Below are 106,370 nucleotides of genomic sequence, written 5' to 3'. Positions count from 1 at the left end.
ATCTACCAAATGGAGAAGTGACTTTTGCCTACAATCATCTTTTTGAGCAAGGAATTTTCCTCCTTTGATTTACTGAGTTTTATTATAACCTAAGATTCGTTTGGTATCATTTTCAATTTTCCTTAATTTGAAAATATAAACAAATTAAAGGAATTGTTTGTTTTGATGTTTTTTTTTCTTTATTAAAAAGACTAAGAAAAAAATTCACCATTTGAAAAACACTTTATTTGGTTTTAAGATTTTTTGACAAACCATTATTGTTTTTTATGTGTTTTAAGATTACTTGTTTTTGTTTTCAATATTGGTTTTTTTTTTTTGAAAAAAATACCAAACAACCTATTAATTTCTGAATTATCAAATTTGTCATTAACTAGTAGATCATACCCTAAAAAGAAGAAAAAAAAAATAAGGAAAAATAAAATCATCAACAAATTATGAGAAAGAGGACTTTTTCATTGCTTACTTTGAGAAAAATACGAAACAACATATTAATTTCTGAATTATGGAATTTTTCATTAACTAGTAGATCATACCCCCAAAAAAGAAAGCAAAACAAGGAAAAACAAAAACAAAAATCATCTACAAATTTTGAGAAAAGGGACTTTTTCATTGCTTACTTTGATCAATTAAGATTATAATATTCATTTCATTTCTTGTAGTGAACAAACATGTGTGTTATAAGAAAAATATTATACTATAAACTAAAATATTTGAAAGATATTTTATTGGTCATATAAATAATGAATCATCTCATAATGTTTTTAGTTTTTTTCACTTTTTTTTGAAGCACCTCTAAAATTTGCGTATTTTTTTTTTATTTTGACCTCTAAAATTTGTGTAAGCAAGGAAATCCTTGATGCTTACTCTACCATGCAATAACAGCAAAGATAATACTTCAATATTTGGTTGTAATATACTTTTCCATAGAAGAGGAGAGAAAGAAGATACACATAGATAACGAATTCTATCCAAAAGATTGTTGCATGACTTTGACCGAGTAATTCCCACTTCTCTCAATATGCCAAACTCCTCTTGTCTTCATGTTAGTGATGTAATTCAACAATAATTCTTTGTTCACATCTACGCCAATTTTTACTAGCAACCTTCTAAGATTTCTATAGTCACTATATTAAAAATAATTAAAAATGCGCTCCATATACAATCATGCGCTACAATATAGTTTTTGCAGTATTGCATTATTTTCATCAATAAATATTGTAGTGAGACACAACACAATCAGAGGAGGGGAACATGCCATGTTCTGAAAAACCTATTGGAAATCCTATATCAAGGCCGGTGGATTCTTTGGCAGTTTAGACGTTTGGCAACTGCAAATAGACATTGCCCCCTTAGATCATAAAGCACCAATGCCTTTGAAATTTTCTAGTGTTGATTCTTGTACTCATCGTGAAAGTCATAGCTACAAGCCCTAGCTAATTGTATACCTTATAATTCTTGGGGTTAAATCATGATGACAGGAAAATGACAAGTCCTCCATTCATAAAGCTTATATGATAGGGCATCGCCATACTAGGTTTTGATGCACTGACAATTCTTTATCTATATTGATCATTAACAAATAAATTGAAGTTATCATGCACTGGCGGCGCCAAATTATAATACAAGCTATGAATTGCCTTTTATTTTTGTATAAACTTTACCCCCGCATGCATATTCAATAATCTGAAAGGCGTACGTGGCTTCATGTAAGGTAGTGTGACTCTACATGGATTTGCCCTAGCTAGTGAGGTTGATTTTGAAGGAAAAACATTACCTTTTTAATTAGTGATTTCTTGAAAACCAATTATCATATCCAGGACCACAAGAAAAAGAGGAGCACAATGTAGTGGATGGCTTAATTACATAAGTTGTGTTAACTTGTTGTCATATATGTACGAATGAGAACTTGTTAGAGAATAATATAAAACATATCCTGAGACCTCACCTAACAGCTTAAACTATGAGGTTGAATTAGTTCTTTGACATGATATCAGAACTTTAATGACAAAGCGGTCACGAGTTCGAATCTCACCATTCTCATTTGCAAGTTTCAAACCCAAAAAGCTTTCACTTAAGGGAATATGTTAAAAAATAATATAAATCATATTTTGGAACCTCATCTAAAAATTTAAGCTATTGAGTTGAGATAGTTTTTTAGCATAGTATCAGAGGCTTTCACTTGAGGGAATGTATTAGAGAATAATATAAATCATATCTTGGGACATCAACTAACAGTTTAAACTATTGGATTAAATTAGTTTTTTAACAAAATTTAATATCATTAAAATAGTAGATTTAGTTACGATTTTCAAATAAGTTAATATAAAAAAAAGTCGAATTAACTGTTTGTCATATATGCAATGTTATCGAGAAATTATATTCAGTGGGCAGAATTTATGGTTAAAAGTGAGGCTTCGACTTTCAATGATCGAAGCAAAGGTTTGATAAATTGAAAATGTTTTAGCCCAAGCGAGCCACTGTTATGCCTCATGCCTTGGGTGCGTGCTCTTCCGTCTCCTCAAAACCGGGTATCTTCTTGTGAAAGTAATTTTTGAGGGTTGACAAATACATGTATAAAATCAAAACATACTTTTTTTTTCAGGATAGAAATCTTTGAGATTTAAAGATAAACTCAGAAACCAATCACCTGGAAAAGCCAGCTATCCGTGTTGGAATACAACAGTATTTTAATTATCCGGCCTCTATCACCATTGAAGCATCAAGATTCTAAATACTGATCTCTCTGTCTTCCACTCATGCGCACACGAGCAGCACTGCAGACAAGGAAATCATCCCTTGATTTGAAGGGTCAGCACATACTTTTCCGACCACTATTGCCCAGGGGAAAAAGCTTTGACACCTAGTTTAGGCAGGCATTTAAACTTTCGGCGTGCATGAATGTCTAATTAGTGGATATATCCAAATGATATTTCTCTGGTCATAAATATCCAAACGATATGATTTAAAAGAAATAATAGAGTAACACAAGACTCTATTAAAGAAGGATCAACAAAATCCTCTTCAGATTATGTTTGTATGGAGATAACCATAAATAGCTATATTTACATTTGTATTTATTTAAATGTGTTTTGCTATATCTATAACTCTGCGACTCCAATATATAAGAGCACCACAACAAAAGTTACGATGGTGATTTCAAAATCTTTTCATGATACTCTTATTTATGGATTCACATCCTTTGATTTGATGGCCTCTAATATGGTTGTCAAACTCGCGAGTTGACAACACAGATATACCGTGTGAAATCCGGTAGAAAACTAGCAAACTCGATCAAACTTGGTCAAACTCGATTAAAATCAGTCAAAATCGGTGAACTCAGTAAACTCGGACCGAGTTTACCGAGTTTGACAAAATTAACAAAACCCATTAACTCACTCTTCTCAGTCCTCTCCTCTCCTCTTCATCATGTCTAACAAAAATTCCTCTTTCCCAAAATCTTACATTCTCTCAACCATAGCAGAAGCAGAGCAGGCTAACACCAGCAATGTCTCCACTCTCTTTCTTTCTCTTAAAAAAATCATCCCCTTAGCAATAGTTACTTATAGCAAGAGCATGACCCAACATCTTGCCTTTCTCCTACCATCTTAGCTCATAGGAATCCCAGTACATAAATTTGTGTTCGGCTACTAGAAAGAGTAAGTGTTGTTTTAATTTGTGATTTTTTTTTGTTGTTGTTGTTGTCCTTGATATTCTGGTTTGATTTCAATTCTCTTTGGTTCGGTTTAAGTTGGTTGCAGGTGAAAGAAAGAAAGGGTTTTTAGGTTTGCAAATTAAATCATGCCAGATCTGTTACTCTCTTCCTCTAGTAAACCTCATGATCATGGTCCATAGCCCACACACTATATTTGGTTTGATTTTCAGTCCAAAGTATGTATTTTTCTTCAATTTTGGTTTTCAATCCCGCTTTATTTTTGTTGTTAGATCATGTCTCCTATTCTTCACATGTTCTGTGCATCTGAATCAATCCAAACCACAACTGAAGAAATGCTGAGTTCATTCAATCAATCATAGATAATTATTTTTAATTGCTTGAGTTTGATTAGAATATTATTGTTGATTCTTGAATTGGGAATTGTATTTCGCAAATTAAAGGAAAAATTTCCACAAATTAGACATTACTTTTAATTGCTTGAGTTTGATCCTTTGTTGAGAATGACTAGTGAAATTTGTATTGATTTTTTTTCTTTTTCTGATTTAGAATAGCTTAAATGGTCGTTTTTGGTCTGGAAGAAAACTAAGAAGTGCTGCATTCATGCTGAATTTGTTTAACCTATAGAGGCTGTCATGGGTTCCAACGCCATTGGTCAGGAAAAGGTTTATGGAACAACCTTTTCTAGCATGCTTATCAATTATTTTGAGGTTTATATGGTCCTAATCACCACATTATATTTTTATTTGCAGGTTGAGTTATCCGTCATTGAGTTAGAATTACTTTGATTAGAACTTGCATATTTAGAAAAGAGGGAAGCTCAATTACTTATATAATTGGCAGTGACCAGCATAATAGAACCCAAACAAGTGATGAAGTCAGGTTTAGCTGTGATTAAAATTTAGTTTTTAAGCTTAAATATTGTCTGAGATATTGTCCTTAATCTTCCACTTTGTTTGAGAATTTCAGTTTTAAGATTTGACAATAAAAAGAACTTGGACGCATGCTCCTTTCATGATGGATTGCATATTTTACATATTTAATTGCTTCACTTTATTAAATATTGTCAAGTGTTGAACCATGTTTTATAATTCCACTCTTTATTATCTCAATGTAAAAAACTTTTCTTGTAATTTTATGATTTTATGATCCGTTTTTACGATATGAGTTTATATTGTATTTTCCGTGTTGTGTCAAAAATGTGTTTTTGACAACCTTGGCCTCTAGCACATTATTCTCCTCATTGTCCTTCAACATTATGATACACCTTCAAGCCATTAAATTATGTTTTTCTAACTATTTTCTGTGGCCTAGTCAAGTACTATAACTATAGATATTAGCGTAATAGGTCATATGACTCATGATGTCGCTCAATTGGATAAGGTTAATACGTATACCGGTAAGGATTATATTGTTGTTGATAATGGTGCCTCACTTTCAATTTCTTATGCTAGAGGCAAAAATCATTAGACTTATCTTGAGAGAATAAAATTATTAATTTAAAGTTCATATATACAACATTTTTCTCTCATTAAATTTTTTGTACTTGTTGAGTCATTTGTTGTTCTTATAGCTTACACCTGCATCATATTTCTATATGTAGAGATAAAAAGTTGGAAGATATATCATCAAAATCTAAAAAAGTGACATTAATTATATCCATGAGATGAAGTGAAAATATCAAAATCAAATTTAAAATTCTAATCAAGCTTTTAATTTTCTTCCTTTTTAAGGAATTAATCATGATCACAAAGCTTATTCATGAAATATAAAAGATATTAATTCTATCCATGAGATGGAGTGAAAATATCAAAATCAAATTAAAAATCTTAATCATGCTTTCAATTTTCTTCCTTTTAAAGGGATTAATCATTATCAAAAAGCTTATTTGTAAAATATTTGATATTTCATTTCGTTAATGTTGAAATTGTAATCATTTAAGAAACTAAAAAATTATTGACCAAAGGAAGATGAATATATCCTTAAACAATATGATTATATTCATCTAGGTAGTTGTTAAATATATATATTAAATTATTTATAGGGTTATATTAGTTAGAGATGAAGTGAAAATTCACCACATTTACTTACCATGAAGGCAATCATTGCGCGGAATGAGTAGTTAACTGTGAGAGCATAGTTTTGAAACCCGACTCAGTCTAATAATCAGGTCAAATGGGCTGACCCGGGTCAACCCTAAAAAAATCAAATAAAAAAATTGCTTTTAGACCCGTGTCAGCATTTAGTTGTTTCTTTGAAGAACTTTTTTTGAGCATACTGAATCAAACTGAAAGTTTGATACCAGTTGTTTAACTAGAATCCAACAAAAACAAGAGCACCAAGTATCAAACACCCAATTCAATTGCCAACAAAATGTACACTAATAATTCACTGATTACTTTTGTTTTAAAAGACCTACTGATATAAGTCAGCCAACTGGAGAATAGTAGAGGAACAAACAAATAACAGCTAAATACAATAGAACATCTAGCTTAAAATCAGTAAGCTGAATTCGCACATTTTCAGCCACAAAATACAACAAATAGTTCAAAATTAAGAATTTCAAGATTTTCAATTGAAACTCAGGAGCTTGTTTGATTTTTCATTGTTTACCACAAAAAAAGGTGTAAATTTATTTTTAAAAATGTTTAATTATTTTTTAAAAAATTTGTCAAATTAATCAAATTCGTTCTCAATAGCAAGAGAGATTAATTTTTCTGAGCTAAATTCATCATTTGCATGAAAATAAATTCGGTTTAGCTACGTTTCCAAGAAAGCAAACACAAACAAGTTGGGAATTTTTATTTTTATTTTAGGTTTTTTAGCATGAAAATCAAATAGAAAGTAGTAATTAAGAAAGAAATAAGAGAGTTAAAAGATATGAGAGAAGAACTGACCTCTAATCTATAGAAGGAGAATAGATTGGAGACAGACAGTTAGGGAGGCAAAGAGACAAGGACTAAAACTCTTTAGTTAACAAGGAGATTAAAGAATCAAACGAGATCAATAATGTCCTGCCATGTAAGGCTGCCAATAAAGGTAGAGCCCATTGACAGAGGGGACGTCGTGTTTGGGGTGGAGGCGTATTACGGGCACAGGAGCTATGCGATTGAAATTGTTTTTTCTTTAATTTTTCTCTTTGTCTGCAATTCTGCATCATTTATCTTCATCGTTTTGGCCTTTTAAAAGGTTAAAATGACGTCGTTTCATGACTATATATATATATAAAGAGGCCGGGTTTGCCTGGGTCGTCCGGGTTCCGGGTCGGCCGGGTTTCGCCGGACTAACTCCTCGACGGGTTTTTACTTAGACCCGGACTGGTCCCAGGCCCAGGTCCCGGGTTGACCCACCAGTCTAGTCCAAGTTTCAAAACTATAAGTGAGAGCATACAAATCTCATTATTAGGTGAATTATTTACTACATTGATTTAAAACACAAAGTCATTGATCTAACTTTATGTTGACTTCATTGTCATGAAACCTAGGTCAGTACCTATAAGATTTGCTAACCTGTCGACCCCATGTTTGGAGTGAGCCAAGTTTTTTTTTTTAAAATCTTTTATGTAGCTGACCTAGTTAAAATACAGATGATCTGACAAGTTAATTTATAACCAAGGTGAGACCTAACCAATTTTTTTTAAAAAATGTCATTTCAATTTTTTAAAAAATATTTATTTAAAATGAGGTCGTTTTAAATAAAAATAATAATTGATTTGAGTAAACCCACTAACTTGTTTAATCTATGATCTAGTAACTTGTTTAATCCATGATATAGCCTTCATCTAAGTTATGGATCAAATCTCAAAACCATAGTGGAATCTGATGTTCTCAAATTTTATATTCAAACCAATTGTTATAACATTTATTTCAAATTGGATCGTTTGTTTGTGGGTGTAAATTAATTATAATGTAATAAGAAATTCCAACTTGTCAATTTTATGATTGCGTGTTATAGGAAGATTAACAACAAACAACTTTCAAGGTCTTTCTCCTTAGTCTTTTGCATAAGAAAGAGTTTACATGTATGGTGTTTAGTGAATATAATTAAACCATGTCTAAATATCTTATTTAATATCTTAATCTATTTAAATTGAGTGATTGTTTAATACGCGCGCGTGCACATACTAAAACTTCATTTAACTATTATAAGATTTTTTTTACTCACAGAAGCACCTCAATGCACAAAATACATACAAACATATAGAAATATAATAAAAGACTTAAAGAACTTATGATTATCACAATTTTGATAGAAACACCAAAGCTTGACTGTCCCGAGAAGGCTTTGTATAAACTCAAGAGACATGTCAAGTAACTATATATGATCCTTAGTTTTTGAAGTCTCAATAGTTTAGATTTTGCAATTTAAATTCATGGATAAGCCTTTTACAATATTTAATAATTTGAGAACTGTTGATAATGAAAAGCTTATTTACTTTCCTTTCATGAATTCAGGTGAGACACTAATTTGTTAAAAGAAAGATAGATGTGGTATAAGATAAAAATAAACAATAATGTAAAGCAAAAAACTTAAGAACAAGAAGAAAATTGAGAGGAAAGTATATTTTTATTAAATGTTTCTATCTAAACTCTCCTAGTTGTTCTCTCATTTTGTACTGCTTTATAATGCTGAATTACAAACCATTTTATAGGCACAAAGTCCAAGACAATCAATAAATTAAACTAATACAAAGAAATTCTAATATGAACAGGAATTGTATTTTTCTGATTGAACTAGTCGACCGATTCAACTTAATCTAGTTGGTCAACTAGTTCTTAACCGGTATACTGGTTCGTCTAGTTTTCATAACCAAAATATGATTTCCATTCAACATCCCCCCTTAAACTTAATTTCTTCATAACTCTCAACACATCTTGAATCTTGATAAAAACATCATATTTGTGTGGCTTTGTGAAGATATCTGCAATTCGGTCTTGTGTTTTCACATACTTGATTTCAACTTTCTTGTTTGCAATGCAATCTTATGGGTAATGAAATCTTGTGTCAATATGCTTACTTCTATCATGAAATATTGGATTCTTTATTAATACAATGAATGATAAGTTGTCCACATAAATGGTAGCTAACTTCTCTTGTGGTATTAATAATTCTTTCAATAATCTCCTTAGCTATATGGAATGACAAACACATGTTGTAGTAGTTATATACTTAGCTTCACATGTTGATAAAGTGACTATAGATTGTTTTTTAAAACTTTATGTGAATGTTGTGTCTCCTATATAGAAAAAAAAACTCGTAGTGCTCTTTATATCATTCATATCTCCAGCCTAATCACTATTACTATAACCTACAAATTCAAAGCTATTAGAATAACCATAACACAAGCCAAAATCAACAGTGCCTTTGATATATCGAAGAATTCACTTCAATGCTTTGAAGTGTGTCATAGTTGGTGTCTCTATAAATCTACTCACAAGTCCTACTCTAAAAAAAATATCAGGACATATGCATATCAAATATCCCAAACTCTCGACTAAGCTCTTGAATGTTTTAGAGTTTATCTTTTCTCCTTTATCATTCTTCTTGATGACATCTTTACTCCACACTCAATCAAAGTATTTACTCTTTTACATCCTCTATCTTGAATTTTTTGAGAACCTTCCTTGTAAACTTCTATTGATTTATAAAATTTTTATCTTCTCCTTATTTGATCTCAATTCTTAAGTAATAGGACATGAGACCAATATCTGTCATCTCAAACTCCTTGATGATTGCTAGCTTGAAGTCTCTAAATATCATTGGATTATTTCCTATAAAGATCAAGTCATTTACATGCAAATATACAATAAGGGTATCACCACTCTTTTTGATCTTTATATAGATAGCATATTCATGTGGGCATTTAACAAATCCATTATTTAAGAAATAGTCATCAATGTGATTGTAACAAGCTTTTGGGGTTTACTTCAATCCATACAAGGCTTTGTTCAACTTCAATACCTTGTCTTCATGTCCTTTCACTTTATATCCCATAAGTTGCTCAATATAGATCTCCTTTTCAAGTAAACCATTAAGAAAGGCTGATTTGACATCTATTTGATAGATTCTTCATCTATATTGGACAACAGTGACAATGATTAATTGAATGGTCTTCAATCTAGAAACTAGAGCAAATACTTCATCATAGTCAATCCCTGCTTTTGACTATAATATTTTGTCACTAACCTTGCCTTGTATCTTTCTACCTCTTCTTTGGCATTCTTCTTTTCTTTGTAGATCCATTTAAAATCTATTGACTTATTTTTACTTAGTCTAATAGCCAATTTCTATGTGTCATTCTTTTCAATTGATGCAATCTCCTCATCCATAACAATTCTCCACTTTTCATTATTTATTGCTTCTTCAAACATTATAGGATCGCATGTAGCAAAGTGATAATATAGTGTTACATCATCATTAATAGGATTAGTTACCTTATATAAGTCATCAATGCTCTTCATCTATCTTGGTGGAGTGCCACTACTTGAGCTTCCACTAGAAGAAGAAGAATAAGAAGAAAAAAGAAGGAGAAGGAGAAGTTAAGCTCATTAGTGTTTGTAGAGGTGTAACTTTAGGTTCTTGATGATCTTCATATCTTTTCTCATTTTCTTCAAGAATCAATAAGAAATCATATTTCTTACTATTATTTACCTTTCAATTTCATGCTCCTTCTTCAATGAACTCAACATCTTTACTAATCACCATCTTTTCTTTATTAGGATTATAAAACTTGTATCATTTAGACTTTTGATTATAGCTTATAAAGATCATTTTTTTGCTCTTGACATCTAGTTTATTCTTTACTTGATCATCTACATGCACATAGTCAATGCTCCTAAGAACTTTCAAGTGAGAAATACTTAATTTTCTTCCACTTCATGCTTCTTGTAAAGTCATGCTATTCAAGCTTTTAGTAGGACACCTATTTGACAAGTAGATAGCACAATCTATAGCTTCAGCCCAAAACATTTTAGGCATCTTCTTGATTTTAAGCATGCTTTTTGCCATGTTGATGATGCTTCTGTTGTTTCTCTTCATCATGCCATTTTGTTATGGGGATCTAAGCACTATTATGAGTCTTTTTTTTATCATGATCTTCACAAAACTCATTAAAATCATTAGAACAAAATTCACTATCTTAGTCGTCCTATGTTATTTTATAGAATAACCATTTTTTTCAACTAATGCCTTAAACTTCTTAAAACAATTAAACACTTTAGACTTTTGTTTTAAGAAGTATAACCAAGTTTTTCTACTATAATCATCAATAAAAAATAGAAAATATAGATCTTTACTAAATGAACGTGGTTTGATAGGACCGCAAACATCGACATGTTTTTCTTATAGTGGTTGATGTGGTTTGTTTTTTCACATAAATGATTTAGATGTAAAATGGATGATAGACCCTTCAACATCTCTTTTTATGCCATCATCTTCAAGCTATCAAAGTTTACACACTTAAGTCTCATATGCCAAAGCCAAGTCTTATCCTTCATACATGCATTTAGGAACATCCATCTCTATGTTTAATAAGAACATTTTATTTTTTGTCATGGCTACTTTTGCAGTTATGGCTACCTTTAGTGTCAAGTAATGTCAAAGTATAATCTTTCATTTTAATCTCATATATATTTTCTAACAATTGTCCTAAGCTCAATATATTGCTTTTCACCATTGATATATAATAGACATCACCAATAAATTGATGACTTCTATATTTTAATTTAATCAAAATTGTACCTTTTTTCTTTGATGACACCTTGTAAATGATCTATAAAGGTGACATTACCTCTAATTGCTTCATTAAGCTCCATGAAATTGTCTTTGTCTCTACACATGTGATTGCTAGCTCCATTGTAAAGATACCACATGTTTTATTTGGTTTTTATTCATTCATCATGGACTAGTAATATGGTGGCTTCTTACTTCTCTTCTACTACTAGATTAACATTCTTTTCAACTCTCTTAGTTAGACTCTAGTAACACCTAGCATATTGACCTACTTTTTGACAATTATAGTATTTAACTTTTGATTTTTCAAACTTGGATTTTGGATTGCCATTGGCAGTGTAACTGGTTAATCGGTTTACTTCATGCGATCAACCGATTGACCTGTTGAGGCTGCAATGACCTGCTCTTTTAAATTTACCTCTTCCTCCTCTTTATTTTCTTTGTCCACATCTTGTACTCCATTGAGAATATCCATAACCATCTTGCTTTAAAAAAAGTATTTATGCACTCACGTCCTCTTGAATCTCATTGACTCTTTCCTCGTGGACTTGTAATTTTCCCATGAAACTTTATATTGAAAAAAATCCATATTTTAGGACTACTCTATTGTGACCATCATATAACAAAACTTCTTTTGCAGCAAGCATATGATCTTCTCTATCACACATGTCTTTTCCATCTTCTCTGCATATTTCTTCATTTGATTGTATATGGTTAATACTCTTGCAAATTATTTTGAAATATTCTCTAATTCAAGGATATTTAGCTTTTCAAAGTCACCACCACGTAGCTTTTATAGATGTACCTTTTTTACATTGTCAGCTTCTTAGTTTGATTCTTACAAAACTTCTCATGTTTTCCTGGTGATGGTTGCGTTGGCCACTGTCTCAAAAGTGGCATCATCCAAACATTGGTGGATGATTGTTAGTACTTGTTGATCCTTCATCCGTGCCTTTTGCACGGCCTCCCTTTGAGTTGAAGTTAACATTGATCAATTTATAGGCTCATCTTTCAACCATCTCCAATATATCTTGGGAACCTAACCCATCTTTTACTCAAATACACTAAGTTTCATAGTTGTCTTTTGTCAACCTAGGATATTGAAGTGAAAAGTTTGGATTGATCATGTTAATTAATCAAACATAAGCTCTGATATCACTTGTTGGAAGAAATATGGGTGTTGTATAAGATAAAAAATAGTAATGCAAAGTCAAAAATTCAAGAACAAGAAAAATATTGAGAGGAATGTATACTTTTATTAAGTTTTCTCTCTTAGCTATTCTTTCTCTTTTTGCACTGCTTTATAATGCTGAATTATAAGCTTTTTATAAGGTTCTAAACAATCAAGAAATTAAATTAATACAAGAAAATCCTAATCTAATCAGGAATTATATTTACTGACTGAATCGATTGACTGATTCAATTTATTCTAGTTGGTGACTAATTCTTAACTAATAGACTGGTTCCTTTATTTTTTAGAATTAAAATTTGGTTTACTTTCATCATAATTAACGTAGCTGTTCTTGAAGAAAATAAGATGAATTCCACCCAACTGAAGGATTAAAATTCGTGTTCTCTCATCATCTCTAGCTATTAGAAATTTGCGATGCTAAAGTAAGGATTAAAAAAAAAACCATGTATTCTTGGTGGGGGTGCCACTCCACAGGGTGCATGCAGCAGCCACAAACCACACAAGAGAATATATGAGCGTCGTGCTAGAGCAGAAATGACACTATTTCATTTATGTGAAAAAAGATATAAATCACAACATCATCACAGGCAAAGTACATATTAAAGGACGTAACTTTCAGCATTACATGTTTCTTTTCCTATCCTTTCGGGCCCCAATAGAAGCTTTCACAACTCGTGCAAGTTCTTGGTTGCTGGATCATACATAGCAGTCTAGAGGTGCAACTAGAAAGCACCACTTATTCTATTTCTTATTTTCAGTATATATATTCCTTGACACACACACACACACACACACATAGAGAGAGAGAGAGAGAGAGAGAGAGAACAGAAAACATATATCTACAACCAAAACGTGATAACTTCTGTAAATCGCTGTTTTGTTAAGGGTTTCCTGGGGGATGGGAGTGATGTTCATGATTTGGTCCTTCAGGTGACAATCTATCAGTAGCTGATTCCGAGATGGACATCCGTCGTCCATGAAACTCCATTCTAGATTTGGCATTTAGTACTTTACTTAAAAGAAGGCGTTTGTCGAGCTCCTTTAGTGTGTGGATTGGTGCCGCCTCAAACCTCATGAGCATCATGAACACAACCAATAATACAGCCAAAACTCTAGTTGCTGTTGGAATGTTAGCCATTTAATGTACTGGCAATTTAGAGAAAAAGGATATTGGATTCAAACCCTATCCTTTATCAGAAAAAAAGGAGAGATGAAAGGGGAAGCTAGCTAGGGCTTACAGAAGACAGGATGACTTGTAGCTCCAACCAAATGCTTCTATTTATAGGATTAAGGAAGGTAATGCGAATGCTAGTGGAGATTAAAAAAAAAAAGTCGCTATATTTTGTTTTGTTTTACTTTATTATTAATGTATCATGGGAAATCCTCGAAAAGACACATACCCTTTAGCAGAAGGCTCTCTCCACTTTAAATAAGAGGATTATGCAATTCTTGTCGGTATTCCATCACCTTAAACCACTAACAAAAAAAAAAATAAAGACTCCATTTTGCTTCCCTCTTCCATTGAAAACGGATAGACCAGAACCAGCCAATAGAAGCACTTCAAAGTTCAAACAGCTTAATGGACTTGGACGTGGTGGACCATAAGCACATGGGGAGTATTATCCACAATTTCATCTCTACACCGAGGAGTTTGACCTACACAAACGCCCTGAACACATTCATTCAGTCAAGTACAGTGATTTGATAATCAGGGGAGGAAAAAAAATGCTATTTTTTAATTAAATAGTTAGATTCTTTTCTTACCAGTTTCGAGTCTACTGTTTGACGCCAAGAAGACCCTAGCTCGAAGGGCCGTTCCCAGGCAGGAGGAAAAATATTCCTATTAAGCATATTTGTTTTTGTAGTTACTCTAGTTTCCTGTGTCGATCGATTCGCCACATATATTTTTCATGGTATTTATTCAAATGGTGAGGGGACAACGTTTCCATTATCCTAATTATCATTTCAATGATAATATTTTTTATGCCTGAATGTGGAGAATCTGGACAAAATCCATTCCAGGACAAAACTAGGCAGAGGGCAATCTTAAAATATATTTTTATATATTAAATCTTATCCACGTCAAATGATTAACCTTACGTGCCAAGTGCTCAAGTGAATAATTTAAATCTATCCTCTTTTTACGAGTATCTCTATAGGAACTCCCCGTCGGCCAACCCACATTCTCTTCCTTGTTTTTTCAATCTTATCCATTTAAGCAGGAAAATCTTTTTCTGTCTAAAGCATGTGAAATTTTTCTTTCGCTAGTTCATAGACGACTATCTTTCAAATGAGGCGATGTTTGTTGAAAGTAAATCAAATTTATTAAAAATTAGTTAAATCTGTGAGCCCGTTATAATAGAATTCCTAGTTAAATTAAATAAATTGATAGATTAGTTCAGTAAACACAGTCGATCAATTAAATTGGCATAATATATTTTATTTTCAGATTAAATTTTTTTTAAGTTGTTTAAATTTTTATTTATCTAGGACTTAAGGTTTATAAATAGACATGTAATTAAAAGTATAATTAATATAAGTGTAGAGATGAATACACAAGAGAAAAACACTTAATGAGATTATTTTTTTCTTATATTCTAGTTTTGCTTATTGTTGTTGATAAACTTTTACCATACTAATTTTCTTCCAACAATACTATTGTCTTCATGAAGAACATGTTTTTCTAGTTCATAAATGACTATCATTCAAAACAATAAAAATATAATTAAGACTTCAAATAACATGCTTGTTGAGACTACAAAAATTATTTATGAAACTTTTTTACCCCCCTCCAGCCTCTAAATCAGATAATGCATTGTATCTCTATTAAATCTTAATCTCATGTATTACAAAATATCACATACATAATTGTGTTTTACTAATAGTTTATAGAAACATTTTCATCATAAGGTAATTAAAAATCAACTGTTTGTTTGATTTCAAAACAATAAATATTTTTAGAAGTACTGTGATATTTCCACCAATGTCATCTCGATATACCAACAAATCAATCTACCAGATCAAGAACCAAACATGGACCACAACAAACCTAATCACCACCATACCCCACACCAAACTTGTAGAGTGTTAAAAAATTAAACACAACTATTTAAACTCTCTTGATTGATGCAACACTCATATATTCACACAAATTTTGAATATATTTGTTCTTGTAGAGAGAGAGATTATAAGCTCAAACTATCATATGCCAACAAAGATTCTAATGACAATTTTTTTTAATCAAAGATTTCTACTTAGACTATGATTTAAACTAATATCTCACCAATCTCTTTCTTAAACTGATATTTTTAAGTACTTAGTTTAGCAATGAGAGATTTTCTTTTAAACAATATCTTTTTGAGTTCAAACACCAAGTAATCTTTTAAGCTTCACAAATGATTTTAATTAGATGATCAATAGATCAATTTAGTAATCTACAAATTACTAGAACCAAATCTTCTAAAGTAAGTTTTACTATGTAGAGTATTTCTTGTTTTTACTAACAAGCAGCTAGAGTATTAACAAACACTTTTCTTTTGTGCATGAAATAAAGCTTATCAAGTATAATTTCTTCTTTTCTTTTTTTTTTCTCTTTTTTTCAATAAAAATACATATTTTTTTATTAGCTAAATCACTTGTAGTTTCCATTGCTTGTTGCATTGTATTTCACCAACTATGATTTCTTTAGACATATCAAAGTTTATTTTTGTATGCGGAAAAATAATGAACTAATTTTGGCATTTCTTTCACTTTATCAATTTTGAGTTGGCCAATATATATTTTCCTTTTAAACAACTCCCACAATACCTCATCTAAGATCTTTTATGTCCTTTTACTAATTAATGTTGATTCCGAGAGAAAAAGTTGTTTAAGTAGTATGTACAAAGAATAGATACATGGTAATTACAAAGTTCTTTTTCTTAACACCAGCCCTGAACCTATCATTTAATAACATACACAAATGATTGAAATTAATTTATTAATTTACTGCCTTGAAATAGTGTTGCAATTGCTGTCTTTGTCTTTTGCAATTATAAGTACCCTTTCCATAGAGGTTTTTTATGTATGGAAGTTTGTTACTATATAAAAAAATGGTCTGTTTTTGTTGTTGTTTGTATGTCTATTTGGTTCAAAAAAGTCTGGTGTTATGTTTATTTTGAGTTGTTGCGTGTATCTATAGTTAAGTCTGATGTTATGTCTATTTGGCTCAAAAAAATTTAATTTTGTTGTAAGTTCAATAGAGGAATCTAAGACTATTGATGAATTTTTCATTGATAAAAGTTCCTTACTAATTCATAAGAAAAAGTAGAATTGTCAAGACAAAGAGGAGTAAAGTTTACAATTGTCATCTATTGTTGAATATAATGATGTTGTTGGAATTTAGTTGTTGTACTTATTGCTGTCGTTCATGACTTGTTTTTTCTTTTCATGTTAAATTGTTGTCGTTGCATGTGCGTTACTTCTGCTGCGCAAAAACTTGTTGTTTGTGTTGAGGGCTGCTGTCATGGTGTTATTATTGTTGTTTCACGTTGTTGCTACCATGAAAAACTGGTGCTACTACATTGCTATTGATTTTTGTTGTGTTTTAATGATAGTTACTACTTAATTGTTGTTGTATATTGCAGCAAAAAATGTTGTTGCGTTTGCCACGGTCTAAAGGAGAAAGAATGTTGTGTTTTTTCTCTTTTTTCTTTCAAGCTCTTTTTCTTCTTTTGATCTAGAATATAGGCATATATAGGCAATGCATCTTGTAATATCAAGACTCTCTGAAATTAAAGAAATAAAAATTGAAAATTAGAAGTCATCACCTAATAATTTAATAAAATTAAAAATTATAAAATATACATTAGTTCTAGAGATTCATATAAAGAGTTAGTTATGCTTAAAGAAAAAACAACGTCAATCTTATTGTACTTTTTTTTATATAAAAAGTTACATTTGCAATGTATTTTTTAAAAATTTTAATTTTTTGATTGTCAATTAGTTTTAACATAATTATAATTTATATTTTAATTATTTGTAAAAAAATTGATGTCGATCTCTACATAAAAATAAAAGATTTATCGATTTGGTTATTGATTTTGATTTTTTAAAAATAAAATTTCTAATTTTAATTGTACATAAAAAAATCCAACATTGATACTTAAAAAAAAGAAAAAAAAAGGACTGTCTTTCGTCATTTGTTAAAGAAACTTTTATTAATTTGTCAAGACTCGAAAAGATCTAGATTTTTCTTGAAAAAAATAAACTCAAAAAGTCAACAAACCGTCATGAGTCAAGTTTTGACGTGGATATGATAGGGCACCCATACTAGGTTTTGATGCAGTACTGATAATTCTGTCTTTATTGATCATTAACAAATAAATTAAAGTTATCATGCACTGGCGGCGCCAAATTATAATACAAGCTATGAATTGCCTTTTATTTTTGTATAAATTTCACCAAGTTATCATGTATAAATTGCATGCATATTCATTAATAATCTGAAAGGCGCACGTAAGATAGTGTAACTTTACATTGATTTCCCCATGCGGCACCGAAGAACGAAAAACACCACAAGAAAACCAATTAATATAGCACCGCAAGAAAAAAAAACAAAGAGCACAATAAAAAAAAATTAATTCATATATATATATACATGAATTCGATAGACCTCTAGAGTGGATAATATATATTGGAAATCTTGATTCGAAACGTCAGCGCATACGTTAGGATTCTTGTGATTTTATATATCTAGTTTAGGCAGGCGCTCGCTCTAAGCCACGAACAAGCTTAATTTTTAAAAAATATAAAAAAATATTTATGTTATATTAGTATTTTAAAAAAATAAAAATAAAAATAAAATTTAAGTTATTGAAATAGACTTCCTAATACTAATATTTAATTAATTGATTTAATTTAATTCAAAAATAAAAAAATTTCTTAAAATCTAATTTAACAAAGACAACAAAAAAAATCAAGGTAACTCGTGTTTTGTTTTCAAAATGAATGGAAAATCCCATAAAAAGCGGAAGAAACAAAAGCAAGAAGATGTTTGGGGATGAAACAAAAAAATACCTCAAAAAAGAAAAAAATAATAAAACAAATTTAGGTGAACTTTCTAAACTCAGATTAATCTTTCAAACCCATATTCTATTAAATTCCAAACATAAGCTCAACGAAAAAGCTCAAAATCCAACCAATTTAATGTTAAAAGATAAAATTAATTAATTTAATTTAATTAAAAATTAACATCCCTTTTAAAAAAACAAGATCTAACAAGGATCGAAAAAAACTCGAGGCAATACTAGACCAATTTAATATTAAAGGATAAAATAAATAAATTTAATTTAATTTAAAAATAAAATTTCAAGAAATTAATTTTAAACAGAATTTAAAAACAAACAAATCTCTTAAAAAGACAAAACTATCCATCTAAGCAAGCCTTACCAGTTCTGTTCAAAAGGACAAAAATATCAAAATATTGTTTTAATCCACAATATTTTAAATTTTTATCTACAATAAATAGTTGATCCTTTTAAGATTTGTTAATTTTAAATTGTCAGCATGCATGAATTTATAATAAGTGGATACATCAAAATGATATGTAGTTAGAGATATTCAAAGGATTTGATTTAAAATAAAATATAACTTACAAATAAAATATAAAGCTCAAATCTCATTAATTCGTAGACAAATGGTTCTATAAAAAGAAAAAGGGCTCTTCTTATTAATCCTTTTTTTTTATTACAAGAGAAATGTTCAAAAACAAATTATAATGCTCGAGAAGAAATGAGAGGCATATTACTTGAAATCCCATCAATCCACAGGTTTGTTTGTGATGCACCAATCCACAATTATTTTTTATTGTATATTACCAATAACATAAGCTTAAGCTTTTAGGATATATTAGGATACAATCAAGGTGGTTCTAATTAGTCAGTTACATATTTACCATGACTGTACAAATAGCTTTCTAAGGATATTTATAAATTGATGGGATAAGACTAAGTCAAAAGGAAGGTTTGGGTTGTGTTGTATGATACTCCTATTAGAAAGGCTCATAATTTTTTTATTTAATTATTGGATCATATTTAAATTTTGTCAAAAAATTTATAGGCCCAGTTCTGTATATAAAGGTTCAACTGACTATAAATAAGTGTGGTTTGGAAGACCTCCAAATTAGGTCTAGAATGTGTTATTCGGGCTAGTTTTATTATTTTTCCTTTTTATTTCAGATTTTCTAGTTTGTTTAAGATTTTTATTGCCTTTTTCCTTTCTAATTAGGACTTTTAATTAATTTTCTATTTTTTTAGGTTAGTTCTTTTGGTTTATTTTGGGAGTTATAAATCTTTTAAAGAGACATATTACTTGAAAAAAAAATATTTAGTAATAAAATTTTAAATTAAAGTTTTTATGTGAAGACCCTTATCGGTATAATTTTGTTTTTCTTTGTGTTTACTGTCTTTCATGTGTTTTTCATACTCAATCCATTAAGTTATGTTGATTTAATGGCTATTTAGGATATGTTACATGATGGTATTAGAGTAACTCTTACTCTAATTTTATGTGGGATTAGAAGTGAATGTGACTCGGGTTGTTGTACATGACATCTCGATAAATTAAAGGGTAAAAATGGATAATGAGATGCCACCAAACTTTATAATAACTAGAATCCCTAGCTAGTCTTTAGAGTTCTAGATAAGGAGCTAATTATGTAATAAAAAATATAACTATCATCATATATATCCTATTTAAGATAAGCTACATTACGCTTGTGTTTTACTTACAATGGAAGGCAATAAAGTATACTAACACATGAAAATTTCCAAACAAACATTCTTGTATACTAGGGAAAAACATATTTACAAAAAAAAAACAAAAACCAAAACAACATCTACATAATATATGTAAAATAGTTTTTAAAACAAATATTGTCACCTCAAATGTGACTTCACCGGTAGGATAGCAATTTACAATGTGATTAAAAAAATGAATAAAAAAAAACTCTTCAACTCACAAATTAAATTCACATGTCAATAATATCACACACACATGGCTTTTAAAAACATATCATTTTTATAATTTTTAAATAATATGATTTTTTTAAGGATCATATTACCCCTAGGTTGAATAGAAATCATATAAAGTAAATAAAAAATATATTTTATAAAAAGATAAAAAAAAATATAAAGTTTCAACATCCAATTGACAAGACTCGTTTGAGAATCTACCAATGGATCAATCATATGATAAAAAAAAAACAAACAACTAAAAAATTGAATTTTGTTTTTTTATAAATATTTATACTATATTTTTTTAGAAAAATAATTAAAAGAATTTTGCAAACTTTTTTTTTAAAACAAATAATATCCACTTATAAACGCTTCCACACATAGATCAACAAACCAATCATAATCATGTTCATACATACAAAAAATACATGAAAAATCAATATATATCACCTAAGAGACATCAATTGCATCAACACATGTGCCTATAAAAAAACAAAAGTCCACACCATATCATCTAAAAAACCACACATCATTATTGTAATACAAATAATTTAAAATAAACTAGCATTGGGGTTTGAAATTGAACTCTAAAAGTAGCTAAATTGGACCTGAAAAATCCAAAAAAGACTGGTAATGACTTAGCGATGCGTGATCTTCATGCACTAGTTATGGAGATAAGCAAGACAAAGGTGGTGCATGGTCTTCGCGAAGTATGCCTTGCGATGAATATTTTGAGGTTTTGGTGATTGTCAGCGAGAGTTGAAAGGAGATCGAGTTTATGTGGTGGTCGGCTAGGAAATGGGCCGTCATTGGCAGCTCTCGGAGTTGCGAGGGAGAGCTAGGCTAGGAAGGCAAGTGGCTATGCAGGAACGAGGGGGAAGAAGATTGAAGAAAAAAATGAGGGCTATGATTTTTTAATCTTTTTTTCCTCTTTTTTTTTTTTTTTTTGTCAAACTCTCTCTTTTTCGCTTTGCATTTTTTTTCATTTGTTTCCATGTTTGTTTATCTCACATGAATTTTTTATGTCTCTCTAGTGTTTCTAGTGATTCTTTTGCTTCCTCTTTCTTAGTGTATTCTCTCCTCTTATTTTTTTCTATGTACCTGGTCTATATGTAGCTTATTCTTTTCTTATTCTTTTCCATCTTTTTTTATTTACTATCTCCTCATCTACTTATCTTTTAGTTGTTTTGGAAACGGACTTACACTCTTATATTTATTTTTATTCTTATTTATTTGCTTGTCTGTTGTTTTGCTCCCTCCCTCCCTCCCTATTTTTTTTTCTTAATTATTTTATCATCTTAAAAATATATTAGAAAATAGAGGGTAAAAAACTAATTACAACATGAGTTTTATGATAAACTTCAATGATATATTACCAATAACCTAAATCACTTAGTGGTGCACTACCCATAACATGGAGCTTATATATAATTTTAATTTATATGTCCACTAGATTATGTTGGATAAGTGGCGACTATATATGGGCATCATATTAATTATTGGTTTGAGAGTTTGTTTTGATTGTGTGGTTTAATAATCTCTTAACAAAAGAAGATGTAAGGTTAAAATAAGAACCCAACTTATCAATTAAAGGCAATTTAATTAAAAGCATACAAATACTGCAAATATATATGTTGAATGGCATAAGCTCGACAAGAATGGCTTGATGCACAACTAAATAATTTCTAAGTCTACAAGTGTAACATTGAATTGAACCTCTTATCTTTATTACCCAAAAGAAGTATTCATTATTACATATAATTCCATTAATCATTCATTTTATCTTATCCAATGTTCTCATAATCTTTAGATGTTGAACATGGGATATCATGTCTTTCTAGTTTAAGTGTGTGTTGTACCCATCACATCATAATTATAGTATAAGATATTGTTTCTCCAGAAGTAATTTATTTATTAAAAAAATATCATTTCAGTTTATTTGTTAAAAAAAACTGTCTAAAACAATATTGTTTGAATGAAAAAATAATTAACTCAAGTTAATCCGTAAATTACCCCCACCCAACATGTAACCCAACCTTGAGCTAGGTCATCCACAAGCCAGTTTCAGAACTATGGTTGAATCAAATGTTCCCAAGTTTTATATTCAAACCAATTGTTATAACATCCGTTTCAAATTGGATGTGTGCATGCACGCGTGGCAGTTAACTACAAAGTAATAGACATTCCAATTTCTCAAATTCTGTGACTGCTTGTTGAAGGGAGATTAACGAGAAACAATTTTCGAGGCCATCTCCTTAGTCTTTTGCAACTTGGAGAGTTTACACATTTAGTGAATATAATAAAATAGATCTTATTTAACAAATAAATTTTTTAAATTAAGTGTTTATTTAATATATATTTACTTACACTTCATTTAACCATTATGAGATTCTCTACTCACATATGCAACTCAATGCACAAAATAGATACAAAAATATTTAATGGAAGACTTGAAGAAGTAATGATGATCAAAATTTTGATGGAAAAACAAAGCTACTCTGCCCCCAGGAAGGGTTTGTATGCACTCCACACCACTGAAGGATGGGAATTCTTGTTCTTTCATCACCTCCAGCTATTAGAAATTTTAGATGCTAAAATGAGGATTAAAAAAAAAAAAAACTATGTAATCTTAGTGGAGGTGCCACTCCACCCACAAACCACACGAGAATATGAGCGTAGTGCTAGAGCAGATATGACACTAATTCAGTGTTGTTAAAAAAGATATGAATCACAACAAAGTACATACTAAAGGAAGTTACTTTCATCATTACATGCTTCTTTTCCTACCCTTTCGAGCCCCAAAAGAAGCTTTCAAAATGAAACAAGCATACTTTATTTCTTTCGCAACTCATCAGTGCAGTAATTTGGGGGATATGAAACTGGTTGAACCACTTAAGTTTGAGAAGCTTAGGCTTGAAGAACACCAAATTTCCTCTTACAAGAACTACAACTCCCTCTTCTTGGCAGTCCAATGTCAACCTTGAAACCTTTAGATATCAGTTTCACCGAAGCATTGACAAGTTCATAATGAGAGCCAGAGTTCTGGAGGTGTTGATGGGACTGAGCAGCCCCTAAGGCTTGGTGAAACACAGCAGTGGCCATTCTGAAGATACCCCAAGAAATGAAGCCCACAAATAATTATTCTAGATTGACAGAAATGAATTCCTTCAATATAATAAGAAACACCTACTTCAAAACATAGTGAGTTGAAAGATACATGATCAAAAGTAGTAAAATAGAAAAAAATGGGAGCGGCGCAGCTGACCCATGTATTAGAACAGAGGGGCAGAAGCGAAGAAGAAAACAAGGTAGGGGAGATTTTAGTTACTTGCGAGAGAAGGTAGGGGAGAGTTTAGTTACATACGAGAAAACGTTGACGGAGAAGATGAACGACAACTTTAGTACTAAAACAAATCATTCTTCCCTACAGCCGTAAAGCTTGAAAAATTAATCAAAATTCTAATAGATTAACAAAAACCCAATTGAGCAAATAATTGATCAGATCAAGTGACAAAATCAGTACAATAAAACCCTAATTGAGCAAACAATGAAGGGATTTTGAGGGTTAATAAAGGAAAGTAAATTAATCACCATTAGAGGGTATGAGAAAACGAGAGACGAACGACACTTTTGAAAACGATTTTGAGGGTTGTTTTGAGAGAATGAAAAGACAGAAAATAATCACAGTTAAATCCCAGACAACTTCTTCCTCTTTACCTTCTCCACCCCCATTTGGTGTAATAGGCACCACAATATACTTCCTTTGCCTTATTTTTCCCAAACAACATTGCCCAATTTTCTCTCTCGCGCCACCAATCATCAACTGAGGACCGCTACAGTACTCGCTATATGTCACGAGTACTGTTCATTTTGTTAGAATAGCTAGCCTAGTAGAGAGCAACAATGCTATGTTTTTTCTTCACTCCCCCAAGCTATTATAGCTAAGGATTTGGTTTGGCTAGGAAGGGTGCGGAATCTCGTACAGAAGACAGGTGGCTTGTAGCTCCACCCAAGAGCTGCTATTTATAGGATTAAGAAAGGAATGGTGAACGCTGGTGGAGATTAAAAAAAAAAATCACTATATTTTGTTTTGTTTTACTTTATGATTATCGTGGAAAATCCTTGGAAAAGAAACATACCCTTTAGCAAAATGCTCTCTCCTCTTTAAATAAGATAATCTTGCAATGCATGTGGTCTTCCATCACCTTAAACCACTATCAAAAGAGCGACTCCCCATTGCTTCCCTCTTCCACTAAAAACGGGTAGCATCAAAACTTGCCAATAGATGCACTTTTAAGTTTAAACAGCTTAATGGACAATTTTGAACGTGATGGACCACATCCACAATTTCATCTCTGCATTGAAGAGCTTGACCTACGACAACACTTGAACACATTCAGTCAGGTACAATAATTCGATATTCAGGGTAGGAGGAAAACAAATCCTATTAAACATATTTGTTTTTGTAGTCACTCTATTTTTCATTTATTTCAATTACTTAAGGAAAATTCCCATCTTCTTTTTTCTTGGAATGAGCCAATCCTCTGTTCTTGATTCATTATTGGGATTCCAAAATCAAAATATGGAAATTAATCACTGATCCAAGACCAGAATATTCAGAGAACTCTTCTGACCAAACAAGTAATTGTCAGTAAAGTTTTTTTTTTTTTTTTTCAAATTCAGAGACTTTATTTTATGCGTAGGTTATCAATTCAGCGTTAGATAGGAATAGAAATGGGTTAAATACCTATTGACACATGTATTTGACTCTGACATATTTTTCAGAGTATCTCTCCAAATGGTGAGGTGATAGCTTTTCCATTGTCCTAATTATCATTTCAATGATAATTATGCCCAAAGGTGTGGAATCTGGACAGAATCCATTTCAGGACACAACTAGGCAGAGGTGAATTTCAAAATAGAGTTCTATTACAATCATATCCACGTCAAATGATCAGCCTTAAGTGCTAAGTGCTCAAGTAAATAATTTAAAGGTTCTAACCTTTTTTCATGAGTATCTTTATAGGACCTCCCCGCCGGCCAACCCACATTCTCTTCCTGTTTTGTTAATATCAGCTACCATTAACCATCTAGGTGGTGGCCTAATGGTAAGAGCTTGGGACTAAGGGGTTTGCTCCCTCTTAGATCTCAGGTTCAAACCCTATGGCTGCTCATATGATGGCCACTGGAGGCTTACATGGTCGTTAACTTCAGGGCCCGTGGGATTAGTCGAGGTGCGCGCAAGCTGGCCCGGACACCCACGATAATCAAAAAAAAAATATATATATCAGCTACCATTTAAGCAGGAAAAACTTTTTCTGTCTAAACCATGTGAAATTTTTCTTTCAAATTTCTTCTTCTTCGTATTTTGTTCTTCTCTTCCTGCAGAACATTTTCTCCTAGTTATAAATGACTTAAAAAATAAATAATAAAATTAAGTCTTCAACAAGCCTGTTTAGAGTACAAAAATTCTTTATGGAACCTTTTATTCCCCCCTCCTGCCTTTAAGTCAGATCATGTACTGTATTTCAACTAAATCTTAATCTCAGATATCAAAAAATATCACATAAATACTCTTATTCCACTATTAGTTTAAAGAAACATTTTCATCATATGGTAATAAAAAATCAATATTTTGTTTGATTTCAAACCAACAAATGTTTTTTGGCAGTACCATGATATTACAACAGTCACACAACCAAATGTTTACATTATGTATACCCAAGCAATCTTATACGTATTATGCTATTTAGCTGTCCAATTGATATCACCTTCACTTTGTGAATGTGTGTATTTATAGATTAGAAGTTCTTAATCATTTTTTTTTATATATTGTTCAAGCAGCATATTATCCATCTTGATTCTTGACATGCATGTTATGTTCATATGGCCAGTCTTATAGATCTTCCTTTCAATTTTGTAGTTATCTTATAAGCTATGATGCAAATTACTTCAATAGCACTACATTTCAAAAGTCTTTCTCTAATGCTGTCTTAACATCTATCTTATATCTCTTTCCTAATCAGCAACTTAAAGATGTTTTTGATTTGTCCATAAGACCTCACTGTTGTAATCCTTTCCTCTACTTGTACTTTTGGCTAACTGTTCATGAACACATGCTCCATACCTCAACATATATAGCGACTGAAATAAAACTTCTATGTTTTCTTAAAGAAACAAAAGTAAAATACATACACAAAGAAAGATATACAGAAATCCTATCAGTTACTACACATTAGGGAGATTAATTCCTATAGCCTTAAATAATAATAGATACAGTCATCAAACTACAGCAATTACCCTACAAATATGTATAAACAACCTCATATACTATGCATGCATAAGCATTTGAAAGGAATAAGTCAGGTAAGATGTAAATGAATGACTGAAGGTTAGTGTGAAAAAATTAAATCAAGGACAACATGTTAACCTTTCTCACAATCATGTCCAACATATGAAGAGTTTAAATACACAAAATGTAACACTTTAGACAGCTTTACTGCCCCAAAAACTTGATAGTACCTTGAGAGTTCCAACTTAACATCATATGCATCATCTCGCACTGTTCCTTTTCAGTCCTGCATGACACAATAGGGACATCTGATCTGGGCAATTGAGGCTTTAATATTTTGGAGTCTGCCGTAGTTTCAGATCCCCCAGCTGATAAAAGATATTATGGATTTCATTCTGTTTTTCTTAATTGATCTTATGCTCATTGGATCAACATTGAAAATACTTGGTGCTTAAGGGCAGAAGTGACTGAGAGAGATGGTCATTACCCTAAGCCTTCAAGAGTAGATCGATGCATAAAGAACTTATGGACCAAACCGTTTGAATGAAATGCAAGTGAGTCACCAAAGATTGTGTGACACTATCATGAATTAGTCTAGTTGTTCCAAAACAAATATCACGAACTGCTTTAGAATTGCAGGAATCTTACAATATCCTAGTTTGACATGCAAGGGACAGACTTTACCATTGAACATAGGAAAGCCTTAGGGTGGACCATGCATGGCCACAAACTGAAGGAGGAGAAAGTGCTCAAACTGGCATCTCTGTTGGTTAAGGGCAATGTTTGGCTCTGGTAATGCAGGTTTAAAGGTAGAGTTTCATGGATGATGATGCACACTCCTGATAGGTTAATTTACAAAATTACATGACCAATATAGACCTATGCGACACTTGAGATAAGCAGAGAAGAGAGGGAAAAAAACTCATTTCAGTAATTCTCCAACTGTTAATTTGGCCTCCACACCGGGCACATTTAATCAGCATGACCAACAAATAATTAGCCTTGGAAATTCAGAGTGTCTGTACTCTCTTTCTTTATCTGGAAGCAAAGGCTACACAATGTCTCGAAAGGAACCTTTGAGAAAATAATTTCAAGTTTACATGTTGAAGGCTTAATCCTCTGTATGCATGCACTAATGTCAAGAACTGACTTTTACTTTATGCACACTGCATGATCCTCATTATTTCTACGTTTCTTGCAACCTTCAAGAAAGCTACGCCATATTTGGGCATCTGGTGGGAAAGGCATGCAGGAAATCACTTTCTCTGCTTCCTCAAGATGTCCATTCCTAGCCAATAAGTCCACTAAACAATGATAATGATCCATATCTGGTTCAATATGGTAATTATTCATTTTACCAAACAACTGCATCCCTTCTCTGACTAAAGCACCATGTCTGCATGCCGTAAGCACCGCAATAAAAGCAATCTTATCAGGTCTAGAACCTAGAAATTCCATATCATTAAACCTTTCTAATGCTTCCTGAGCACAGCCATTAATTCCAAGGGCTGAAATTAGAGCTGTCCATGTAATTAGGTTTCTCTCTGTCATACTGTCAAAAATCTTTACTGAACTTTCAAGGTTGCCACACTTTCCATACATGTCTATCAACACATTGCGGACAACAATATCAAAATAACTGAAATTAGTCTTTATGAGGAGACCATGAATAGAACTTCCCAGAGCAAGGTTACAGACCTTACTACACACACATAGAAGACTTGTATATGTGTAATTGTCTGGAAGCATTTGAGCAACACGCATGTGTTTAAAAAGTTCAAAAACCTCCTTGTAATTTCCATTGCGTGCACAAGCTGCAATAACAATGTTCCAAGACACAGTGTCTGGTTCTTCAAGCTGAGAAAGAAACTTTAATGTCTCAAAGTATTGGCCAGATCTGTTATAAATTCCAGCAATACTGTTAGCGGGAACAACAGCAAGCAGTGTTTCAGAAGCTTTAACAAAGATTAGAGCATCAGTTATGAGACCATTCCTGCCATAGGAGGTAATAAGGGAGGTCAATACATATTCATTATTCTCATAGCCCAATCTTATAGTCAGGCTATGAATCTGCTTTAGCTCTAAAACCAAGGATGATTTAAGAGCAGCAGAAAATGAAAATTCATTAGGTCGGAAGCCTAACTTAAGCATTTCTAGCAACAAAGAAACAGAAGCAAAAGAGCATTTATTTGCATAACCCAGGATCAAAGAATTCCAAGAGACCACATTCTTCTGATGTATCTCGCGAAAGCAATAATGGGCATTATCCAGTTTACCACATTTGGCATAATAATCAACCAAGGCACTACCCAAATAAACATCTGTTTCAAGAGCACTTTTCACTATTTTACCATGGACATATTCTCCACACATTGGGACCAGCAAACTGGTGCAAGAGTTAATGACACTTACAAATGTGGTCTGGTTAGGCATTATTCCATCCTCAGACATTTTCAGAAAGACTTCTAATGCTTTTCCAGGGTTCTTACTTTTTGAGATGGCACTAATTATTGTGTTCCACGTGACTACATCCCTACCATCTACTTCCTCAAACAGTTTCTCCACTTGGGAAATGCTTGAACATCTCGCATACATATTGATAAGAGAATTCGAAACTAAAACTTCGCAATCAAACCCGCTTTTAATGACCAAACCATGTATTTGTCCTCCGAATTCCAAATCTTCTTCACACACCAACCCCGATAAAACACCCTCAAAAGAACATTTAGACAAAGAACCCTCTTTCCTAACAAGCTTGCGAAACAAAACTACACAATCTTCCACAAAACCATGATGCCCCAACAATGATATCATCGAATTCCATGTCACCAAGCTTTTATTAGGCATATCTTCAAAAACATGGAATGCTTCATCTAACCACCCACATCTTCCAAATGAACCCAACAAAGCAGTGCCCACGAAAGCATCACTACAGAATAACCCGTTCTTTATTGCCAGTGCCTGCAACATAATCCCACGACCGACATCCATTGACGCACACGATAACAAACCAGACAAGGTAAAGTTATTCGGCCTGAACCCACAATCTATCATCTCACAAAACGTTCTCCAAGCTTCCTCTAAATAACCATATTTACTAAAACAGCTAATAATTGAATTGTAAGACACTTTGTTTCTTTGAGGCATATTGTCGAACACTTTGTGCGCCATTGGTACTTGGTTGAATGATGCATAGAAGGAAATAATATTGTTGTAAACAAAGGTGGATTGCTCTGGGTTTGGGCTGATAGTGATTGTGAGTGCATGGAGTGGTTTTGTTGTGTTAAGGGCACGAAGTTTTGAACAAGATTGGAGAAGTTGGAGGAGACGATATTGGTATTTGAGGAAATCTCCATGGAAGCTCATAAAGGAGGGAAAGATTTGGAAAGTGTACGTGGCTTTGGAGTTTTATGTGGTTTCGGTTTTAGCCCATGATTTTATTGGATTTCGTTTGGGCTTGAGATTTGGCAGGCTAAAGCTTTGTTAATATATATAATTTAAACCTTGTGTATTTTACAAATTTATTTATTAATCCTTTTGATTTTGAAAATTATAAATTAGTCTCAACTCGTTATTTTGTTTTTAAATGTTCAATATTGTTCTTTTTAAATGCCTTTTTTTTTCAGTAGAGAATCATTTTCAAAAACTAAAGGCGTGTTTGGTATCATATAACTAATTGTTTTTTAATAAATTAAAAAGAAGAGATTCCAATAATATCTAGAGAAAAAATTTTATTTATCTTTTATTGAAGTTAGTGATATATTATATAGAAAGGTAGTTTAATATTTTTTTTAATTTGAATTTTTTTTATTTAAAATACAAACTATAATTTTTCAAAACTCAATAATTAAATATATGTAATTTCAACTAAATTATAAGATGCAAGTATTTTTCACAATTAACTTTATGATTTATAAACTAAAAAAGTTCTTGTAAATCTTAATGATTAAACAAATATTATAATAAAAAGATTATTTCATAAAATTAAAAAAATAGCATCTCCTTGAACACATAAAGTCGAGTAAAAGAGGATAAATCAACTTAGAATTCCTCTCACGTACGGTACTTTTCCTACACAGAAATTTGGATTCTTGGGGCGTCATGATCCGAGGAATATCGACTGCCTTCTAAGGTCATTAAGCAATGCGACCCACTAATGATCAAACAAGGACCCAGAAAGAAGGCTGCTGATCTTGCACATTCGAATCTTGAGAACTATTTTATATTCATAGAGCGCAAATATTTTATTAATTCTTCTGTTGTACATCAAAGTTCATATTCTTATGGTTCTAAAAGCTCTAATGCATGCTAACCAAAGTGTCTTTGTCGTCGAATTTATATTATTTTTCAAGCTCCTTTTTCACCCATACAGCAACAAGTACTGATACAACATGCTAAATTGTTAGCTACATACCGGTAAATGGTTCAAAATGTGTTATCGTTGTTGTTCTCGAGTTTATTTAAAAGTGTGGTTGTTACTTTTAAAATATAAAAATAAATAAAACTTTCATAATAAAAGCATGAGATCTAAGTATAATATGAATGGTCTATCTTTTATCTAAACTCCATATACTAGTTTTGGTTGGCCAAAACTGCCCGGAGAACGCAAAATTTATTATAATCAAGGGGGAAAACAGAGAGAATTCATTACAAATTTATTGATCCCTGTCCATGATAATAATTCAATATTAAACCATTGGACAGGATGCCTATATATATAATTTTTTATTACATTCCATGCATTTGGCATTAACGTACATTAAGCAACAAACCAAACTCGCTTTAGTTCTGCATTTGGTCGTTTGCTCTGACGGAACATGGAAGAGCTTGCATGGCACTACGTAGAGATTTTAATGATGTTTGGGGTCTGGCCCTCCAGGACTGATTCGTTTCGATTCGTAAGGGCTTCCGGTCACATCTGAATCGTCTTCGAAGAGTTGTTTTGATTTCTCATTCAGTTCTCGCAGCATTCTTGCTAGGTTCTTCCTCCCGAGGTAAGGCTGATCAAGATGTCTAGTTTCTGATTTGGAAAACGCAAGAAACAGCAAAACAAGGCACACCCAGAGCTTCAAATTGGCCATAATATCAATAATCCTCCTCTTTGGCTCCCGAGACTAGTATAAATTCTAGCTAGTCGTTTGATTCGAACGAGCAGGAGAACTCCTTATATATACTGATCATAACCTTTATTCTCAATCCATATTTAAACAAAGTGGAACACTAAAGGATCAAACTGACTTTGTCTTGTTCTATGATGCCAGGAAATCTCATTCAAGCTTAAGCCAATGCTTGATGAGATATGAGCTTGTCCGATTAAGTACAAACGAGTATCTAATGTCCCGAGGAAAGAAATATTAATTTGATATTTGTATGAAATTAAAGGTTTCTCTCTATCAAAACTGACAAAACGCCTGCTGATATTAAGGTATTGAGAACCTTGATCATCATGAGTTGCTGTCTAGTCATGAATGCTTTTGGCCTTGCAATGGATATAGAATTTGGGAAAGGGCACGCATGTGTGTAAAATTTGTCTCTAGCTAGCACTTTCCAGTTTCCACCATGATCGATGTCAAAGCTTGTAATTTGTTCTATCTTTTATATATCACTATTAATTAGGTCCCACATATGGCATGTTCTTCTTTGAGGTTTTTCTTTTAGGTTTAAGAGGAGAACTTTGGTGATGAAGACAGCCACCTTGGTAAATTGAATGTTTTCGTAGTCACTTTGCGTGCGCATGCGCATAAAAACATGCATACACAAATTAAGATATATATATATATAGATTATTATAATAATAATATTTTAATTAAATTTTAGTCTTTTTTTATTTTTTGAATTTTTAACGGTTATTAATTATTCTACTATCAATGTATTTTTCACATAAAACTATATTTTAAAACCACATAAAAATCCATTTTCTTTTTTAATTTATTTATTTTTAATTAAACAGATGGATTTTGAGTTTCTCAAGTGAGAGATTTTGAATCAATTAATCATTCAATATTTGTAGAATCCACATTTGACCACTTATCATTTGATATTTGTATGAAATTTTAATATGATTTGTTAATCCATTAATTATTCATTTCATTAATGTTTGGAGAATATTCTAGTGAGGGTTTTAGATAATTTTTTTCCTAAAAAAACACCATTAAGGCAATATTTTGATGACATGTTTGATATTGGTTTTTAATCAAAATATTAAAAAAAATATATATTGTACTGTACATTTTATGTATTTTTATTTAATTACATTGAATATTATAAAATCATTAGAATATTGATGAATTCTCTTCTTTTTTCTTAGATTGATTCAATTAGATCGATATTGAATTATGTGATGCTGTTCAAAGAGATTTTTTTTATTAAATAATTAATATATTGAAATCAAACGGTTAGATAATATCTTTCACCATAATACAAGAGATTTACTGTAATTAAATGAGCTTCCCTAACAAAGCCTTTCCCTATCGTCATCTCTGTAAAAATCAAGATACAGGACAGGGCATTTTCTGATAACCAGCCTTGTGCCGTTGACTCTTGGATTATTAATTATGAGTATTAAACGCAAATCAACAAGCTGGCCGGTGACTAGTGAGAATTTGATTTGTGTGGTTATTTTTTAAAATATTTTTATTTTAAAATATATTAAAATGATATTTTTTTAAATTTTAAAAAATTTATTTTTGACAGTAATACATTAAAATGATCTGAAAATATTAAAAACATATTAATTTAAAATAAAATATTTTTAAATTTTTCCAAAAACGTTAGAGATATTAGAGATTTAATCTTCACCTTTTTTGGATTCTAAAACCCACTATTTCTATATCAAACTCTTAGTTATAGTGAGATTTTTGAGACCATTAGTTTCCTCATCTCATCAAATCAAAAAATTAATCTCGTCTTTTAACTTGTGTCTAGATTTTCTCCTTCAAATTGATTTTATCTCACCTGAAATACTTTATAAAAGTTGTAGTCCTAGATGTGTAAATGATTTTAGGCTTTTGAATCGTATAATTTTGATATCCAATGCTCAATATATACCTATTTGAATTTGTATTATGAAAATAGAGAATCCTACTGTAAGTAGAATTCAACATGATTTTATAGGTTTTGTTAAAGGTCAAAACAAACTTGAATTTTTTCCCATGATAGCTTTTTGAAAAACTTGATATATGTACTTTAGCTTTTATTCATCTCATGTTCACATTCTAAAATTATAACTTGGTAAAAAACCTATCACGATGAGTAAAGTTCGAAATATAAAATGCAAAAATTCTTATCTTAAAGCAATTAATTCACAAAGTTTCTTGGACATGCCAAACTCATAAAAATAACTTTTAATAAGCTCAAATAAGCTAAAAACACATCAAAAAGCATAATGTTAAATGAATAAAAATATATTTATATTTTGCACTTATTTACATTTATTATTAAATGTAAAATATCTCTTTTATATATATATACACGGAAATCAAAACCCATTCATCACATTTTTTTATATTAAGAATTAATGTATCCAAAGGGGAAATTAAAATTCTGATGGCAGACATTCCTACTCAGTTATGCTCTACTCTTAAAAATCCAAGCTTGGCAGACATGGTGTATTCTGTTCAATTCTGTATCTATTTTAAGCATTGACAAGGGTTACATGAATCTCTTGTCAAAATCCAAGTATGAAATGAAAAACTAGCTTTATTAATTCCAAATGGAGACCTCTATAACAATTTTAATAAATGATATTTAGAACACACAGAATTAATTAATCAAAAGACTTAGGAATACATAAAAAAGAGTACTTTAAAAATTAATTTTTATACTTTTTAATATAAATCACTCTTAGGTAATTAATTTTATTCAATTCATGATGATTTACTCTAATTAATTTATTTTTTAATTGTTAAAAGTTACTCAATTTTATAAAATGATTTATTATTTATTATGAAAATTTTATTTTTTTCATATTAATTTGAAGAAATTAAAAAACTAAAATTTTATAAAAAATAATTTATTTTTAATTTGAGATTTTTTTTAATATTAATTTGATGGAATAAAAAAATCCAAACTTTTCAAATAATTATACTCTTAAAAAATATTTTATAAAATTAAAGTATTTATACACTTATGTGATAAAACATATTTAAAAATGAGTAAATTAAAAACATAAAAACATGGGCTTGGAACCAAGCCCAGTCGACACCCAAGCTGGAAACAATGTGTTGATTATTTGAACAAATAATCATTTGTCGTCTTCACCTTCATTGACCTTTCCTCTACTGGTAGTTACCAGTCTATAACGAGACTCGATCGTTAAATTTCTCTCTTTCATTCTTTCCTCCGTCTCTACTTTCCGTTCTTCCAATCACTGTATCATGAAATTCCACTCGCAAATGAGATGTGAGCTTCTGGAATGGGATTTCCCTTCTAGATTCAAATTACGGCCTGTACTTAGTGGATCGCCGTGGGTTCATAGATAGAAATTTATAGAACCCTAAAAGGATCTAAGCTCCATTGAATCTTCTTGGGTTCATAGCTAATAAATCTATGGAAGCCTAAGAGGATCTAAGCTCCATTGAATCATCTTGGGTTCACAGCTAACAGATCCTGGAAACAAGAAAAACAGCCTCGTAGGAACCCAAGCAAATGCAAAATTTCAGCCCAACTACAACGGCCTTTTGGGACGATAGTTTTGTTTCCCTGCTGGGCTCTTGGATCCCATTGAAGATATGAATTTTTGGTGGGTAAGAATAAATGTGTTTTTATTTAAAAATATATTAAAGTAATATTTTTAATTTTTTAAAATTTATTTTTAACATTATCATATACTAAACGATTCAAAAACAGTAAAAAAAAAACAAAATAATTTTTTTTTTATATATAAAAGCAATCCAAAATTATGCACTCGAGTCAAGTATTCCATAGGCAGAGGCCTATAAATGGAACACATATATACTGGGAGAATGCTAAAGAACCCGACCAAAACCCACACAGTTGCCATTGTAAGTAATCATGGAACATTATCCAGTTAAAACATTCATCATTTTTAAGACAAACCAGCTAGGATTGAGGATTTTCATTAACTTGTTCTATGTGATTGACTCAGATTTTGATGTCTTGTGTGGAGGGAAATGTAAGAATCGATTCCAAAAAAAAAGGAAAACTGAAGTAGTAAAAGAGAGGGAGAAGCACAAGGTAAGGATATGGAGCAACTTGCGTGAACTAAAAGCTCCAGCCAGCATGCATTCTAGTTCATTTCATGTCTCATATATCCATTATTTGACACAATGACGGATACAGCTCAAGATAGAAAGAGACAGAAAGAGAATGGCATGCCATTGGCATTTAAAAAAGGGGATGACTTTCCCATGGGATTGCTTTCAGGATTCTCACACAACTTTCACTGTCGTGAAGGATCACGTAAATAAAAAAGATTAGGTGGATTGGCTAAGCAGTGACCTCATTTGTTTATGGACAAAAACCCGCTACTTCATGCAATTTTCCAGCTAGTAAAAGTACCCTCAGCTAGTTCTTTTTTACAGCTACGAAGGTCATTATTACTAATTAATGAACATATATAGTCTCATAATCATAATTTCTTATTTTTTTTTTAGTTTAACGTGGGTGTTCGAGTCCGTTTTCACGCACCTCGACTAATCTTCCGGGTCCTGAAATTAACGATCATGCAAGCCTCCAGTGGTCATCATATGAGCAACTACAGGGCTCGAATCTGAGACCACGGAAGAAGCAAGCCTTTTAGTTTCAAGCTTTTACCACTAGACCACCACCTAGATGGTTATCATAATTTCTTTTCTAATTGATTGAGAAAATGAGTTTAGTTTTAATACAGGTAATTAAGCCTGAAGATATCATTAACATTTTGTACGTATCAAACAGCAATGGAGCATCTAGAATTGGCTGAATATTTAGAACTTGAAGACGAGAGATGAGTTTGATGTATATAGATGTTTAAAACTGAACGGTTGGAAGTCTTTTGAGTTATCAACATGCCCACCTAACATTTTATCTAAAGTAATCTTATAAGCAAGTGAAGCAGATTCAATATTCTTTTAACAATTCATGGGTTTGCAAAGTGTAATGGTATAATCTTCTTTCCCATAAAGTTTGGTGAGCCCATGAACCATATGCATGTGCTGTATGACACCTCAAAAAATTATGTTATCTTGATTTATATGCTTGCTTTTAACAGAGATCTTTAGACATGCCTGGTTGCCTAGGCAGTCTGCACTTTTCCTCCTTGGATAGCTTATGTTGGGTGATTTTGAGAATTCCTAAACTTCTTACATGGGAAACTTGCTATAACTTTTTTGCTTTACCCACGAGAAGATTTGTGTAGAAAATAGACTTTAGTTATCTTTGAAAGGAACAAGAGAATGTTGGAAAGCTTTATCTCAAAAGAACACAACCAATTTCATGGTCGAGAGCATTGATGCAGACAACCCCTCTTCCTCCACTTGCTCAAGTCATAGTCACCAGTGTACAAAGTATTGGGCCTACCATTAGCATAATTGTGTGTGATCTCAGATCCCACAGCTTCAAAAATTCTTACAGAATTTTAGAGTTCGGGCCATTGTCCATCCAACCCGATTATTGTTAAGGACAGCATGAGTGCTCTAATACATGACATATACAGTGACCATTTGATCCTATTTTTTTGAGACTTTAGGTTGCAAACAAAAACTAAACTAAGAAGCTTAATCAACTCTCGTTCTGTAATCTAATTCTTAACAAAATTACCACATAAAAGGCAAACTTTTGTATTGCTTCATGAGCGCTTAAGGAGAGGCTTTCTCAGTCTCGAAATCCCTTTCAACTCGTTTCAAGATTGGAACCCAAGAATCGTGTCTTTAAAGACTGTCCACGTAGAGATCAGAACTGTCATGGTGCCCACAAGTCATAACCACAAGCATGAAAATCATCATGTTTTTGGCGCGGTTACACCGCAGCCGCAATAGCAATCCCAAATTCCTTCTAAATCTGCTTTCAAATTAATGTATTTTCATTTCTAATGAATTATAACAATATGGATGCTTAAAATCTTTTATCTTCAAAACCTTGACTCCCAGTGCATGCATATATATGATAGCAACTAGACTTCATATGCGAGAGCATAGCAAATGCCTTTCCTGATTAAGTATTCCTGTGCCCATGTTCTAAAATCTAACCTCCTTACAATTGCAGCAACACCAATGATCGTAACTAAAGAGTGTTGTCCTTTTCCCTTGTGTTATTGGAACAGATATTTTGTGTGTACAATAATTAGAGTAGTGTCAATTTTCACTAATGGGGTCCCTATCTGATTGGTCATGAAGCCATGCGCAATCAATTATTAACATTGTACAACAGCAGCAGCAGCAGCAGCAGCTGCAACCCAACGGCTGATGATCGTAACATGTGAGTTGTCGATTATGAATCACCTTTGCTCAATACTTCTTTTGTTCTCAACTTGATCCCTGATGAAGAGGATCAACCAAAACTCTAACCTTTTCCCAACCAATTATTTTGCTTCATATTATGCACCCTATTTTCATACTTTGTTATCGTAAGAAAACAAATTTCCAAAACATCAAGTGTGTGGATCCGTTAATCCATTCAACTGGCAAATCCTGCAGGTATATTATGAGATGGTGAGGGGATTTGACAAGGTCTCAAAAACTTAAACTTTGAATAAAATCTAAACTCAATTATCCAATTATATTTATTCAGAATGTAAAATAAAATCATTATGAAATCTTATATCTAAGCTTGGGTAATATTAGTAACAACTCACGTTTTTAAGTTAAGATAGTTTTTATTTTTTTATAATGAATCCCACTTTTATAAAATAAATTGTGTGAATTTATTAAACTAATTATTGGTCCGCGAACATTAAACCCTCATAGCTGCACCACAGTGCATAAGGGACGATTCAAGCATAAATATGATCACGACTTGCAAATTGCTCGCCCCTTCTCACTGGCCATGCATAATTCGTAGGCACAAGATAAAGATTTTACGTTTTGTAAACTGTAATAACAAGAGAAAAACTTTTTTAAAACCTTAGATAGATCACCATTTAGAAAATATGACAAGACATTAGTTTTTTTATCAGACAATTAAACAATGCAGCTTATCTTATATAAGACGTATTTGGGGTGCTAATACTTTCTCTTTATACAACTAGTCCCCTTACCCGATCTCTGAGACCAGTTAGAGTTCCTAGTGACCAAAATACTAGATGACGACTTCCATTCTAGCTTTTCACAAATAAAAAACAAGAATTTTTTGTCTCCTCATATTTCATATTTGCCAGATAGATACATTGATGAAGTGGAATATTCACCGCAATGCCACACACGTGCAACAGAAGGATATATATTGAAAAGGCATAAATCACATTTTCAAGATGAACCTTTGATATTCATGTGGAAACAATAAAATCTCAACTTATCGAGAGCGAGATCCTTAGCTATAAATTGAGTATTTGATAAGAATGAAATCTTTTATTTACAATTAAATTCCAACTTCTCGAGGACAAGATCTTTATAAGAAATGCACCATCCACACTACTAGAAAATTAGCAAATAGTAATAGAATCATTAACGGGTAATATTCTATCACTAACACGTTATGATTTACAAATGGAATTGCAAACAAAATATCTTCTTTAATAAATGTAAATAAGTTATAACTGACAATTCCTTCCTCCAATGTTGTTGTTGTTCTTCCTCCTCCTCCCAAGAAAATACCAGCACCTTTTATTTTCTCATAAATCCAACCACCCTGACTTGTCGGCATTGATCTACATCCCTATGATTAGTGTTAGCATCCATCATTGAATTTTTTATAAAGCTTTGATGCGTAAAATAAGCAAACCCATCCATTTTTTATAACCCATTTATGTTTTAGATTAATTTATTGAAATATTTTGTAGTATTTATAGTTTGCTTATATATATTTAAATGTTTTACAACTTTTCCCTAGAAACATTTGTTGCATTAATGTATAATTTGTATGCTAGGGTTTGCTTGTGATTTGGGAGAAATTAAATTTTGTTGTCATTTGATGAAATTAAATTTGATTTTGTAACTTAGGTGTGTTATAATTGAAAAAATAATAGGTTATTTTAATGGGTACTAATCATATTTTCTCAATTTTATTGTGAAGTTGGAAATTTAGGGAAAATTGAATTTTTATTGAATTGATAAAATTAATATTATTCTATATGTGTTTCATAAAAAAAAAAATCGTTATTGGATATATCGAGATTCTCCCGAAGGGTTGCATATGCAAAATTATCTTCAAGGGATTGATGATTTTATTAACTCTAAACCAAAAAATATTAGCAGAGGCAAAATTAAATGTCATGCATGAAAGTCCCACCATAAAGATATTGAAATGATGCATCTATTTAAAAAAAGGTTCATCGACAAATCTTATATTGGTATGCACACCGAAAACTATATGCTTCTCATGAAACCATATTAGAAATGATGGTTGGCTTAACTTTTAATTCATGAAGAACCATATATTCCTCATGAAACCATGTTAGAAATGATGGTTGGCTTAACTTCTAATTCATGAAGAACCATATATTCCTCATGAAACCATGTTAGAAATGATGGTTGGCTTAACTTCTAGTTTATGAAGAACCATATATTCCTCATGTTAGAAATGTTAGAAATGATGGTTGACTCAATTTCTAGTTCTAGCACATACATGAGTTTATGAATGATAATAGTAATCTTTATAGGAGTATGATGATGGATGTAATATGAATGAATGTTGGTTATTTAGATGAAGGTTCATGTAACATTTCTTTAGATGCAAAAACAAATGTAGATGTAGTTAGGCTTTTTATACTTTTAAAATATTTTGATGAACTATTATGAGATGAGTGCATAACTCACAACAAGTTATCAGCTATTGCATGAGTGTTTACCATTAAATCATATAATGGGTTGAGTGAGGCCAGTTATGTTAGCATCATTGAATGGGTTAAACGAATGTTACCTAAAAGAAATAAGATGAAAATGAACTTTTATACTGCAAAATCTATGATGAAACATCTTGATCTAGGATACTAAAAAATTGATATATGTCTAAACTTTTGCATATTGTAGTATAATGAATATATAAATTTTATCGAGTGCAAAACCTACCAGCATACTCGGTATAAATCCAATAGTGGTAGATGAAGGACACTTATTACAAACAAAAAACTAAGATACTTTTCTATCACTTCTAAGTTATAAATGTTATGTATGTCTCTAAAGACTATTGAGCACATGACATGACATTATTTACATGATACAATGAATGAAGTTATAATGTACCCTTCCAACGATAAAACTTGAAAGCAGTTTAATAGTATGTATTCTTAGTTTTTAATGGAACCATAGAACATACATCTTAACTTGTGTATAGATGAATTTGATCCATCTGGATCCTTTACTGCAATATATTTTTATTTGCCAGTTATATAATAATTTACAACTTTCCTCTAAGAATGTGTATAAAGTCAAAAATCATGTTCTTGTTTGTGATCATACATGATCATTGCAGTTCAAATAGAAATATAGATGTTTGTTATCAAATATTGATTGTTAAGTTAAATCAGTTATGGTTAGTCATGGTTTTGACATATAATATCTTAAGAAAATATACATTTTAGAGGAAGACAATATTGATGTGGACTATAAATAATTTTTTTTTATGTATAGGATGGTTTCAAGTTAGAACACAATAGAAAATTTAACTTGTCGATACTGTATGGAAAATAATAATTACTATTTTTCCATCAAACTAATATTATAAATTTGCTATAAATAAAAAAAAACAATTAAAACTTTCACAATTGATATTTCCTGAAACACAGTATACATACAAAATCAAACCAGTTTCATTACAAAACAAAATCAATATCATGCTGAAAGTTAAATATGAGGACAAAGCTTTGTATCCATTGCCTTTACATGCTGTGAACATGCTCATTAGCCCAAAGGACATTATCTAGAACCTCTCTTCCTGAAATGAAAGATACATCACACTGACCTCCTTCATGACTTCCTTCAGCCGTATATGTACAGAATTTTTGCAATGATCTTGTATAAAGCATTTAGCGTTAAATTTGCCAGACCTGCAAACCATGGTTTTGTTAATATTTTGACCTCTACATCAAGATAAAATCATTGACCATGTCACTACAAGTACGTTAAACCAAGAAATAGGGCAACAAGGAGGGCCTATTTCACTGGCTTTCAATCCCTAAATTCATACAGGACAAATGCAACAGTGACTGAACTAGTGGTGTGAATTTGTGTGTCTTTTGTTTAACTTGCACACAAAGGTACGTAGTACACAGTGAAGACCTTACCTCAAGAAAATGGATTCCATCTCAAACCCTCCTCTCTCTTTTACATGGAAATTATATACAATCTCTAAGCCTCCTGTGCATCTGCAGGGGGATCTCTTGAACCCTGGGCTAGTTTCTTCTTTCTCTTGAATCATAGTAACAAGGTGAAAGCAAGGACGACATGACGAGTGTACTGTTGCTGCCTTATCTACTAGGGCCATGAAAGAATCAGATTGGCCCTCATACTTCCACCCAATTGATGGACAACGATTGATGAGGGACTCATAGGAAATTAAAGAACCAAAAAAATTATGTACCAATCTAAATTTGTAAATTCCTGTACCAATTTTTTTTGCCCCTATTTTTTTTGGTCTATTGATTTTTTTATTCAATTTTATTTTTAATATGAGATTTTTAGTTTCTTTGGATTTTTTTATCTATTTTTTTAAATTTTTTATTTCATCATTTAATATAAAATTTATATTTAATTTTACCTTTCAACATTAATTTTTTTCATTCGACGTGCTAAATGAACAAAGTCACACGATACAATTCCTATATAATTAGTAGGTCCTAAGAAAACTTAAAACCAATGTTAAGCAAAAATTCAGGTTGGTATTTTTAAAGTTTGAATTATTATACTGAATTTCATAACAATTCCAATTTTTTTTTACAATTTAGATATTATTTTTATGTTAAAATAATTAATTCAAGCCGCAATGAGAGCTCCATAAATAAACTAGTTCCAACTAAATTTTCAAGTTATCAGCCGTTTTAAAAAGGATGGAAAAGAACACATTCAATGCTACAAACTATAAACTCTATAGCAGTTCTCAATTTCTGATGTATTTAATTATATACTTGCAAAAACCATTTCCAAATTCTGAAGTCTGAGCTAATTAGACGACGAAACAAATTACAAAATCATTTTTTATCTTTTGTCACGACGGATCAAGTATTTAGTTCATACCAGTCTTCCTTCAAGATTCACCTAGAGGGAGTTTTGTAAGCAGTTGATGAAGAAATTACGAGCATTAATGGTCATTTCATAAAAGCACTCTGAAATTTCAGAAGAGAAGAAGGATCTCAGAAAGCCAACTTGTCTCCAAAGGGGACTCCTAACCTCGTCCTAGGGATAAAGGATGTAAATGTCTAGCAGTTAATTGGATATATAGCCCCTATGAGCTACATGGTCTTGCGGTCCAAAAAAAATAATATATATTTCATGAGTTTTCAAAAACAAATATCTTCATGGTGGATTTGAAAAGTTCATTAATTATGCGCATATATATATATATAAACACACACACACTGTTGTTCATGTATTCTTTTTTTATCCCGCGAGTAAGTCAAAACTAGTAGATTTTTTTTTTCCTATAACACACCTCAAGTCCTAGAGATTAAGGTGTTTTTAAGATATATTATTATTTTGGAAAAAAAACAATAGGGATAGAAAAAAAATCCATGTTATTTTAATTTTTAAAATAAATAAATATATTTTCAAACTATCATAGAAACACTTTATTTTATCTTATTAACTCTATAATTAAATATATATTTTTTAAATCGAACATAATATAATCATCATAAAACACACACAACTATGAAAAAAGAGGGAGAAATGATCCCAATTGTCTTAGAGAGATGATCTTGCCGTTGTTAAAATATCTGTATTAAACCATGATCCGTTGTTTATCATAAATATTTAATTGTACTATTTTAAAGAATTTTACTATTTTGAAAAAAATAATAACTTAAAATGTTATTTTCAGCTATCTGTTATTCCATGATAAAACATAGAAAATATAAAATATAGACAAACATAAAAAAAAAAAAGTAATTCATTTTCTCTTATTTCACTTTTTTCGAAAACAATTCAATTTATGACAAACAAACAGACCCTAACTTTAGAGATTGGGGTGCCTTGAACAGTCATAAAACACACACAACAATGATAAAGAAGAGAGGGAGAGAGATAGCTAGCTATTTTGGGTGCCCTACAATTACAATGCATGCAATTCAATATAATGGCCAAATACAGGTTCAAGCTGTCAAATATAAATGCAAAATATAAGACATAAAAATAAAAAAATAAAAAGCAATGACAACTTGGGCTGTTCTTGCAAGGTCTAAGATTAATCATCCATTAATATTGCAATGTCATTCGGTCTCTCTCTCTCTCAAATAATTTTTTTTTAAAAAAACAATTACGACACTTAGTTAAAAATATTGGTGGAATAGTAGAATTAACAAAATTGACAAAGTATATATTATATTGTAATTGAAAAACATAATTTTTATAACTTTTTACTATTCAGAATAACTATATGCAATAAAAGAATATATTAAATCTATGAGGAAAAAAAAAATCAAGATTTTAGATATATACTAAAACTTCAATTACAACAATACTAATATTATTAGAAAAATAAATGATTATTTTTAAATGATTGTTTGTGATTTATTTTATTTTTATCAACTATATTTTTTTGCAAATATATTTTTAAAAATATGATAAAAACAAAAAATAGCCTAATTTATACTTGCAGAATACTTAGAGAGCGTTTTAGAGTGTTTTTTAAAAGTATTTTTAAAAAAATTTGAATTTTTTTTTACTTTGAAGTAATATGTTTTTAATATTTTCAAATTATTTTGATATACTAATTTTAAAAATAATTTTTTAAAAATAAAAAAATATTATTGATATGTTTTTTTAAGTATTAAAAAACAACAACACTTCAAAGGACAAATAAATAATTATCTTGGATCACGAGCCTTGATTTGTGGCTTTCACGTTTTTCACAGATGAAAACATTAAAGGAGCTGACAAATCAACCTGTCATCCGTCCTCTCTCTCTCTCTCTCCCTCTCTCTCTCTCTGCCATTGTCCTTTTCCAGGACTGCAACAAACTTAGCCCCTTCCTTCCTCGCATGCCTCAAAAAATCTTCTGACTTTGGCTTCTCATCAGGGAGAGCGATGGATGTTGCAGTCCACAGCAGCAGCAATGCTATTACCAAAGCTATGAAGTTTTTCACGTTAGAGTGAATTCAATTATCTCCTGTGGCAGCTTAGGAGGGAGGAAACCCTATGTGTTCTTTAGTACGTTTTGTAAGAGAAGAGAAGAATTCAACTTACAAGTTACAACACCTTTCACCCATGCTCTAATTATTATTATCATAGAAGAAACTAAGTCGTGTGGTTCATAGCTGAAACACTTGGACTCTCTCATAATTCAATTCAATATGGATTGGAGCTCTTCTGTTTTATTTTTTTATGGTTATCAAAAAAATTTCTCTTTGATTGATCCTCAAGTTACAAAATTGGTGGCCAATTGCTTCTAATTTATTAAAAAATTAACATTGAAAAACAAGGGATGAAAGTAAAAAAAGCAGGGGAAATATGTGGTGCTTTCAAAGTTAGTGTGAAATGTCAAGTTTGGTCCTCGTACTTTTCAATTGAAATATTTCCAATCTCTTTAGTTTTTAAAAATTCATTTTTACACTTCATTTCCCTTAATTTTCAGTCTCTAAGTTAGAGAGAGGAGAGAGAATTTTCAGAATTTAGTTAAGGACAAAAAAAATCATTAGTTAATATTAGTTCCAGCCATAAATATAATCGATCTTTGTATCAATGAATTTTATTCAATGAAAAGAGTTCCGATAAAGTGTTATTTGACATTCATCTTTCCTAAAATGATAGATATGGGTTTAGGAAGATTTTTTAGTTTTAGATTAATTTTTTTTGTTTTGAAACTGTTTTTTGCTAATTTAAACCCATAAATATATTTACTTAGGTGTTTTTTTTTATGTTTTTAGGTAAGATAAATGGTTCAAAAATAGGTTTTTATTCCAAAAAGTTGAAGGCTCGACTTTCTGGCCACCTGAGATGGTTGGTGGTCAGATTAAAGATGACATGTTGTTTAGTAAAGAAAACAATGTGTTGTTTAATTATTTTTAAATAAAAGCTAGCTAGGCACAAGACATGTAGTTAACCTAACCACAAAAAAAATAAAATTAAATGGACCAGGTAGACAGGTCTGCCCTTGCAGATGATATTGTGATTTTTTGGCCTAGGGGCCGACCAATCATGTCCATACTCATAGAGTACTTTTTAAAGGGATTTTTAAAATTATTTTTTTGTTAAACTTTATTTAAATAAAATCAATAAAATTATTTTTTTCAAAATTATTCCATTAAATACTATTCATCTCTAGGTTTTTTAGATGAGATTATTGTTTTTTTAATATATTATTAGGCACTCTTTTTTTATAGCTATTTGTGATTTTTCCCCCATCAAATTTAATTAGAATTAATTATAATTGATGAATGAAATTATATTTTAGATATTATTTTATTAGATATCAATAGATTTTTTTTCGGATGAGATTCTTGCTTTTTACTTCTCATAAAAAAAACAATTTAATTGGTGTATAATTAATAAAAATAACTTTATGGAGCTCCATGTGTGTTGTAATCGTGTATCTTGACATGCATTTTGTCTCATTTTACCAAGTTAATTTGGTTAGTTTCATTAAGTTTTTTTAATATTTATTAATATGTGTGATTCTCAATTTATTTTATTAAATATATACATCAGTTTCAAGTTCGAAGCACCAAATCTATAATATTAATTGTGATTGTCACCACGCTATATAAGGACTTAATATATTATAACCTCAATATTTTAAAACATTATTTTTTTATGAATACTGTTTTCATTTATAATTATAAAAAGTAATATTTTCATATATAGCTTTATAATTGTGTTGAAATAGTTTTGAATGCATAATAATTATTGTAAAAATTATCAAGTATTCTAACTCATAATAATCAAACATTATTATTCATTTTATAGAATCAAATTTGTAACTAAATAATATTTCATAGGTAATTAATATTTTCTTCATTAAAAAATAAATGTCACCATTAATCAAATTAGTGCAAATTAAGTTGCTTTTACATTATTTCTAATGGGTTTTATGTTTGGTAAACACAACACGTAGTTCTCTTCTTTTAAAGGTATCATGCCTTCTAACAAATTCAATAGACAATTCAAAACTCACCACTATCATTGTGGCCAATTTAGCAGGACCAATCAATTTGACATGGAAGTTTAATCTCCCCTACATCATCAGGTATCAGTCACTCTATGCCTTCTTTTCTATTACTATTTTTTTAACCAACTATATGATATATTACTCATGAAAAAATTTATTTTGGATGTAATAGGATTTTTAATATTTACAGCTCCTAAAGGTCTTAAAATTCAGCTTGCTATAGGGGTATGCTTCTTCTTCTTCTTTTTCAAAATTTGTTCTTATCTTCTATGTTTCTCTCTCTATGTCAATAACATTTTTCAAGCATGTATTTGTACTTATATCTTGAATAGATCTATTTGATGAAGATTATTAACTTTATAAAAGAACTCTACTAAGAGATATCATTTGAAATTTAGTTGAGAGTGAATAAAGTTAACGTGTAACCTCGTTTTTAACATGTTATTGTTATGTTGTTATATTACATTTTATTTTGTGGAGATGAATATAATTGGTTTCATATTGTTGTTTAGGGTTTTAGGTAATGTGATTGTTGTTGTTGGGAATCATAAGATATAATAACAAAAATAATTAAACTACAATCTTTAGATGGAATTGCCTATAAAAAATTATATCCAAAGACTAAATGACGATGGAATTGTTGATGAAATAAAAAGTCTTAATGAGATACTTTTGAATAATGATTTTTCATCGGCAACGCAATTACCGACAAAATATTTTATCAGTGTTATTCAATTTTCTGGTAATATTTAAAACAAGATGTTTTAGGCTAAACCAATAAACCGAATATAAGATAGTAGCCATTTTGAATTGCTTTTGAAATCAAACTAAACATGTAAGTACAACCTTTAATTCCAATCTAAAAGTTGACTGCAATAATTTTCTTTTGTCAGAACAGTCAAGCATACTTTTGAACACAAGGTTTATTGGGATGAAGGGTTCAGATCAATTTAACTAGACTGGATGGTTGGGTTTTATTGTAGAAATTCAACAAACATATTGAATGTTATGGGAAATATTCTACATAATGATCAAGAATTGGAAATAAAAGTCAATAAAAAATAATATTAAGAAGAAAAAAAACTTCGAAAAAAGTATGAATCACTGGATAATTATGATTTTAATATAAAATCTAATAATGGGTATATCTAATCCAATTAATGACTCATATATATTTTTATTTTTTTAATATTTAGCATTACTCATAAAATATTGATCTAGTCTATCAAATATAGGTTAGGTCTATTTAGTTATATATATTACACCATAAAATCACTTTATTTATTTTATTTTAATTTTTTATTGCTATTCGATAAGGTCATGTAAATTTCAGACTAGATTGAACTTTCCACGACTACAACGTTAGATTGATGGAGTGATTGAGTTTGACCATTCATCTACGAGCTTTTCTGCAAAACAATTCTCTCATGTCGGAACACTCTCCCTACGATGTTTAATTCAATAAACATTAGAGGAGAGAACTGTGTGGAGCAGGAGAATAATGTGGGGAGCATCAATAGAAAAACATGTGGAGAGGGGAGTGGGAGCAAGGGAAGTGGCTTTGTGACTTGTTTGCTCTGCTATGGAGTACTCTTGTTGTAAAAACTTGTGCTGTGTTTGTTTTATTGCTCATCTTAAATCTATTTACTTCCATAATGAATTAAGATATTTATATATCTCGATCGATCATGTTAACTTACAGCATGGAGAGTGGAGCTAAAGATGCATTGTGGTGAGTGAAAAGCATAAACTAGGGAGATCACGAGTCACCTTCCAGCCACCAGTGGCATATGGAAAAGCATCATTGTAAGGTAAGATCACGAGTGGTGAGAGCTCACAAAATACATAAACTAGGGTTACTATATATGATCTACCATGAATAGTGGTATAACGCTACTATCTATCATATCATTCCACACACTCTCTCATAATTCTCTTTTGCTTTAACGATTTCTAATACCATGAGCAACCTTTTGTGCAAACTCTCTTGCATGCTTGCATTTTCTTAGGAACATTTTTGGTTATTATTATCGCATTAACCCTTTTGGAAAAGGCTCCCTCCTAGTGCACGGGTTCTCACCTTTTCCTAGAAGAGTGAAAGCAATTAATGAAAACAATATTTCATTCCTTTTTTTTTCTTTTTAATTTATTACTCCTATATATAGCAACGCATATACTAAATTATGAACATTATACCCAATTGGGTTAATGTAAAATGTATTTTTGAAAATGACATTACGAAAAGAAAGTTATAAGATATATGCGTGAGAATCCATTATTATGCCCAATGTTAATTAGTTTCACTAAACTTTACCTAGCTTCGATTTAAGAAAAAAAATCATGATTAGGTGAATTAATATGTGATTTAATTAACTGATTAAAACTTAATTTTAAATTTAAAAAATTATCATATCAAGTGTTTTTTTTAAAAAAATTCAAAATAATATTATTTTAATTGATTTAGATCAATTCAGATATTAACCCACCAAACTAACCTGAGAACTAAGCTATATGTAATGCCTGGTTTTAATAACTTTGATGTGTATACAATTATGCATTTGTGTGTTCTATTTTTTATGTCCTAAGAAAACGATAAAAAGAAAATTTTAGGTGTTCTAATTAATAAGAAAATACATAATACCCATAAAATATGTGTGAATTTCTTTACACAAAAAGCATCATGAAAAGAAAAAACCCAGGTGTCGTAATATGATGCCATCGGCGGCTGATTATCATTCAAATAATTGAAGAAAAGCACTTCCTTGTGGCTTAGTCATATCAGAAGTTCTCCAAGGCTTTCCTATCACTGATATGAAAAGGTATTGTAAATCATTTAACAAGACTTTCACATTCTTCTTCTTCTTCTTCTTCTTCTTCAGTAGTTTTTACTGGAATAAAAACAATAAATTATATATTGGATCAAAACCATTTAAATTAATTAATGAAACGGGTCTCAATATTCATAAGTAGTAGTAAATGTTTGTGTATGATTGGCAATCGTCTAAAGATGCAAGAATTAAGCTACTGACTGAACATTTTGTATCCCCTTCTTTTCCCTTTTCTTTTGATTCTACCAGTTGTTCTAACACTTGCCAAGTTGGAGAGACAGTAGTTACCATCACATTTGGAAGGGGAAAAGGAGAGAGGCAAAAAGAAGAATCACCATTTTGTAGAATGATGCCAAACAACACAGATCATCAATTGATTCCCTTGTACAAGTTCATCCTTATATTCAAGATATCATTAATACTTGTATCAGAAAATGTTCAGACAGTATAGCCTCACAATCTACCTATGTCACTAATTCTGAACTTAGCCTCACTCCCTTGCATGTCAACCACTCATAGAAGCTTGCCAACTAGTGATTTTCAGAGCCTACGTATTTATGGCACCATTTCAAGTCCATAAACTAGGCCCCCACCTACAATTTGTGAAGAAAACTACTCAATTAGAAAAATTGATCCCTTTTGTCTTGTTTACATCCTTGATTGTAGAAGACTTCATTACATTAGAAAACCTAGTCAATTTATACTATTTCAATACCCTTTTCTTGAGCTCTTTCCTTCTTCTTTTTTTTTTTTCTCTAATTACTTGGAATTATGATTATGATTAAGAGACTACAAAGAGTGGAAAAGGATGTAAAGGACGGTGTGTTTGGGGGAAAGATGTTTGTCCTCTCTTTTTTTCTGTGAAACCACACTTTATAAAGTACACACAGGAGAGAAACCAAAAAAGCTGTTAGATATCATTATCAAGGCTTGTAAAGCTGTGGGTAGGAGTGGTGGGTAATTGAGTCATCTCTTTATAATTCATGGCCCTAATTATACACAACATTTCTGATTAACAAGTCATTAAAAAAAAAAAGTAGGAACTAGCAGAGAGAGAGAGAGAGAGAGAGAGAGTTGGGTTTTAGGGATAGGTAACTAGATAGATAGATTTTTGATGTTACTGTTACATTAGTGTTGTGTGGAGCTGTGATGACAAAATATCTTCAATCTCCTTTCTGACCAAACTCTGCTACCCTTTTCAGAAGCATCAAACTAGGTCTCATAGGCCAAATTAGGATTTTGCTCTTCTATTTACTGCTGCCTAATTGTTCTCTCTACCTTCTTCCTTCCATCTGTAGTAAAGGGCAAAACTTATTTTGTGACTTCTCTCAATTCTTTCAAGTTTTCAGTTTCAATATCTTCGGACTTCAATTTTCATCTTTTCTAGGGAGTATTTCCATGTTCTGCTTAATCTTGTTTTGTTTTGCTTGCAAAGTCTTGAGCTTGCTTAGAGAGAAACTCACCCCATTCTAGTCTATTTTTCCTCTGAGTCTCTGACATCTTACTCTCTCTAGAGATAGAGATAGATGAGTTGGTGATTTATTTACTAGAAAACTCCAAATCAAGTTTTTTGGGTAGGATTGTTTTCCTTGTGTTGTGTGGAATTTGGATTTAGTGGTGTTCTTGGGGCATGGTATCTGAGGAGTGCAATGGCAGGAGCTTTCGGGATCTGCAGCAATAGCAGGAGTATCAGCTTTATGATCTGTGGCAGCAGGAGGCAACAACAACAAGAGAAGAATCAAGATTGAAAGGAAGCAAAGCAAGGAGTTTTGAGTGTCCCAGAAAACCTTTGAGAAATCAAGATTTTTAAGAGAGCAAAATCTGAAGATTAGGAATCTGGATTTCCAGAGAAATCAGCAGCATCCACAGAATCCTATCCTCCAAACCATACAACCAAGACCAGAAGAAACAGGAGAGAAAAGCTTAGGCACACAAAGCCTTTCCCAACATCCTCAACTTCTCCAAAACCAACAACAATATGGGGAAGCTATAAATTCCAATCAACCAGAAGTAGTACCTAGCACAGAATCATTGGAATATGCAAAACATAGACAAAGAATGGGAATGAAGAGCACTGCAGGAGAAATTATTCAGGTTCAAGGTGGCCACATTGTTCGATCCACAGGGCGTAAAGATCGACACAGCAAGGTTTACACAGCCAAAGGTCCTAGGGACCGCAGGGTCAGGTTATCGGCTCATACTGCAATACAATTTTATGATGTCCAAGACCGGCTAGGCTATGATCGACCCAGCAAAGCTGTTGATTGGCTTATCAAGAAGGCAAAGTCTTCAATTGACAAGCTTGCTGAGCTACCGCCATGGCAACCAACTGCTAACAATGCTAATGCAAACTTGGAGGCAAACCAGAATGCTGGATCTAGTGAAATGGCAATTGCAGAGGAACCAGAATCATCTGGCTATACTTTTCAGCTCCATAGGCAATTGACTGATCATAATCCAAGCAATGATTCATCTTTCCTTGCACCAACTATAGACCCTGATGCCATGAAATCTTTCTTCCCAACAAGCTCCACAAACTCATCAATGAACTTCCAAAGTTATCCTACTGTAATTTCAAGAACCACAAACCACACTGAAGATCTTGGCCTATCCCTTCACTCTTTCCAAGATCAAGGTCTACTTCATGGGCAGTCACAGGCAGACACAACCCATACTCCTTCAACTGATGATCAGACTCTTTTTGAAGGATCAGCTACAGTAGGGTTTGATGCTAATTTTCACAGAATGTTGGCTTGGAGCAATGATACAAATGCGGAGAATAGAGTTGCTGGGGGATTTACATTTAACCCCCCACCTTTGACACCACACCAAGCAATGCTAGCCCAAGCCTCAGCATTTTCCCAGAGGGGGCCCCTTCAGTCCAGTTTTCCGCATTCCATTCGTTCATGGAATGATCTTCATATGGCATCCACAGACCATCATAGAGCACAGGAATTTCATCAATCTTTGATTTTTGGCAGCAGGTTTGTATCTGATGGATTGTCAGGTTTTAGCATTCCAGCCCGAATTCATGGCGGGGATGAGCAAAATGTTGTATCAGATAGACCATCCTCTTCTTCTCCAAATTCTCAGAATTGAAGATAGAGCTGAACATGCTGCTGCTCATGCATGTTCAAGGTACTTGAGTTTCATTGGCTGAAGAAAAGAGTTTCTTTCCATCATTAACAAATCATCATTCTTTCCTTTCTAGTGAAATTTTGGGATTTTTCTTCAAGAACTCTTCTAATTACTTATTACCCTTATTCTCCAGGTTACTACTATGGAATCAACCAGGGAGAACGATGGCCAAACAGAAAAAGAAAGGAGCAGAGATTCCAGTGATTTCAGTTGAATGCTTTGGCCTATGAGAAGAAAACATCTGGTTGGATTCAACATTTTTTTTCTCCAAATATGTTTGATAGATTCTCCAGGCATTTTATATTAAAGCTTATTTATTTATTAAGTGGGCTCTTTCGGCTCAACTCTAATACTATGTTGACTGTCACCTAATCTTGATTTGCTGCTAGACTCGGATTCTTGAATTATCACTGTTGCTGTTTTATGTTATTTCTGAAAAGCCACAATATAATAATCTTCTTGCTCATGAGAACAGCACACTAAGCACATACTTGATTACTATAATTTTTCATTTGTCCTTCACCTTTTCCCTTTTGGAATGGATTGCATTTCCTGCACCACAGAGGAATGCCACAGTTCATAACTATTACTTTCTATATTTATATTTTGTTTGGAATTGAGTTTATGGTGCTGATTTAAAGTGTTTTTTGTTTAGAAATGTATTTAAATAAAATATTTTTATTTTTTAAAAATTATTTCTGATATTAGTATAATAAAACATAAAAAAAAATTATTTTAAACAAAAAAAATCAAAATTTTAAAAAATGCAGTGCCAAACACTCCAAAATCTTTATCTTCACTCAAAGGTAGGGAGACATTGCATGACTGAGTCAAAGCTGTTTTGTCTATGTTGTTGCCCCGTTTTATATAGGAAGTAATTATGTTTTGTCATGTTGTCTGGATGTCTTGTTGAAGTGGACTTGAGCTTCGACAATTTTTCCCTATTTTTCTTTTTTGTCAGATTTTTATCCAATAACCAAGGCTCATGCAAATTTCTCAAACTTCATAGGGTTAAATTTGGATATTTGACCATAATGCAAGGAGTTTCTGCATGTTCCAATTCATTTCCTCTCTGAGAAATTTCCTCTCTTCTCTCAATCCCTGCCTATCTTTGCCACTAGAATTCTGCTCTAGAAATTCCATATCCAAGTTCACTGTCCCATATATATATAAGCACAGAAATGAACAAGAATGGTATGGCATGGTATTGAGCCTCTAACGTAGAGTGTTTTTGGACTATAGTATATTAAAAATAATAATAAAATAACACACAACAATAAATATTTAAGGAAATAATACAATTTAAAGAATCGTAAATGACATATATGATTTGTGAGTCACAAATATAATGTCCACTCTTTCAAATTGCAAATTTGATAAACATAGCATTTAACACGGAGAGAAGAGATAGAGAAAAAAAAATAAAAAGACTCGAAGTTATACCGAAACTCTGATGATGACACCACTATTATTGTTAGAAAAATATTGACGAAACGAGTCCAACGTCACTAGGAAAGGTTACCAACGATGACTGAAGTAGGCCACATGAGCGGCACAAAAAAAAAGAGCTCTGACACCTTTAGACGGCTTGTGTGACCCACTTCGTTCACTGTTGGATCTTTTTTGGTGTCGTTAGATCATTATCATCAAGATCTTTTCAACGATACCAATTATGTCATCATCGAAGTTTTGATGTGCCTATAATATCTCTTTATTTTTCTAAAGCTTTTTTCTTTACCTTCTCTCTTCACAAATTACAAAGGAGAGAGAAAAATACAAAGAAAGAAAAAAAATAATCATGAAGACACACCAAAGCTTTGATGATGACACATAAATTATTTGTAAAATGGAGTGAGCCATACGAGTTGTCTAAAGATATTGGAGTTCACTTACCTTTGGACCACTCTTGTGGACAGCTTCAGTCATCGTTAGTGATCTTTTTTAATATTGTTAAATTCTCCTTGATGCACTGATGATGTCATAATTAGAGTTTCAGTGTGACTTTGAAGTTTTTTTTTTCTTTCTGTGTTTTTTCTATCTTCTATCTTTTTATTACATGCTATATTTATCAAATTTGCAATTTGAAAGAATCTCATATGAAATTTGGAGACTTGGGAATCACATATATTATTTGTTATTTGTGATTTTCTAAACTGGGTATTTATCTTTATATTTTTTACTTTGTGTTATTTTATTTTATATATATTACTATGCTAAAAAATAAAAATAAAAAGAACCTCCTCTAATGTACAGTAGAAGATTATAGTTTTATTTAAAAAGTGGGTCTGCCTGTTTTACCTGTATTCAGCAATGTTTCACGTGGGTAAAAAGCAAAAATAAGAATATAGCCTAGCCATTACCGCACGTCAGTCCTTAGACTTGCAGGTAGGTCTGCTGTCCTCAGTGCAATGTATCACATCTCTAAATACATAGCTGAAAGTTACCACTTCAGGACTGGTCAAAATGAGGACATTTGAATACTTGTAAGAGCTAGGCATGCACTGTACACGTAGTTTGGTCATTATCCAAGATTCGAATTATGCATCCTTTTCTTTTTCTTTGCTTCAGACACGTGAAAAATTTATAGTAATTATTGGTGAATATATCTAGATCATAAACAGCCTAAAAGGATCTATCCGCACAGAAGTTCAACTGTTCAAGGGATGTTAGTAGTTTTTAATAATATTTATTTACCATTTTGCTGCAGGGCGTTTCACCTACATCCCCAAACCTATCAATCCTTCGAGCAACGAAATAAAAGATAAATTACAGAAAGATAGATCTTACTTTTTGTATCAAAATCTTATTTAATAACTTAAATTTTTTGGTTAAATTAATTTTTTGACACGGTATCAGAGTTTTAATGACCAAGTGGTCACGAGTTCGAATCTTATCATTCATATTTATTTGATAAAAATTAAGCACAAGATAATGTGAATTTATGCAAGTTTCAAGCTTAAAGAGCTTTCCCTCGACAAATCTCACGAGCCCTGAAGTTAACAACCATGTAAACTTCAAGTGGTCATCAATATTAACAACCACAAAACTTGAACTTAAAACCATAAGAGAAACAAATCTCTTGATCCCAAATTTTTATCACTGTTAGTTTACATATTTTCTTAACCTTAGAAGATGGGATGCAAATGATTTTAAGGGCTTTTACACGGAAAAAAAATATTTTCTTTTCTATTTTCAGCTTTGTTTACCTTTTTTTAGTTTTATTTTTCCAAAAAAAATTAGAAAATATGTTCATTTATTGAGAAAGGAGAAAAATAAGAAATATATCGAGATTGTAACTATTTTTTTAAAAAAAAATTAAAATTATAATTTATAAGAGACATATCAATATTTTATATTTGTGATAATCTATTTATAGAATATTAATTTTCATTTATGTAAATTAAAGATTATCATGAAAAAGGTTATATTGTTAACTAAAAAAAGATAACTTATATATATATAAAAGTTAATTTTAATCTTTTACAGTACTAAAAAGTGCATGTATATAAAAAGAATTATTATATTGTACATATGTTTTTATATAAAATATGATCATCGTTGGATAGTGGAGAAGTAGTCTGTATTATGAATTGGATTAAAAATTTGAGTCTCTACAATTTCTTTTTCAATTGAGGCCTTGTAATAAATGTGCCAGGCCTACAGCTAAAAGACAAGAACATAGGCTGAGGGAGGTTTTATGAAGCTACAACCCAGCCCAGTACCAGCAGAACCGACGACTTATGGCTTCCATGAAAATGAATGACAATTTCCTCGACTTCACCAGGTAATTACAGATTCAAGACCTTACTGTAATAACATGACCTGTTCCAAGATCAGAGAGGAGTCAAATGCTGGTTCGGATTACTTTAAAATAATATTATTTTAATTTTTTTTATTAAATTAAAATAAAATTTTAAAAAAAGAAATTAAGTCGGCTCTCACATGATTTTTGACAAGATTGATTTTATATTTTTTTTTAAATGAAATAAGAGAAATAAATAAAAAATTAAATCAGATTTCACATGAATTTTTACAAGATTGACCGTTTATTAGTTTAGCTATCAAGTTTATTGGGTTTGAACAAGTCAATTTCTGCTTAGTTCAACATAAAACCTTATATAAATTAGATTCAAAAGTTAAACAAGTGAAGTTAGATCGACTATTTTCATGTTTGCTTCTTCTTGAATGTTGCAAAACTGCATGTAGCGTTGCACAATTAATAAATAAATAAAAGAGAGTACAGGAGTGGCATATGAGGTGAGAACATAGTTTTGAAATCTGGCCTGGCCTGATGGGTTAATTCGAGACTCATTAATCTTGAACTGAAACTAAACCAGGTTTAAAAAAATAGAAAAAGGTAAAATCTGGGATGACCAGATTGATCTGGCAAGACCTGATCAAAAATTAGTTGCAATTCATTAATTTTTATTTTTTTACTAAAACAATATCGTTTTGATTTATAAAACAAATTGACCCGAACAACCAGATTAAAATCTAGTGATCCAGCCAAAACCTAAATTTTAAACCGGATCGGTTTAAAAACTAAAGGTGAGACCACTGAAGCATGTGCGTCCTGGATTTCCTCACTGGATTATATGTTTTGTACTTCTCGACGTAAACAAAAATAAAAATTAAGTTTTAATACAATTTCCTAATCATTTATAATAAATCTTTCAAAGTTTATCATTTGGTTCATTCCCCAAAATACTAAATCCATTGCTTTCATTATTTTATAAAGTGTTATACCAACATGTAACATGTTACACAACGTGAATCATGGATCGTGTTGTTATTTTTATAACTTTACTTCTAAAAATAATTTTTTTAGATAATTTTTTTAATATATATAGTATTATATAATATTTTTTTATTTTATTTAATCAATTTAGTGTGTATGTATATTTTTATTATCGTTTGATTGAATAAAAAAATTATTTTAATAAAAAAATTTAATAAATACAACCAAGTAAATATTTTTTCTTCCAAGATTAAATATCTTACTTGTATATATTGTGTTTTCGGTCAAGTTTACTGTTATATAAACCCATGACTACGTTAGAATAAAGAAACTCAAAACACACTCACAAGAATAAACATGACCCAAAACACACTCATCACGGTATACCTTTGCTTTTATATGTTTTTTAAAATGTATTTATTTTGAAAAGATATCAAATTAATTTTTGTTAATGTTTTTTTTATGATTTTAATATATTGATATCAAAAATATTTTTTTAAAAAAATTATTTTAATATATTTATAAATAAAAAATACTTTTAAAAAGTATTTTATACAAAAACTCTAAACACGGATAGGTAATTAATTGAAGTTTCTCCTCATAAAGATGTTTTCCCATTTATACATGCATCAAGATTAGATTATAATGATTTTAAGAATGCATCCTTTTTATACTCGAATACAATAATTTCCTACTAATGTTTATTTTATTATTTAAATTAAAAAAAAACCCCAATTGAAAGCACTCCTTCTAATTGACTTTGCGGACCAATCCTTCGAGTTTATCTACTAAAAAATCAAATAAATTTTATTATATAATGTTGAAGCTTTATAGTCGCTATTTCTATATTCGAGGGCTAGCTACTATAATTGACCGTACACCAGAAGTCCATAATCTTCATTAATCAACCAAGACTTTCCATATGGTATTTTAGCACAAGTAAAAGGTATTTTAGGTGCTTATTCTTGAGTCCAAGTTCTTGTGTTTGTGACCCAAAAAAAAAATTAAAAATTGTGAGAAAAAGGGTTCGATCGTAACTTAACATCCAAAAGAACCTCGAAGGATTAACCCTGTCCAATAACATCGAATACCTTGGAGAATAAATTTAAAAATAAAATAAAAAACAAAAAAAAAACAGGACTTTTCCATTTAGATCGTAGAAGGATTTAATGCTATCTTGGAGCAAGTATAAATTCAACAATTCTCGTCTGAAACGGCCTTTTATTCTACAAGGAATGAGAAACGCTACGTGGATGATCATTCAAAGCATGAAGTCGTGTTTGTTGACTCTATGCTTAATAAAAAATTCTCCTGGTGGGATCCCAATGTTTACGCTACTTGTGAACGAGAATTAAATTAATCATACAATAATAATTAATTAAATCTCATCTTAATTTTTAACACAAAATATGAAGGTGATAATATTGTGGTTTTTCCTAGTTTGATGTGATTTATTAATTGAAGAATGAAAAGATGATATATATACTTAATACATCACGAATTGAAAAATATATCAATTGATAAATCATTAAATTATTAATTGCAAATGTTAACTAAAGATTAAAGAAAAAGTCGATGTATGAGATAAACATACAAATATTTAATTTGATCATCATTTTTATTTTATATTTTATTTTATTTATCTTGAAAGTATATAGTGGTTTTCAAATATATATGATTGTCGTTCTTATAAATGCATCATGCAAATATAACTAATTCATCTAACATTTAAGAGGAACAAATTTAAAGATAAATTATAATAATCTCTTTGGAATGTTATAAAATTATTAAAACCATAAAAAAATAATTAAAGTTTAAAAAAAGTAAAATCAAACTTTTTTTTTTTCAAAACTAAGACAGGTTATTAATTAAAAATAAAAAAGCTAACGATGCAAAAGGCCAAATTTGCATGCCTATTCTAAAATGAAAAAACCTAGGCTCACTTTCCTAGTTTTTTTTATATAAAAAAAATGAATGAGATATTATCTATTAAAAAACTTTTTTTAAAAAAATAAAACTAACAATAATTCATCGATAGGCAATATGTCATCCTTTATTTTATTTTCTACTTAGCTTGAATGACTTAAAATTTATGAGTTTTGAATTCTAAAAACCTAAATTGCAATTTGTTTTCATTTAAAAACACTCTAGAAACATCTTAAACAATTCAATAAACTCATTTATAATCCCAAAACATCCTAAAATCATTAAAAAAAGGAAAATATCATACCAAATCAAAAACACCTTTACAAAGCTCAATCTATTTTTTTTCACATGGTTAAAAGATAAAATCATCTTTTTTAAACTTATCTATTTAAGACAAAGTATTAAAATTAATTTTTTTATGGCCAAAATGTAACGGACTAGATACTTTTTATTTATTTCTATTTTGATAACTTTATGTCTCCTCCCTCAGCATAATCACATTAAGTGCATGGTTTATACAAAATTTAATTTCATAAGACGTGTTTAGATCAGTCTTAACAAAACTAAATCTATGTGCACATCAAGCCTTCTTCTCTGTCGGCCAGTAATTCTATCAATTACTTATTTTATTCCTATATATGTCCCTCTGAGATCGATTTCTTCATGTTCTGTCCCCTTCACTCTCTTTTATTTTTTGGTTAATGATGAATAATTGATTTAACATCACCAACTAATGACCACCTAAAGCAAGATACTTCCTAACCCTAAAAAAAAATTAAAAATTAGATAAAATATAATATCTACTTGAAGTCTTTGAAGAATTCATATAGATCCCAACCCGGCTCGTTTTGCTTGAGAACTATGTTAATCTACAGAAATATTAAAAAGTATTTGTTCATCAATTTTCTTTTGAGTCCTTCAATTTATCTCTTGAATTAACCACTTCAAGACCTTATTTAATCTATACCATTTTTCCTAAACATCATTATCTCCACGTAATCTTCAGATAAATTAATCAAGAAAAAAAATTCATAGCCCAGAAGGCAAAAGCAAGAAAAATTAAGAAAGAAGAAAACTTGGAAGTCAACATTCAACAATCAAAGTCAAATCCCTTGAAATTGTCTTTGTACATATATCTTCTGTATGTTTTGGAAATTTCCTAGGAAACCCAATTGTCCACGCAATATTCAACAAAGAAAATCAATGAATATGAAATTATCACCATAAAATATTGCTATCCTAATACAAAATCGCAAACACATAATCCTCCCTCTCTATTCTACCAAAGACACAAGGAGCTAGCCATGGGAGATAATCAGGTTCCTGATCCTACCGTTCCTATCTGGCGCCCCTACCAACCCAGTTCACGCGACAATGGCCTCCCAGGCTTTAATCATAATACTAATTATGATTTAAACAGCAAGATTATGCTCACTGCAATTCTATCATTATCCTTTGTTGTTGTGCTTGTTATAGTTCTTCATATTTATGCAAGATGTGCTCTAAGGCGTCATCAAGCCCGTCGCCGCGCTGTCATGAATAGCCTAGGGCTAACTAATGCTAATGTCAACTCCGGGGAGCCACCCAAGAGGGGGCTTGATCCGACAGTCATAGCCTCACTCCCCATATTTGTTTACCAGCAAACTGAAGGCCAAGCTGAGGATGATTTGATAGAGTGTGCTGTTTGCTTAAGCATGCTTGAGGATCAAGAAATGGCTAGGATTTTACCGAATTGTAAGCACAAATTTCATGCTGAGTGCATCGATAAATGGTTAAGCTCCCATTCTACCTGTCCTATTTGTCGGACCGAGGCTGAGCCAATGATCCAGCCCGAGCCACGTGAAGGTCCGGCTGGTGGTACTGCACACACAGCTCCAATGTTGGAGCCTATGAATTCTACATCGGTATGTGATGAGGGCACATCATCATCGGTTGGTGGAAATCAACCATCTCCAAAAGTCGTCGGTTCGGGTTCACGGTTGAGCTCGTTTCGAAGGATGCTTAGTCGTGAACGATCATCAAGGAGAATCCAACCTGAGGTTCAAGATCAAGAGGGTTTTCAAGATTTAGAGAGACAATGATTTTAGGTAATATATAGAATGCGTTTATTTTATATACATATCCAATTCCAGCTGGTTTACATTTTTTGGGTGAAAAATTTGATGTTTTTCTGATTAAAATCGGTACATAATACAGATGATGATATCAAATTTCATATGTATTTAATTTCCTTGGCTCCCATCTCTAGATTTATGAGGTGAAGATCATGCATATGTGCAGAAATGTTACCCGTGACTTTTTTTTATGTTTCAGAAATTTTATTTTTTTAAAATGATAATCGAGCGCAATATTATTAATGAAAGCTAAAAATAAGAGTTTAGTAGTTTTTGAGAAATAAAAGAATATGACTAAAATTAAAGTAAAGATTCCAAGAGTTAAAGGTTTAATTGGGAAGTATTGTATTATTGATTTAATTAATGTTAAATTATTTAGATATGCACACCAAGAAACAATACTCAACCAAGTCTCGTTACTAGAATTAATAGTTTTAGTGACGGAAATTTTTGTTGGTATTTATATTAGTAGTTTGTCGGTATATATGTTACCGATGAACTCATGGAAGGAAACATTCTATTAGAAAAATTGTTGTCAGTAATTTATGAACTCTCAGTGAGTCTGTAGGTAATAAATATACCAATGGATTCACAGACGAAAAAAATACATCAAAAAAACTTACATGCTTTATTTCGTTAGTATATCTATCGGTAAATATAATATATCAACGACATAATATCATCTGTAATTTTATTGGTGCGTTAACAATAGTAATAACATTTGCAGTAATTATTTTCCAACTCTCTTGAATATATCAAAGGAGTTGTCCCGTTGATAACCTCATTAGTAATATTTTAAAAAAATATGTTAAAAAAAGTATAAAAATAATTAAAATCAAATAAATTAGTATAAAAATCAAATATTTATTACAAAATTAAATATTTATATGTTCAAATATAATAAAACTAAAATAGAGACGATGTTGTATCGAAGGAGGAGGAAGATGTTGGTCCTCGTTAGGACCATGGAGCCAATTAGGGGGTTCACATGAACTACCCATATGTGATCTCATCTTCATTACCAATCGGTAGAGAATCAGCAATAAGTCGTTCATATTTATCATTAAGATGGGTTGTTTGATCTTGTACTCGTTGGTCTAACATCGCCGCAAACTTCAGAGTTAGAATACTCAGAATCGATTGCGAACATTCAATGGTCAAAGCACTATAGGTCGTTCGCAAGTTCTCAGTCGTAGTGTTAGAGAGCCCGTACATCCAATTTCTATTGAGTTCACCATACGATCCTGCCTTTAATCACAAATCTAGATCGGTATTCAGATGGGTTGAAGGATCGTCCTCGTGCCTATCCTTCAATTGGGTGTTATATGTATCTTAAAAAGTAAAAAAATAAATTCATCAAATTCAAGGAAATAATAACTTAAGAAAAAAATGATTGAAAACCAATATACCACAAAGTGTTGAGCTCAGTTATCAACGAATTAAAAAATTAAACAATTTCTATTTTTTTATATAAAAAAAACTCAGTAGCATCTATGCAACAACCAATAATTTAGTGTGATTTGTGTAACCATCCTATTATGGTTCATCAGAATCTTTCAAAAGATCAAAAATCATGGCCGCGTCTACATTAGGTTTTTTATCTATGAATAGACATTGACCAGCATGACCATGATTCATTCTCATCGCATTCATAACCATATTCCTATAAGGATTACTATTGTCATCTACAACTCCATACACGTTGCTAGAAATAGAAGTTGACCTAACCATCATTTCTATTATGGTATTGTGAGGAACATATGGTTTTCCATATGCATACCAACACGGGTATTTCTCCATGAGTCTTTTTTGTAAAAAATGTCTTATTATAACATCTTGATCGAGAAACTTTTCTCGGATTATACAGTGCATAATTGATAAAACCTTGAACCCTATTACAATAATTAATCATCCGCGACTCTTGGAGTGAATCCTTATACATCTATGAACGATCATCCATTACTTATATCAAACTTATATAAAAAATAATAATGACAACATGTATTAATTAACTACATTAACTAAATAATTTGCAAAAATATTGATTTAGATCAAATTTATTCAATCTATTTTAATAGTACTCTTAATTGATTATCAATTATTTGCATAAATTCAAATTTCTATATATTTACTAAAATTTCAACTCGGCAATAAAATTGATAAAATATAAAATGGAACCGTTAAATAAAACATTATATATTTCATCACAAAACACCTAAGTCAAAAATTCAACATAAGTTTCATCAGTTTACAAATAAATACAATTTTACAAAATCTAAAACAAACCCTAACTTCTACGAATCTTAAATTCATACAACAAATTTGTATGAGAAAAAACTATCAAATAAGTAAACACCCAAACAAAAAACATATACTACAAAAAATATGCAAAAAAAAACATTTTAAAATTGAGTTCAAATAAAAAAAAAAGAGTAGATTTGCTTACTTAAAGTGGAGAATCCTTAATAAAATTTAAATCAAAACACGGATGCTGATAAACTGAGTATTGTGGTGACCATATTTGTTGTGGGAGGTTGAATTGTGTTAAGAATGGGGAGAGGATGGCTGTTTGTTGCAAAAAAAAATGCACAAGGAAGAAGGAGAAATGGGGGAAGGGGGAGGAGAGTCGAACCTATATCGGTCATTATGTCAGTAAAAATGCTACGTCACCGTATGATTTACCTTTTTCAATTTCATTGTAAGACCCTCTGTCATTCCCTCAATATATACCGAAGTTATTTTTTTTTTCGGTGTTTACCGATAGATACAGTGATAAAAAATTATATCGGTGAAGGTCATCACAATATACTAACAAATTTTTCCGCCAGTGTTTCCATTTGTATTTTTCAATTTTCTAGTAATGTCTTATATGAGTTTATTTATTTTACGTTTCAAAAGTGTTTTTGAAAAATAATTGAATTTTTATTTTATTTTTTGCTTCAAATTTGTGTGTTTTCTAATCGTTTTGATATGGTGATGTCAAAAATAATTTTTTAAAAAATATATTTTAATATATTTTCAAATAAAAAACAATTTAAAAAACAACCTTTACCACAATAACAAATGAGCTTATAGTATTAAACATTTATTTATACAGTCTACTGTTGTGGACTCTTGATGTTTGGTAACCTAAGATAATTGGCGCAGGTGATAATGTAGAGGTATATTAGGTGCCTGCCATGTGAACCAACCTCTCAAGTCTCAATGAACAATATATTTAGCAGCCACGATGGACTCAAGATTTTGATTCTTTTATATTGATGTCCATAAACAAATACTATTAAGGAGTTAAACCCAATGCTGCATTAATGCTGATCTCTTCAAATTTCTTGTTCCAAAATTGTAGTCACACCGATGGTAAACTAAACGATTAATTAAAAATGGAAGCTGTTCTCTGTTATACCCACTCCCGTGTGGGTCTGGATCATTAGGGAAATGTTCGAAATTAAAAATATATCAATTTAATTTTTTAAAAAATTATATGTATTTTTAAAACATAATTTTAAATACAACAAATTATTAGCATAAAGGGTGTTAATTCTAAAAACAAAAGATTGGAAGAAATTTGACCCCTTTTTTTATAATCTGGGGTGTTCAGGTTAGCTTACGCACACCACGACTAATCTCCGGGTTCATTGAACACTTTGCAAGCCCAGTGAACAAGTAAAGTATCGCGAGAATAATAGGTATGTATAGAAAGGATTGAACCCGGGTGTAGAAGAAGGGAACAAGTCGCTTCCCCTGCTAGCCAACGACCTCATGTACAATTTGATCCATCTTTGATCTAACGGGTTTGTGGCCAAAACGTTCTTAGCAAGTTAATACTATTTTTGTTTAATTAGTACTGTTTAAACCACACAGAGAAATTAGATGCCATAATCCAACTGCCCTTCTATGAAGGCATTTGGTCAATAAGTTGTGATGAAATAATTGTCAAATTTCCAAGGCATTTTTTTTTAATTTCACACTAGTATTCGATTGATACAACGAATTGTCAAAACTCTGAGGTGTAAACCTACGAAATTTGATTTTAATTTAGGTGGGCGTGGAAGCCTATGAATGACGATTTGTAACTTTATTTCCTTTATATATAGATATGTCAATTCAAAGCAGCTAGCACTTTATTTTATGGATGATCCTGGCGAAGTAGCAATTTGTTGTTTAATTAAAACCTAAACGGAGTACACATGAGGAACCTATCACAGCTCGAGCCCTCCTACTTTGACTTGATTGACATTCATAATCATTTTTCTCAATTCTTAACCTAGCTAGCAAATCAAGGGTGGCGGTGGTTTTGAAGAAATTTGGAGCTCCAAGCGCAACCATCTCCTTTTGTTTAATGAAAATTCTGGACTCCATGGAAACGAAAAAAAGGTAAAACTAGATGACAAAGTCCCAGAAGTCAATGTCTAGGTGGTGGCACTGTACAAATCGTGGAATGTAAGGCCTAGGAGTTTTTGACTTCCGTCGTGAAATCTAGATGATGGAAAGTCAGGTGGCTCTGTTCTTTTGTCAAAGCCGGTGAGGGAAGTTTCCTGGGTCCAGCCATATTGGTTGTTGACGAGAGGGGAGGAAAGATACAACAGCCTTGGCGTTAGATAGAGGGCAGACGCCGTGGGTTGCAAGGGGGGAAAGGAAGAAATACCATAGTCCTAGCAATGTCTCAAGTGACGCTAATAGGGTTTATGAAGGAAAAACAAGCTATTGGATTGATTTCAAACTTTGACGTTAATTATAGGGGGGTGTAATTTTAACTCGTACTTTATCATATATTTTTAACCTAAATTCTCAAGTAATTAGGTGAGGTTTAAGAAATAATTCTATGTTACTTTAAACATAATTTCTCAAGTTAGAATTCTTTGGATTTAAAATTGGTATAGACCTAACCTATTACTTTATGTTTAATTATTAAATTAATTAGAGAATAATGGGGTTAGTTAGGTTTTAGGATTAATCTTATATTATTCTTTAAGATGTATTGATACCAATTATTAAAGATGGCTCATGGCAGTACAACTTTTAAACCTAACTCGATGATCAACCTCATCCAATAATCGGGTCATGGGTTTTGATAGGTAACCGAGTCAATTCCAAATTTTTTTTATAAAGCAAAACAATATCATTTTTCTTTTAAAAAAATAAATAGTTAATGAGCTCTAACCAGGTTTTTTACCGGATCTTATCGAGTCATCAAGTCAACCCTATTCTATTTAAACCCATTCCTGGATCAGCAAGGTTCCAAGTTAACCTGCGGCTAAGCTGTTTTTTTTTCTTTTTCATTATAATTATCAGTCAACTGTTATTGTCCACAAGAATCGATATACCATAATTTCTCAAACAATTTAAAAAAAAATAATATGAATTGAATTTTAATTTGAGTTTGAAAATATTTATATTTAATCATTATATATTAAATAAGATAATTACTTTAAAAACCTTATTCAGTTAGATCGGTTTGAATTAGTGTTCTTCATGTTGAGATTAAATTGCTTCCCTATTAATCATAGCTCGGTTGGTTGATGCCATGGCCAGGTTTTGTCTAAAGTGCCAATTAATTCATGGACCCAAATAATATGTTTAAATGTAAGGGTTTTTGCAATATTGGGCCTTTGGAGACCTGCCCATTCTCATGTGAGCTTTCAAAGTTTAAACAACGACTCCTCACTGTTTTCACATAGTTTTAAACCCGGCCTGTCCCAGTAGGTTGGCTCAGTACCTGATCGATCCGGGACTGAAACCAGACCGGGTTGAAAAAAAAAAAAACTTGGTGTGATCCAGCGACCCGATTGACCCAACAAGATCCGGTCAAAAACTCAGTTGCAACCCGTTGACTTTAATTTTTTACTAAAACGATATTGTTTTGATTAAAAAAATTGACCCGAATGACCCAGTCAAAACCTGAAACCCGGGTCTTAGACCAAACTGGATCTAAAAACTATAGTTTTTCGGATCATTATATTAATTGTGCGGTCGACTGTACACCCACAGCTCTACAGTCAGTCTCCGGCAGTTTAATAATAAATAGTATTTTATATTTGTATACACAGCTTCATATTTCTGTTAATTACATATATTAACTTCATTTCCAGCTTTATATATTAAGTTTGAGACACCATTCATAAAAGTAAATTAATAAATATTATCCTTACAGGAAAATACACACGTCCTCACTGAGGATGTGAGCTATTGCCAATAGATTGAGGTCAGAAAATGGAAAAAAAAAAGTTTTTTTCTTTTCTTTTTTCTTTTGACTTGAGAAAGTTTAAAAGAAAAGGTGGGCTTCCAATAAGCAAATTCGAGGGATCAATTCCGTGTAGAATCCAACCCTCTATTAGGAAGAAGAAAAAATAAAGTTTCTTGAACTTCTTTTATTTTTTATATTTTTTATGAGCTTAAAGATGCCCTCTGGGATTTTGAGATTTGGCCCTTTTGGGATTGCCAAGGAGAATCCAAATTGTAAAGTGATGGGTGTGAAGTACAGCTCTTGTTCAAGAAAATGCCATCTGGGATTTCGAGATCTGGCCCTTTTGGGACTGCCAGGGCGAATCCAAATTGTAAAGTGATGATCTGTGTGAAGGACAGCTCTTGTTCAAGAAAATACACACCAACAGCTGTATTGTTGAAAATGATGCAAAGGGAATCACCATTTCATTATTATACAACGAAGGTTCTCCAAATCTTGAGAAACTTTAAGCTCATTCTAGTTATGGGTTTGCTCTTCTTTAGTTCTTTTAGCTCGGACGTATGGGGCCGGGAAGCTTGTCTAGTGCTTGTCACTCAGCCAAAAAAATAATTGGCAAACACAAGTTCATGGACCCTCGTATGGCAGGATGACAGGTTAAAAAGTAGATCAAAACAAAAGCAAAACACATTAGGAAAAATAGATCAGATACACAAAAAGATTCGGAGAAATTTTCCACTGGTAAAATGAGAACGCGGTGCAGGCAGTATAGACTGCTTTATGGCCGGCCACTCCAAGAATCCCAAAACTGAGCCTTGACATAAATCTAGTAGACTTCAAAAGCAAGAACTTCAATTTACTTGATTTTCTTGATAAGAAAAGCTTCACACAGAGATAATAACAGTAGTGGAAGATGATTCCTGGAACCTACAAAACCCATACTATGCTAAGGATGGATATTAAATGCCCTCAACTTCCCAGCAAAAAAAGCCTTTGTTTTTGCTCCAACTATTTCAGTTCTCGCTTAATCAAACTCAGCAAACTAATGTCATTGAACTAGCCATGTAAATGCAACGAGCAAATAACTGGTGACCAAAGGCAGAAACCATGTGCCAACAACCCTATTGCTGCTGCTCAAATCTGCACTATCTGGTCTCATCTGTATTGTTCCTGCTGACGAAGAAATGCTTCCATTATTCACCGATAAGCTGCATTACAAAATCCACATGTATCAATGTCTGTTCTTATAAAAAAGATTTGAATAAGTAGCAAAATGTTAAACAATATTGTGCATGTTATTTTCAGTCCAACAGTTTTGGCCAGAAATAATCCATTATGCTGCCAAGCAACACGGGTTGTTTAAAACTTTTCTCAGCATATAATCTTGTTTCCCAAGAGACATTACATGTTCTGTATTTCTATTTGATCATCTCAGTAGCAAAATTCAGCTCCATAGAAACAAACAGAACCTAAACATAAAGCGAGTATCTTAGTCTTGTGTTTAAAAGGAGGTTTCCCAAGAAACATTACATTTTCTGTCATTCAATTTGATCATCTCAGTAGAAAAAATCAGTTCCATAGAATACTTTCCATAGAAACAAACAGAACCTGCACATAAAGCAAGTAACTTGGTCTTGTGTTTAAAAGGAGAACTTGACTTCATTAATGCCATTTATAGATTCTATTTCCCCAAAAGCTAAAACAAAACTGTATTCACAAAACAAAATCAAACACTATGCTTCCAGTTTTAGTCCATTACCTGGAAGGAAATTTGCATTTATCAAAACCTGAAACCGAAAAATAAAACATATAATTAACTCATATCCAACTGATTAACATATTAAACACATAATCAACTAAATAGATTCAACATTTCCAAGCTAAAACACATTGATAAACCCATGTTTAATCAAGAATTAGCGATGGAATAACAAAAAGAAAAACTCCAACAACAAATTAATCAAGATTCAAACTTTACAGATCCAAAACCGCAGAAATTAACCAGAAAAGAAAAGCCAAAATTCTATTTAATAAAAAAAGATAAAAAGTAACTAGTTACTTGGATTCAAAGAAGTGAGAGCAGCAGTGTTGCTGAAGTAACAAGCATCATCAGTCAATCCATTCTTCAAGTAATAATCATTAAAAGCCCAAGAAGCTGTTCTCTGAACATCACTAGAATCATAGCACGGCCCTCCTTGTTGTATTGGTCCACAATTAGCCCCACCTGGTCCACATGCCCAATCAATAGATTCTTGCAGTGCCTGATCAGCCGCGTTGTTCTTGGCTACACACCATAGATCCCTTGGTGCTATACCCTTCTGGGCCCTCAAACACTCTGGCATTGACAAAGCCACTAGAAGTGGCAATACACAGAGAAAAAAAGAACAGATTTTAGACATGTTTCTGGGCAGAGAAAATCAGAACTCTCAGTGGATAATTTAAAGGTGGTGATTTTGGAGCATATTTAAAGAGGGGAGTAGAGAGGAAATGAAAGGGAAAAAAGTAACTGTTTCGAAGAGGGAATTAGTGAAGAGGAAAATGAAAGGAGAGGATTAAAGTAACTGCTTTGAAGTGGGAATTCGAAGAGAAAAGAAATGAAAGGAAAGTAACCGTTTTGAGATGGGATTTGGAGGGTTTTTATTCAAGTGGAAGATGGAAATGTGACCGTTGGAGGGTCGAGGAGAGATCCAAGAACCAGACACAGGGAGAGGGAAGGAGGGATGGCGATAGCGAGTGATAAATGATGGGATGTGTTCGTGTCTTGGAATCTTTAATATTATTACAAAAAGCCTCTGGTGACTGCTGTCTTTGGGGATAATCAATTATTAATATATTAATTTTATACCCTTTTCACAATTAAATATATAAACTTTATTTTATTTTTTTAGTATATTGATTTTTTAAAAAAATTCAATTTAAGTATCAATTTTTTTTTTGTTACTTGATCACCTGTCATTTACCCTTGAATTGCTGGTATTACTTAAACTTATATTTTGTAAAAATCGAGTACATGAATGTTAATATTTTTTATTATATTCCATCAAAGTTTTTTATTGTTTCATTCAAGTATTTTTATAATTAACTAGGTTCCTTTAATTAAGTAATTTCTTAATATGATATCTCTATCATGATCTCACCAACTTTTTATTTATATTGCAATCATATGTTATTTGTGTATCTTGTTAGAATAATATATTGCGATCATATGATATCCGAAAATGCTAGCAAGAATTTTGGGTACACTACTATGAAACTTTTTTTCCCTACCCTAAGAAGCTTAAAAAGGAGAAACAAATTACCTTTATATTAAAAAATAATATAAATTATATTTTAAAATTTTATCTAATAATTTAAATTTTTGGATTGAAATTATTTTTTAATAAGGTATTAGAGCCTTGATGATTAAGCGGTCACGAGTTTAAATCTCATCATCTTTATTTATTTGATAAAAATTGTATAAAATAATGTGAATTTATACAAATTCAAGCCCAAAATTTTTTTACTTAAAGGAGTGTGTTAAAAAACAATATAAATCATATTTTAGAACCTCATCTAACAGCTTGCATATACAACAACAAAGGAATTTGATTCATAGTGTGTTTTTTTCTTGAAAATATATTAAAAAATATATTTTTTTATTTGATAAAAAAAATATTTTTGATATCAACATATTAAAATGATTGAAAAATAAAAAAAATAATTTTAAAAAAATAAAATTTAATAAAATAGTTTAAATCCACACCTTACGTTGCCCTTACATTGACGTGGGGTCTTGGTCCTTAAACCTAACTACTTTTTCTCTACTATTAATTAATTAAATTCTAAAGGGTGTAACTCAGTGTCCTAAGTTTATTCATCCCCTTGACTAGTGACCATCAATGTTACAAAACTTCGTATTATTTGGGCACTGTATTAACTTTTGTTTATAAAAATATTTTTAAAATTATTTTTTATCTAAAAAATATTAAACTAATATTATTTTATGGTTTTAACTTGTTAATATAAAAAAATCTTTAAAAATATCATTTTAATTCATTTCCAATTAATAATTAGTTTTTTAAAAATATCATATACCACATTATTAAACATATACATATATATATATATATATGTTAAATAATAAATAATATTAGATAATAAATACTGTTACGAATACTTTGATATGAATATTTAAATTTTTTTATATTAGATGATCGATGGAATCTAAATTCTACCAAGAATATTTTACGCATGAAGGTATACTAATTACAAGGAAGAATTAATAACTCAGTTCATGTAAACTCAAGTACAGATGCAAATGATAATCTGGTATAATAGTTCAAACAGCTTGTTGTAACATTATTACAAGACCAATATGGGCATCATCAGAATTATACCTGAAGTTACTTATATACACACAATTATATGGGACTGAAAGAAAGCTGGTCTTAAGACAAATTGCCTTAATTTAAACACACCAATGCAACAGCATAATTATGCTAATAATTATAACTGGATTTGTAATTATATGCACATCTTGGGCACGTAATCTTCACGCCTGGCAAATCTCATGCTTTCATCATTGATCCAATCGAACTTCTCAGAGAAAGGGTTAGCTAAGGTGTTTGGAGGGTAATGATCTATGCAGTCTTTCCAGACATTTTTATCCTCCGAGTCCTTCATAACCTTCCACACACAATTGTTGCACTTAAAACCTGCCCCAAGGCTGATCATCAGTATCGTTTCACCTTTCTTGAGCATTTTCTTGGCCTCCATGTAACATAGAACATACCACAGGCCACCGGATGATGTGTTTGCAAACCGATAAAGTGCCATTCTAGCTGGTTCAAGATCATGATCGTTGAGTGCTAAACTCTTACCAACCTCATCTATAATTGCCCGTCCACCAGGGTGCACACAAAAGTGGTCGATTCCAGACTTGAGATTCAAACCAGGTCCTGCAATACCCTTAGGAGTTGACCTCTTCGTTATTTTATTTCGATAATAGCTTATTTTATAGCGGAGCATTTCTGACAGTGGTAAAACTTTAGGAAGAAGAACTCGGAGGTTCATGGTTAAAGCTTTAGCACCAGCTCTTGGTGGATCTCTAGTGAGGCCAAAGCCTTTGTTGCCAAGGTCATCATCTTCTACTTGGATACAGCTGCTGTATGCTTCGTGATCAGAGCCGATCGATATGTGTGCGTACAGCACAAGTCAATTCCATGAGGGCTTTTTCCTTCAAATTAAGCTCTATTATTTGTTAGGAGCATGGAGCAGCCCCCAGTACGAAATAGAATGTTGGAGAGCATCATGGACTTCTCTTGCCAGAATACCAATTTGGACCTATGGATTCTGTGCTCACAACAATTGCAAATGAATTCCTGTATGTCTTGAACAATTGCTTGACTAAATCAACCGCTACCACACTTGCACTGCAACCCATTCCAGAGAGATTGAATGCCTTGATGTCCTTCCTCATCTTGTAACGGTTTATTACTCGAGCCGTTAGAGAGGGAGCTGGGGAGAACAGAGAGACTGAAGCGACAATAATGTCAATCTCTGATGGAGAAACTCCTGTCTTAGCAAAGAGCTTGTCAAGAGTATCAAAAATGATATCATCCATCTCCGAAAGTGCATCCATAAGAGTTGCAGATTCCTCTCTTCCTTCTATGACATTCCTCGGGCAATAAGTTTCTTCTCCAATGCCAGAACTAACCATAGTTTTTAAAAGAAACCTGTATTCTTCTATTCCCAGGCTATCGTTTCGTAAAACAATTCTAATTAGCACAAGATCCAGTACCAAGCTTTCGGTCCTCAGCGGCTTTACGGCACTGATAGCTTAGCATATAACAACGTTGGTCTCTCTTCTGGTATGCCAACTTACAAAGCTTGGAGATAGCATAGAATAATAGTAGCAGACAGAATGCCAAGAACAACTCCATAACAAAAAAGAAAAGGCTATGGATTGCGTTTCAAGAGATACAAAGATTTTCTTCAATTTTTCAAGATAATATCTACTTAGAAATCTCAAAATAGTTGAGACATTATACATAAACGTGAGTGTAGAACAATTAATGTTCAAACCCGGACTGACGATAGAGAAGAGAGCATCCATGGCTGAGCTAAGGAATGGAGAGGCACCAGTAGCTGAAGATAGATGGATAAGATAACATTAACTACATTTGGCATCTTCTTTGCTCATAAGTCATGTCCCCACCACCACACATAGTAAATTTACTAACTATTTGATTCACACTCAGCAGAGTTGGATAAATATTTTTTAAAAAAAAAGAAAAAAAAAACAGATAGAATTTGACTGCGTTTTATACATGTTTTTATATATATAAAAAATCTCAACTGTAAATTTAAAAATTTATACTTGCATTTAATTGAATAAATTAAAAAATATTTGTGCAACCAAAACAAATTAAAAGGTATGATTCCTAACCAACCAAAGTTAAACAACCAAATTCATGACTAAATCTTTCAATAATTTTTTAATATTTTCATTTAACTATATTATAAAGAAATACTTGAAAAAATAATCACCAACTAAATATCTAGGTGTTTGTTTGAGATCACAATAAACCTACACATATTAAATCGAAATAAATTATGTTACCCAATTTAAAATAAATAAAATATTAAAAAATAAAATAAAAAATCAATAAAGATCCAATTATAAAGAATTAAATTAAAAAATAATAAATAAATAAAATGAAGAAAAAAAGACCAAGATGATGCATGCATGGGCTAGTGACAACCCATGTGCCTAGGCCTTTTTAACCCTTTTTTTTCCCTTTTTATGGGGCATCATCCACCACTATATTTTTTTTTTGTCGGTGTGACGTGGTACCTGTTCTATCCAAATTCCAATTATCAGAATTCACCAAAAAGTTACGGCATGAATGTTTTATGCCTAAAAAATTCATTTTCAAGCATTTTGTTTTACCCAAAATCACCCTAGAGGTCTAATAAAGCAGTTCATTCCTCTAAATAACTCAAAAATGATCTAAAAATAAAAAATCAACCTGAAATTCAAAAAACCTTCCAAAATCAAATTTGACTTTTCAAGCAATTTTAAGGTGAAATAACATCCTAGTGAAACTCTTCTCATTAATTGAAACTCATGGACACCAATATCGACCATTTTAGTAGTAAAAAAAGTTGTCAATCGATATTTTCTCTTTTTATAACTAGAATCTGATGACTTTCTATCTCTTACCTCAAGTCAATGACCAAAAAATACGAGAAATGAAATTTTGAACCAAAAGTGAACTTTGAGATAATTAAAAGGATGGAAAATAGATATGTTGGAAACTAAAGGGATTAAAGTAAATTTTTTTAGTCAATTTCAAAAGGATTACCTATTTTCTATGTGTTTTTCAGATTGGTCCTCTATTTTTCAATTCTACCATTCTTTAATAAAATAAAAGCACTTTGTCATCAATGCAATTGATGAGAAACAAAGTTTGATAACCAAAAAAAAATCAATGTGGGAGTCAACTGTAAATTGTGAGGGGAGTTATAATGGCATGGGGAACAATAATTTCTCTACATCTTCTAGTGTTTGTTTTAATAAGATGTGGATTTTCCAAACCAAAGTTATTAAATTAGGTTAGGTTCATGACTCAGATTTTTTTAAGAAAGAAATTAAACTAGATTTAATCAAGTTTGAGGTTGACCTATCGAGTTGACCAAGTAACACCAGATCAACTCTCATTTAATTTAATTTAAAACTTGATCCAGGTTAACGCTAGGTTGATAAATCATTAGATTGGTCTATCAAGTTGGGTCAAGACAAGTTTAATAACACTACTTCAAACAAAGGATTATAGTAAAGTCAATTTAGATACTGTAGCAAAAGAAATCATTATATAGCTCTCTATATCTATCCAACCATCTATTATAATAAAAAGAGGAAATTATCTATAATTTAATTGATTTTACACTTTTTTATCTTGTTTTGAAAAATTATACTTTATATCTTAGATTAATACAAATTTTCAAATTAAATGAAAAGACCAAACAACCTTTACATATAATATATTAAAAACTCAAACATATCATATAGATAAAAGATTTTATTCTCTAGACACAATTTTTCTTTTTAAAATATCATTTTCTTTCTCTTTTCATAATAATCTAACTGAAATCAAAATATAGTGTTTCTAATTGATTTTTCTTGCTAGTGGAATCTCTTTTTTTTTTTCTTGAAAAGCAATTAGCTATGTGTTTTCAAAAAACCTTGAAAAAACCTCAAATTAAAGCTTAGGAAGAACCTTAATTTTTTAATCTTTGTCGATTTATTGGTTAAAGGAAATTGATTCCAAGCAAAACACTTAAATACTCATTCTTCGAGAAAATTCAAACATTTTTGTGGAAAATATTTCAATCATCTCTTTTAATTCTTCGTAAATCAACCTCTTATTCATTACTTCAAGAGAAATTCAAACATCTAGTTATGGTGAGTTAATTTCTCGCTTGTAATTGTTGTTCGTTCATTTTGTTTCAAAGGAGAAATGGGTTTTTAGCAAGCAATGGGTATAAATACTCATATTTCGAAGGTGCTAGTTTAGGGCATCTTTATTCGCTGGACTTGGGTCGCTTGGTAGTGGGCGTGGGCGTGGGCGTGCACCTAGTTTATTTGGAGTTCGGTGGCTGTGGAGTTCAGTGAAGGCGGTGGCAAGTCCGACTAGATTGTGGGTTCGGTGAAGTTGTGGGTTTATCAAACCGTTAAAAAATATATATATAAAAAATTAATTTTAAATAAAAAAATTAATTTTTTTTAAAAGTACCGTTTTTGAAAAAAGAAAAAACATGCACGAATTGGACGACGAGCATAACATCAAATTAATGTATCCTGAATGTTAAGAAAAGCCACAATTTTCAAATTCCAGCAGTGTGTGTCGTACAAGAATTACTCGTTCTATATTCTAAAGAGAGATCTCTCTATCTCTTCTCTGTAAGGACACTGGCCCTTCTGTCAACGAGACCTTAAGCTTCCTTCTTTAGAAGGGCAGTGGCGCACTCCATTTTACACTTGATATCTGATTCTTCTGTCTTAAATTCCTACCAACGACTTCTCTCTTTGTACTTTGATGAATCCAGCCACTCGACGGGGGAGGAGGACCAAGCGTTGGTTCTTAAGGATTTGGAGCCTTCTTGTCTTTTTCTAGAGTGTTGTTGGGGTTGGTTGGTCTGTCAAGTGGAGGTAATAAGTGGCTTGGATGACTCTGGTTTAGAAATAGCCTAAACCAACGCCTTTAGTTCTGTATTCCTATCTCAAAATAATGAATTGAGTTCGTATAGGCATTTTGGACGCTGCTATTGAAATAGCCTTTCTGGCTATATTTTCTGCTACCCCGCCCATTTCATAAATCATTCTACCTGGTTTAACGACAGCTATCCAATATCCGGGAGATCCCTTCCCCGAACCCATACGTGTTTCCGAGGGTCTTAGGGTAACTGGTTTGTCGGGAAAGATACGTACCTATATTTTTCCACCGCGGCGTACATTTCATGTCATTGCCCGACACCCTGCTTCTATTTGTCTAGACGTCATCCAAGCGGGTTCAAGTGCCTGAAGAGCATATTTACCGAAACAAATACGATTGCCTCAAGAAGATATTCCTTTCATTCTTCCTCTATGTTGTTTACGGAATCTAGTTCTTTTAGGGTTATAGTTGATGGTTGTTTCGCAATTCCATCTCTATTGCAGAACCGGACATGAGAGTTTCTTCTCATCCAGCTCCCGCTGTGGTCAGAACGAATCTAGATTTCAGTAATATTTATTTTTGTATTTAAAAAATATTTTTTAAAAAAAAATTAAAAATTATTTTTTAAAAAAATTAATATTTTTTAATATTTTTAGATTATTTTAATGCATTATTATTAAAAATAATTTTTTAAAAATAAAAAACTATTATTTTGATACATTTCTGAATAAAAACAACTACAATCACATATACAAATACACTCTTCAATTCTTGGAGGGAGGCTAGAGTCTAACATTTTAATTTCTGGTGAACCATTTTCACATGACTGTTTCAAAAATGTAAGAATGAGGGGATTTGGAATTTTTAAACTTGGGGGAATATGGTGGTGTATGGAGGAAGATGGGTTACCTCTTACCTGCCCTCGGTGTCATGCCACTTTTGAGACCTCTTTGTTGTGCCGTTAGTAACTATGGTCGTTAAGCGGTTGCATGACAAGGGTCCGGCGAGGTCATAAGCTTCCCGTCCCGGGAGAGACCAAATTGGCTGTAGGTGACTGCTTTAGAAGGGCTATGAACGTAGAGGGTTGATCGTCGTCAAGATCTAACCTGAGTATATTGCAAATATCCGATTGCCTATATCAGACTCTGCCAAGATTGTCAAGGGATCAATGACTCGAAATGGTCCACGTGTTCCTTTTTTTTTCTTTTTCCAAAAATAAAAAACTTTCAAATTGATTTTACATGATTCGGATACAATTGGTCAATTTGATCTTGTCAATTATATTTACTAAATTGATAAAAAAAAATTTTATTTAACTTCAAACTTATTCTGAGAATCATAAGTCTTTTTTTATCAATATATTTGCCCGAAAATATTTAACTTTTGTTTGTTTTTATAGTTGAAAAATATTTTTATCTAAAATTAATTTTTTAATATATTTAAACGATTTGATTTATATACTATCAATGTTAAAAATAAATTTTAAAAATTAAAAAAAATAATTATAAATGATTGCTTTAGAAGGACAATAATAATAAAAGGTTGATCCTCATCAAGATCTAACATGATTTTACATGATTTGGATAGAATTGATCAATCTGATCTTGTCAATTATGTTTCACTAAATTGAATTATTCTTTTATTTAACTTGAAACTTATTCCAAGTAATCTTAAGTTTTTTTTTCATAACCAACAATATTTAGTTTTTGTTTCTTTTTATATTTGAAAAGTATTTTTATAAAAATTTAAAAATATTTTTATTTAAAATTAATTTTTTTGATTTTTTTATATCATTTTGATATGTTAATGTTAAAAATATTATTTTAATATATTAAAAAAAAACTGATATCAGAATCATAAACGTATATAATTGATATACCTTAGAGCAACTTAATCAAAAGTGTAACTAGTTCCCTTCTGGGCTACCCACACTTGTGATTGTGGTCTTGGCCTCTTGATGAAAATGCGATGACAAAGTTGTTCATGAACAGTGGGTGTCATAAATACCAGCACAGGAGTAGTCTCTCGTATGGCTGTGAAGCAGATGATGTATAATCTTGACATGACTGTACATCAATGTTCTTCAACTTGCATTGAAATGGTAGTTAAATGTATCATTCTGTCAAGAGGTTGTCCATTAATAATTTCTATAAAATAAAATAAAAAGTACTTCTTCCCTGTAGATGCCAAGAGGAGAAACGAGAAATCCCAGCAGCTGGTCTTTTGAAAGTTTTGCAACAGGAAGCACTCAGCAGTACCCATACAATGCAGCACAGGACAGTCCAGAAACCAGGAGATTCTGCAAAACAAAGAGACATCAAGAACTCAGAATCCAGTCATTCACGTGCAAATCAGTGACCAAAATTCAATCTCATAATTCTTCTTGACAGCTCTGTGGCTGAGTTATTGAGAACCAAACCTAGAATTCAAAAAAAAACAAAGAAAAAAGATTGGCATGGAGAATTCATTATATCCCAATACACATATCACTGTTCATTGTAACAGTATAATTATTATCTTTGACATTATAACAAAAAATCAATGAACTTGTTACTGAGAGCAATATGTTTTTTTTTCTCATAGACTATTAGTGAAAATGAGTTGAAACAGTTTTTTTATCTTTTAAATGCTTAGATATTACTCTTTAAAGTAATTTTAAAAGGTTGATAAGGGATAATTCGTATTTGAATCACAAGAACACAGCAACCTTGAACAGTGAACTTAAGACCCAAAAGGAGTTCAAAACGTTTCTTGGGCATCTAGAACTCTTTTGTTTGCCCTTTGCATTCAGTCTTTTCGTTTCTTGTTCTGGGTTTTGAGCAATAGCAGTTTGGGCTGTGCCTAAATCTGCCCGACTTTTTCCAAACATGTTTGGGTTGGACAAAAAGAGCTTAGGATTTATGTCAACTATAAATCGCCCCAATTGGCTACAACGATAAAGTTCTACCACGTCCCACCACTGCTGTAATAAACTATAAGTCTCAATAGCTTAAGAAATTAAATAATTTAATCTTGTAGGTTTTAAACTATGTATTTTTTAATTATTATTAATGTGGGTATCCGGATAAATTTACACGTATCTCAATTAATTCTATGAGTTTTAAAGTTAACGACTATATAAACCTCCAATAACCTTGAAAGTACTCAAACTTATTATTATTAGGGAGCACATATAAGATCTAACCAGTTAAGCTATTTCTCATGATTTTAAAATATGCATTTTTAATCTTTATGTTGTTAGACTCATTTATAATATAGTCCTTCCATTTCATTAATTTTTTATAATGTCTTGTTTTATATTTTTACGATTTGAAAAATGCTAAAAGTGAAAAGGAAAGAATATAAGATAACAATAAAAAATTACCTAGGAAAGAAGCATTTTTTGTTGGAAAAGAATTGATTGAGATGTTCAACTCTAGCTAAGAGTTTATTTAATTATTTATGTTTCTATAAGAATTAATTAATTAGTTTCAATAAACTATAGGATTAAGTTATAATTTACTCACGCTGCTGCATGTTTTTTTCTTCTTCTTTTTTTTTAAGCTTGGGCAAAAAAGCTCGAGGATTCATCAACTGTCCAAAGAGGGTGATTGATGATAGAAAAGAAGTTTGTTCTTTTCCTTTTGAATTTTATAGCCACGCTTAAAGAAATTATTCCTTTATGAAAAGGACATAATGATTACGTAAAAGTTGGTCTCCGTATAAAGATTCTCAAAAATAAAAAATAAAAAAAAAAGAAGAAGAAAAAATGACAGGAAATGACAGGAAATAACAAATAAATGTTGCGTCTTTAGCATGGTGTTGCATGAAAAATAATTTTTAATTTAAAATATATTAAAATAATATTTTTTTATTTTTAATATTAGTATATTAAAATCATTTAAAAATATCAAAAAAAAATATTAATTTAATTTGTTTATACAAAAAACAATTTAAAAAACATGCTGCAACATGAAAACAAACACTTAGAATGAAAAGATTTGATCAGTTCCATTTACTCTAAGTTTAGACTTAAATTCACTATGAAATACGACAATAAAATTATAATTTTGTGTTGCGTGACTTAAAAACTTTGTATAGGTGATTGTTGTAATAGGATTTTTTATTATTATTTGAATAATAAAATTATAAAAATACTCTAAAAAAAATAGGTGTGACACATAAGGGTATTTTTACATTCTCAATCATAGTTTTTAGATCCGACCCGATCCAAGACTTGGATTCCAGGTTTTAACCCGGTTATCTCGGTCAATTTTTTAAAAAAAAATCAAAATGATATTGTTTTAGTAAAAAAAAAGTCAACGGATTACAACCGGATTTTTGACCGATTTTGTTGAGTCACGGATCAACTCAGGCGTCATTTTCATCATTATAGCTTTGGGTATTTTTTTTTTTTTTTTTAGGTGGGATCACGGGTAAATTTATACTTTAATGTTAAAAAATATTAAAAAAATGGTTGATGTAACTAACACACATCAACGCATGAAGGATTGTTGCGGTTTTCAGGTGACGTATATAGGCGTTGATTGGCAACCAAACAACAGCTTCAAGGGTGGCTTTCACTTCCTATCAGTGGCTTTCACATGACTGGCTGACACATGTTCTAAATAAACCTTTGGTGTACCATTGATAACTTTTCTTTTTTCTTTTCTTCTCAATTTTTATATTTAACCCTTCAAATTTTTAGAGTTAACCCTAAATTTGTTTTTATCCTTATTGTTTTTCTAATTTTTTGCATTGGTTTTTTTATAAAATTTTATTTTTTTAATTTCATTATTCCTTCAATCAAATTGTTTTTTTCTGAACTCTAATTTAGTTTTTATTTTGATTTTTACGCTCATTCTTTTTATTGTTATTTTTCTTATCTTTTTATATAATTGTTTTTTTTAATTTTATTTTTCAAAGTTTGATTTGCTAATAATTGTGTTTTATGATTTTTTTCATATACAATGCTTCCAGTTTAATAACCCAAGTTGCATGTTTGAAAAGTTAATGTAAACCGATTTTTTTTAGCTTATTTAATTTTTTGATTTTATCATTCAATAATATTTTTTTAAAAAAATTGATTTTGTGATTTTTTAAATTTATTTTCTATTGGGTTATTTTAAACTCATGGCATGGGTCACGAGTTTTTTAATTTAGTTTAGGTTGGCTTGCCATTTATTACCAAGGTTATATGTTTATCACGGTATCTTGGGTTGAATCGAGCTGGTTTTTTTGTTAGTTTTTTCTTATCTAATTTATACTTTCAAATATGTTTTTTTAAAATTATTATAATTTTTTTAAAAAAAAATTATCAATCTAATATCATTGTTTATTTTTTTATTATTTAATTAAAATAAAATTAACTTATAAGACCGAATCATGATAATAACTTAAATTATTAATTTGTTTTTTTAAACATGGTTGCATCTCGTAGACATTATTTTTTATAAAAAGAAATACAAATTTACAACACAAGGCGGGTCAAAATCTAGCGACCATGCAATACTCAAACCTCACGAGGGGTAAAAAAATAAGATAAATTATAAAATAAAATTAAAACACATCGAATCTATAAAACTAGATTCAGGATTGTAATAATAAAAATAATGATAATGTTGCTGCCGGTATAAAATCAATGACGCCCTAGATGTTTATCTTTTTATTTATATAAGCATACGAAGTACTTGGGTTTTGAAATTAATACATTGAAGAAAAATAATTCAGTAATAAATTTAATTTTATAAAGTTATAAATATAAAGTAAAATAATAAATTTATAACAGATTACTTAAAAAACATATTAATTCATTATAAAAGAACAAGATTATACACCTTAATTTTATTATTTTGATGTTAGAATACATGCACGAAATATATATTACATATCCAAATTAATATTTATGATATACTAGTTACTTATTGGTTAAACAAAGGCATGTCAAACAATTTAATATAAAAAAGCTGGGGGGCATTTAAATTATATAAAAAATTAAATGTCGTGGCATCTTAGATTGCCCGTAGAATTGCGTTTCTAATTTTATGAGCGTTTTTCTTACCAAACATCTCAAATTCCTTTCTTGACGTCATCTTGAATGTCTTGAAAACAGATGTCCTATTTTTTTCCCTCTCAATAATGAATTATCAATTAAGACTATATATATATTAAATAATTTGAAATATGCATACATTAAATCAATCTTATATTGATGATGTATAGTTTCAAAATAAAATTCTCATGTTGGATAATTAGTTAATCAATTGATCATCATAATCTTATTTATTAATTTTAGTGAAGGTGGTTGATAGTTTGTATTTAATGCTTGGTAGAGTAAAATGACTTATAATTAGTATTTGTAAAAGGACTGTTTTGATGAATGTGAAAACTTTTAGATGTTTAAGTAAATGTTTTTTGAGAGAGAAAATATAATAATATTTTAGAGAGACATGCTCTCAAATATGTATACAGTAAAAAATAAAAATCGTGAATTTTTATTTTAGAGGATCCATGGTGTATTATAACCTATGACTTTTATCTTTTCATGGAGAGAAGAGGTTGTGGTATAAGTCCAACTTTTTAATATTATAAGTTGTATTGTAAATTATATTCTATTTATTTTATCCATCAAAATGATAGAGACATGGTAGACCACGAGAGATTTTATACACTTATTGGTGTTGGTGGAGTGTAAAGTTGTTTAGTTAAGTTTATTTGTTGAGAAAAAAAGCCTATAACATTTTTATAAAAATCTATAGAATTAATAACATTAGATTCAAGTATTGTGTATGAATCAATGAGTGTAGTAAACTTAGCCATACCTAGGGTGCGATGATAAAAATTCTTGGAAAATCCTCAGGCTCGGCACCCTTGGATAATGCATAACAGACCCACCCTGTTGCCCTGGCCAAGTCTGGCATGCATCAGACTCATGTTGTGTCTTGACAAGCTATTGGGCCTCGCACGTGTTAAATCTAGGTGTGCTTGGGCTTGACGTACTGTCAAGCACTAGGCTGGTAACGTCTACCAGACCCAGCAACTTTTGGGTTTAGAGTTGACTAGGTCTAGCGCGTCTTAACAAAAATATGTTTGATAATGGTGCATGTCAGCCAAACACATTCAAGAATATAAGAAAAGTATACTCGTATATGAATTTTACGAAGAACTTTTTAGAAGTGCGGTAACTTTTGTTTTTAGAAGCTTTTTAAAAGTGTATTTGTTTTGAAAAAATATCAAACTAATATTTTTTTTAAATGTCTTTTAATGTTTTTGATGGAAGAAAAAAAATATCTAAAAAAATTATTTGAATATATTTTAAAAAAACTGAGGTGAAATCAAAGGGAATTTTGCTTTGAAAAGCAAGATAAAAAAAAAGCATAAAAATATCTTGAATATTAAAACAAAAACATTATCGTAAAATCTATTTCTTGAATTAAACTTGAAATATTTGAGAGGCAACTTCAAAATTCAAATCAACCAATGTTGTAAAAGTTATAGCAGAGGTACTATTCTTTCAAAATGTGTTACACATAGTCACAGTACCCCATACTGGTTAAGGATTCAACCTTAATATAAAGTCTTTAGTTTATGTCCCAAAACGAACAGTTCTGTATCACAACACACTCCACTCCCATGGCCTCGTCTCCTTCTCTCCCTCGAGATCCAAACCCACACTCAAACTCTCTCTCTCAAAACCCTAACATCCCTAACCCAGATCAAATTCAAGAAACTTTACCTGATGATGATGCCCAATTTCCCAAAACCCTTACCCTAGAAATCCCAAACCCTAACCCACAAGAAGATGACCCAACAAACCAAAACCACGACGACTTTGAAGACCTCTCGACTTTTTCTCCCGCCACCACCGCTGCCTCCCGTCGTGGCGTTGGTGGCCGGAAAGGCAGAAAGGCTAGCAAAAAACGACGCGTGCAGGTTAAAAAGTTAGAAAAAAAGCTTGAAACTTTAAGCCAATCCCTAAAACCAATCCCCTTTGTGCCCAACAAAGCCCTTGACTTTGCTTCCCATGAAACCCTTTTGAAAAAATTGGGTTTGTGGGATTTTGTGCACTTGCAATTTGATACTCTTCTTCGTGCTGATTTGCTTGCTCAATTGATTGCTGGTTATAACCCTGCGATGCGGGGTAGTTATGTTAATGAGGTTAAAATTATGGTGAATCGGGCTGATTTAGGGCGTGCTTTGAAGTTGCCCGTGAAGAAAGATAAAGGGAATGTAGGAGATGGGGCATCTGAGGTGAAGGAGAGTGCGGAGTCAATTGGGTTTATAGAGGAGTTGGTTTCGAATTGGATTTTGTTACATGAGGATACTTGGATGATGCCGCCAGATATATTGAACTGGATTAAATTGATTAAAGAAGGGAACTTTGAGAAGTTGGATTGGGCTGGAATGGTTTGGTATATGGTGGAGAAAGAGTTGAATGCAGTGCCTAGTTTAGGGAATTGTTATTATGCCTCGCATTTGCAATGTTTGATAAAATGCCAGAGAGAGGAGTTGTTGAAGGAGGAGAGTGTTAAAATAGAGATTGATGCTAAGGAAGGCGAGGAGGAGGAGGGTTTGAAGATGGAGGAAGGTTTGAAGACGGAGGAGGTTGTGAAGATGGATGATGATGTGAAGATGGTTGATGAGTTTAGAGGTGAATCCTCTGTGTTAGAGGAACATGATATTGAGTTGAGTCTTGGAGGGATGGATAATACAGGGAAGGAAGAGGGTGAGAAAGAGGGAGAGGGGAAGGAGAATGTTGGTGATGAGGACGTGATGGGTTTTGAACAGAGGAAGGAGGAAGAAGATCAGGGTCAGTGGAGAAAGATCAGCATGGATGGGCATTTTCTGCAGCCGTGTAGTCTTAGTCAAGTTGGGGGAATGGAATGTGAGGAAGAGAGGAAACAGCAGGTTGAGGTGGACGGAGAGGAAGAGGGAAAGGGAGGGGAGGAAGGAGAAGAAGAGGAGGCAGAGGAGGAGGCAAGGGAGGAGGTAGAGGAGGAGGAGTTGGAGGAGGAGGAGGAAGAAGAGGATGATGATGATGTTGGCTTTCATATTTCATCCAAAAGGAGTATTTTGGAGGGTGTAAGCTCTGAGAATCTTCTAGAGGCAATGGGAGCAGCTCAAGTTCCTTTCAGTTCAGGGGTCCAAATTCATGATAATGTATCATCAGGGGAGTTTCTTGTTTCTAGGGTTAATACAGAGACAATTCCTGGTGGTTCTTCACTTTTTGGTAATGTTGGCGGGAGCAAGAGGGTGATTGACCATCTTGAGAGCGATATTCCTCATCACTCACTTGGTGGTGGTAGTAAAAGGATGAGAAGTGATGGGCATTGGGATACAAAGCCTTACTCGGACTTTGATATGTTTGAGGAGGAGATGCAGCATATGATGGGAAAAGCTAGGATGATGATGGAGCAGAAGGAACAGTCATGTCAGCAAATGAGTATGCATCAACAGGTGTTGTTTGATGAGTTGCAGCAGCGTGATAACTTCATTCAGCAATTGCAGAAGGCCAAGATGGAAGAGCAGCGGAAAAGCCAGTTGGAAGTTTATAGGCTTGAACGTGAACTATATATGATGGGAAATCTCTTAGAGGGCTATAGAAAGGCTTTGAAGGAGACGCACAAGGCATTTGCTGAGTACAGAGTAAAATGCCAACTACCTGAAGAACCGATTTACAAGGATACTGGGTCTGGAGGTCTTGTGTTGAGTACCACAGAATTGGAGAAGCAACGCCTGAAGCAAGAGGAAGAAGAAAGGCTAAACTGTGTATTGCTTGAGAAGATGGTTAAGGAATTTGAAGTAGAGTGCATTCCTAAGTTTGAAGGATATGAGGACACCATTAAGTTACTGGATGACAAGTTGCTGCTTGTTGAGAAGAAATTCAACCTCCTGAAGGAAATTTTTGGAGACCGAAAGGCATTAGATATGTCAGAATGTGTTGCCACTGAGGACTGTATTCCAGCTAAAGAATCTGTTCCAACTGATGAATCTGTTCCAGCTGAAGAATCTGTTCCAGCTGAAGAAGGTGCTCCTGCTGAAGAAGGTGCTCCTGCTGAAGAATGTGATCCAATGGAAGAATGTGCTCCTGCTGAAGAATGTGATCCAATGGAAGAATGTGTTCCAATGGAAGAATGTGTTCCAATAGAAGGATGATGGCTTGCAGGTCTGTTTTGACTTTGTTATGTTGTAGGTAAAGAAGATGTCTTTAATGTAAGATAGCTGATGCAGGTTTTGACATGTCACATATGGTAATCTAATATATGTGCTGATATATGTTATGAAAGATTTCTGTTAATTACGTCTAGAATTGAGGCTTCATGTCACATAAGTAGCTGGCCTTTTCCTTTTAACTTCAAAATGTGGTATGCGTTTGAGTAGTGCTGTGTGTTGATGCAAAAATCATCATTGATATGTTAATTTCATCCTCCGGTTAATGCTTATTGATCGCGAGAAACAATTTACAATTGGATTAATCTTTGTGACACAATAGTAGTCTGGTGTGGGAAAATGGTCTCTTTGGGATAATTCCCCCCTCCCTAAACGTAGCTCTTCTGGTTAATTCCTCCAAGCCTTTTCTTCAGTGTAGTTTTGTTATCCATATGGTCCTTGTGGTATTGTATCTGTAAGAGCATAGCTTTTGGGGTTAGAGCCTAGAAATATAGTAACAGATAGAATGCCCATAAGTTGTGAAGCATTGAAGTTACAGACTGAGCAAAGGAGTGGGGAAGTGGTTAAAACTGGAAAAATGCTACGGCTAGGTGTTTCTCTTCATCTGCTCTCATTGCAGGGCAGAAACAATCGGGCATTGCAAGTTGATGTCGAATTAATGGCTTTTCTTTGATTGATTTGCAAACTGATGGTAATACTGTTCATTGAGTTGTACATGCTAAGAATCCCTGATTTTGGTTCCTATTCTGCATGTAAACATGCCGTTGAAGATTATTTGATGCTTTATTCATTATTTTTTGCATGGTGAGAGTAGAACTTAGATCCCAAGAACTAAATCCCCTCTTTGCTAACTCATATTTACTTGTCTAGCAATCCCGTAGATTTCATTTAATGATCGATGAGAACTGAATTGAGAATTTGCTAGTAATGCATTTTGGAATTCAAGGGAAGGAATGCTATTTTCTTTCACTTTGTTAGGTGGGGTGTGGGATTTAGAAAAAAGAAACTAATACCCAGAAGAAGATTGCATCCGTTGGGATTTTCTCTCTCCTTGCTCATATCTATGCTTTCCTAAGACTTTGCTATTTCACTCCAAACATTACAGTACTCAATCTGTAACTATTAGATAAAAAACTAAAATGCTTGGGCTGTCTACTGAGGAGCCGACATTGTTTACATACAAAACACTGTGGATGATATTTTGCATTTTCTTATTATTTAATATGGTCTTCAGCGATTTGATCCTCATTGAAGATTAGTTGATTTGAATTTTTAAGGCAAGGGTGGATTAAAATTAAAAAGGTCATAAACATGGGTGGTATGTCAGAGATTATATTATAATGCTTAGATTGTTAAACTTAAAAAATAACATAAATTATACAATTTAGATCCCTTAAAATTTTAAAAAAATCAGTTTTGGTATAAAAGTTTATTTGTTTTATTTTTCAATCAATAATTAAAAAGAAGAGCGAGAGAATAGTTGTTGAATTCTGGTTAAAAAAGAGAAAATTGTCGTTCAAGCCATTTCCGATCACTAAAATGAATATTTTTGATGTCCACGAGTTAAATGAGATGAGAAGGGCTTGATGCTAGTTGTTTAAACCCATAATGTTGCTTGAAAAAACAGATTTAAGTTGAGAAAAATAAATCTAATCCGGTTTAATTTCATGTTTTTGGACTTTTTTGGATATTTTGAGTTGATGGATTGGTTTGTGAGTGTTCCAATAATGTTAGTGAAGTGTTTTTGAGTTGAAATGACTTGAAAATTAAATTTTTTAAACAAAAGAGGTGTTGTCTTGATTTTCCAACTCGAAATTTGGGCTTGTCGTTTGCATATCTGTTTTCTAATATAACTCCCTTTAAAATATCAAAACAAAATAAAAATAAGCCTCGACTTGCGGGCTCAAGCTTGAAGGCCCATCTAGCACACACAAGCTATTTTTTTTATCCTTTTATGTTTTTAAATATATATGTTAGGTATAAACTTAATTAAGATAAAAAATTATTTTACCCAATTGAGTTAAAGACCTTAATAAGAGATTTGACAATTTAAGTTATAACACTTGAGCTAATTTTTTTTTTTGGTTTTTCTTGTTTTTATTGATACTTCTTTTTAATGATTTTTTATAAAATAACTTTTAAATTTATATTTCAATTAATATCACTCATCTATGATTTTTATTATTTTTTTATTTACCATTTTTTAGATGGAGACTTTTTTAAAATCATTTTGTGTGTATTTAATTTTTGAAGAGATTTTTCTGTTTCATTTATAATTTTTTTTCTATCTTTTCTATAGATAAATTTACTTTTTAAAATAAAAATATTTTTTTTGCAGATGATATTTCTGATATGTATAGCTTTGCATATTTTTTTTAATCAATTTAATATGTGTCTATTTCTATTATAACTTAATTAAATAAAAAAATTTAGCAAACACAACAGAGTAAATTTCCTGTCTTGCAAGATTAAATATCTTAATCTATATTTTTCTATTAATTTTTTAATTTTTATTTCTAGTTATCATTGATGACTTATTTATTTATTAACACATATAGTTAATTTATTTACATTTAGAATTCTTTTAACTATAAAAATGCATCAAAAAACCTATATATATAATTATTTTTTTAAAAAATAATATTTGACATGCGGTATAACATGAATTAATTAACTAGTTGATGCTATAAAAGAGAGGTAAACACAAAAAGAAAAAAAAATCATATTCGAACTCACCAAATGTGATAATATCAATTTTATTTATTTAACAAAAAAAAATATTTTTTTTATTTCTTTCTCTTTTCTCATCTATCTTATTGAATAAGCATCGTATTATACGATAAGTACAAGTTAAAATACCACAAAATTTCTCCTATTTCACTGGAATTTGTTCTGTTATTACTTATTAGTATAAAAGCTCGCAAAGAGAAAACAAATCTGTTGTAAACAAATCCAATCTTCCAAGATCTAGAACGAGTAAAAGTCTGCATCTTTTATGAACCAAGCTTGAGAAATGAGAAAAGAATATCAATTACATTAAAGGACTCTAAAACAAATAATGAAAAAAATAAGGATTAAAATTAAAATATTTTTTTTTGATTGAAGGGTGAAATTAAAAAGAAAAATTAATTAGCAAAATGATCCAAAAACAATAACAAAAATGATGATTAAAATTGAAATAAAAAATATATATTTTTGATTGGTGGGTGAAATTGAAAATAAAATCAATTTAACAAAAGATCCAAAAATAATTAAAAGAATGAGGATCAAATAAAAAAATAATATATGAAAAATTGAAATTGAAAGATGAAATTGAAAACTAATAAAACTTTTATAAAAATTCAAAGAACAAAAACTAGAAATAAAAAGAATAAGAACTGGAATTGAAATACTAATAACAAAGATGATCAAGTTATAATTTTAAGGGAAAAAAAAGAAAAGAAAAAAAGACATATCGGTAAAAAACCAAACCATCATATATGAAATGCACCACAACACTAATAAAAAAATATGACGATGCTTTAAACGACATGACATAATGATATTTTTGGACTTCAAGAGGCATCACCTACGTTGCTTGAAGGGCGTGGTAGCCTCCCAAGCACTGGAAAGTGCACCGCACGCTCCCTAATCTCTTTTTGATATTTAAATATCAAATTGCTTCTAAGCTGACCTAATAATAATAAAGAAATTATTATAAAAAGATGAAAAGGTTCATTAAGGCTAATTTTAATTTTTTAGTTTCTAATGATATTTTGATTATTTTACTATATTTTTTGTTTTTTATTATCTAGTATATTTTGGTTAAATACCAAATTATCCCTCAGTTGTCCTGTTAATAACTAAAAAACCATTATGAAAATATAAAAATATCATTTTAATTTTTTTTATTTCTAATAATATTTTAATCATTTTATTGTTCAACTGAAATAATAAAAAATTTATTTGTCCAAGGTTAATTTGTTAATAACTAATAAGTTTTGTAGAAATTCTTCAATACCCTGAATAACATATGTTAAATTTGTTAATATGAGGGCGAAACCTTAAAAATATATTCACTCACATGCCGGTGAATATATATATATATATATAGTACAATAACATCTAAATTGTGTGGAGGGATCACTATTCTCCGACACATATTTCACTGTGAATTAACAGTAATTCACAGTGATTCTTCTCTCTATTTTTGTTTTCAAATTTTTTTTTGTTGATTTTACCTTTTAAATATTAATCTGGTTAAAATTTTTGCTTTGTAATTGTTTTTCTTTAAAATACTATGAATTGCTGCGATGTTTTTCCATATAGTTTTTTTATTTTATTTCTTTATTTTTTAAAATTATATTTGTCGATGTTTTTTAATATTGAGCCGATTGAGAATTTGGTTTTGTAATTTTTTTTCTTTAAAACATTGTTGATTGCTACAGTGTTTCTCCGCATGGTTTTTTCTCTCCAAAATTATCTTTTTTTTTTATTTTATTTTTTAATATTGAGCTGGTTAAAAATTACAGTTACAATATGTTAGGAAAGCACTGTAACTTTTTTCAAAAATTACTATTGATTGCTACAATGTTTTTTCCACATGATTTTTTTCTGTTTTTATAATGTTTTTTCCTAAAATTATCTTTGTCAATTTTATTTTTTAAATATTAAGCTGGTTAAGAATTGCAATTACAAGTAAATACAAGTTTTCCCTCACAAAACTCTATGGATTGATACAGTTTTTCCTCGCATGGTTTTCTTCCAGTTTCTTTTGTGTTTTCTTTTTTTATGATATTTTTTTCTAAAATTATTTTCGTCGATTTTTTTTTAATATTGAGTTGGTTAGAATTTAATTTGGTAATACAACTTAATGATGTGGGGAAAACATTGTAACTTTGCTCATAAAACATTGTGGACTACTACAATGTCTCTCCGCATGGTTTTTTTTAATAATTTTTTTCAAATTATCTTTTTTAATTTTATTTTTTTAATATTGAGTTGTTTGTAAATTATAATTACAAGTCATTATAAATGAGGCTAAATCATGTAGGGAAGCACTGTAGCTTTCATCACAAAATACTGTGAATTGCTACAGTGTTTTCAACATGATTTTTTTTGTGTGTTTGTTTTGTTATTTTTTTTAAAATTATCTCTGTCAATTTTTTTTAATATTGAGCTGATTAAGAATTTAGCTTTGTAATTTTTTTCTTTAAAACACTGTGAATTGTTGCAGTGTTTTCCCATGTGATTTTTTTATGATTTTTTTCAAAATTATCTTTGTCAAATTTTTTTTGAATATTGAGTTGGTTAAGAATTATAATTACAATAAAACTAAATCATATGAGGAAAGCGTTGTAGTTTTTCTCACAAAACACTGTGGATTGCTACAATATTTCTTTAAATGGTTTTTTATTTTATTTTATTGGGAAAAGCGCTATAGTTTTCCTTACAAAACATTGTTAATTGCTACAATGTTTTTTCTCATGGGTTTTTTTCCTTCCAAAATTATCTTTGTTGGTTTTTTTTTTAATATTAAGTTGGTCGAGAATTTAGTTTTGTAATTTTTTTCTTTTTATTAACTGAAAAGTTAAATCATGTGGCGAAAAAACTGTATTTTTCCTCACAAAACACAGTAAATTGCTACAAATCATTTTGTTCAGTCTTTAAGTTTTTGATCACCAATACAACTTTTTTTTTCATCATGAAATATTTGCTCCATCATATCTTTAATTTCTATTACTTATCTAGTGCTGGTTCACAATTATAATGCTATCAAGTGCATTTATTTTATAAGCTCGTGGCAGCACGCGAGCATGTTATCTTGTGTGTGTGTGTGTGTGTGTGTGTGTGTGTGTGTGATGATAGTGATGATATTTGAGATTGATGTACAGGTATATTGTTGTTTGGGTCATGTCTAGCCATCATTTTATTGGCTTGTCGATCCTATCATGCTATTCTTATTAATAGAATCTACGAATCATTTTCATACAATCCATAATATAGTGAGAATTGCCGCCAAGCTCCAGATGGCAATCGTGAAAATCCAAGTCTGTTGGGAGTGAGAAAATCAATTCTACCATTCTTATTATTTAAGTGTTCTTGCTGTGTGTATCAATGTTGATAAGTAAATCATGAGAAAATGATTCCATCTAGAAAACTGCGAGTCTTCTTGATCCTCTTTCTATCATCTTCTTTGTCGAATGGAATGTCTAAAGTAGACAGTACTGTTGATCCTTTTGCCATGGGAATCAAACCTCGCAAATTCAGTTTAGGTGGTATTGTAGATTGCACAACTCGTGCCGGGAAAGAAGAGAGAGTGGCCATGGAGATGGCACTCCATGACTTTTACAGCAACGCTACCCAGCGGCCCCGACTGTGTGTCAAAGACTCGAAAGGGGATTCCTTCCGAGCAGCCTCCTCTGGTGAGAACGACATGATCCAATCTCTTTGAAATAATAAAACTCTAAAATCTATCAAAACACTAAATTGTGCATGCATGATTCCATAGCACAGAAGCCTCGAATGATAGTAATTGCTATGGTTTTGGTATTCCATGCATCAAAAGTGGGGAATGTGCTGTGCTAGAAATCTTTGAGAGCACTGTCTCCTCGTGTAATATCATTAATGAAGTATATATGTTGTTAAATGTTTATTTTTACAAACCTTAAAATTACATAACTAGATTGACAAAGCTCTCCAGTCTCCAATCTCAATCTAGTACTCTCAAGTGTTTGAACTTGAAAGTTGAAACTTCCCATGTCCCGAATCGGCCATGTGGTCCGGCCATTATGCACAAAGTAAACTCTTGTGTCTAAACTAATTATGGTAGTGGTTGCGGTTAAAAGTGTTTCTTGTTTAGTAATATATTAAAAATATATATTTTTTATTTTTTAAAAATTATTTTTGATATTAAAATATTAAAATGATAAAATATAAAAAAATAATTTTTAATAAAAAAATTAAAATTTGGGGGACATCATTTGCCATCAAAAGCGTTTTATTCCTAGTAAACTTGATATACTGTTTAGAATATATACCTTTACTGCCACCACATTCTCTCAGATTCAAGTTATGCTCATTCGGTCATCCCCATATGTTCATATACATAAACTACAGAAGAAATTAATAAAAAAAAAGGCCCATTGCATTTGGATTAACAACACTTTAATTTGTGTTTACCGTATGTCTATAACTTTTATATTCGGCAAGAATAAAACCGGCCATCCATGCTTGTTGTTGTCACCTCGATTTGTTTTATATATATTTTACATACATGCAGAATACCTAGCTCAAAGGAACTGATCGATTCCTATTTTTATTTTAATAATTTTTAAAAATTATTTGTTTCACTTTGGGATTTGCGTTATGATCAGTTGCAATTACTTGTCAAACAAACTAATATATAATCAATATTGGATCAAAGAAAAACAAAACAACTCTTAAAATAGTAAATTAATTTATTATACAGTAAGAAACACATTGATAATTGAACAACCGGTAAATTTATAAAATTAAAAAAATATATTATTATTAATAATTAATAAATAGAAATTCATTATTTGTTTTTGTAAAATTTAATACTTCTAAATTAGTCATTTAAAGTCACTTTTACAAATTTAATCTCACCACATATTTTTATAGATTAATATTGTGTATATCTAAATAGACACTTGTAATTAATGTCTTATTTACGGATCATACACATATATAAATGACTACAAATAACAATATTTAAGTTTTATATTAAATAATTATATTATATAAAAAATAATACTTTATAAATTCATGTAGTATATTGTTTTTTTTTGTTTTGTTTAAGAGATAGTTATAGTTTCAATATGTATAGTATCTCTCAATATTTAATAAAATCATGATCATACCATTTTTCTTTTCTTTTCATAATTAGAGCACATAACTTAACTTTTCTGTTTCTAAATAAATTAATATATTATAGTTGATATAAATTAACAAATTATTCTTTATACCTTTACACTAGTAGGATTTCTTTGATACATGTATTCTATCAGTCTATAATAATAATAATAATAATAATAATTTAATTTACTACTTATATTTAGATAATATTGCATGGTCTTTTCTGTTATTAACATTACCAGTAGTACCTCCTATTATGTTGGATAAATGTTCTAATCATGTGTTGCAGCTAAAACCCTTATCAAAAAGCACAATGTAGAAGCTATTATAGGCTTGGGAACTTCTCAAGAGGCTATCCTTGTTGCTGAGCTTGGCAACAGATATGAAGTCCCTATCATTTCGATGGTAAATGAAGTTCCAGTTTGGGCCTCTTTACGTTGGCCTTTTCTGATTAATGCAGCTCGCAACCAGCTCTCACAGATGAAAGCTATAGCAGCTATAGTTCAGAGTTGGCAATGGCGGAGAGTAAATGTCATTTATGAAGAAAACAAAGTTAATAGCATCATACCACATCTCTTCGCTGCTCTTCAAGATGCAGATGCAGAAATCAGTGAACTACTGCCTTTCCCCCCCTCACCTCCATACCGTTTTTTATCTGAAAAACTGGTGTCTCTTAGAAACGGGCAGTGCCGGGTGTTCATCGTTCACACTAGTGCAACACTGGCGAGAAGCATTTTCAGGGAAGCGAAGAAATTGGAAATGATGGAAGAAGAATATGTATGGATCACCACAGACTCCACATCAGACTATTTTGATACATTTAATAATTCGGTCATTTCATCAATGCAAGGTGCCTTGGGTGTTAAGAGCTACATTTCCAGTTCCAGTAAAAGAATCAAAGATTTTCGCTCAAGATTTCAGGTGATGTTCAGCTCTCAATTTCCTGAAGAGCCATTTCCAGAGCCAGGGATTTCTGCCTTACAGGCCTATGATGCAACGTGGGCTGTTGCTCTTGCAATGGAAGGAAGACCTAGTTCGAAAAGTTTCGGAAATTCTACAAGTATCACTCCTATAGCTTCAATGGGTGGAACAAGTTTGTTGAACAGAATCTTAGCTTCTAAATTTGAGGGCTTAACTGGTCATATATGTTTTATAAATGGCATGTTGCATCCTGCGGCACGAATCTTTACTCTAGTCAATGTTGTAGGGATAAGTACTGAACTCGGGTATTGGACTGAGGGCTATGGTTTCTCAAAGACTGTTGGTGCAAACATCCATTACAACAAGTCAATAACAGTTTTAAGGCAGATCATTTGGCCTGGAGGGCCTTGGTCAGCTCCTCGCGGATGGGCATCAGCAGCAGGAGGCAAGAGACTAAAAATAGTAGTTCCATCAGGAAATAATCACAAGGAATTCATAAATGTATCATATGATGGTCCTGGGGGTAGTATAAGAGTTACAGGATTTGTAATTGATGTCTTCAACGCCACTCTCTCTCGGTTGCCCTATGCTTTGCCATGTGATTTCACCGGGTATGATGGCTCCTATGATGCCATGGTATACCAAGTTTATAATCAGGTAACTATTGTTTTCAATATTCTCTCTCTTTTTGCAAGTTTCCATATATTACTCAACTTCGAGAAAATATTTAGCCTACAACTGAATTGTTGCCTTGGAATTAGTCTTTTGATGCAGCAATAGGAGACACGGCCATTTTGGCCAACCGTAGTAAATATGCAGAGTTCTCTCAACCTTTCACTGAGCCAGGTGTGCAGATGGTGGTGTATCAGGAAAGTAAGAAAATAAATAAAGTTCGGTTGTTCTTGAAGCCATTTACAGGAAAATTGTGGATCAGCATTGCAGCCATTACTGTGTATAATGGATTTGTTGTATGGTTGATTGAACGGCAGAAAGATAATCCAGATTTCAGTGGCTCTTGGTGGAAACAAATTTCAACCATGCTTTCAACATCTTTCATTACACTTTTTTCACTCAAAGGTAACCATGTCTTTTTAATCCACTTGCATATACCAGAAACATAATTTGGTTAAACATATAGATTTTTTTCTCAGGTGAAGGATTGCACAGCAATTTGTCTCGGATGGTGATGGTTGCCTGGCTTTTTGTGGCCTTGATTACTACTCAAAGTTTTACAGCTAATTTATCATCCTTGATTACCCTTCAACAACTGAATGAGAGTCCCGTCACCATAGATACATTAAAGAAGAGCAGTGCAAAAGTTGGGTGCGATGCAGACTCCTTTGTAGTGGCATATTTGAGAAATGTCTTGTACATCCAAGATGAAAATATCGTCCGAATTCGAAACGAGGAAGAGTATGCTGCAGCTCTTATAAATGGAAGTATAGCCGCAGCATTTCTAGAAATTCCATACATCAAGGCCTTCTTGGCTAAAAATTGCAATGGCTTCACAACTTCAGGACCAATATACAAAGTTGGAGGTTTTGGATTTGTGAGTTTTCATTCTCCATCAGAAACATATACAGACAATTTATGTGCGCAAGTGTTTATTCTTAGTCATCTAAATTATGTGACAGGTTTTCCCAAAGAATTCTCCATATATTCCTGACATCTCCCAAGCTGTTGTTAACATATCAGAGACACTTATTGACTTGCTTCTTCAAATTTCTTTGAACAACTCCGAGTGCTCAGCTTCAAATTCTGACGACCATGCAAGTATCGGACTCACTCCCTTCATTGGACCATTTCTGGTTACTATAGTAACATCCTCAATTGCTCTTCTTCTTCTTTACCTTCCTTCTATTTGCCAAATCTGGAGAGAGCACTGGCCCTTTAATAATGATGAACAAGAGCCTCAACAGGAACTAGAACTACAACGGTCATGGCGGCATGATCGCAGGTTTGACGAACAAATTCTATTTGCATCTGAAATGGAAAATCGGGGTGCCTGGCAATAACTGTACATTTGAATGATTTTATACTCTTTTTTTGTATATTAAAATAGAAACTATAGGATTTTTTACAAATTTATTTATTTCCCTGATGAAACTACTCTAGATTAACATGTGTTCTAGATTTCAACCAGCTATTCTGATTTAATTCTGAGTTGCTTGTCTGAACATTTTGTATCAATGCTTGAATTGTGCTATTGGTTTTCTGGGGGTTCTTTCTCATCATGAGTCAATTAAGAGGACTCTGAAAAAAAGTTAATAAGATAAAGACTCCACATAACGGGAAACAGTTCAACACTACCATTAATTATAGTCAGAAAGCAGCTTAGTAGGAAAAGGTATCAGATGAAACTTCAATAATACAATATGGACAACTGATATGCTAAATGCTAACAGTAACAGGTTCCTATTATTTGGTAAGCTATGAATCTAAAGCTAACAGGTACATATAGTTGCCAGTCCTAAGGAAATTAGTGCTAGGAGTACAAGATACAGAATCTAAACTTGAAACTTCTTGGTAGAGTCTATTCACGACAGCAGCAAAGGTTGGCTGAGATGGAGGCTCCTTTGTGGTAGCATATTTGAGAAATGTATTATCGACAACCACAATTTCTCTTTTGCTCTTTTTTATTTATTATCCTCTCAATGAAACAAGAGTAGCTCCGGAAGAAACAGCAGCGACAACCGCACTACCAGCCAGGGAAACAGCATCTGCATCACATCTTCAGCAGCAGCTGGAGCGGGAGCACCAGAACCAGCAGCATCAGCCACAGGTAAAGCAGATTGATTCTGGACAACAATAAGAAAAGCAGCAAGATCTAGCTGCATATGAACAAGGGTCCTATGCTTGGAAAATGGAAAATGAAGGCAGAAGACAGGGTTTTCTAGGGCTTTTTTTTCTATCATCAACGGAAAAAACACTAATACTTGCATGTATTTCCTAATGTACTTAAAGAAAAGGATATGCGAACAAGTTCTCCCTTAACATATAAAGTCTGGAAACCCCAATTGAGAAGATTATAGAAAACATCTTTAAAATATACAAGCCAATTAAAACTTGAAAAAGTATTTCCAAGAAGGATTCATCTCAAGTCATTTTGTGATACATTTATCTGAATCATCTATCTTCTGTCCTGATCATTTTGTGATACAGCAACACCTAACTAGTGCTTAATCTCAGCTGCAAACAGGGGAGGGGTAGCAAAAGTACCCAGATTCAAGATCTAGACTTCTGCTATTGATGGCTTGAGGGAAGATTGATGGAAAAGCCAGCAAAAACCTGAACTCTTATCCCTATATATTAACAGAAAATCATTGGAAATACTTGAAAAAGTATTTCCAAGAAGGATTCATCTCAAGTCATTTTGTGATACATTTATCTGAATCATCTATCTTCTGTCCTGATCATTTTGTGATACAGCAACACCTAACTATTGCTTAATCTCAGCTGCAAACAGGGGAGGGGTAGCAAAAGTACCCAGATTCAAGATCTAGACTTCTGCTATTGATGGCTTGAGGGAAGATTGATGGAAAAGCCAGCAAAAACTTGAACTCTTATCCCTATATATTAACAGAAAATCATTGCTAAGCATTTATAGTTCAAGAGCTCCTACATGGAAGCCAACAATTACAAATGCTTCGTTGAGAATGGAAAATGCTTTTGCCTGCTCATTTTGTTGCTGGATTCTGATCGTTATTTTTCATGTTTGCTAAATTGATGCGAACTTGATTACACAATCCATAACAAGATTGATAACGAATTTTGAGAAGCTAAAACAGATCGAGCAGGAGTGTGATAAATAAAAACTTGTTTCAAGACACTAACACAAGCTAATGAGTAGATGTAAACTTCGTAATAAATCCATGATCAACCATCCATCGAAGAACATACAACACAACCCAAATTTTATACTATGTACAATTGGAAATAAATATGCAAATCTGTTTTTTTTTCCTCCTGTTTTTTAGTAATAATTAGACAAAAAAAAAACTATTACAGAAAAAGAACAGAAATTCTGACATCAAGTATCCAAAACACCACTTCCCTGACAGCCACCCTTCCTTACATACCCTTAAACCATCATCTTCTGCCTTCCTGACATGACTTATAAAAAGAATAGACAACATTAAATAAATCATTAAGGATGACCGTTAAGTATGCAAAAGAATTATCATCACCAGCCATAGCAGGCCCCCTCCTAATTTAAAGCAAGAAAATGTTAATTTTTCTTTTTTTTAAAAATAAAATTAGCAGCTTCCTTTTCCCTTTTGTTTTGGGCTCTTTCATATCACAGATGCACATGATTTTCTCCGCTATCCATCCAATCATGTAATCCTGAGTGGGCCCTGTAAGATGTGAACATTGCACGTGAATGCACAGCTAAGCAGCAGCACAGAGAGAGCACCAAAATTTTAGCCCCAGCTCTTCAACATCTGTGAGGCTTTATTTTTTCCAGTGAATTTTCCAAGCATGGTCAAGTGAGTAACGAGCTCTAGCTAGCTTTGCTCTCAAACATCAAAATATTCCAAACCCACTTAATTAAGCAACCGAGAAAAACTTTTGGATCCTTAAGATGTTCCAATATTTTCTTCGTTATTTTGCAAGGACTAGTACGATAATGAAATCATATGTCACTTTGTACCATTTTTCTGCTGTCCAATGATAAAGAGAATTTACTTTTCACTGTACCATTTCTTGAGAAAATCACTGGATAGACCTAAACTTGAAATAGCTGCTGTTCTTTATCGGTAGTATGAGTTGTGGGGCCATTTGATGGGGTTGATGATGCTGATGGTGGTGAAGTATTTTCCATCTTGAGGTTCTGTTGATGATACACTTGTCTTAGCCTCTCTATTTCCCTCTTCAATGCATCTTGATGAGCTGCATTTGTTCCGAATCAGCTAGTTAGACCAATCCAATATTAACCACGCACTGTGACCACTAAGCTTGATTCCCAATTTCACCATTCAATACATTTGAGCACAGCAAGCAAGAAAAATTATTGCAGATGAAGACCAAACCAATCATATCAGTTCCCACCTCAGTTCATGAATTTTGGTCCCCTCCCCCTCAGAGAAAATTGAGAAAAACTTAAAACAAGGATTGATCATATATTAAAATCTGATTCCTTAATAGTATATAGAACAAAATGGGATCAATTCACGTGTTATGTATTAAATAATGGAGTTGAATAATATTTGTGGGCTAACAAAGAACATGCATTACAGTACTATTTGCTTTAATCATGAAGTGGATTATTATAGCTAAAGAAACCCTACCCGGCCCTATAACTTATCTAGGACTGAAGCTCGTGCTAAGTATTATATATATCGTGACTAAGATGAGATTAAGGGTTTTATGAACTTGCCATCTTTGAAAATCTTATCTTGAGCCAGTGCAGCGATTCTTTGCTTAAGAGCACTGTTGTCAACATTTAGAAGCAACCTTCGATGGTCTAGATATGCAACCCTTGGTGACAACACTGAAACTTCACCCTTCATTAAGCACAAAATTAGACAAAATTAAAAACTTATTATTACATTTCAAACCATGCAAGATTAGCATAATTATGATGCTTGTAAGAGAATTAGTTAAGGTTAATTGGAAATTACTTACTTGCAATGATGTTACACAGCGTTCAAGCTCAGATATGTACTGCAGCTTTCTCACCCGTGATCTTTGAGCAGATTGTCTGTTTGCCAAGATTCTAATAATGCAAAAACAAAAAATTAATAATGAAAACCATATGATCACTCAAATGAAGTTAGTGACTAGAATATGATTCTTTCTCGTTGCATTTGCAATTGTACGTGCATATAGGTCCTAAATTAATCATACTTATCATATTTATTATCTAGTATATATAAATATAAGGCTAAATTACCTAAAATCATACCGAACTTTGGTCAAACTGAATTTAGCTCTTGGGATTTTTTTTTATTTGAGTACCATGAACTATCTTTTGGTAAAAAAAAAAAAAAAAACAAAAATAGGCTCTACGTCCACGTTTTCGTCTCTCCATTAATTTTATAATCTTTTCAAATCACTTATTTTCACAATATATATAGTGTTTATAAATATCATTTGTAGTTAGAATAAACGAAAATACCTATTTTTTTTACCTAAAATAAAATAAAATTTAAAGCACTCAGATAAAAAAAATAAAATAAAATTTAGAAACTAAGTTTAATTTAACTCGAAATTAAGTGTAATTTTTTATAATTTAGCATTCATATAAACTAGTTTTTGCTTTCTCAAATCTAAGACTATGTAGTGGTTGAATCAATAATTTTTTTCTGAAGCTAAATATCCTTGAGTTAATTTCTCTTATCCCATCTTGACTTCTTCTTCTCATGTTAAAGGTACCTAAATTAACTGACATCCACATTAATTAATGATACAACATTTATGGCTTCACATTCTTTCAATAGAACCTACAAAAATTAAAAGAAAAAAGAAAAAAAAGGTTAAAATTGCAAATCAGAAGAAGGGTCAGAACCAATCTCATTTGAATTTTACCTTTTGCCAATTCAATTAATTTATCCAAAAAAAAAAGTTATGCTTCGAAGATGAAAAAAATTAGTTGGTGCTATGTGGATGCTTACCTCTTAACTCTCTTGGGATCGATTTTCCGTTCATTAGAAGTAGTAGCAGGATCGGTGGCAGATGAGACAGTAGTCGGTGTCTCCCATTCAGATGGACTTTGCCCTTCATCATTCTCATTCCTCACCTTGTGCTGCTGCTCATGCTTAGACGCCACTCCTATAGCTTCTTTCTCATCATTAATGCTGTTGTGATCAGACGGCGAAGAAGGTGTTGAGCTAGAATTAGGAGCTGCCACAGCATTGGAGATATCATCGTTAAACATGGACATAAGCTGTTCATCATCAAACTTGTCAAAGTCAGAGCTGCTGTTATGTCCCGACCCTAATCCCGGTGCACCCGTGGCATGACATTTCTCTAACATCGATGGTGCTTCTTCCCGGAGTGCAATGGAGTCACTCACCGACCTCCTATGTGTCCCACGTCTCGTCGACGAGAAGCCGAGAAATTCGTCAACCCACGAAGGGTTTGTAACAATGGCGGTGATGATATTAGCATCACGGGGTGGTGATGTCTCCATAATGCCAATTATTGGTAATTGTTTATGAGAAAAATCGGGCCAACTTGGTGTCACGTTTGGTATTTTTGGAGGTAATTGTGCCATTACCAAATGCTATAATGTAACAACAATAATGCAAATCCCAAATGACACAAAAAAAGGATATAATTCAAGGAAATCAAGAAGAGAAATTTATAAAACAATCTCTTACAAAACCATTATATATAACATATGTTTATGTAAATATCAGAAAATGGATTGATAATGTACTGTTGGAGAGAGTGTAAGGATCAGAGGGAGGGAAGAAAGACACAAGAACATCAAGAAGAAGAAGAAGAACATCATCATCATTAAAAGGGCAATCTTTCTTTCTTTTGATCTCATGGCTGCCACTGACAATATTATAAGGAAAATTCTTAACAATCTTGAAAATGTCCTTTCTCTCTCTCTCTCATCAATTGGAGAGGGGAGAGGAGGCATGCAGTGGGGTCACATGGGGAAAGATTGGACAGCTATCAACAGCTGTGAGGAGGTCTTGTCTGAAAGGCAATCCTGCAAGGTCGCAAGTTGTTTAATAAATAGAGGAATCAGTGACCACGTGCCCTTAGTGGCCGTCCCTTTAGGGGGTACCTTACCTTATAATAGTCTCCTTATTTCTATCATCTTCTAAATAGACATTCCTATGTGCCCAGCAATACCATACCCTTTCTCTGCATCACTGTTCATCACACTCTTCAGACCAGGTTCAAGTCCCCTAGATGGATCCATTCGTCGGAGTTTATCTTGAAATAATATTATTTTAGAGTTTTTTTAAATAAAATAATATGAATTTGAATAAAAATAAAAAAATTATTTTTAATTGACTCTATCCAATTCATGGTGACGAATAATCCCTCGGTACAACTCTGTCCATCTCATATACACATATAATTGCATGAAGTAACCGTGTGTGATCGAAAATCGAAAAGGGTAGGGTTAATATAATGTCCAAATAAAGTAAAAGTTCTGATTTTACTGATTTTCAGAATTTGACGGACTTTATAATTTATCAAACCCAACTGATCAACCAGAAAAAGATTTGAGTAACTGATTTTATTAAATAAATCACTTTTATTTAAATAATTATTTAATTTAAAAAAAAACTATTTGGTTTTCCTCAACAAATTTAGTAATGTCGATTGGATTATTAAAAATCCAATCAAGTTAACTAGGTTTTTTCAAGTTATTTTATGATAGTTCAATTAAAAACATGGCCTAATTAGATTGAAGTTCCAACCCTTTTAAATCAATTCATGTAACCAGACTAGGTTTAACTATCATTATAGGGTTAACTTCAATTTAAGGATTGATTTGAAAAATAATCTTGGTTATTAGATTACGAGATTATCCCACGGATTTTATTGGGTTAATTATTTTTTTCTGGAATAATTTTCTCTGTTCTTTTTAAAAATTATATGTATTGTTGATGTAGGAACTTAATTATAACAAAAGCAAGTGATTATTACGAGTAAAAGGTGATGCTAAAAGAACTTGAAATCATATTATAAGTTGATTCATCCACTAATACGTTGCTTGGGTGCAACTTTCATTCGTGGAGTATAAGGGTTTATTTACGAATAAAGTATATATTATTTTTTTAAGAATTTTTATTTAGAAATATATTAAAATAATATTTTATTTATTTATTTTTGATATTAATACATCAAAACAATTCAAAAAAATAAAATAAAAATAATTTAAAGCTAAAATTCATGGGGGTGGTCTGGTCTGTCATTAACTATATTAAACAAAAAAGTAAATAAAGAAATCAGTAGCTATTAATAAAGAGCAGGGCAATGGTGGGGATCGTGGAGACCATGTGATTTGTTTGCACGCTCAAAGCTTTCTTTGCTTTCTCCCCAAACCATACTCACATGTAGAGCACTGTGTCCCTAATTCTATTTCCATATATTAATAATAATAATTTGGCTACACACACAAAGATATATATAGACAAGCTTCTAGGAACCCTCCATGTCAAACTAGAATTTAGGTTAGTTTTTATTAATTCAAGTTTAATCATCATTAGTAGAGTTTTTAAACCCGACACGGTAACTAATTTGACCCAAGACCCGGTCACGAGTTTTGATCGGGTCACCAGGTCATCTGGATTAATCTTAATTTTTTTTTATAAATCAAAATGACATCGTTTTAGTTAAAAAAAATAGTCAATGGGTTTTTGACCGGGTCAACCTGCCAGATCACCCGGGTTTTTGACTTCTCTTATTTTTTCTTAAACTCGGCCCGGTTCCAGCCCTGAGTCAGTCGGATCCTGAATTGACCTGTCGGGCTGTACCTAGTTTTAAAATTATGATCATTAGTTTGTTTGGTATTCTTATGTTTTTTATGTTTGTAGTGTGAAAAAAAGTTTCAAAAAAATAAAAATAAAATTTGGTTACTTGTGTTTGTTGAATAAAAATTTATTTAAAAGATGCTAGAAAAAAAAATTAGATTTATTGAAAAGATTATTTATTTTTACTGTTTCCAAAAACTTTTTAAATTTTATTTTTGTAACTTTACACAAAACAATAATATAATCTATTTAATCTCTCTATTTAAAAAATTTCAAAAGTCATGTTTTTGATTTATTTACCAAATTAATGGTTTGGTCATAATTTAGAAATCCCACACAAGCTAATCTATTACATTAGAGTTTACTCAGAGTTTAGACCGGTTCAAGTTTATTAAAAAAAATAAAAAAATAAATTAATATATAAAAACCCCGTAAAAAATATATTATCTTTTAAATTTTTTTAAACAATATAGTTTTAATATTTTTAAAATAAATCTGAATTAATACTCGTATTCCATGACCCAAGTGTCTCTCTCTCATTTGAGTACAAGTAAACATCGATTAAAAGATGATTAAATATTATGTCA

General features: G+C 31.6%; 7 protein-coding genes, 2 long non-coding RNA genes and 1 pseudogene across 10 annotated transcripts; 4 read left to right on the top strand and 6 right to left on the bottom strand.

Annotated features, from left to right (window-relative positions):
- Nucleotides 1–23,280: 23,280 nt before the first annotated feature.
- LOC133668059 (uncharacterized) lies at nt 23,281–25,860 on the bottom strand. Of its 2 annotated transcripts, XR_009833623.1 has the most exons (3): nt 25,590–25,860; nt 24,727–24,961; nt 23,281–23,690 (listed from the first exon to the last, which is right to left on the bottom strand). It is a non-coding gene; the product is annotated as an uncharacterized LOC133668059 (long non-coding RNA). The 2 variants fall into 2 exon arrangements; XR_009833624.1 differs by having other exon boundaries at nt 24,727–25,665.
- Nucleotides 25,861–26,985: 1,125 nt separating this feature from the next.
- LOC133668058 (pentatricopeptide repeat-containing protein At3g58590) lies at nt 26,986–30,325 on the bottom strand. The gene has a single exon (XM_062087801.1). The coding sequence runs from the start codon at nt 30,243–30,245 to the stop codon at nt 28,032–28,034; it is 2,214 nt and encodes a 737-aa protein (XP_061943785.1). The 5' UTR covers nt 30,246–30,325; the 3' UTR covers nt 26,986–28,031.
- An 11,383-nt stretch (nt 30,326–41,708) lies between these two features.
- LOC133706374 (uncharacterized) lies at nt 41,709–42,479 on the bottom strand. The gene is made up of 2 exons (XR_009844505.1): nt 42,256–42,479; nt 41,709–42,018 (listed from the first exon to the last, which is right to left on the bottom strand). It is a non-coding gene; the product is annotated as an uncharacterized LOC133706374 (long non-coding RNA).
- Nucleotides 42,480–50,966: 8,487 nt separating this feature from the next.
- LOC133706186 (transcription factor TCP4-like) lies at nt 50,967–53,723 on the top strand. Its single transcript, XM_062131663.1, has 2 exons — nt 50,967–53,257; nt 53,391–53,723. Exon 1 carries the CDS (start codon nt 52,178–52,180, stop codon nt 53,216–53,218), a length of 1,041 nt encoding a protein of 346 aa, XP_061987647.1. The 5' UTR covers nt 50,967–52,177; the 3' UTR covers nt 53,219–53,257; nt 53,391–53,723.
- A 7,376-nt stretch (nt 53,724–61,099) lies between these two features.
- LOC133668813 (E3 ubiquitin-protein ligase ATL41-like) lies at nt 61,100–62,168 on the top strand. Its single transcript, XM_062088822.1, has one exon. The coding sequence runs from the start codon at nt 61,226–61,228 to the stop codon at nt 62,000–62,002; it is 777 nt and encodes a 258-aa protein (XP_061944806.1). The 5' UTR covers nt 61,100–61,225; the 3' UTR covers nt 62,003–62,168.
- A 6,713-nt stretch (nt 62,169–68,881) lies between these two features.
- LOC133706336 (PLASMODESMATA CALLOSE-BINDING PROTEIN 5-like) lies at nt 68,882–70,971 on the bottom strand. Its single transcript, XM_062131843.1, has 3 exons — nt 70,276–70,971; nt 69,976–70,003; nt 68,882–69,424 (listed from the first exon to the last, which is right to left on the bottom strand). The coding sequence occupies exons 1-3, from the start codon at nt 70,613–70,615 to the stop codon at nt 69,265–69,267; spliced, it is 528 nt and encodes a 175-aa protein (XP_061987827.1). The 5' UTR covers nt 70,616–70,971; the 3' UTR covers nt 68,882–69,264.
- A 1,709-nt stretch (nt 70,972–72,680) lies between these two features.
- On the bottom strand, nt 72,681–74,309 carry LOC133706334 (3-ketoacyl-CoA synthase 19-like; annotated as a pseudogene).
- Nucleotides 74,310–84,957: 10,648 nt separating this feature from the next.
- LOC133668435 (uncharacterized) lies at nt 84,958–87,689 on the top strand. The gene has a single exon (XM_062088283.1). It carries the CDS (start codon nt 84,980–84,982, stop codon nt 87,545–87,547), a length of 2,568 nt encoding a protein of 855 aa, XP_061944267.1. The 5' UTR covers nt 84,958–84,979; the 3' UTR covers nt 87,548–87,689.
- Nucleotides 87,690–93,683: 5,994 nt separating this feature from the next.
- LOC133668653 (glutamate receptor 2.7-like) lies at nt 93,684–98,355 on the top strand. Its single transcript, XM_062088601.1, has 5 exons — nt 93,684–93,966; nt 95,709–96,997; nt 97,102–97,417; nt 97,492–97,889; nt 97,975–98,355. Exons 1-5 carry the CDS (start codon nt 93,684–93,686, stop codon nt 98,353–98,355), a joined length of 2,667 nt encoding a protein of 888 aa, XP_061944585.1.
- A 1,828-nt stretch (nt 98,356–100,183) lies between these two features.
- LOC133706256 (basic leucine zipper 61-like) lies at nt 100,184–103,989 on the bottom strand. The gene is made up of 4 exons (XM_062131750.1): nt 102,955–103,989; nt 101,966–102,056; nt 101,718–101,844; nt 100,184–101,230 (listed from the first exon to the last, which is right to left on the bottom strand). Exons 1-4 carry the CDS (start codon nt 103,554–103,556, stop codon nt 101,067–101,069), a joined length of 984 nt encoding a protein of 327 aa, XP_061987734.1. The 5' UTR covers nt 103,557–103,989; the 3' UTR covers nt 100,184–101,066.
- Between the last annotated feature and the right edge of the window lie 2,381 nt (nt 103,990–106,370).

Source organism: Populus nigra, chromosome 11 (genome assembly GCF_951802175.1).
Source record: "Populus nigra chromosome 11, ddPopNigr1.1, whole genome shotgun sequence".
In the NCBI taxonomy this organism is placed as follows: Eukaryota; Viridiplantae; Streptophyta; class Magnoliopsida; order Malpighiales; family Salicaceae; genus Populus; species Populus nigra.
Note: the sequence above shows the minus strand (reverse complement) of the source record. Positions and strands in the feature narration are given on the sequence as shown.

What these genes read in the sequence shown, in the direction of transcription:
- LOC133668058 (XM_062087801.1), bottom strand. Translation starts at nt 30,245, where the DNA reads ATGAGCTTCCATGGAGATTTCCTCAAATACCAATATCGTCTCCTCCAA.
- LOC133706186 (XM_062131663.1), top strand. Translation starts at nt 52,178, where the DNA reads ATGGGAATGAAGAGCACTGCAGGAGAAATTATTCAGGTTCAAGGTGGC.
- LOC133668813 (XM_062088822.1), top strand. Translation starts at nt 61,226, where the DNA reads ATGGGAGATAATCAGGTTCCTGATCCTACCGTTCCTATCTGGCGCCCC.
- LOC133706336 (XM_062131843.1), bottom strand. Translation starts at nt 70,615, where the DNA reads ATGTCTAAAATCTGTTCTTTTTTTCTCTGTGTATTGCCACTTCTAGTG. An exon ending in TCTCACTTCTTTGAATCCAA is followed by an intron (nt 70,004 to 70,275) that starts GTAACTAGTTAC and finishes TTTCGGTTTCAG; the next exon opens with GTTTTGATAAATGCAAATTT. An exon ending in AAATGCAAATTTCCTTCCAG is followed by an intron (nt 69,425 to 69,975) that starts GTAATGGACTAA and finishes TTTGTAATGCAG; the next exon opens with CTTATCGGTGAATAATGGAA.
- LOC133668435 (XM_062088283.1), top strand. Translation starts at nt 84,980, where the DNA reads ATGTCCCAAAACGAACAGTTCTGTATCACAACACACTCCACTCCCATG.
- LOC133668653 (XM_062088601.1), top strand. Translation starts at nt 93,684, where the DNA reads ATGATTCCATCTAGAAAACTGCGAGTCTTCTTGATCCTCTTTCTATCA. An exon ending in TACACTTTTTTCACTCAAAG is followed by an intron (nt 97,418 to 97,491) that starts GTAACCATGTCT and finishes TTTTTTTCTCAG; the next exon opens with GTGAAGGATTGCACAGCAAT. An exon ending in AAGTTGGAGGTTTTGGATTT is followed by an intron (nt 97,890 to 97,974) that starts GTGAGTTTTCAT and finishes ATTATGTGACAG; the next exon opens with GTTTTCCCAAAGAATTCTCC.
- LOC133706256 (XM_062131750.1), bottom strand. Translation starts at nt 103,556, where the DNA reads ATGGCACAATTACCTCCAAAAATACCAAACGTGACACCAAGTTGGCCC. An exon ending in GATCCCAAGAGAGTTAAGAG is followed by an intron (nt 102,057 to 102,954) that starts GTAAGCATCCAC and finishes TTGCATTATTAG; the next exon opens with AATCTTGGCAAACAGACAAT. An exon ending in AGATAAGATTTTCAAAGATG is followed by an intron (nt 101,231 to 101,717) that starts GCAAGTTCATAA and finishes GAACAAATGCAG; the next exon opens with CTCATCAAGATGCATTGAAG.